Source organism: Gobius niger (assembly GCF_951799975.1).
Source record: "Gobius niger genome assembly, chromosome: 16".
NCBI classification, from domain to species: domain Eukaryota; kingdom Metazoa; phylum Chordata; class Actinopteri; order Gobiiformes; family Gobiidae; genus Gobius; species Gobius niger.
The window spans coordinates 7393686-7537864 of NC_136867.1; the positions used below are offsets into that span (position 1 = coordinate 7393686).

General features: G+C 41.5%; 1 protein-coding gene across 2 annotated transcripts; it reads right to left on the reverse strand.

The window, feature by feature from the left end:
- Positions 1-1228: 1228 nt before the first annotated feature.
- Positions 1229-106170, reverse strand: nrd1a (nardilysin a (N-arginine dibasic convertase)). 2 transcript variants are annotated; one of them, XM_079573851.1, is made up of 32 exons: positions 106046-106170; positions 101746-102062; positions 95672-95894; positions 93963-94044; positions 81075-81228; positions 77079-77152; positions 76851-76946; positions 72217-72339; positions 70977-71034; positions 65790-65863; positions 65545-65614; positions 63234-63311; positions 58487-58607; positions 52399-52457; positions 51082-51136; positions 50894-50998; positions 48952-49075; positions 47032-47118; positions 46049-46168; positions 45833-45884; positions 45581-45731; positions 39074-39201; positions 36912-37074; positions 34982-35013; positions 34630-34816; positions 32980-33032; positions 30227-30310; positions 30044-30134; positions 28078-28194; positions 27166-27255; positions 25265-25513; positions 1229-1246 (listed from the first exon to the last, which is right to left on the reverse strand). In XM_079573851.1, exons 2-31 carry the CDS (start codon positions 101928-101930, stop codon positions 25283-25285), a joined length of 3267 nt encoding a protein of 1088 aa, XP_079429977.1. In that variant the 5' UTR covers positions 101931-102062; positions 106046-106170; the 3' UTR covers positions 1229-1246; positions 25265-25282. The 2 variants fall into 2 exon arrangements, with proteins under 2 accessions (XP_079429977.1, XP_079429976.1); XM_079573850.1 differs by lacking the exon at positions 1229-1246 and having other exon boundaries at positions 25243-25513.
- Positions 106171-144179: the final 38009 nt, after the last annotated feature.

Here is a 144179-nt window from a genome sequence, read left to right on the forward strand (position 1 = left end):
TAGCTCCGAAAAAGCTCACGATAGAAGCTACCAAGCTCTTCCACGTGTTCCCTATTTAAAATAAGTTACGTGAAGTGTTTTCATGCGAAGTATATTTACACAGAAATGTAACATGTCGATTTTATAAGCAAATAAAGAGGGGGACTATATTGTGAGGCGTAATGATACGAGGAGTAAAACGTCCGCCTAGTAACTCCTAAAGGTTATTGACGGAGGTGAGCGGGGGAAGTCTTTAGGAGTTACTGCGCGGACGTTTTACTCCTCGTATCATTACGCCTCACAATATAGTCCCCCTTTTTATTTGCTTATAAAATCGACACGTTACATTTCTGTGTAAATATACTTCGCATGAAAACACTTCACGTAACTTTATTTAAATAGGGAACACGTGGAAGAGCTTGGTAGCTTCTATCGTGAGCTTTTTCGGAGCTATGTGACATGTGGGAGAGGCTGTGTATGTGCTCCGTTTGCCTGGCAGAGCGCACGGACAAAGACCAGACGGGGATATATTAACACGTCTAAAGTGAGGTAAGAACATATCTTAGTATGTAAAAACGGTGGCCTATTCCTTTAATGTTTCTTATTTTAAGAAAATTAATGCTTGTTCCATTGGCAATCTTGTTTCAAGACGAGTCCAAACCTAGTCAAAATCATCATTAAGTCTTATTTCAAGAACAAATCGAGCACTTTTTCTAAGATATGATGGCATTTTTTCCAGTACACAAGCAAACATTCAGTGGAGCGGGCGCCTGAGCACCACAGTCAAGGCTATGACAGCGATAGTTCGACTGTACAGCTTGACCCACAGATAGTTCGACTTTACAGCTTGACCCAGTATGATGAGTAGGGATTTAATGTTATCCTCTAACAACGAGGTGCAGAAACTTTCTTTCACCACATCATGGACGACTCTTTCAGTCAAACAATACAAAGTTTGGAACTTAAGTAGAGCAGCCTTTACCTGACGCTACGAAGCTGCTCTCCTCAGGTTAGTGAGAAGCTGTCGCCTTGTTATTTTAGCTCTGATCATGATTATCTTCATCACATGAGGCTGTCACATGTGCTTGGGCACTGCTGTTGTGCCGCATTTGGAGCAAAAGAGCTGGACACTGCAAAAAGTATTTAACTAGATCAGTACAAACATCTCAATTTGAGCATAATGATCCAAATTTTTGTTGTTTTGACTAGTTAAGAAGTTCTTGGGCATTTGTCCTGGATTATTTCACTTGTTCTGAGATGTTTCTGACTCGTTTCGATACATTTCGTCCTTGTTTCAGGTCATTTTCTTTGCCAATGGGGTAAGAAAATTGGTCTTTCTTATTTCAAGCGAGATTTACCCTAGAACTGGTCTGAAATGTCCTCAAACAAGCGAAGCAAACTTGGTCCGATCAGGAAAAGTGTCTAAATGAGTGAAAACCGCTCAAAACAAGATACATTTCCTCAATTCAAGTCATTTAAGCCAATGCGTGATATTTCCTTTTGTAGTGTGGACTCTTTTCTCCAAACTTGTGAAAACCAAATAAGCTAATGATACATCTACCCCATAAAACTTGACATTCAACAGAACATCGCCGACTTTGAGCGATATTTATGGATAAGAATGAACTTTACATTGTGTAGGGAAAAAATACAATTAAATAAGGGTGCTTTCTAACCCGACCCGCCCACATCCCACGTTTGCTGTATATCTGAGGTACTTGATAAGAGCATTGGAGTATTAAAGTGATGATTCGACTATGACAAGATGTATTTTAATCGATTGACTGCACTACAGGGCCGTGCAGAGAGCTGTAAAGAGCAGGGGCTCAAAAATCAAAAGGGGCACTACCTGGAGTGTATCCGAGTCTCACTGGAATGGAACTAGAGGAACCATGGACTTTGCGGTCTTGATTTGGTCCATCTTTACAAATATAGCTTCCTTCGCTCCCCCTTTCAAACCATCTTTTCTCCTTGGCTAAAATTCTTTATTCACTGTCATCAAAGGTTTCTCTTCTCTCCGCTTCCCACAATCCTATTACCACTCCAGCGAAGCCCCGCATTAAGAAGACCACTCTAGCCACTTCCAAACCCCCGAAAACATCCACATTTTTTAATTCGCTCTCAATAAGCGACCTTTCCCTCTGCCGTGCCTTGTTTTGCTTTTTACTCACGGCCGCCTGTTGATTTATGCCGTCACAGAAATGAGCAGAATAATGCCCCATCTCCCCCGGCTCGCACGGAAAGCAGATATATATACACGGCGGAGGAGGAAAAAAAGGGGGGGGAGCGGCCCGCGAGCTGTTAGCCGTCACACACCCATTCCTAAATCATGACCGATATCGTGAGGAGGAGAGAAGGGGGGACTTTGGCTGAAATCACAGTAAAGTCTCTGCAATTTTAAAAACCCCAGGGCCTCAATAATTCAAGGCGTCGCTCCCCGAACACTATTTTCCCATCAGGATAAGCAGCTCGCCGCACCGACCCACATAGCGCTAATACCCAAGTGTGGGAAGAGAAGGCAGGTGGAGGTGGCTGCGCTACAGGCTCAGAGTGACTTTCGAAAGGTAAGGTTTAGACATTTATGCATCGAATGAAAAGAAAAGTCCAAAACATTTGCTCTACACTGCTAGGGCTGCTCGATTATTGAAAAAATAATAATCACGATTATTTGTTGGCTTTAAAAAAAAGGCGATCTATATTTTATTTATTTATTTATTAATCAAAACACTATGATGATATTTTTATGTTATCTGGACAGTCATAAAAGTACAAATGATTTCAAGTACGCCTTGATTAAAGAGAGGTCCCTGTTTCACACCTGCCCCCTGCTGGCCAGGCCCTCACACCTGCGCAAGCAAACTGAGCAGCGCGGCCTGATGACATCATCACACAGCGCCGTTTGTTTTTATGTCAGGTGAAAGCACGAGCCGTGGCACGTGAAAAGCGAAGGGAAAATAATCCCAGCGCCATGAAATAACGCAAGTCTGCTTCAGTGTTAATTTCGTCGACTAAAATATTTAGTCTTAATTTTAGTCAGTGTTATTTTTGACGACTAAAATTGGACTAAAACTAAATTAAAAGTTTTTCATGAGGCTAAAACTATGACTAAAATGTCCAGATATTTTAGTCGACTAAAATAAGACTAAATAAAAATGAAAAGGAGAGACTAAAATCATCCAAACTTCTATTGACCGTCTGAAAAAGCCTCAGATCATTTACAATCACTGTTAGAGGATCAGCTCTGAGCTTTGTTCATGTGGAGCAGCTCCATGAAGCAGAGGAACAAGATTAAATATGATTATAATGAATATTATAAATATAAGTCGACTAAATTAGTCTTAAATTTAGTCGACTAAATTAGTCTTAAATTTACTAAATTGACATGCAATTTTAGTCGACTAAAACTAGACTAAAATTGAAGATTTTTTTTGACTGAAACTAGACTAAAATCAAATTACACTAAGACTAAGACTAAGACTAAAACTACATTAAAATATGTTGTCAAAATTAACACTAGTCTGCTGTGCAAAAAATAAATAATAATAATTATAATTGCGATTATGCTAATTTGGTAATAGTTTACTGTTGTAATCGAAATCGTCATCGAATTTCGATGAATTGCACAGCCCTATACACTGCCACGATCACACAAAATACAGTGCACAAACGTGGAGATTCTTGGCTTCTGTTGCTCCACGTATCCGGTAACCACTTTTAGACGCCTTGCTTTTGAAATAGTTTTTTTTACACTATTTTCTGACACTTTTCCCTGGCACATAACATGCAGCCGCCTTTACACTGACGGCTTTCAAGGCTTCCACAAGAGAGTCCCGTACTGGGGAAGTTAGCTGGTGCGTGGTTTGTGCGCCCACCTGCACAGTCGGGCCCTCCAGCTACCGCACATCGCGTTCGCACTCAGGCAAGGCGGATGGGGATGTGTTTCGCCCGAGGACGAAGCGACATCGGGTATGAAAACGTTGTGTCTTTCGTACTTGACAGGCTCTGCACCCATTATTATTATTATCATCGCCGTTATTTTGGTTTCGAGAGCAATGGAATAGGGCGGCTAAACATTTGTAATTGCCAACTGTGGTCCAAACTCTTTTTTCCAAACCCACTTCCAACAGAATAGATTTCATGCTTCAGCGAGCACAGCGGGGAAAGTACACGGCTCTTTCAAAGGCTTGAGGACTGTTTTAAGTGTTGTTTTCGCTGATCACCAAAACGGTTTCGAGCAGGGATGAGTGAGTAGTGCAACGCGGTGAGGAAATGAGGCGTGTTTTATCAGGGAAAGAGAAAGGCATAAAAGTTCCAAAACTGGCACATCAGGCACTCTCTCTCGTCTCTGTCCTCAAAGTTTACAGCGATCCCTGGTATCGGTTACAATCCCAGACCGATGTATCACCTGCTGACATGACCCGTGCCTCCGTGTCTGTAGACTTTTCAGTAGGATATTTTTCGGGACAGTCTGGGCTCGATTCAGGATCCAGGACAAAAGCCTTGAATTCCGGACATTTGTTCAATGAAGGTTCTTGACATTTGGGACATACTGGGTGTCGTCTGTTTGATACCTATTCTAAAACATTTGTCATTTAGAGCTGGAAAACAGAACAATAAAGTAAATGTATTCCATAAAAGACCATTTATTTGACATTTGTATCATTTATTTGAGTCACTTCTTGTAATGCTGTCCCTGGACCAATCAGCATATATTTTTTTCGGTACCTGCTTTTGATACTGATGTTTCTTTGATGCCAGTAGTAACTTTTATTTCAATACCATACTGGCAGGGACGGCATTGATTTTTTTACAAAAGAAGAAATTGTATTAATTATTAGCGCTTATTTTATATCATAACTAATTGCCTAATGTCATTAATGTGTATGATCACTGTCGTTTTATGCATCTGATCACGATTTTTGCTAGAAAGACCAGCAAACTTTTTTTATTAGCCCTGCACTTCCCATACACAAACACACAAACATGACAGTGACCAGTAGATGGCAGTCGGGAGTGCACACACAGACACACACACACACACACACACACACACACACACACACACACACACACTGGGACCGAATCCCGGATCATGCAAAGCACGCTGAAGTCACGCAGAGGCTCCTCATCGGTCACGCTCGCTCGCACGCGGCTTCTCAAAACAAAACACTGAAGAAACTAGCTGATGGCTGGGGGATTGCGCGGATATTCTTTGTTTTTTGTTTTTTTGGCAACTGAACATTTTGCTGGCGACGGAAGATGAAGTGTGGAAGCTGCCGTGGAGTTTGTGGAGTTTCAAAGAGGCTAAACAGACACGCTACGACAACGATACTGCGGTGAGTCCACTGTTTACGCTGCGTTTCACGTCATATACGTGTATCTCTGTCAACTTTTATCAGGACATAAAAGACTCGTTTATGCTCTCATATCATTTTGCTTAAGGTAAGTGCATCGTTAGGGTTTAAATTAAGTAATGTAGCAGTTAGGGTTAGGGTTATGTTTGGGGTTAGGGTTATGTTTGGGGTTAGGGTTATGTTTAGGGTTAGGGTTATGTTTGGGGTTAGGGTTAGGGTTAAGGTTATATTTGGGGTTAGGGTTATGTTAGGGGTTAGGGTAATGTTTGGGGTCAGGGTTTTGTTTAGGGTTAGGGTTATGTTAGGGGTTAGGGTTAGGGTTATGTTTGGGGTTAGGGTTATGTTTGGGGTTAGGGTTTTGTTTAGGGTTAGGGTTATGTTAGGGGTTAGGGTTAGGGTTATGTTTGGGGTTAGGGTTTTGTTTAGGGTTAGGGTTATGTTTGGGGTTAGGGTTATGTTTGGGGTTAGGGTTTTGTTTAGGGTTAGGGTTATGTTAGGGGTTAGGGTTAGGGTTATGTTTGGGGTTAGGGTTTTGTTTAGGGTTAGGGTTATGTTAGGGGTTAGGGTTAGGGTTATGTTTGGGGTTAGGGTTTTGTTTAGGGTTAGGGTTATGTTTGGGGTTAGGGTTATGTTTGGGGTTAGGGTTTTGTTTAGGGTTAGGGTTATGTTAGGGGTTAGGGTTAGGGTTATGTTTGGGGTTAGGGTTTGGTTTAGGGTTAGGGTTATGTTTGGGGTTAGGGTTAGGGTTAGGTTTGGGGTTAGGGTTAGGTTTGGGGTTAGGTTTAGGGTTAGGGTTAGGTTTGGGGTTAGGGTTAGACCACAGTTTATAGTAAAATCGTTTTGCCTTGTTGTGTCTGTAGTAAACGAGAGTCATCTGTAAAGTAAGTCCTCTGTGTATTTGCTGATATGTCATACTTATTTTAAGTCTGAAATGTAAAAGTATATCTGAAGGTAAAACATGTACAACTAACACGGTGTGCTATAGCCCCACCTAGAGTTTGCATCACAAGCCGCCACTGCATATTGGTATGGTTTAATGGTACCCAGCCCTCATATGTATGCTTTAAACATCCGAAAGAAAACACTAGCTTATTTCAATGAGGATTTGAGGCTTTGACTTTTGAAAAAGGCTTGCGTTTGAACGAACCATCCAAGCCCAGAGGATGAAGACGCACCTGCTCAGTCGATCAATTGTATGGGTTATGCTCCTCTCCTGACAGTCGAAGGGCTTCACTATAGAGAGACGCAGAGACAGGGCTGCAGCCGCCTTTCCTCGCATGCACACACCTCTCTCAGCTCTCACAATCACATTCAGTCTATTTGGGGCCTTTTTGCTGCACAAAGTACCAGTCTAAAATGAATGACACGGCTTTTACAATGCGCTGGCCTTACCGGGGGGAGGCTTCCATCCGCTCGACGCCAAAAAACGAACCCTAGAAGAAAAGACACAGGACGTCAGCTGCACTTTCTAGTTTAAGTCTCTGCAGCCGCATATAAACAAAGGCTTGATGAAGCGTTTTAATAAGTCATGAGACCATTTTCTGTGCCTGAAAATGCAATCCGCTCTAATACACACCGCCCCGAGCGCTCATCCAAGATCCGCAATGGTTTAACACCATCCCGTACGAGTGTTTCGAAAAACCGCCGCAGTGTGAGTGAATCGAACTCTTTAAAGAGTGTTTAAGCATCGCAAAGACCGCAATTGTTTTAGGTGACGTCACTTTGAAACTGTTGACGTAGATTACCGACACACATGTGAGGACAAATGTATTGAAAGTTGTAAAAGTTCCCAGTAGAGCTTTTTGGTGGTGATGAAATGGGAAAACTGGATTAAATTTGTGGGTTTGTTTTGTTGACATGAGACACAAAGACTGTTAGATATTGTGCCCACTTTCTGTTACAAAATATGCAACAAGTTTTGTTTTTATGGGTCACTCAAACCAGGTAAGAAATAAGACTATTGAGAAAGGCTTCGGAAAAAAAAAAAACTTATGAAAACTTATGAGGTACAAGGAAATTTGGTGTTGGTGTTGGCATGATCTAGTTGTGTGAAGATGTTGTCGGAAAATAATATATAATATAATATATAAATCAAAGTGAGTTATGGTAGCAGGTACTGATGTATTGCTAGTGTTTTTTCTGTGCTTATTATTATTATACAATCCGAACTAAATCATACATAATTTCTAGAAATTACCGCTGAATGTATCAAGTACCACATTTACTACCTCGGAATCGCTGCTGTAGTATCCTTGAATGACCACACAAGTACTAGTAATTACCACGGTAAGTACCATGGATTTACAGGCCTTTTTTTATCTATTAGTTACCATGGTATTACATCACCTGATATCGCGATACAATAGGTAGCGTTCATGATTTAGAATGTGATGATGTCATAATGTCAGATGGAGGGCAGGGCCAATACAACTCTATGGGAGAAATACAGTTTTCTAAGAAATCTCAAAAACTAAAAAACAAATGTTTTTCCTCTTCAGTGTTTGATCGCGATTGGACTCACAAACCTGTGATATTATTTCTATTGGACAACGTCACACTCATGTTTTTGCATATTCTCACTACTTTGTGACGTTTTTTCTGAGAAAATAATTGGAAATTAGTTCATATGTGCTGACAGAGGAGATAATGAACTTTGTGACAGTTTTTGTTTCATGTGGATTCCTCCAGTAATGACTGAGACATGAGCCAAAAAACAAAGACATAATAATATGTATTTTGTCAGTTACCACTGTTACCATAGTTACCATCAGTTGCCCTCCACCCCAATTTTAAACTATAGGCTCTTTAGAATGTTGTGATGTCACGTGAACGCTACCTATATTGTTTGTAAGGCAGCACAATATATTGCAAAAAAAAAAACATTGTATCGACGCATTTTTTGGCAAACTCAGCCTAAAGTTAAGCATTAGTTAAAAATGTCCTAATTAATTCAGTTTTAGTCTTTTTTTGACACAATTTGCTAAAAAACTACTAACCATTGTAATCAAACACAATTAGAACGGAACATATCGATGAAACGGTTTCGTGAAATATCGCAATAATTTCGCAATAATATCCTGACCGCGATATTGCACCGTCGTATCACATATTGTAAGTTACTTCAATATCGTGCAACTGCGCCTGACAAAAATCGCGATACGGCGATGTCTTGCGATATGGCCGTTTGGACGATTAGTTGCTTTAAGTGTCTTCCCAATCAGGCTTTGCTGTTTGTTGCTATAAACTTACTTCCGTATCGCATCTTTAAGAATAAGAATAGGCTCCAACCTCGCAGACTTATCCGTCGCTTCTCTCATCTTTAACCGGACCCGCTCTCTGCGCACAAAGCCCCACATTGAGCCCCCTTATACATCGCATCCCCCCTCGCTCCGCGCGCTCTCCCAACTGTACGTGCACACAGCAAGAAGGAGAAGAAGAAAAAAAAAATCTTTACCTTTCAGTGCGGTGCGCAGCGGAGCCACCTGTTCCACTCGGATGGGCTCAAAGGCGCGCGCTGTCGCCACGAGTCGCCCGCGTGTTCGCCTCTACTCCGGCCAGAAGAACCGAGGCGTCATCCCGATCCGTCCATCCCTATCCAGGCGTCCTTACATCCAAGGCAGTGATGAGGATACGCGCTCCGAGCCGCCGCCACCACCACCACCAGCACCAGCAGCGAGGGCGTGTGGGACTATACTGCCCCCGTTGACGCTGCTGCTGCTGCTGCCTGCCTGCCACCCATCCGCCCACCTCCCCCCTAAGTCCCGGTGGGAGGGGGCAGCAGCTTCACCGGAGAGTGCGCATATATACGTAGCTGGGTTTAGAGAGAGAGGAGTGCGGGGAAAAAAAGCCTAAATGAAGTTATTTCCAATTGAAATGACTGAGAATCACTGCGCCCTGTCGGATCTGGGAGTTGAACTCACGACTATAGGGTCCCCATGTTGCACCGCGCAGCTAATTAAAACCTTTGCGTCTCCCAGAGCACTTTTTCAACGCGACAAGTGAACAGGGAAAGGAACTGGAGGAGCGCAGAAGGGCCACTGGCTCTAGGGCCACCGGTCCCGCCTCAACCGAGCTTTACCCAAATCTAAAAGCTAAAAAGAAAAGCATCAAAATAGTGAGAAAAAGAGGATGAAAAGTCAACAAAAACATGAGGAAAAACATAGACAAAAAACCTACAAAAACGTGAGAAAAACACGGACAAAAAATGATAGAAAAACATCATTAAAAAAAAAACATCACTTTTGTAGGTCTTAGCTTTCAAATGAGGCGTTACATTGTTGATCTCCAGTCGAGAAGCTTTTAGATTTGGGTAAAGCCCAGTATAAAAAAAACATGAATCTAAAAGTAATTCCGTGGAGTATGGTGTACCACAAGGTTACATTTTGGGACCACTATTATTTATTATTTATATTAATGATTTTGCTTCTGTTTCTACGACCACCTTTCCAGTTCTTTTTGCTGATGACACCAATCAAAAAAACAATAATAAAAAGCCGAACTGGGGAAAATGCACTCGTTAATGTTAAGGCGGGTGGTAAGAGGTTAAAATATGTATTTGTGGAAGTATCACAATTACGCTAATTTGGGCCAGGCTGGTCAGAGTCCAGGGCTGTTTTTCAGTCCCAGTCCGCCCCTGCAAGTGAATCGAACTGCAAGGTGGGTGAAGTGTCTTGCCCAAGGACACAACAACAGCGTCCATGCAGGATTCGAACCGCCGATCTTCTGACCGCAAGACAGCCCGCTCTCTCTGCGCCGCCGTCGCCCCAAACTGCTAAAAGAACAAGAATGTTACTTTTAGACCACGCGGTTCCCAAAGTGGAGGTCGGGGCAGCCTGGGGGCTCACGGGACACTGACTTGGGGGTCGTTTTGAGACAGTATTTTTTACACTGAATTTGATGTATTTTTGATTTAAAGTGAAATTAAGCCACATATCAAAATACAGTATCTAAACTAACATCATTAAAACATATTTTAAATGTTTTTGCCTAAATTATTATAAATGCTAATTAGACTTTACTGAGAAGTTTGGGAACCCCTGTTTTAGATCAACCATAGTCTTGCCCAAAGTCAGCGCCCTGCAGGAGTCCAGCTTCCACCTTTCCCCGACATTCAGAACACCTCTGGGGAACAGCCACTAATATAAACCCGGGATGGACTCACATAGGGTCGTCTTCTGAGTAGAGACAGCAGAGGCCGCACAAGAGGTGCTACGGGGGAACAAAAAAAGGGACAAACAAGGAGGTATCCGGGCAAGACTCACAGCCAAGCCACACATGCCTTCTGTCACGACTATTGTTCTGGCTAGTTCACTGGAGAATAAAACAGATGAACTGCTAAGCTCTGTCCAGAAGATGGTGGAAGACTGTTTTCACAGGAGGAAGGAGGAGGAGCCGACCAGTGCAGGACACCACGCTCTGAAATAGGCAGCCAGTCAGGTTCCCTCCAGGTGCTATGGTTTCCACTACACTATGCCTGATCCGGCCCGCGAGATGATTTAATCCGGCCCCCGGCCTGTAGAGCATAAATTCCAGAGTATGTTAAAAAAAAAAAAAAAGGAAGTCTGGCCCATTCCTGTGCGGAGTTATGAATTTTTAAATAATAACCAGAATGCTCATTCCAGCCACAAGGGGGCAGTTTAAATGAAAAAAAAAAAGGGACAGATTTTCACACGTGTCCACAGAGGGCACTGACATAATAAGAGCTCAGGATATGAACAACACATTATAGCCATTTGGTAAATGGACAGTCTGCCCCAGGGCGGCTGTGGCTACGATGACAAAACTTGTGGCTCAGGCTTGTAAAGTGCAATACAAGTGTAAGCCGTTGTTATTGATGAGGCCACAGTCAAGTCGGGGCTTTGACCAAATCACAGCTTATTGTTATAATTCATTTATTGTGAACATTTTCTCAATAGTATTTTCCTGTTTACATTACATGCGGCCCCCGACCCGCCCGTGGGAGCTGAGTTTCGCCCCACCACCCAAAATGAGTTTGACACCCCTGCGCTACACGCTGCTGTAGTGGAAACCATGCGGGTCAGTTTGGCCCACGCTGGCGGCACGGCTCAGTCGCAGCGGCTCAGGACTAACACCTGAACATAATTTCGTTGTGCGGTTGTACAATGGCAAATAAAGCACTTACTTACTTAAAGGGGGGGTATTATGCAAAATCGACTTTTTCAAGCTTTCCATCATGTTATTATGTCGTTCCCTCATTAAAACATGCCTGAAGTGTTGCCTTGGCACATTCACGTATTATTGAGTCATCTGTAAAAACTCTGATGGCGGCCATTTTAGGGATAGGTTTGCCTGAGTCCTCCTAGGAACGCCCCCACCTCCTGGAGACGCCTCCGAGCTTTCGTCACCAGCCGAGTAACCAACCACTGCTCCTCAGCAGAACCCCCTCCTCACTGATGCCACAGACAGCGTGTGGAGGGGGCGTGTCGGAAAGGGTCAGAGGTTCTTAAAGAGACAGAGGCCTATTTCAAGACATTCGCTACAGCCATTTTGAGAGAGCAATTTTATACAAGGCAGTTATTCTAATTTACTGCATTTACAGACCAACAGAAGGTTTGGTCATCATTAGTAGTTTGATATAGACTGGTGCTATGTGATTGAAAAAAGCATAATACCCCTTCTTTAAACACTTCAGAATCTGCTTTATGGAAACTCAGATCTTTCATCTGTTGCAGCACTAAACCTGAGATCAGAGGCCACACACTCAAATGCCAGAGAGAGAGACAAAAAAAAACACTCAGCCTTTTGAGGTTAGGTTATTGTAGTCGTCAAAACCTCAGTATCGCTAAACCTCGCTGCTCATTTCTCATTTCTATCCAGTCACACAAACCAAAACCTTGATTGCACATTTATTCCTACATCTATTGTACATCTAACATTTTTTAAACCAGTTTTCCATCAAACAAACCCAGATTTGTGTTTTCATTCATCCTTTGATTTCAGTACTCCAAAAGTTATTTTTAGTTTTACTTTTGCAAACATCGACACTAAAATGAATGACATCTGCGCTCATCCCACGTAGAGCTTCCTCTAATAAGCCGGCGTTGGGCAGAGGCTCACCTGGAAGGACCTGCTATTCCCCGAGCGTGGCTGACGAGAGGAGGAGCAGGCGGAGCACAGCTGCAGGTTACTCTCTCTCTCCTCTTTGATCTGAGCAACACGTTTGTTAGACGGGCTCTTCCTGTCTCACGATGGAGGCGCTGCTCGGCGTCGTGTTCCGGAAGGCGGGGTTTTAAAGACGGCCCGGGACAAAGAGCTGTCGTCCGGATTAGGATGTCCACGAGTGAAGAGGGTTTGTCTCTGATTCCAAGAGGCTTCTTCAGGTCTGGGGTCCCCCTGGTCCGGCACCCAAATAAATCACTACCCTACCACTAAAACATGTACAAAAACTAACTAGTGTCTCGAAAGTGGAGCCTCGGTGCTGGAGAAGCCTCTTCAGTCCAGGTGACTACTTTTTAAAATGTTCTTGCTCCCACCACTACTAGACCAGACGCTCTCATCTGGTTTAGCTTGAGACATGACAAGCTTTGTATTGAACCATCAGACAAATAGAAAACATGTAATGAAGTGACATATATCATTTCCCCCCCCATGATTTTAATTTAAAGCCACACTGTGTAACATTTTACCCAATAAATAAACTGAAATTTTCATAATTGAAAAATACCTCATTAATGCACAGACAGACACGTGTCTCAGCTCTCCAAAGACATGACTAACTTTACCGGGAGTGGGTCCGTCTCCAGCTCGTCTCCATGGAGATGTCGACTAAAGGCAGCAGAATTTGACGTTTGAAAAGGTTAGGTCCTCATCCAAATCCATTCTTTGATTACTCACTGCAAACATAGAACTTTCTGGTCATTTGGATCACGTTTTGTATTGATGGCAACAGTTTAGTCCAAAATGTTACGCAGTGTGCCTTTAAATATACCTAATTGTCGTTTAAATCTTTAGTTTACTGACCAGAAGAAGATTGTAAGAAACCCATAGCGCCAGCAGCCATTTTAGACGTCTCCATTTTTCCCCTCTGGAGCATGGATTACTGACGTCTGCATTACAAGTATCTGATGATATACCTGTAATAAGTTATTAAAAAAACAAAAATCACACTGATTAGAGGGCTCACAAATCCATGTATAAATGATACAAATGGCGATATAGGTTTAATGAACATACTGTACATTGGACTCTGTTGCCCCACATCCACACTCTCATTCATTCTGGCCCATAGTACATGTTTTAGTGGCAGGGGGAACCTACACCAACCTCGACCAGGTGTGATTTAGAGGAAACAACTTTAGAGTTGCATTATGCAACTTTTTAAAGGGGGGGTATTATGCAAAATGGACTTTTTCAAGCTTTACATCATGTTGTTATGTCATTCCCTCATTAAAAACATGCCTGAAGTGTTGCCTTGGCACATTCACGTATTTTTGAGTAATCTGTAAAAACTCTGATGGCGGCCATTTTAGGGATAGGTTTGCCTGAGTCCTCCTAGGAACGCCCCCACCTCCTGGAGACGCCTCCGAGCTTTCGTCACCAGCCGAGTAACCAACCAGAGTGTGGAGGGGGCGTGTCTGAAAGGCTCAGAGGTTCTTAAAGAGACAGAGGCCTATTTCAAGACATTCACTACAGCCATTTTGAGAGAGCAATTTTATACAAGGCAGTTATTCTAATTTACTGCATTTACAGACCAACAGAAGGTTTGGTCATCATTGTAGTGTGATATAGACTGGTGCTATGTGATTGAAAAAAGCATCATACCCCCTCTTTAAGTGAAAACACTGTGCTGGAAAGTAAAGGCGGCATGCTGACCACTCATTCAGCCACTGGGTCACTACAAGGTCAAATACACACAAATATAATTATCTTTCGTATTTGTATAAATAAAAAGCACCTTTAAAATATGATTAAGGGTAAAAAAGAAAAAAAAAGTATTGAAAAGAGCAGAATTACCATTGCTGCCTGCTCCCTCATGGTGCAACTATACAATAATTACACTCTATATGACATGTGTTCCCTGAAGGCAACATTAAGAAGTCACTATAATCAAAACCAGCTCCGTTCACAGGCCGCCCCCTGCAGACAGACTATTATAGAAAGAATAGACTCTCATTTAGTAATTGTACAGAGCTAATACTCAGACCTATAGTTTCGAGCAGAGAGCATTTAGCTAAGCCCGTCGCTGTCCGCGGTGCTGAAGCCTTCCACACTACAGGGCCCAGCACAAAGCAATCTTTCCACTGGATTATTCCAAGTCCCTCAGTGCACTCTTCACTCGCCGTTAATTCCCCCGTGGCGCCGGGAGCCGACCATCTCAGACAAAGCCTCCCCCTTTTTTTCCTCCCCTTTTCGGACCGTAATTCCTCCGTAATGAGAGCTTTAGCCAGGCTACACTTGTTTAAAGGTCCAAAAGGCGATTGGTGAAAGTGGCTCTGCTTTTATGCTCTGCGGCTATGTTAAGCTAGCTTTTGTAGCGGACAGAGCGGCCGACGGGGAGTTGTAAGATTACGGCTCGAGTTGGATAAAGGAGTAGACAAACCGCGGTGGCTTAGGACGCTGCACCCGTCAAACCAAGCTGCGCCGCTTAAAGGCCAAACAAGCAGGGACTGGAACATCGGAGCAATGCACTGTCAGGATGTGGGACAGCACAGGTCTTCTTTGTTTATTTATTAGGATCTTTTATTTTACTGGGATTTTTACATAGCAACATAATCTATCTGCTGCACTAAACCCCTATAGCAGGGGTAGGCAACGTCAGGCCCGGGGGCCAAATCCGGCCCTTTTGCACAGAACCTCTGGCCCCCAAGATGATTTTGAGAAATATTATTATGCAACTAAGGGATCAAATATCTGTTAAAGGTCCTATATCATGCAAAATTGACTTTTTAGAGCTTTTAGCCATGTTGTTATGCTATTTCCTTATCAAAAACACCCCCAGAGTGGTTTGTGGCTTCATTCACGCAGCTCTCAGTAATCCTCTGCGCCCTCTCCTGGTGAACGACTGAGTGTTCAGTTGTGTCGTAACAGCGGAACGGAAGTGCTCGACGTCTGTAATGTAATGTCTTAACTCTATGCTTACGGACGGATTTTAATTTGTAAAACAGCTTTTTAATTATTTCTGTTGTAAGAGAGAAACAAAGAGAGAAAAAAAAGTGAATAAAAAAAAATAAAAAAATAAAGGATGTGCCCGCGGTGCTTCCAGGTCAGCTGTGGCCAAAACAAACACCCTTGAGCGTCTGAACAGATCAGCGCTGATTTGCGCTGCAGCTGAAGATGGAGCTCGTTATAACCTATTCTGGACACACCTGTTCTTTATTCTTAACTAACGATAATGTCACGGAGAAAAAGAAGCGCGTTTGGCTACGAGGACGGGAGTTTATTCAACCTTTTTCAAGAAGAGGCCACTCCCGTCAGAAGTTGTTTTTTTCTCCGGGATTCAGCGACTATCAGCCAAAATTGTGTTTTTCTGTGACTGTCTCTGATGGATGTTTGGTGAACCTTCGCCAGAATCAAAGTGGATTAACTTTTATAACCAACGCGAGTCCCAAAATGTAAACAGCGATGGAGCAGAGCGGTGAGTCAGTCCAAACGTGTATTAGCATGTGTGTGTTAGCATATTAGCATGTGTGTGTTAGCATATTAGCATGTGTGTGTTAGCATATTAGCTTGTGTGTTAGCCATTTATGAAGCTGTGTTGCAGATGTCAACTCCGTATAACTGCATTGTGAAGTATCTTCACTTATTGCTGTTTATTTATATTACGGTAAAGTTGTATGTGCGGAGAGAGGGGGCGGAGTTAACTGAATCGAAGCGTTGTGTCTTCCGGGTTTGAAAAATACCTCCAGAAAACACTTATATTTATCACAAAAATGAGTGCTCAATAGTGGTAGAGGTACAATATATCATATAAATGCCTATACTTAACTTTGGAATGGCTAAAATAGCATGATATAGCTCCTTTAAAGTACTCTAAAATGCGAGAAATAGTGTCTTTTTATAGAGTATTTTTTGAATGTCCTTGCAGAACATTCCACTTGGTCATATATAATGTATAACAGTGATTCTCAACTGGTGGGTCGGGACTCAAAATTGGGCCGTGAGCTTGTAGGGAACGCTTTTTTCAATATTTTCCATCTGAAACTACACAGAAACACACTGGAGTCTGTTACAATGAATGTTATTGGGTTGTTTTGATCATAATTTCAGTCTCGTTCGATAAAAACATGTGGTAAATACAATATTTTATCAGATATGACAAATTACAGTTTCATTTGGGTTGCAGCTTGTTATTAAAGGAATAGGCCACCGTTTTTATATACTAAGATATGTTCTTACCTCACTTTAGTCGAGTTAATATATCCCCGTCTGGTCATTGTCCGCGCGCTCTGTCACGCAAACGGAGCACATACGCGGCCTCTCCCATATGTGACATAGCTCCGAAAAAGCTCACGATAGAAGCTACCAAGCTCTTCCACGTGTTCCCTATTTAAATAAAGTTACGTGAAGTGTTTTCATGCGAAGTATATTTACACAGAAATGTAACGTGTCGATTTTATAAGCAAATAAAAAGGGGGACTATATTGTGAGGCGTAATGATACGAGGAGCACAGCGTCCGCGTAGTAACTCCTAAAGACTTCCCCCCGCTCACTTCCGTCAATAACCTTTAGGAGTTACTGCGCGGACGTTTTACTCCTCGTATCATTACGCCTCACAATATAGTCCCCCTTTTTATTTGCTTATAAAATCGACACGTTACATTTCTGTGTAAATATACTTCGCATGAAAACACTTCACGTAACTTTATTTAAATAGGGAACACGTGGAAGAGCTTGGTAGCTTCTATCGTGAGCTTTTTCGGAGCTATGTCACATATGGGAGAGGCTGCGTATGTGCTCCGTTTGCGTGACAGAGCGCGCGGACAATGACCAGACGGGGATATATTAACTCGACTAAAGTGAGGTAAGAACATATCTTAGTATATAAAAACGGTGGCCTATTCCTTTAAGATAATAGCGGGTCTCGGAGCTGGACCACTTTAGAACCAGTGAGGCAAAACATTGGCATTTGTGGGACATGGTTCTTAACTTTAGGCTGCAATGGTGAGCTCCGGCCCTCGGTGTTTTGGCAATGATGAAAATCTGCCCTTCGTGACGCAAACTTGCCGACCCCTGCCCTGTAGCCTCTCTTACACAGCGCTGTAGTGTTTCACTGGACCGACTTTAGCTTTGGGAGAGTGTGGCCACTGCACAAAGCCGTCTCCAGCACACCCCAAAGACTCTGCAGGGGCCAATCCATCCCTGTTCCCTGATACACTCTTTCACAATGTGAGCCCGATGAATCCAGGCTTTGTCATCCTGGAAAAGGCCCGTGCCGTCAGTGGAGAAGAAGCCCATTGATGGAATAACCTGGATGTTCAGGATGTTCAGATAGTCAGCTGATCTTATTCTTTAGAGCAGGGGTCCTCAGACTTTTTTCTCTGGGGGCCCCATTATTGTTCCTGACTGTGATGGGGGGTCGGACCAGGTTGGCTATTACATAGAATTGTATGACTCAGACCAAAATGCCTCTTTGTGAAGTAGAGACACTCGCCTGCACAGTCGTCCCCACGACTATATCCACAAGATCAACACTTCACTCAGGCTCATATTTGTTTCACTGTAGTGTTTTGCAAAAATCACACTTTGTTTCAATTTCCATTTATTTTTATTTTCAAATAAAACATCATTTTGTAATGTGACCAAAGTAATAACTTCCTACACTTGTATTGTGCTTTACAAGCCTGTGTCACAAGTTTCTCAAAGTACTGTAGTCATTATTCATTCTCTCCACACTCTGTGGTGGTAAGCTTCATTTACCACGTGGCTATAATGTGTTTATATTCTGATCTCTTATATAAGTGCCCTCTGCTGGACATCTGTGGAATTATTTTTTATTTATTCAAATTGCCCCCCAGTGGCTGACATACTTGGGGATTTGTGCTCTACAAGTGGGGGCTGGATTAAATCATCTCGCGGGCCGGATTTTGGCCGCAGTTTGAGGACCCCTGCTTGAGAGCTTCAAAGCCTGAATGCTGATGAAGCAGGTTCCATGAGATGAGAAGACGCTGCAGCACCACTCCTGGTCTGAACCTTTTCTGCTGAAGCCACACCCTCAGGCCATTGGTCGCTGATGCAACAGGTCAAGCATGTACACGCAAGATGCCGCGCTCGCCTGGACAAAAGCTGTTGTTGCGCAAAGTGGAAGATCGGGCCCAAAGTGTTGCTGAACTTTGACCTTGACCAAATGCCCTTCTCAGATTACTCAGAAGGGGCAACAGCAGGTTTCCACTCGACTGCAAGAGAAATAGGGCTTCACACTGTTGGTTAGAAAATGCATTATTGATTGAAAAGTTGTGACTTGTTTGGCTGTAGTGAAGCTGTGGTGAGTGACTTTACTCTGAGATGAAAGGATGAAGCTTCGACGGGGAGGTGAGGAGAGCGTTCTCTGGATACGCGGGACCCTCAGGAGGAGCTTTCGTCTGGGAGCCGTCGATGCGCTGCTAAGAACGTCCTCTGGAGAAGACTCAAAAGCCGAGTGGGCGGAAACAAAACTCCAGGTGTTTTTGGACGAGAGAACTTCAAAAAAAAAGATGTACCAAAACCAAACCCGTTCCCCGCCAGTGTCCTCGGCGCGGCACATGCCTTCCCTCCGCTCACTCCTCACACATATGCCGCGCTTCACACACTCAGCGGGGGCGTTTCTTCATGGAGCCAGGTTCATTATTGCCTTGGCGGGGGTCCGCGGGCCGGGATCAAATCACAGCCGCCGACGGGACTGACACACGGTCTGGCAGCGCAAAGTTAGGACGGAATTTATTAGCGAGAGCCCAGTCTGCGTGAGCTCCTTTTGCTTTTCGGGCTTGTTCTCTGAAATGGTTGCAAGAAGAGAGGAACTTCCCTCTTCAGTAATGGATTTTACCATCCAAGACTGAAGCTTGTGTTTCAATCGATGAATAGAAGAAAATCATCTGTCTGAATCCGGAGCAACAAAACCGCCTCTACTACATCATAAAGACACAAGTGAAACACCGCCTGAATGAGGTAAATATTATATCCATATGTGCAAACGAGCAAAGAAACCTCCACCAAGTCTTAAATTTATAACTGAGACAGGAAACTACTTTAAATTTAAATAATAAAAATTAAAAAAAGCTGTAAAAACATTAGATGCTCTTAATTATCTGTATTGACCACAACTAGCCTCGTCCTCATCTCTCTGTGAATACATATATAGTATATAGTATAGCATTCCCTACATATAGCATTACATACATATAGCATTACATACATATAGCATTAGAAAAACACACCTCCTGAAAAGAGGAGGAAAAGCTTCATGACCAGCAGCAGCTGTGGTTTGAAATGCCTTATCCAAGCCCAGGCATTCCGATCAGAGGAATGATCGGCTTCAATTATGAAAACACGGACACAATAAAGAACACATGGATTACAAACATTGGTATTATTATATTTTACACCACACTTGATACATTGTATCTAATAACATTAAGTACAATATATATATGCTCTGTAAATGTGTAATATCTTGTACTTGTAGTACATACACAATGGAGTAATGTGTATCAGTAGTATGGAGGTACATAATGTAATAAATCTAATAAGTCTAACCCTGATCCTAAACCCGACCCCATAGGCTTATGTTATTACAATATGTACCTCCAAAGTACTAATACACATGACTCCATTGTGCATGTATTACATAGGTACAGGTTATTACAGATTGTTACAAAGCACAGTACATTGTACTACATTCAGGTAGGTACAATGTAAAAAGGTATAAAACAGGACTTTATCATGACATGAGTGGGACAGACCAGTACTGCACATTCCAAACCCACGTGTACTGAGGTCATATCAGGGCCAGGCAGGAGGGAGGAAACTATTTTCATTCATGTCTTAGTGCTCAGCAACATCATGTGCAAACCCAGAGGTGCTTTGTCAGAATCTGGCAACATGACTGGACCGGTTAGGTGTGTCCTCACCTTCAGACAGGACGGCTCATGAACCTCCTGTATCCTGGACCACATTCATGTTTTTTACTTCAACTTACAGCAGATATTTATTCATTTTAATATCTATTTCACAATTGTTTAGTCTTTAGTTTCATTCTCCAATGTTGAGCCATTTCCCATTTTAGCCTTATATCATGTTTTTATTTTTTCTCATCTCTACCTCTAATAAAGTTTCACTTACATTGTCGCAGTCTGACTTTTAGATCCTCCACCTCAGTGCCTTTGAACACACGGCCTTTTTGGGGCACACAGTGAATAATGCACTCCCCGCCCCAGATACCATTAGCCCCTCTGCTTCCTCCTCCTCCTCCCGGAGGGAGCGCACTGACCAGCCTCATACCCCTGTGTTCTGCTGACTTGGCACCGCCCCGGGAACAAGGTGAGGAGCAGCGCTGAAGATAAACGCTCCTCTGCTCGTCCTGCTCTGGACCGGCGCGTTATGACCCACTTACCACTGTGAAGTTTGACAACGCCTTTAGGTTGGACGTTCATGCCATTTTATTTCATTATAATCTGGCCCCAGAGTGGTGAGAAAAAGGTAAACGCCTCGTTGTGAATGTTCTTTTCTGTAACTTCTATATCGCAAAAGGTTTGACCAGTTTGATGCAAGTTTTGGCTGTTTGCTTTTGTCCTTACTGTAACTCAACACTGATTGCCTCTCACAGAGGATGAGCCGTCATTACTGCAGCACCAGCTCGGAGCGGGGGCTCAGGGTGATCCCACGCCAGGGCCGAGGTCACACGAGGTCACTGTATGCAAGTTTAACATTTCTGAAGATTGGTGTGTTAAAGACGGAGTATTCCCCTTAACTCCCTGTTTAAGGTCATTTTGTCATTTCAAGACCTTATCTACTCTCTAAGTGTATTAGGCTGCCACTTCCACATGCCATGTTACTTTTGCTCTGGTCACCAGTGTCCAGGCATTAGAGGACACTGAACTGAAAATATTGTCACTTAAAACTGTTCTGCTATATCAGCAAAACGTGTCAGTGATATCCACGCCCTGTGGGTTCAGCTCAAACATCTTGCATGAAATTTAGCCCTGACAACCTCAGGGTGTTTCTACGGCCCAACCCAGCCTTTATTCCAAAGGCTCCCAGGTGTATTTGGATGCTTTTCAGCCTCCACCTCACACTTCAGAACAGCAGCATTTGCACCAGCTGTGCCCTGTCCGTGCTCTGTGTGCCCATGCTGAGAGGACCAGAGCATTTAGGCAGGAGGATCAGCTGTTTGTGTCCTGGGCAAAGCCCTTCAAGGGGAATCCTGTCTCCAGACAGAGGCTTACCCATTAGATTGTGGAGATCTCCATGGCTTACTCCGCAGCAGGCCCCAGGTTCCTGATGGGCTCTGAGCTCGTTCTACCAGGGGCCTGGCTTCCTCATGGGCCTCCTTCAGGGGAGGGTCCTCCCCTTCACGTTTACATGGTTTTATAAACTGGATGAAGATGGCATGAGACGACCCCTGTGACCTTACAGTGTTGGCTCTTCTGGCGACACGCCCTGATCTTGGCTTCTTTTAGAGGCCATGGTTGGGCATAACATATATTTAGTTTACAGTAATCCCCACCCCTCTAGTTTGTCAAGGTAATACAAACCAAGTACAGTGGGGAAAAAAGTATTTGGTCAGTTTCCCATAGACTTTCTATTGGATTTTGGCCAAATACTTTTTTTCCCCCACTGTATCTATTCCAAAGCAAGCACGTTTGTCGTTTCTGGACATGAATTTCAGCAAACTGGTTTACTTAATAGGGATGCAAACTCCTAAGGTGCAAACATACAGTAAGTAGAAGCAGAAAAATGTAGCCTGGGCGTAGTGAGGCCCCTCAGGACCACACGAGCTCGCATGTTTGCAGCTGCGAGCCCCGAGCAGTGCACAGTGAAGTCCCTTGAGGCAAACAGTTCACTTAACACCACCCTCTGCAGTGTGTTCAATATTAATTAGCTCTAACCGTATGGAATGCTTACCATTCTTACCCAGAATGCCCTGCGCTCCTCAGGGGCACTGGATTAAATAAACAAAGCAAGCGAATCTGTGATTTGAAACCACACTGCATTATGTGACAGCAGTTTAAAGTGGAAAACAACTCTCACTCCTCTGTTGTGGATCTCGAAGGCGTCTCTGACCCAACAGTGGCGTTTGTCGCTCTCGGTGCCGATAACACGGGCATGGTCCCGATCCAGATGTTCCTCCCTCTCGCTGTGTCTGACATGGCAGACTTCAGTTTTTAATGTTTCCTCATCACATTCTGTCCTATGTTCTTTCTTCCTGATGTTGAACTCTCTACCAGTTTCTCCCATGTTTGATTTGTTACATCATATTTGTGTTATTGCTCCATTTCATCCTCGGGGTGAACGAACAACTGCTGTAGTTTTGTGTGAGGTTTGACCGGAGTATTACTGCTTGTTCATGACCTGCAGTACCCTGAAAGGTTTTAATGCTTTTGAAAATATGACTTATTTAGATGGATAACATCTGTTGTAAATCACAATTATCATTTTATTTCAGTGAAGCAGCAATTAAAGGGACTATACAGACTTTAAAAATGTTAAAATTAAGTATTTCCTCTCCCTACATGTTCCAGTAATGTCCTAATGTGTAGAATGAGCCCAGACCTGTTCACCACAACTGCACTGTCGCTCAGAAAGGTGTTAATTCAGGTCCAAAGCGCCGTCATGCACGAGCTTAAAGGGATATTTCAGGATTTTTGACATAGGGCCTCATTTCCTAGTTATCCAGAGTGTTGCTGGAACCTGGAGATATTTTTTTTGTAATTCATGCAGTTCTTTTATTTGAAGAGTTTCGTGGTGCTAGGCTAGTGCATTTCTATGGTACCAGCTAGCATCCATTAAAAACAGTCTGACCCGCTCCACAGAGCACCTGAGGCAAATCACTTATAACACCAGACTAACTATATAAATGTCTGTGTCTATAGAATAATTTTAATCATTTTGCATTTAAAACAACTTATATTTGAGCAGCATCAGCTTCGTGGTTGTATAAGCTACGCAGCGGCGGAGTGATCTGCTAGAAAATAGTCCCTCAAAATGCGATGCAGGTCAGTTATATTCCAAACATTATTCTATCAACACAGACATTTATATGGTTTGTCTGGTGTTAGAAGTGATTTGCCTCAGGTGGTCTGTGGAGCGGGTCAGACTGTTTTTAATGCAGGCTAACTTACATCGTAGAAATGCGCTAGCCTAGCATTAGCCTAGCGCCACGAAACTCTTCAAACATAAGAACTGCATGAATTACAAAAAAATATATCTCCAGAAATCAGCAACATTCTGGATAACTAGGAAATGAGGCCCTATGTCAAAAATCCTGAAATATCCCTTTAATACAGAAGCTGCAGCTACACGTATGACCTGAGGTGGCAGTAGTGAGCATAAAATGGCCAACTTGCATCTAGTCCCTTTAATGAAGAAATTTGGGCAGAAAAAATATTTCTATTTAAATGTGTCAGTTACTAACAGGAAGTGGCAAAGATAGAGGTATATTTTAGGGGCTGATGTTGTTGTGGTGTCGAAAGCGATATATGAACATTCAAGATATTAATATCGAAAAAGCAAGATATGAATGATATAGATTCTCATCAACAAAACTGCACTCTTTTGTATTATGTTTTCATTTCTCTGAAAAATGCTTGGTTTTCACCGAACCCGTAGTTACATCACATCGATATCGAGATGTCTAGCATGAATATCGTGATATGAAAGTTTGTGCATATCGTTCAGCCTCAGTATAGTTTATACACCTGATGTTCTTTTCTAGTAATGGAACGATTTGCTTTGTCCTCCTTTAGTATATTGTAAACTCAAAGCATTAGTTGGAAACACACCGCACCTCTAATTATTTACAACAACATTATGAACTTAAAAGCGAGTTTTCCAGTATTTCTGAACAGTGACTCTGAACAGTGACCCTGTAAGTTGTGAAAAGTGCAGAGAAACCTGCCCCTGGGAAGAATTTGGATGCTACAAATATGTAATAAAAGTTAAGAATGATTTGGACAAAAGCAACATTTGAATTTCGTGGCTTCCTCTTTAATTATTAAAACGAATAAATAATAAAAATCAGCTATAGGGTCTTTAATAAAAACTGAAATAAAAGTCTAAGCTCCCGAAGACCGTTTCAAATAGGATGGAATACTGCGTGTCATGTAGAATATAGTGAAGATTAGACACAGTACAATTGTTGCATTTATCCTTTTTGTCCCGAATTGCTTCACGCTAAAGAAGTGAATACACAACACGAAGAGACTAAGGCTGAAACTAAAGGCATTGGTTTATTAATCACCAATTTCAACAAGCAAAACTCGCTCACTCACTCGGCACAAAAGCGTTTATTAATCCTAGGTCCAAGTCTGCACACGGCCACTCCAATGTACACAACTCAAGCTATTTTTGTTGTTGTTTTCCTTTACAATTCACTGACTTCAGGGCACGAGAGCGACCCCTCACTAGTTAAAAATAAAATAAACTAATAACATAGTACTGTAAGATTTGCCCCAGTCCTCAGCTTATGCGGGACAAGCACAAAGTCCACTCAGCTAAAAACCTTCAGTGAAAACAATGGGATTCACATCAGCTAAACGTGCACGTCACTTCTAACTGGAACAGGACATTTTCTTATATCATGACTTCGGCTTTAGGTCGTCACCCCGCCCCCCCTCCTTCATCAGGCCATTCCACCAAAAGGAAGGAGCAAAATGACTAAAAATATCCTTGGCTTTTTGTATTGAGAATAAGTAAACTTGCCCTTTTTTTCTTCCAAGTTGTGAGTAAATGCCTCTGGTTAAAAAAGAAATGTTTCGAAATGTTCTGAGGTGATCCCGAACGCGAACGTTACCACAAAATCACTCCAGGATTTTGTGGTAAGGGAACAGCGGCAGGTCCTTGATGAACGCCGGAATGTCCATGATGGCTTTGGCACCGGGGAGCTTGTCGGTGGGGGGCAGGTAGAAGAGCTGGGACACCTCCCCGTACGTGGAGCCCGTGTCTTCGTCGTCATCGTCATCGTCGCCTTGGCCCTTGTGCCTCTCTGCTCCTGCCTCGGCGTCGCTCTCCTCCACGCCGAAACCGACCACCTGGGGGCGACAGAGACCTTCTGGATGAGTCGGAGAGGAGAGTGTTGGGAGAGGAGAGTGGGATTATGTGGAGCAGGGCACAAGAAAACTATTTTTACATCTCCGAAGATAAAGGCAGCGGCGGTAGAAGTTAAGGCGACACACTGCAGGTAAATCGAGGGAAAATGGAGAAATATAAACCCCCTGAAGTATCCATTTGAAACATTTTCTGTCGATTACTAGAACAATATATTGCACGTTATATATTTTACGGTCTTTTGAGGTCTTTTAAACCAAAGAAAATGTGCAAAAATGCCTATATTGTCACGAAATCTAAGTAATGGATAGAGTCCGGTTTAAAATGTGTGGTTTTATTTTGTTCACATAATAGTTACAAAGATGAGATTTTTTTTTTGTAAGTTACTTTTGTTGAAATTCTCCACGTTTTTTGGGGTTCAAGACTCAATAAATTAGGAAAACAAATACATAATCAAAAAATCCCTATGAGCAAACCATTCTATTAATAAAATATAATATTCTTAAGAACAAGCCGGGAGAGTTGGGAGTAGGGCTGAAACGACTAATCGATTAATCGACGACTAATCGATTATTGAAATAGTCGGCAACTATTTTAGTACTCGATTAATCGTTTTTTTGGTTCACACAGGCTAAAATGGAGCAAAAATTTGTTTATATAGTTAGGGTCTGTGTACATTTTGCTCATTGTAAATTTCATGAATAAAGCCTTCAGCAAACATTTCCCTTTAGTTCACTCCATCAACACACCTTCAAGCTGCGCCACTTAAGCTGTATGTGATTAAAAAAAATAGAAAAATTAGAATTTTCCTACACCATTCACAGCCAAGCGATTACTCGATTAATCGTAAAAAATAAGAGCGATTAATCGATTACAAAATAATCGTCAGTTGCAGCCCTAGTTTGGAGTCTGTAGGAGCTACTAAGGTGGAGATATTTCAAGAGTGGAATGAAAAACCTGAAAACAATTGAGTCTGAGGTATTGGCTACAACTGGGTTAAATCCTACTTAACAGGAAGACAACAATATGTTGAGATAGATCAAGTATGAGAAGCATTACTTGCGGTGTCCCCCAGGGGTCAGTATTTGGACCAAAACTATTTTTGTTAAGTGACCTTTGTGAAGTCTCGACTAAACTAAAATGTATCCAGTTTGCTGACGAGATCACAGTCTTAGGTACGGGTAAAGACCTACAACTACTTGTGACTAAAATCACAACAGAGCTTTCCAAACTCGGAGAGAGATTCAGAATGAATAAACTATCCCCCAAAAACAAAGGCTTTTGTTTTTCGATTGAAAGTTTTGTAACATTTGCAGGTGCACACATACGAATATCTTCACAGACTTTTTTCAGAAAGGAAATAACCAGATATGGATTATGGGGTCTTGGTCACCTTACTTGCAACACATGGATACCAAACCGGTCACTATTTGTGAATGAATGAATACGCGTGGGAGACAAAAATGTAATCAAATAAACATAAAGGGGGAGTTCGGTCAATTTTTTCTTACTTTGACACTAAAACTAAAACTAAATGAGCCAAAAATCTCAAAACTGATCATCCCTGCACGAACAATCGATATTTTACGTACTTAGGAAATGATGCGACAAAAACAAGTGTATCGCGGGCGCTTACGTGTACACTGAGTTTGCGGCTGCTGGGCGCTCGGTGCTCCTGGAACCACGACACCAGCTCCTCCTTGGTCATCTGCTTCAAGGCTGCGATCTGAAAAAGCATGGAAAGATGAGAAAATGACTTGGGAAATGAAAGACCGACCGACTGAATGAGAAAAAGAGAAGAAAATATAAAAACTCATTGAATAAATCCGTGCAGTCTAGAGCCTTACTCCTTGTAACCAGACAAGGTCACTCCATTGTTGAATAACACAAAAACTTTAAAATTGAGGGCAAAATGCTTGTTTGAGATGGTTCAAATCATTAGCCTGGAACAACATTGACTTCTTGTTCGATAAATGACAGAAACAACTCATCTTCTCATTGTCACTGTGCTCTTTCGTAATCCGACTTTTGTAATAATCTTACCAAAGTGAGTAGTGTTTCTCATTCATTGCAACCTGCGAGTTATTGATGTTAAAACAGACTTTCAGAGCAAGAGATGACGACGATTTCCATTATTTATGTCTAGTTTTAGTGGCATAAAGTTCAAAGTTATCATTTTCAATACGCAGCCCCCAATATTCACTGCTCTAAAATTCAACCTGCTGAGTCTTCTTTGGCATGAGAACCATAGAAATTCAGTCACTTTTAACTGCAAGCCATTTTGGTGCCCCAAGCAGAAATGTTTAATGGTGCCAGTACTGGTGTCCCTTAGAGAAGCCCCAGAACCTTCTTTTAGGGCCACTGTACTGCACAATAGACATGGTTTCTCCAGGCATTAAACACAACAGCCCGAAATGATAGAAAATACAAAATAATGCTGTAATACTGGACACACTTTAATATTTTTCTGGGAATTTTGCGCCTCGAGGCAGAATGGATGGAATGACTTTTGCCTGGGGTTACAGAGTGTGGTTTGGGGTCTCCTCACCTCCCTCTGGAGCCGGTCGAACACGTACTGCTGAGTGAGCACCTCGGCCCAGTTCCGGTCCACCTCCTCCCCCAGGTGTGTGTCCTCGCACTCCTTCAGCTTCACCAGCGCCGTCACCTGCGGGGCACACGCAACGGCCTCAGTCCGACGCGAAAACTGAACTGATGCTAATGCGACGGGAGCAGACGGAGGCTCCGATTGGCTGGAGGAGAGAGGACCGCCCTCACGAAAACATGCGAGTCCTACGAGATTCAGATTTCACAACATAATACTGTGATTGTAGCATTTAGCCACGATTAGCACAACTGAAGCTGCATTAGCATTAACAAGAGCAAACTTTGGGCACTTTTAAGGAGTCTCCTTTCTCTCTGGATGAAAAAAAAATGGCGAGGCTCACTCACAAACACAAGTTCACTGTGTTCATAGACGATCAGGAGCAATTTTATTGTTTGAGTGCAAGTAATGGGGGCCAGCTTACTGATCACTGCCGAGTCAAGGGATATTTTTTGGTAAATATTCAGACTTGTTAAACATGCTCAGGCCAAGTTTATGATTCTTTATGAGTCCTAAATTGCACATTAACGTCAGCAATAGCAGCTAGTAGATTAGCGGCAGAATGTACCATGTACTGTATATTTTGCTTTGACAATCTAGAAAACTACATTGTAGGTAGGGATGGGGGGAAATTGGCCAAATATGCTGTCTCTGGACCAACAGCATCAAAAATAATAATAATAAATGTTTTATTTGTTGGCGCCTTTCTTAACACCCAAGGTCACCTTACAATTAACCTCTTACCCCCACCTGAACCAAGCACATTTTCTCCAGCTCGGCTTTACCCAAATGTAAAAGCTCCTCAACTGGAGAGCAACATTTCAAAGCGAAGCATTTTTGTCACATTTTTGTCGTGTTTTTTCATCTTTTTTTGTTGTGTTTTCGTCTCTTTTTTGTTGCTTTTTCTGCATGTTTTTTGTTGCTCTTTCGTCGTGTTTTCGCCACGTGTTTGTCACTTTTTGTTGTGTTTTCGTCTCTTTTTTTGTCGTGTTTTCATCTCTTTTTTTGTCACTTTTTTGCAACTTTTTTTGTAGCTTTTTGTTGTATTTTCGTCTCTTTTTTTGTCACTTTTTTGTTGCTTTTTCTGCATGTTTTTTGTTGCTCTTTTGTCGTGTTTTCGCCACGTGTTTGTCACTTTTCGTCGTGCTTTCGTCTCTTTTTTTGTGGCTTTTCCAGCTCATTTTTCTTGCTCTTTTTCATTGCGTTTTCATCACTTTTGTATGTCACTTTTTTTTTTTAAGGGTTTTCATCGCTATTTTCATTGCTTTTTTTTTTCTTAGCTTTTAGATTTGGCCTGGGGGCTTTTAAAAATGAACTAAAACATATTTTAAAAAGAGATCAAGTCTGCAATCATTTTTAGTCTGCACTCAATGCACTTCCTTTGTGTAATGTCAGAAGTATTTAATTAATGTTACTGTAAATGTAATTTTTGTACTTTCTGTGTGAATTTGAAAAGCCCTTCTAGGGACGGACATTGCAAATTAGCCTTGGCTATAAATGTTGTAGTGTGCTACATGTTTATTGTTCACACATGTCCCTATCAAATAAATAAATAAATAAAAAATAGGCAGCTCTGAACAGGTGTGTTTTAAGGTGGGACTTAAAAGATCAAACTTGGATCTAAAGACATAAGATTTTTTTTTTTCGGTTCCTGCTTTGGACACTTTTTTTCAGTAGTACCTGAACTGTTTTAACGGTAGCCAGCCTTAATTATAGGCTGGCAGACGTTTCATTTAATAACAATATAACAAGGACAGAATAAAAGCTGCAGCTGTAATGATATCATAAAGCAACAAGTGAAAAAGTTCCTAAACTGTGCTGGGAAGTGTGGGTAATCGACACTGACAGGTGCAGCTCCACTTTTCCGACGCTTTCCTCCTATACGCTCTTATGGAAACCCCCCCGTACCGACCTGAGTACTGAACGCCTCCTCCGTCAGCGCTTCTAGCTTCTCCCCGAACGAAGCCAGGAACTCTTCAATCTTCGACTCCACAAACTCTGAACTGCGAACGAAATACGGAGAGAGACATTGTGGATTCCTTTTTCGGCAAACGGATCCATCGCTGGAAGTTTTACGGCCGCCGCGCGAACTCACTTGAACTTTGTAGCCTGCGTTTCCACGGTAACAGAGAAGCCCAACACGCCGGAGGTGTTTCTGCATGTGGGGTAGACGTGATACCTTGCGCGGGGGGGAAAAGGATATTGTCAATATTGCGTTTTGCAGCCTTAAGCCACGCAGAGACAATCTATTCGGCTTTTTTTTTCTTCCCATTTTTGCTCCTTTCAATAACAACTAAAGTGCACCGAGCCTTAAGGCGAGACACTGTGGGTGAATGGGAAAAAGGAAAGGATGATTTAGAGGGATCAATTTGAAACTTTTCCTGGAGATTACAGACATAAATATAGAAACATTGTGCCGCCAGGGTCCGTTCATTTCATCTCTTTATGTGGAAATAAGGCCCTTTGCTAGTAGTGTAAAATGTGTTTTGTTCTTCAGCACAGAGCAAAAGCAGACTTTCGAGGGAAAAGACCATTGTGTACTTTACATCTAAATGATATTATTGTCTGAAAGTTCTGAAATGTACTTATGACGTGAAGAATTCCTAACAATTTGAAATTAAAGGCTCTGTGCCTGCGTCCGGGTCCAAAGGATCTTAAGTCCTATTGACTATAATGGGACTTTAATCTGCCTTTTTAAACATCTGGTTCCACATGAGTTTTACATATACTATTCTTCTTCTTCTTCTTCTTTACTAACGCTTGCTTGAAATAAATGATGAAATGATTATAATTTTTTCCATACATAAAGAAAGAAAATATATTCATTTTGACTAGATAAATACTTATTATAATACTTATTATTGCTGTGTAGTGCACTTTGGTTAACCATTTTGTTTTTCATGTGCAATATACATAAAGTCGGATTGTTTTTGGCCTCCTACTTGGTGTTAATTCTCAAGAATATCAAGATAGAGTTGTGGCTTTTTTTTTTTTTTTTTGCTGTGATTGTCTATGGAACTTTTACAGTTTGGACACAGAAGTACAGTAGGAGGAAAAAGTATGTGAACCCTGTAGAATTTGTTTACTCATTCTTGTGATTTTAATAAAGATCAGACTATATTTTATGACCGATTTAGGTAGAAATGTGCTGCAAGACTTTCCAAAAGGTCCACATACTGCTTCCTCCCACTGGTCTCACTTAACCCAATGGGCTCCGTGCATGGAACGTTGCGTACAATCTTGCTAACTTCCTGGGTAACAAAAAACCTTTTCATATCTATGAAGAGTTAGCAGTGTCTTGTTGAAATAAATGTATATTTAAACAGTACGTGGCAGAAAACAGGCCATTGTTTGATAATTATTTAAATGTTAAAACTTTATAAAGGTTGTAAATACTTCACTGGAGGAGACTTCTGTGTTTATGCAGCTGTGTTAGCATTGAAGCTAAAGGCTAACATTACTTTGACGAGAACAAATGTTAAAATAGCACCGCTATCTGAAATAATATTTATGAAACACTCGACTTGACGTTTATTTAAGTTTTCTTGTGTTTTATTATATAATATTTTATCATGATAAATATGAACAGGAAGAAGCCTTTACCCTGCTCTGGCCAACAGGAAGTTAGCCAAAAACATTCTGTGCACCGAGCCTAGTTTTTGAGTTAAAGGAATAGGCCGCCGTTTTTACATACTGAGATATGTTCTTACCTTAGCTTTGACGAGTTCTTTAGTTCTTTAATACCAGGAGTAATTTGGCATCCGCACAGTAAAGTGAAGATTACTGCGCAGTAAAGTGAAGATTACTGCGCAGTAAAGTGAAGATTACTGCGCAGTAAAGTGAAGATTACTGCGCAGTAAAGTGAAGATTACTGCACAGATTTCGAACTACTCCTGGTATTATTACGCCTTACAATATAGTTCCCCCTTTTATCCGCTTAGAAAATCCACATTGTTTAATTTTGTGTAATTATACTTTGTAGTGTAACACTTCACGTAACCATATTTAAATAGGGAAAACGTGGAAGAGCTTGGTAGCTTCTATCTTGACCTGTTTTGGAGCTATAGAGGAGAGAGGGAGAGGCTAAATGCTAACGCCGTCTGCGCTGTGTTTACGTGACTGAAGGCACGGGTGAAGATCAGACAGGTCCTAAAGAACTCGTCAAAGCTCAGGTAAGAACATATCTCAGTATGTAAAAACGCTGGCCTATTCCTTTAAGACTGAAAAATTATCTGTTGACATTTTTAAGAGAGATTTAGATTTTGACTTTCTTGATCCTTCAAAATATTGATGCTGCAAAATGTGGTATATAGGCGCTACTTTAATTGGAGATGTTGTTTCCAAAAGAGACCAAAATGTTCTAATTTGACATATAACAGCTAGTTTCCCTCGCAGTACGGTGCCTCACGGGGATAATCGAAGTGTGCATATGGTAGTTAGCATCCTGCAGTCAGGAGGAGTGTGTGTGTGTGTGTGTGTGAGTGTTTGTGGTGCAGGATTGGACAGGCCAGATATGCCAAACACAGCCGCGGGCATTAGGTGATTTTCAAAATGCCAACTGCTTATTAAAACGGCCGGGCCTTTCCCACTGTTTCGGCTTATTCCTGCGAGCGCGACCAGCTACGGAGTAGATGCTGTCGCTGGTGTGGGCTCTCGGTGGTCCAGGATCTTTTAAATATCCTCGACTGAGATGACTTCATAAGCAGGTTTCACAGTTTTAACAGATCGACTGCTACGAGCATAAAACGAGGTCTAATTTTTAAGGCCATTAAACACATGCAGCACAATTTGATCATTATTATAAAAGTGGAAAGGGGTATTTTCAACAACAACAACATGAAGTCTCACCCTAAGGTTTCTTTGGTCCTTAGGAAATCAAAACAGGGCTCCTCCATGTGCATCTGAAAGACAATCATTCCATCAAACATTTAAGGAGGGACATTATGAAAAACTGACTTTTTTTTCTAGCAAAATCTTAAATATAAATGTAACTATGTTTTAACAAATTGTGAGTAATGTGTGACATGCACTTTAAGTCTTCCCTTAGTGTCAGGGTTGCCAAGTATCAGCACGGCTGGAATTTCCAATGTATTTCACAAATTTATCTGAAAACCTATTGAACATTTTGCTCATGTTTATTGTATACCTAACTGCTTTTACCCTCCATGTAAGAATAAATGATAAACTCATTTCAAAAGAGTAAACAGGCAATAGAACATCATTATTAGCTCAATGGAAGCCAATTAGTGTGAATCTTTTCAACAGATATTCTATAATAAAATGCTCGCTCTCTGATCTGTGTCTCATGAATTCACTTCTTTTGGCAATGTTGTGCAGTTATCATGCGAAAATAGATCAAGGCCAGGCTTCGATTAACCTATCGTGAGCTTATATAACCACGGTAATTGTAAATGTAATTCATGTTGATGTCACTAGTAGAGATGCACCGATACAACATTGATACCGATGCTGGCCGTTAGTGAAGGTCCCTCTTTTCTCCACTGTGAGATCAGTAAGTCTTATCCTTTCTTGCAAAAGAGATACTACAATGATTTATATATTCATGAACTAATGGAAAATTACACAAGCATCACTGGACTTTTCTACTACTTATACTTGGGGATATGACAGACTATTAGCTTACATTAACTCGCAGCATAAAGTGATCAGATCATTACAATTTGTGCATTACAAATATAATATATCAGTTATTGCATTTCATACACTTGGCCATTCCAGCAGTGGCTATTTTATTTAATTAGATGATCCAATCATAATTTCCCAGTTTGACTAGTTGCCGCTAGAACTAGCAGCTGCAGCTATCATTAGCATACTGTTGCTAGCCGTGGCATTTTGCGTGGCAATCAAATAAGTTTGTGGAGGTTCAAACTAACTCAGTGCTTGAATTTTCCAGTTTCTTCGTTGATTCATGTTGATTTCATTTTGAAGCTGAGATTTAGTTGGTGAAAGTTGTGTGTTTTAAAACATTGAGAGTCAAAACAGGTATCGGATATTTGAAGCCAATTTCCCGATATCGTATTTATCACAGTATCAGTATTGGATCGGTGCATCCATAATCACGTGTCATTCAATATAGGGATTTTTACATACTGGTTTATTTTTTTCACCCGTGGAAACATTGAAAAAGGAATGTTGGCCGACCTGGCAACCCTGTGTGGTGCTGCGTCAGCTGTTTATCCCAAACTCCTCCCAACCAGGAAGCTCTTTACGAACTTTACGATCTCTGGCAAGACTATTCATCCATTGCAGAGCGCGGACAAGCAAACACAGACTACACTACGGAGGTTTGTTCTGACGGGGAGCGAGAGGAGGCGGGACTTTGGGACTTGGTGAATCAGGAAGAAAGTTAAAGTAAGACTTTGAACAGGTTGTTTTAGATCAATATAGCAATTCCTAACAAACAAAGTGTAAGACAGTGATAGGATGTGCTTGAAACGACTGCAAAAAGCAAAATACACATTGAACTGGTCTGCTCACCACCAGCAGCTCCATCAGCGTGTGCTCCCTCAGTAACTTGGGACCAGACTGGCAGTAGACAGTGACTTCTGAATTGGCGTCGCCTTTGTTGAGGGTCTTCACTTTACAAATGTGATGCGTCTGAGGCAGCTCCACCACCCGGAACATGACCGGCACCTCCGCTGGCAGCTTGGAGAACTGCAGCTTGCTGTGAGAGCACAAGAGAGCGGCGTTTGTCGTGGGCGGGCAGGTCACGGAAAAGACAACGCACGACGGGTCGAGCGAGAAATGATGAGGAGAATTACAGGGTACGCTAGCAAACGGGAGCGCTGGAGTTGAAGAGGCTAAAGGAAACATTCCATTTGGTACTTACTCGGTGACGTACTGCAAGAACTCCGCCGACTCCTGCGAGTGGAGACACAATGACATTTAATGAAGCGGGGCAGATCAGAGAGACGGAACAATAGCGACAATAACAACAAGTGCACGCAAGAAAAAAGACGTTTCAGACTGAATACGGCAGTGGAGCGCGGAGGCTGAAGAAACTGGGTTTCTTCCATAAAAGGCTTCACACAGGTCAATGTGTCTAGAGTCATTTTCATTCCCAAATACTATATTTTAATACCACAAAAGATGGTGCATATTCAGGGTTTATATGAGCAGAAGTAAGTCAAATTTAATGCTTTCTAATCCAATTTTCAAAGCACAAATACTGTATTTTAACGCCACATGCATTAAAAAAAATAAAAATCAGCATATATTTCTTTTCTTAAGATTTCATCCAAAACAGCAGCTTAGTGCAGTAAAAACTGTCATAATGTTGTAGTAAATTAATACTTTTTTTATGACATTCAAAAGCAAATCGGACACAAGGCTACTTTGAGCGAAACATTGTGTACAATGTCAAACTGTCATTCAACTGTGTTTAGACACGAACTTGTGCAGCAAAAATAGTTGTGAAATATCGGCGTTGAGGCCAGTTTGAATTCAATGTGATGCTTTTTCACGACAAGGCCTAACTATGGCCTTAAAGTGCACATGACAGGTTTGAATGCTTTTGAAAATATGACTTATTTAAAAAGGAAAACATCAGTTGCTTAATTATCATTTTATTTCAGTAAAGCAGCCATTTTAAAGGGCCGAGATGCAAGTTGGTCATTTTTATGCTCACTACTGCCACCTCAGGTCTTACGCGTAACTGCAGGTTCTATATCAAGCTCGTGCATGACGGCACTTCAGACCCGAAGAAACACCTTCTTGAGTGACAGTGCAGGATTTTAGAGGCAGTTGTGGTGAACAGGTCTGAGCTCATTGTACATATTAGGACGTTGTTGGAGCATGTAAGGGGGAGGAAAATACTTAGTTTTACCATTATTAAACTGTGTATAGTCCCTTAAATGTAGAAATGTTGGGCAGAAAAGTTTTTTTTTTTAGTTGAATTTTTAAGCTGCTGACAGGAAGTGACATAGATAAAGGTTAAGTGCCAAAGCAGTTTGACTTATTTCCCATTGACATAACATGGTCGGCACGGCAACAGTTTAAAATGTTTGCCTTCATCTATGTCACTTCCTGTCAGTGTCCAATAAGGAAGTGAAACTATAAACATCACAAAAATGGCCAAACTAAAGAAAACTTGGTACAATCTTTATCAAAATCTTAAAAATAATTGTGTTAACTATGTTTTAGCGTGTCTAACGTGTCATATACACTTTAAAGGCACAATACCTGATTTTTTATTTCTAGTAGTAGTTTGTCCTCCTTTACTTCATTGTAAACTCAGACATTTGTTCCAAAAAACACCGTGCCTCTAATTATACAGCATTTGTATCAATTACATGAACTTTCATGAACTTCCAGACTAGTTTTCCGGCGTTTCAGTGAAAGTGACCCTGAGAAGTGACCCCGCAAGTTGTGGAAAGTGCTTAATAAGTCGTCTCTGTAAATAATTGGGAGGCTACAAATATGTTTGGAAAGTTAGGAGTGAGTTTGAACCACATCTAACATTTTAATTTAGTGTCTTGCTCTTTCATTGTTTGTAGTAAAAAAAAAATCGAAATAATGGCTAGAGCCTTGTTTAAATGTATGTTTTTCCTTTAAAAGTGCCGACATGTTAACAATATCACAAGGGCACTTTTAATTGTTGTGATGATTAACATGGACTGACGAGGGAGAGAGTAGGGAAGTAGGGAGAGAAATGATGTGTGTATGAACCACTGTGTCACATCAGCATGGACTAAGAGCAACATAAAAGTGATGAATGTGTGCAAACAAAGCGCCCCGAACATAGAGCCCAGTGGACTCACCACGCTGGTGAAATTACCCTGCACCAGCCCCTCGGCGTACAGCTGGGATTTCAAACTCCGGCTGAAGTCCATGAGGTCGTCCACGGTGAGTCCGGCTGTGAGTGCCTGGTACTTCTCCACCATGGACCAGCGAGAGTGCTCCAGAATCAGCAGGCGGACGTCCCTGAGGAGAGGCAGAGGGGGTTCATGCAGTCCCTCTCAAACAAACGCCTGTCCAGACAACATGATACACACTGCAACTGAACCCCCAACAGAACCAGTGTAACGCCTCATTTGAAAGCTCAGACCTGCAAAATTAATCTAAGCTTCTATCACATTTTTATCATTTTTGTTGCTGCTTTATGTCACATTTTTTGCAGCCTTTTGGACCGCATTTTGTTTTTTTGTGTGTAATGTAACTTTGTTTGTTTGATGACATTTAAGACTGGTTCTAAGGCCATTTTGAAATACAAAAGTAAAACAGCAAATGGGATGAGACCATTTTTAAAAAATCTAATTGGCAAAGGAAATGCCCTGATAAAAAAAAGACGGAATGTATTGAAACCAGTCAGAAACATCTCAGAACAAGTCAAAACAACTCAAAATTTAAATTATTATGTTCAAACTGAGACATTTAAACTAATGTAGTTAAAGGGACATTTCAGGATTTTTGACATAGGACCTCATTTCCTAGTTATCCGGAGTGTTGTGGATTTCTTTAGTGATGCTAGGCTAGCGCATGTCAATGGTAACTAGTAGCCTGCATTAAAAACAATCTGAGGCAAATCACTTATAACACCAGACTACCGATATAAATGTCTGTGCTGATTGAATCATTTTTTAAGCATAATCATTTTGCATTTAAAATAACTTATATTTGAGCCGCATCAGCTTCCTGGTTGTAAGCTCCGCAGCGGTGGAGTGATCTGCTAGCTTACCGGATCTACAGTAGTTTGTTTACCTGCGGCCGGCATCACTACACCTGGAATTAACAAAGGAGCTTTCTACAAATCAGATATGGCAACGTTTGGAGGACTACCCCATGATTCTGAAGAGGTTTTTAATGCAGGCTACTAGTTACCATAGACAGGCACTAGCATAGCACTAGCCTCGCACTAGCCTAGCACCACTAAACTCTTCAAATATAAGGACAGCATGAATTAAAATATATTTATATATATATATCTCCAGAAATCAACAACACTCTGGATAACTAGGAAATGAGGCCCTATGTCAAAAATCCCGAAATATCCCTTTAATCACCTTTTGCCGTGTACATTGTTTAAGACAAAAGGCAGGGAACAAAGTACTTAAAAACTAATAGACGGAACCGGCTTGGGATGAACTAAAGATCACATGATTTAGCCCCGGAAGCGCCTATTGATTTAGGTCAAATGCTTTGTATTCATACAACCTCTTACCCCCCACTTTAAAGGGACTAGATGGAAGTCCCTTTAAAGTGCCACCTCAGGTCTTATGCGTACCTGCAGTTTCTATATTCAGCTCGTGCATGACTTCGCACTCGAATTAACACCTTTTTGAGTGACAGTGCAGGATTTTAGAGGCAGTTGTGGGGGGAGCTAAATATCACAAACCCATTCTCAATAATCAGTGCCGTCACAAAAAGTCCCAGTGCTAAAATGGCTATTTTTTTGTTGTGTTTTTGTCTCTTTAATGTCTATAGATTTCTTTTGTCGTGTTTTGTTTGCTTTGTTGTTGCTTTCTTCATCACCTTTCCCCTCCTTTGTTGTCTGTGTTTTCATCATGTTTTTGTCACTTTTTTATTGTGTTGTTGCTGCTTTTCTGGAACGTTCTTGTCACTCTTTTGTTGCTTTTTCATCAATTTCTTATTGTGTTTTTATCGCTTGTTTACTGTGTCTTTTGGTCACTTTTTTGTTGCATTTTCAACCTTGTTTCCGTCGCTTTTTGATTTCCAAGCGGGGGTTCAAATATTTTCACATACATTTCTACTCTTACATGAGACATTTCTTTTTCTCTTTTTTTGCTTTCCCTTCAACTCCTCTTACTAACACACACTTCTCCCTTTTTCCTGCGACATTTCCGAGGCCAATCACAAACTCCATGTCCTGCTCGTCCCACGCGTGGCCACTAGGAGGCACTGCGCGCTCTGCTATGCCTCGGCGTGCGGCGCTGCAGGGTGGGAACAGCGCCCCGTCACTCACTTGCCAAGTTTCTCGGGTTTAATGAGGATGTTGAAGTAGGTTTTCTTCAGCTGCTCGGAGAACATGCTGAAGACTCCGGGGGAGGCCCAGAAAGACGCCAGGTGGTCAATGATCAGACGGAACAGCAACTAGAGGGAAGGCAAAAACAAGAGAACGCTTTGTCACGGCGACTTGTTAAAAGAAAGAATGAGTAATCCTCCCCGCTATTGTTGTGGCTTTGCGAGAGCGCTGAAGCTACTTTCTGGACTAATTGGGACTTGTAACATTTCTCGCGGCATGTAAATAAAGCGGAGTAAATAGCCACGTTTAAGATGACATAACGTTCTCCAGGCTTTAGGATTTTAAGTGGACGTATCTATTATAGAAAACGCTATCTCAATGGCCGCCGCCTGGGCGCCGCCATGTTTATTTCCCATACCGACTTTGAAGCTAAGCAGGGACGGGCCTGGTTAGGACTGGGATGGGAGACCGTTTGGGAACACCAGGAAGCCGTGGTGCTGCGGTGCTGCTGTCCGAGGACAACCCGCCGTCACAAAAACGCGAGTGCACGAGATCTGACTGCCGTGCGTGTGCGCGCATCCAAACAGGGCGCTGTGTGTGTGCGCGCGCGTTTGTGTGTGTGCGCGTGTGTGCGTCCGTGTGTGTATGTGTGCGCGCGTGCATCCAAACAGGGCTGTGTGCGCGTGCGTGCGTGTGTGTGTGTGTAACACTTAACGAGCGCATGGCCTGCACTGCGTAGTTTTTTTCTTTTTTTTTACTTTGCTGCTGGACCATTTGTTTTCTATTTTGCTTTCACGTATTGTGAGCCCAGAGGTACATTTTATTCTAAAGCAGCTTGGAAAGCATTGCCAATTTTATTGTAAGGTTATCAATACTGTCTAACAACGATCATTAGGCTATTTCATTTCACAACCAACTTATTATTTTTTGGATTGCACACTACCATGCACCAAACCACGGGTCCTGCACCGTGACCCAAACCGTTACAGCTGAACCCCTAATATTTATCCATAATTATTCCACTGTCTCTTCAACTCTATTCCCTGCGTTTAGTGAACATATTGTCGTCGTAGTTTATAAGAAAGGAGTACGGCTGCATCAAACACTCCAATTGCTGTTTGTTTGATATTATTTTTAGCCTTCATTATTTTACACATTTGTAGTGGCCATAGTTTTTGGACTGGGTTGGGAACCACTGGTCTACAGCTGAACTGTGTGACGGGTTGGACATTTCTTTGTAATCACTAATAATCTCAGAATATCAAATGTGGAGACTAGCGAGGCCCGGCCGAAGGCCGGGTCTCAGCTAGTATCATGCATAAAATTGAATTAACAAGTTTGCATCTCGTACGTGGCTTGGGGGCACCCTTCCGTCAGCTGCAGCGGGAGTTAACCGTAGTAAAAAGAAAATAAGCCATCGCTTTCTGCCGACGGCATGTTAATACTACAATGGCAACCGTGAAAAATGAGCTCAGAGCAAGTTTGGAGATGGTTTATGGGGCTTTGAAAACACTTCAGGACTCTTCCAAAATCTCTACAACACCACACAAATCAGGAGATAGAGATCAGCGCTTTCTGTGGGAGAAGGAAAGAAAATGACTAAAGTAAACAGGATCAGTCAAAGCCAGTGGGAATGAAGCAAATATACAAGGTTTATACAAGCAGAAGCATTTAAATTTAAGGCTTTTTAATGCCCAAATACCATGTACAGGTGCTCGTCATATCATTAGAATATCATGAAAAAGTTCATTTATTTCTGTGATTTAACTTAAAATGTGAAACCAGGGGCGGACTTGGACTGAAAAACAGCCCTGGACTCGGACTAGCCTGGCCCAAATTAGCGTAAATACACATTTTAACATTAACGCCTTAACATTAACGAGTGCATTTTCCCCAGTTCGGCTTTTTATTTAAGTTTTTTTGACTGGCATCATCAGCAAAAAGAACGGGAAAGGTGGTCGTAGAAACAGAAGCAAAATCATTAATATGAATAATAAATAATAGTGGTCCCAAAATTGAACCTTGTGGTGCACCATACTCCACGGAATTCCTTTTAGGTTCATGTTTTTTTTAAACTGGGCTTTACCCAAATCTAAAAGCTTCTCGACGGGAGATCAACAATGTAACGCCTCATTTGAAAGCTAAGACCTACAAAAGTGATGGAAACTTTTCGTAACGTCGCCACATTTTTGTCATATTTTGTTGTTTTTTTAAATTATTTTTTCGATCATTTTTTGTTTTGTTTTTCTCACGTTTTTGTTGACTTTTCATCACATTTTTCTCGCTATTTTGATGCTTTTCTTTTTAGCTTTTAGATTTGGGTAAAGCTCGGTTGAGGCGGGACTGGTGGCCCTAGAGCCAGTGGCCCTTCTGTGCTCTTCCAGAATGGACATATGGCCAGTCCGCCCCTGTGTGAAACTAATATATGAGATAGACTCATTACATGCAAAGTCACATATGTATAGAGTAATGAGATTTTTGATTTTGGGGTTTTAACAAGAGCCGTAATAATCAAAACGATAACAAATAAAGGCTGCATATCTCACTTTGCATGTAATGAGTCTATATCATACATTAGTTTCACAGTTTAAGTTGAATAACAGAAATGAATGCGCTTTTTTATGATATTCTAATTCTATGACAAGCACCTGCATTAATGCAACAAATGCCGAAAAAAAATAGCTCATATTTCATTTAAGATTTGCAAACATTTCATCAAACAGAAGAAAGAGAATTAACTTATAGTAAAACATTGTTGAGGAATTTTCTAATACATTTAGATTTAATACCAGTTTGAATCCAATTTAACACTTTTTAATGACATTTAAGGTCTTGATTTTGGTGCAGTTATATAACTACAATATCATGAAAAAGTTAATTTATTTCTGTTATTCAACTTATTAAAGCCCCGCGGAAACCCTGGTATACTACACAAGGTACGTTTTCAAACAGCGTTATAATTTTGTTAAAAGCTGGAAAAAGTCACTGTAACTGGATAAAGATATAGATAAAGAATAGATAAAACTATTGGTCATTTTCATTTTTTGAGCGTGTTTATCAAAAACATATCTGGAGTTGTATGTGGTTTCATTCTATTTATTTCTTTATTGATTTGTTGACCGGGACACTGTACATTAATAAACATTTGTGTAAATGCACCGGAACTAGACGAAAGGCTATTTTTCATCCGTAGTCCCTGGACACATGTAAATAGTCTTGCTAGAGTAAAATATCTCTTCTGTCCTCCTGCATATTCAGTTGGTTTCCTTTGTTAAGATCTAGGAACACTTGCTCCACACCGCCTGATGTCATGAGGGGGTGGATCCGCCATGTTTTTAAAAGCTAACAAGATGGCCGCTAACAAGAAGAAGTTGGCTAATTGCTAACTGGCATGATTGAGGCTTAAAACCATTCTTTTTGGTACCTCAGCATTGATATTTTACATGACTGGAAGCAGTGAGAGTCTGGGTTGGGCTGGATTTCAAACTGTGGGTTTTACACATCACAAAACGGCGCCAACAAGCTTCACTGTCAGCCACTGGCATAACAGCGCCATGATGAACATGACTCGAGGTCCAGAGATGGATTACAAAATCACCCCCCAAAAATGAAAAACGACTCCAGGCGTGTTTCTGATGAGAGAGCGAGTGGCTGAATTGGATTGTTAAGAATTATGACGTACAATGGGCTTCTGAAATTGAGCACACTACCGACTGGACAACCCTTTTTTTTCTTTTTTTTTGCGCTAAATATTGAGCAATACGGGAGAATTGTCTGTTCCAAATTTCACCGGCGTCGACAATCTGTTTGTGCAGCTGGCAAACGTCCTCCGCAAATAGAGAACAGACAGCTTGGTCTAAAAGTGGAAATGCAGGGTTTAACAAGAGGCAGTTTCTTTGTGGAGATAAGAGGCAACCTTGCTCATATGGGAAAGCGCTCGTCGAGGCATTAGAACACAATCTACACCTTGTGAGAATGGACGGTGTAAAGAAAAAACGTGCAAGAGGTTGTTATATGAGCTTTTTGAACACCTCCGCCTTGACATTTTTATAGTAGCATATATATTTTTTTATGTCCGGGAAATAGCTACAAGACTTCATTGCTTTGAACCGTGGTGGCAGTGAAAAACAAAACCCCCAAACCTAAAAGCGTCTTGAAAAAAGTGTCAAAAAAAAGGCCAAAAACTGATCGCAATAAAAAAGCAACTAAAAAAAAAGGCAAAAATAAGATGAAAAAGAACGTGGAAAAAAGTGACGACAAGATCCATTTTGTGGGTCTTGGCTTTCAAATGAGACATTACACTGTCTTATAGCCAAAGTGGGGAAAACGCATTTGGTTCAGGCGAGTAGTCAGAGGTTTTAAATAAGATGGAAAGATAAATAATGGGGGGGCTGGCTGGGGACTGGCTAAAAACGTATTAAACAAGGAGGGTACAGTTTGTAAAAATGGGCCAGCATGTATCAGATACTCTTGTCATTGCTTGTGGTGTCCCCCAGGGGTCCGTGTTGGGGCCAAAATTATTCAATGTGCATATAAATGATATTTTTAATGCATACTCTTTGCAGACGACACAAACATATTCTATAGTAGTGATGATTATAATGAGCTGGTAAATACGGCAAACAAAAACTAAATATAATGAACAAGTGGATGGACTTAAATAAACTATCATTGAATATAGATAAAACTAAAGTAATGATGTTTGGTAGTTGGAACATAATGTCTGAACAGAAAGTAATTATTCAAAATGTAAATGAGAATTTCTGGGAGTTATACAAGTAACTGAAAGCAAACCGTCAGACATATAAAAACAAAAATCTCCAAAAGCCTCTCAATTAAAAATAAAGTTAAACTATACCCTGACGAGAATGCTCTCTGTACATTATACTGCACTTTGGTACTCCCATATTCATAACCTGTCACAACCAGTCAAAGTTGCTAACATTTAATGATCTTGTAAAACATAATACATCAATAAGCTAAAATAAAGCATTTGACAAATCCCTACCGACTAACCTACAACATTTTTTATAACTCAAGAGAAAGTTCATAATTTGAGAGAATATGGACATATTTCTTTACCAAGAGCTCAATCCACTCAGAAACATTTCTGTGTTTGTGTATGCGGAGAAAAACTTCAGAACAAACGAAGTACAACACAAGCAATGTCAAACTCTTCATAAATTTGTTTAGTTTAGTTGTTTGTTTGAGCAGGATACATTCTGCTCAAAAGGAGTGGGCTGAAGCAAGACGCTTATGATCGCCTACCCCCAAATACAAACTGTTACATAAACATAAAGACGTTTAAATTTATAGAGGAGGGTCTTTAATTTGAATTTACTGTTTTCGTCTGTCTCATAGAGTAACACATGCTCGTCGTTTCTTTACCATTGTTGGTATGAATTGTTGTTACTATGTAATAACTATTTGTAACCTATTATATTACGCTTATTCCGGAAGTTCTGGTCATTCATTCATTCATTCATTCAATCTTTATTAAGGAGACAAGTGAGAACACATGATCCATATTTATGTTTAAAAGAAACAAATTAAAATACTGCAGATAATTGCAGAAACAAAACAAGGTACCAGCAATTCTCTAGATGCCACACACATAGAGACACGAGCGCCAATGATTCCACATTTTTGACGTGAATCTCATTGAGCTAATCACAGGACACACCAGAGTCCGTAAAATGCCGTTCTGAGAGTCGCTCAGTCTACACATAAATTTAAAATAACAATGACGAAGTGCAGCAGGACAAGAGTGAGCTCCACAGTCAGCAAACATCTGACTCGCACTACAGTGTCTGGGCATTTTTAACAGCAGCCTCATAGAGTCATTATATGGTATATTATATGGTCAGTTAGCATAGGATTGGAAAAGTCAAGATAAAATCAGCTACTACATGAAAAAGCCGTTTCAGGCCGCGCAGAGAAACAGTGCAGAGTTGACTTGTTGGTGCAAATGAAAATTGGACATTTTACACAAATCAATCTACTGAACATCAGATTTGAGCGGCGAACATTTTCCCTCGTTCTCCGCTTTAAGTGAACGGGGTTCTCGCTCGACCGGAAGTGTGATTACAATGGAAGTGTCGAGACAAAGCAAAAAGAAGCAAAAGTGGACGGGGCGGAATAAGGTGAATAACATCTGTATAGAAATCGCTGAACAAAGTAACAGTGAAGCTCAATATGTCAATCACTAAATGAGAATTGGGGGTGGGCAGATTTGATCTTCATATCTACATGTTATATATTGTCGTTTGCACTACATGATATAAATATGTGGATTATTGTCTACCTTGTATTCCACTGCACAAACTTTCGTATTCACTGTGGTGGATTTTACGTAACGGCTAACCCTAAATGAAAATAAAAAACATTGCACAAAGATTTTTGCACAGGGGAAGTGTGACATTGAACAAACATGGACTCCTTTGTCAAACTTTTTCACTTTTCATCTGGACTCGACTAAGGCCTGGGACTGTTAACTTGTTTGCTTACCGGCAGTTTGTGGTTGAACCCTTTCACTTTGATGACCAGCCCGTGCTCTCCTGCCACCAGCTTGTAGTCCAGCTGGGCCACCTCCGCCTCGTAGGCCGGCTCCGCCAGGTTGTGTCCCAGGATGTTGACCAGCAAGTCGAACAGTACGACGCTGCGGAGAGAGGAGGAGGAGCGGGAGGAAATTAAACCGCCGACGACGAGACAAAGGCGGCGCAGAGGAAAGGAGATTTTTCATGTTTATTTGCAGCTCACTTTCTTGCAGACTTCTGGATGACGGGGGAGATTATGTGGAATCGGATGTAGGCTGTGGAGAGGAGGAGAGAGCAGAGAAATGTATTTTAACAGGTGTTATATTGGTGGCGCTACGTGACTCCCCAGGTGTTTCTTTTTTGACAAGCTTAAGCCTGGTTTTAGACAGGTCTGGTAAAATAAATCCATTCCCCTTCTGGCGGTAATGTAACGGTTTACCTTTTGGTATTTTGAACTTGTTGTCTTTCTTGTACCAGAGGCAGCCCTTCTCGCTGTCTGCGATCCGAACGGGCAGCTCTGTGTCCGGGCAGTCCGAGGGCTTCAGGCTGAAGTCGGTGGCTGAGGAGAAACAAAGAAGCAAATCAATTGTAGTGTCTGTCAGCTCTTCTGCCCGCGTGATGTCCCGTCCAATAAAACTCGGCAAAAGAAGAACTACGACCCTAAACGCGGCACTAAACACATTTCGTCACATACGGGTAAAACTGACAGGATAAACGCAGCTGTTTGCCAAAGAGTGTCCCTTTTCATCCACATCAGGTTAAAGCTAAGGAAAGAACATATCTTGGTAGGGCTGTGCAATTAATCGAAATTCGATTACGATTTCGATTACAACAGTAAACGATTACAAAATTTGCATAATCGCAAAAAATCTATTATAATATATATATATTTTTTTCTATTTTTTTTTTTTCAAATTTTAAATTTTGGGATTTTTGTCACTTTTTTGCTGGATTTTTGTCACTTTTTTGCTGGATTTTTGTCACTTTTTTGCTGGATTTTTGTCTATTTTTAATGGATTTTTGTCACTTTTTTGCTGGATTTTTGTCACTTTTTTGCTGGATTTTTGTCAATTTTTTTGCTGGATTTTTGTCTATTTTTAATGGATTTTTGTCACTTTTTTGATGGAATTTTGTCACTTTTTTGCTGGATTTTTGTCATTTTTTTTGCTGGATTTTTGTCATTTTTTTGATGGATTTTTTTTAAAGGCAACAAATAATCGTTTGAATAATCGTGATTTCAATTATGACAAAAATAATCGTGATTATTATTTTTTCAATAATCGAGCAGCCCTATATCTCGGTGTGGAAAAATGGTGGCCACATTGCTCTCCTCGTGTGACTCTACAAACACGGACGGCAAAAACAAGGTTCTTCACAATCTTCCTCTACATCCGATTGTTGTTCGAAGTCAACTCCACTCACCAATGAACTCGTTTTCAGCGGGAAGATGGAGGCTGCCGTCCAGCTCTAGGTTTCCGCTCCACTTCTCCATCCACTCGGGAGCAATGTCTGAAAGGCATATATAAAAACGGAGAAAAAAATGACAACATGTGTGGTGTTCTGAATTCGCATATGAAGCTGTATTATGCTCTTCTCTGCAGACTTTGTAAGACACTGTGTTTTGGCTCAACAATGATCTGGACAGGGCCCGTTTGACCGGCTTTCCTTCAGCAGAGCGGACACGGTCAGGGTTGTTACAGGGAGATGCCGCACACCCATGTTGAAGACTGCAGAGTCTCGATGGAGTGAGGAGGCGTGGCTTCGCCCTAAGCGGGAGTGGATCTCTCCTTTAGTGATTCTCCCCGACTTTTCTTTTTTTTCCCACTGGGTTTTGAAGTTTTTCCTCACCATGTTGGAGAGTCTAAGGATGGGGGACACCAACGCGGCTCGTCACTGTCTGCTGCTGACATTTATTTGGACATTGGATACTCCGCCTGAACTTTACATTGACTTGTTCCTTGTTCTTTAATGTTTGTGCATTGTACTTTTAATGTGTTTCCTTGATGAAATGTATTATTGTGATTAAAATGTATTATAATTCCATAAAGCACTTTGTGATACATTTGTGTATAAATAAGTTTGATTCCCCTCCTAGAACTGCCACCTTAACGTGGTTGGAGGGGTTTGACAACCCGAATGATCCTGGGAGCTCTGTTGTTGGGGGCTTGGTGTCCCTGGTAGGGTCTCCCAGGGCAAACAGGTCCTATAGGTGACGGGTCAGACAAAGGGCGGTTCAGAAGCCCCTTATGAGAGACCAACAGGCCTGGATAGAATCGTGAGGCCGTCCTTCCGTGAACCCACCACCTGCAGGAGGAGTCTTTGGGTCTGGCGCAATGTGAGGTGGGCATCTCCAACAACTGCCCACACGACCCGGAAACGGAAAGTGGAAGAAAATGGATGGATGGCTGGATGAAGTTTGATTGATAGATAGTGTTCAGAATGGGCTAATAAAAGCCCACCACTTGTGTGTTTTTGGAGCCTGCCTTTACGTGGAGGTAAGAATGACAAGGTTTTCTCTAATGACTTGTTGTTCTTGCCAGTTCTGATGAAGAAAGTCTAATATTGGATTTAGGTTTTTGGTTTTGTTGATAGATTAGTTCCTTCAGATCTTGTATCTGTAAAAACAAAATCTAAATGTGTCCTTAATAAATTAGGATGAGTATGTTGGAGCTAGTGCACAGTGGAGATGTTGCTGCAAAAGTGTTGTAAAAGCTTTGTAACATCTGAACATAAAAGGAAATGACCATATTTGGATTACAGAAGATCCTAAACATGTCAAGAGCGCCGTGCTGTTGTAGTGATTTCCTTCATAGGTACGTCATAAAATAAGCGCTACAAAGAGTGAGTTTGGTCAAAGAAAACTAACTTAAAATCTCAACCTTTTCCCCTGCCGTGTCGCCTTAAGGAGGGGAAGACCCGCCCTAACGTCCTTAGAGCTTCAGCAAGAAGTAAGCTAACTTTAGTCTGCTGGTGTACAGTCTCGATCCATGCCAGCTCCAACTGACTGGAGGAAAGCTTCATCCACCAGGCTGTCAGGAAGCTGAACTCTCCCCTCCCCTTGACTTACAGTGTATATAGCGAACAGGCTGGTCATCGGGCTGTATTCATTGAACCAAACCGCAAAACCTGCATCTGAACAACAGCGGCTTCATCTCAGTTCCCCATAACAGACCTTCCGCGTGCTGTGATCTCGTCTGAAACCCCCCAAATCCTGCAAACTGCGAATAAGCTGTGTCTAAACTGGGACTGCTTGCATTTCATCACATCGACTAACAGGAGGGAGAAGTGGATGTGTGCTCAGAGTTGCTGCGTTGTGAAAGCAGCGGGAGCGCGTGCACATACCCTCCATGCTGTACTGGGTGCCAAACCACTTCTCCCTCAGGGGACAGCGGCCCTCGTGCTCCGGGGACAGCAGCATCAGGTTGGCCCTGTCTGGAGTGAGGAGGGACAGAGCGCCGCTGATCACCTGCGAGCACAGAAAACAACATGTCGGCTTATTTTTAATCATCACTACACAGCAGTGCGGAAAACAGAACAATAATGTGTGGAAGATCTGCACATTTACAATATCGGGTTCAGGTCAGGAAAAATGGGAAACAATTTGGGGAAAAATTGGGAAAATATTAGAAATAAAAAATGCTGGGGAAAAATTGGGAAAACGAGAAAGAATTGGGGCAAAATGAGAAAAAAAAGGGAAAAAATTGGGAAAAATGTACAAAAAAAAAAAATTGGGCAGATTTGAGGGGGAAATGTCCTTTATTTGAGCTAAAACAACTGAGTCACTTCAATGCTGTCTCTGGACTAACAGCATCAAAAGTTGGATCCAAGGATATAAGATTTTTTTTCTTTTTACTTTCCTTTTTTCCATACCAGTAGTACCTAAACTTTTTTTCCAATACCATACTGCAGGGCTCTTCAATTACTTTTTTCACTGGGCCAAACTTGTTGTTTGGCATAAATAAATAAGAATTTAATCATCATCATTACTGCTTGAATAGAATAGAATTGGGCCTAAACATAAAGGTTTTATTATATTCCATTTTACATTCCATTTTAAGGCTTTGAAAAACAAAACAAAAAAACACTGTAATAGATTAATACAGAAAAATAAAAGAGCCCAATAATAAACTAGAACTACTCAGAGCTAAACCAGGATAAAGCCAGGGCGAAAACATGCAATATCAGGACTAAGGCAGGACTAAATCACATCTAAACCAGGCCCACATGTGAGACCAGTACGGCTCAAACAAAGTGACCAACTCCTGCTCAGCCACTGCTCCTCACAGCTGAGGGCAGAGAAAGAAAGAGGACGGCTGACCAAACAGCTGAGCTGCCGTGCTGTCCAGACCTCGCGCTTTATGAAAAAAGTCAGTGAATGAAGCGCTCCTAGGAGACGGTGCGCTCATCCACATATTCAGCCTCTTCCTTTTACCTGTTACAAGCGCAAAGAGCATCTCTGCTCTGCTTGTACATTTCCCACAAAGATGCATCGAATGAAGTCAGGGGCAAAAATGCATCTGTCGAATTAATGATTTCAATGTTATTAGGCTAAGTTAGAGCTCAGGCAGATTATTTTTTCCAAAATTCAGGCACTATGAGCTTCATCGTCCGACTGAACTGGTATTCCTTACCTTAATGTCCCAAGCAAAACTCCAGAAACACGATGCGCACTGTCCTTGTGCTTTGTCAATCCGTTCCAATGATAAGCTTCCTGTTTTTTCAGCCACTTTACACCGTTTTTCAAAGCCATGTTTACATTTGAGCCCGCGCTGTAGGAGATGATGCTAACAAAGCCGCAGACACATTGCTACGCAAAGCGACACAATTCCAGCATGAACGAGCTGCGATGATGGCAAAAAATATATATTATGGAAAATGAGGCCCCGGCCAGATTCAATTGTTTGGTGGGCCAGAACTGGCCCGCGGGCCAACTATTGAGTAGGCCCACTATACTGGTATCGTTTAACAGCACCCAGCCCTACTAAACAGCCGCGACTTGGAAAAAAATACAAGGAGGAAACGTAGCCTGTCATTAAGCAGGGTTTGTACAGGCAGCTGTAAAGTTTGGAATTCCAAATGATAGTTTTAGTAATACAACAGCAAGATCTATGGGTTTTTCCACAAATGATTCATAACCAATTTGTGTATACATGTCTAACTGGGAAATAATGATAATATAATACAATATAATAATAACAATAATGGACATGAGAAAAATCAAGCAAAAACTGCATTTGGACCAGATATTTTGTGATTCCATGAAGACTATTTGGACAGCTCTTACCTCTGGGTCGTACGTGAACATGAGCTGGTCTCCCGTCAGGAAGTCTTCTTTGGGGAACAGCTGCATGTTTTCGCACACGTCTTCCACATACTCGATCGGGTCAATCTGCCGCACAAATCACAACGCGTTTCAAAAGGAAGGGTGACACTGGCTTTTACATCTGACTGACTAAATGTCTGCATGCTAACCTGCTCCTGGTAGTGGAACTCGTTGGCTTCGATCTTCTGAATCTCTTCGTATATCCTTTTGGCAAACACACAGATGGGAGTGTCAGGATATTTCATTTGACAGAAAACTCAAAGATGGGAGAAAGTAAGAGGAATTTGAGGGGGAAAAAATGTGTAAATTTCAGCCAAAAACACAGTTGAAGGCGTATATATTATTTTTTGCACTTTTGAAGAACTTGTGCAAAAAAATAGTCCAGCAATTTCATATTTCCCGCAAAAGGTCCCGTTGGTATCCAATTTAATGCTTTTAGATGACATGTAATTCTGGCAAACAACAAAAAGGTCCCATAAGCCATCGGCAGTGGGCACAGAATGTTTTTAGCTAACTTCTTGTTGGCCAGTGTAGAGTAACGACTGCTTCCTGTCCACATTTGAACAAAGTTTAACAAATAAAGATTTAAAAACAGAAGCAGACTTCAAAAAACATCAAGCCAAGTGTCTTTCATTAAAAAAAAATTGTGGTTATTTTACCACTTGTTAGCGTTCGCGTTAGCTTCAAGGCCAAAACACTGATTAACACAGAAGTCAACTAGAGTGAAGTATTGAGTAAAGTAAAGTTTTTTAACGTGTCGCAAGTAATTATCCAACAGTTGCTTGTTTTTTCCCACATATTGTATATTTTTGTTTAACTCAACACGACACAGCTAACTCCCCATAGGAATAAACACAGGCAGGAAACAGTCATTTCCCTCGGAAGTTAGCATCAAGTCATGAAACCTTCCATGCACCGAATAGTACCATTTGGAACTACTACTGAAACCAAATGTAACTACTGTCTTTGTGAATAGCCATTTCTTAACTCATTGACTGCCAATGACGTCTATAGATGTCAATTAAGTTTTTCAATGGGAACAGCTGCAGCAAAGCCTTGAGCATGTCTGGTGTTAAAATCTTAGTTGTGCTGCCTAATGCTGCCACCTAGTGACTCAATAAAAGAACTACAAGTTCCTTTATTGAGTCACTAGGTGGCAGCATTGCACTTTCGTTTTCTCAGCTTTTTGGTCAGAAAACAGCATTTTGGGTGATTACACCTATTTTCTACAGACGATTACTAAAGAATGGAAAGAGGTACAAACAAAGTTTTTTTTAGATGAAAGAAGAGTCTAATCTGTCTTTTGGTGGGTTTCGTGTTGACATAGACCTAGACCTAAATGTTCTGTCGGTCTTGAAAAAACAGTCAAAATCCTAAAAAACCTCTGGCAGCGGGGAGCTCTCTGATTTGAAAATGGCTGGAAGTAATGAATGAGTTAAGTAAAAAGTATGAAGTTGCGACCGTGCCTTTGCTGTGGTCCGAGCGTCTGCAGCATCTTCAGGTACTGAAACACGAGCTGAGTCACCTGCAAAGAAACAAAAAACTCTCTCTCAGACCTGCAAATATTTACCACCGACAACAGAAGTAACGACTTGTTCATAACTTTGCTTCATTTTTCACTGTACAAAACACACTGAGGCCTTGGGGATGTACGCGGGCGGCACACGGCTTTATTGTCGAGGCATTGCTCTGAATGTGGCACATAATAAGGAGGACAATGTTGCTCAAGGTGAATTGTAATGTACCTACACTGTGGAACTCGAAGGCATTGACGGGCTAGGATTTTTTTTGTAAAGAAACAAGTTAGTCTGACTGGAGAAAATAATATTTTGTGCAGAAAAGTGTTATTTCCATTTTTACAGCTGAAAGTCTGCGCCAAGGTCCAGGCTTACAATGGGTATATTATTTTAGTTTGTGTCGCAGAAAAACTTTCCGCTTCACATCACGTCCCTAAAGTTTGTGATCGCAAGAATATACGAGTAGAAAGTTGACTGATTTACTGCGAAAGAACATTTGCTTTTGATCGAGACAATCTCTTCTTCCTGGACCAAAGCGATCTCTGTTTGGCTTGAACAATAGCACACTACTGTTTAATCTGCACACGATCAGTTACAGAAACAAAGGCAATGTGGGACAGCGGAGTTTGGTTGGTCAAGGAGACAGTTCTAACTATATTGAACAACTGACTATCGACAAGATTGTATATGTCCATATTGCTTTATGGTTTGTAGGGGTGTTGTGGGGTATTGTGTGTCTGTACTTTATCTTCTTGTGCTCTTGTGAAGCACTTTGTAACTGCTGTACATTCATTCTGCCTGACCAAAGACAGAGGGAAATACAATATGGGACAAGGACTAAGAAGAAATGCTTGGAACAATTAAACCATCTTTTGTATCCATTGCGTTTGTTTGCTATTTGGCTAAGCGTGTAACCATTCAAAGTAAACGTCACGCATATGGAGCTTAAAAACAGACTTAAAACATTATTGTGGATGCCTCAGCTTTGATATTTTACACTATGTAATTTGAAAATATGTCCTGCTGGCAGCTGTAGGAATAATTTTCACAAAAACGTACGGTGTGGTTAAAAGCTTCAGCAGTGTCTGATAAACACACTTGCACAGAATCGATAATGTTGGATTATGAGCTTTGAAGCAGAACTAAGTAACTCGTGCCCCTAGAGGCCATAATCGCCACTGCAGGTGTCGTAGCATGTTGTGTTTTCTTTTACTCATTAATTGTCTGTGAGAGTAAATACTACACTGACAGAAAAGACAAAGGGAGAGAGGGATAACGTACATTGTGCCACAACCCAGTTACACAATGGAGATCATCTTTTCACTCAAACTTGGCTCTAAATACTGCTTAAGTGGTGCTAGCTTTGCCCGTTAGCCTGTTAGCTTCTTCTTCATGATTCTATTAGTGAGTACGGGGAAAGTTTTTCTAGCCAGAGACACCAGGGGGAGATGAAAGACCCCCCAATCATCCCATCAATACTTACTTAGTTCTTTAAAACGTTTTTGGATTTGAACAATGAGAAAGTGTAATCAGGAAAAAAACAGAACGAGGCGCTGACACTGTAGAAGAAAAAACACGTAAAATTACTTTTTGTCCGAGGATTAACCCAAAACTGCTTGAATGTTGTGAAACTACTCCAGGTCTATCTTTGAGGAGGGAACAACGTTAAAGGAATAGGCCACCGTTTTTACATACTAAGATATGTTCTTACCTCACTTTAGACGTGTTAATATATCCCCGTCTGGTCTTTGTCCGTGCGCTCTGCCAGGCAAACGGAGCACATACGCAGCCTCTCCCACATGTCACATAGCTCCAAAAAAGCTCACGATGGAAGCTACCAAGCTCTTCCACGTGTTCCCTATTTAAATAAAGTTACGTGAAGTGTTTTCATGCGAAGTATATTTACACAGAAATGTAACATGTCAATTTTATAAGCAAATAAAAAGGGGGACTATATTGTGAGGCGTAATGATACGAGGAGTAAAACGTCCGCGCAGTAACTCCTAAAGGTTATTGACGGAAGTGAGCGGGGGAAGTCTTTAGGAGTTACTACGCGGACGCTGTGCTCCTCGTATCATTACGCCTCACAATATAGTCCCCCTTTTTATTTGCTTATAAAATCGACATGCTACATTTCTGGGTAAATATACTTCGCATGAAAACACTTCACGTAACTTTATTTAAATAGGGAACACGTGGAAGAGCTTGGTAGCTTCTATCGTGAGCTTTTTCGGAGCTATGTGACATGTGGGAGAGGCTGCGTATGTGCTCCGTTTGCGTGACAGAGCGCACGGACAAAGACCAGACGGGGATATATTAACTCGACTAAAGTGAGCTAAGAACATATCTTAGTATGTAAAAACGGTGGCCTATTCCTTTAAAACATGGTTAAAACCTCAAGAAAGTCAATTTTGCATATGTCCGCTTTAAATGCAGTAGTTGTGGTATCAACCCTTTGTGTAATCTTGGATTCTTTCCTCACAAATGTCAAATATCTAACATGCTTTATGCAAAATCCAAAAACGTCCTCTCATCCCGTGACCCCCATAAAGTTATCAACGCTCTTGTTTTCATTCACTCCATTACTGTAACTCCCTCCTCTCCAGTTAAAGGGACTATAAGGAGTTTAAAAATGTTAAAATTAAGTATTTTCCTCCCCCTACATGTTCCAGCCATGTCCTAATGTGTAGAATGAGCTCAGACCTGTTCACCACAACTGCCTCTAAAATCCTGTACGGTCACTCAAAAATGTGTCACTTCGGCCCGAATTGCCGTCATGCACGAGCTTAATATAGAAGCTGCAGTTACACATATGGCCTGAGGTGGCAGTAGTGAGTATAAAATGGCAAACTTGCTTCCAGCCCCTTTAAGGGAATACAACTCTTTCACGCTTCCGATTGGTTGAAATCGCCCAGATTTTGCCCTCACTTCACTCACTACTTGAAATCGATATAAACATTTCCCTGACCTGACATTAACAGCTCCTTTAGGCCTGGTATCAAGTTGAGTGTCAGAACTTTCAACACTTCCAAACAAAAACTGAAGAACTGGACTTGGATAGCCTAAAGACTCCCACCCCTAATATCTCGTCCAAACGTATAAAACGTACACTTATAAAGCTATTGTCTGCGCCATTAGGTCGATCCAAACACAATGTTGTTCTGATCTAATCTCTATTGTGCTTTGAACGCCTCTTCACAACATCCTTGAGGCTTTTTGAAGAGCGGGTTATCTGTGTTGGCATCGAACTTTAGTTCAGACACCGACATGGCGAGTAATCAGGTACATCTCTGTTCACCCCCCCCCCCCACCCCATTGTTGTCATGGCAACCAACAACATCCCCTCTACCTGAAATAACCTGGCGGAACGGTGATGGCGGCGGTGTGTGGGCCCGTGCTTGTTATTTCACGTGAACACAAAATGGAGTTTGTCAGATACGAGCGCTGCACCAAATAACACAAATACCATCTCATTATAACGTGACAGGAGCCAAGAATAAGATGCAACAGTACTTTTTTATGAAGCGAGACAATATTCCAATTGATATCACGCATTTCAGCCAAAACAATGGTAAGTTTACAGATAAAACATACTGCACTACGGGGTGGGAACATCTGGGTACCTCGTGATTCGATTCGATACGTGATAACCTATGACAAGTCACTTTTGTTTTTTTTAGAAACATTTGTTTTCATGTGCTTTGTACCCCTTTTTCTTAAATAAATAAGTGAATAGATGATCCCCGACTTGCACACTGAAAATGGGTCATTGATCTGTCAGTGGCATCACTACATTTAAAGAAACATGAAACCACAGTCCTATTAATCTTATTTATATTAATCGTTTAAAGTTAAAAGTGATATATTTGTGTGACAGTTAGGGATGCATCGATCCGGTACTGGTATCGGAGCCAATATTGGAAAAAAAATCTGATTTTGGGTATCGGCTACAAATATCTGATACTGAACTGATACCTTTGTCTAAAAGGTTATTTTTCCGATAAAAACACAACTTTCACCAAGTAAATCTCAGTGAATATAGACATGCTGTATGTCATTTTGAAGTTTAAAACCTGGAGAATTTAATCACTGAGTCTGTGAACATATATTTAGTTGTCGTGGCTCGCGACAGCATGCTAATGCTAACGTCAACTAATCAAAGCTGGGGAAAAAATGAGGATTGGATCACCTAATAAAATAAAATAGCCACTGCTGGAGTCAAGTGTTTTATTTTTGTTTTCCTGAAATGCTGTTAAAAAAAACCAAAAACTGATCCAAGACATTTAATATGCACAACTTATAATGATCTGATCATTTTATGCGAGTTGTTTATATTAATGCAACCTAAACCCCGTCTTATACCCGAGAATTTCATCAGTCTGTGTCACATGTTTCTCAAAGTGCTTACATGAAGTCATTATTCATTCACTACACACTCGATGGCAGTAAGCTACTATTGTAGCCACAGCCGTCCTGGGGCAGACTGACCACTTACCACGTGGCTGTAATATGCTGTTTATATCCTGAGCTCCATAACTCCGCACAGGAATGGGCTAGACTTTCTTTTTACATGCTCAGGAATTCATGCTCCTCAAAGGGCCACATTAAACCATCCTTGACCATTACACATGTGATCTAGCGAGAAAATTTCTCATTGTCTTTGTCCAAAACTGTAAATATTTACAGGTTTTGTGTATTTTATGCACAGTACAATATAGGAATACACAGTATTCATCTAAATTTGTTGTTATACTTGTTTCACATGGCAGCTTTTATGTGATTTTTTTGAATGCCAGGTTCCTGAATCTTTGATTTCTTTCTGAATTGCATTTAATAAAGTAATTTCTATCACTGTGTTCCATTGCTTTGGAATTGAACCTGTTTTTTGTTTTTTTTAAGATGTCTGTTCCTATTAAATTAGAGATTAGAGCAACTTTCTCTTTGTTCATACTGTTCTCTAAAAGTTCATTGGCAATATTTTCTTATTGGCTTTATACAAAACCTCAGGGGCGGATCTAGAAAAAAAAACAAGCAGGGTCAGGGATAATCTCTGGGGTGGCAACACATTTTACAATGTCGAATGTTTATAGCGGGAGTATGCAAGTTTTTCTTGATCACGAGGCAATTTTATCCATTTAGATGCGGGTTGAGCCCCCCAAAAAAATTATATACAAATAGTTGCATTGTCCATAATATAAGCAGGGTTTTCCAACTCGGGTAAAAAAATAAATAAAATAAAATCATTATCTTCAGTCACAGGAGTTGGCACCTGACTCCTTATTTAGCTCTAAAGTTGTTGTAATTCTTTGTCCAGTCAAAAAAGTAATAAGTGTAAGTGAGCCTCTGTAAGCACCGACATCACATCAATGGGGTGGCAAGACCTTTACTAGGGGTTGGCAGCTGCAACGCCATGCCACCCCTCTAGATCCGCCCCTGCAAAACCTGAAGAATATTATTATCAACTATATAATAAAATGTTAATGACTTACATTTGATTAATAGTGGGTTTGATGGATCACAGCGATGGATTTTGCCATTTTTCCTTTTGTATAATTCATATGTGACTTCCATCGGGGTAAGAGGATATCTTGTTTGTTTTTTTCAACATTGAGAACCAATTTATTTCAATTAAACCAATGTTTTATTCTTTTGAGTTCTATTCTTTTTAGTTATATGTTGCTATGTAACAACAGCAACAGCAAAATATAAACAACATGTTGCCAAAGCTACAACTAATATTAAGCTCTTCACCAATAATGGAATGTTAACCCTAGGAATTAAATGAATGCTTGTACTGCGTTTTATTCTCTTAACTGGGCAAGATATTACATAGTATGCCTTTAATTGGAACTAAACTGACCTTTAGACCAGACAAAGCTTTGGAGAACTACAAAATGTGCAGGTTTTATCATAAGACCCAGAGATAATTGCTCTTTTGTTTCTCTGCAGAAGAGATTATATTCCTTAAACAATTGCGGCATTTGCGATTTGCCGGCTATGGTCACTGAAATCGTGGCTTATCTCGCTGCCCTCGTACCTGGTAGAAGTTCTGGAAGCCTTCGTCGGTCAGGGTGATGGAGATGGAGAAGATGGAGTAGGTTGTGTTCTGGTCAAATCCAGTTTCGCTGTTTCCTCCGAAGAGAGCGAGAGCCCAGCACCTAGAAGAAAAAAACACAATGCAGGAAAGAACTGCGTTACACCTGGCCACATCATCTGCCACTCTCATTTATCAAAGGCAGCTGGTTTCAGAGGGAAAACTGACTTTACTTTCAAATACTTTCAAGAGACCTTTGCATAGGGATTTCACTTGTTACTGCTTTATATCCTTAAGCTTTGACATTTTCTGTAGTATCACTTGAAATAACATCTGTGTCAACAAAATACCCTTATGTTTGACGGTATTATACAATAAGGTTCTATTGGAAGCTAGCAGATGGCGCAACTTCCTCCTTTTGTGCACCAGTGATCAGAGCAGCAGTGAAAACAAAACTTAGAAAAAAGACGTGTGCTGGCAAACAGCGAGGGGAAGGGAGTTATACGCTCGACACACCTTTTCAATTTATTTCCTATGGAACATGGGCGACGAGACAAGAAACCCTTGCAGGCGACATTCATGCACGGGAAATTTCTCGCTTGTTCCCGTAGACGTCGTGCACACATGGGCTTCAAAGTTGAAAAATGTCCAACCTTTGTTACCGTTGCCTGGCACTACCACCAGTCAGCCATGGTTTTCTGAAACAGGGACAAACCCAGGAGGCGGTGCACCGTTTCAGAGGAGCACTGAAGGCAGTGCTCTGGTTTCCCCAACCTTAGAAAACATGTGGCTCAGGTTGGCCCACAATGGCTCAGGACTAACAAAAACAATAGTAACCCAATACCTCAATGCAATTTCATTGTGTCATTGTACAATGGTACAACTCTTATTGACAAACAAATGATCCGAGGGAGCTACAGAGGGCTTCAATCAACACATACATGTATTCAGTTCATTGGTCAACACTGAGGAAAAGAACAGAAGAGTGTCCGATTTTGTCAAGGGTGTCCGGTAAGATTTTTATCAGTTCCTCAATACAAGTAGGCCTATTAGAAAACATAACTTCCAACTGCCCAAATGCCCTTACTTAGGCTAAAACCTATGATACTTTGTAAAGACTGTAATTTAGACCGTGTAAAATGCCCTCTACTCTCATAGCTCAACAAATCTGTATCTGTAACCACGCCAAATGATGGGTTTCGCTGCTGCTGGCCACTGCTTTTTGTCAGTCCCTCCAGGATTTCGCGATCGCAAAGACAGCAAAATCAGTGTGGCTTTGCAACTTCTCCAAAAGCTGCAACTTTCCCACAACTATTCCTTAACTCCGCAACTTCTGCACAACTAAAGTAAGTTTCTGATCAGTTAAATCCATTTTACTTAAGTCATTTAGACTTTCACATTTGCTCCAGCTCCTCTCACTCGCCTGGGTCTGACTTTACAGTGAGCACTGCTGTGTGCCCCTTTCGCCCTCTGTCGGAGTCTCGTTTCTCTGCTACTGGATCTTTATCTGACAGACAAACGTGCGTCTAGATCGCTTCTGTCCCCCGTGACGCGGTGCCGTTTGTGTGAAGAACTGGTGCTTTCTTTGCTACGCGAACTTTCGGAGTAACAGCTGTTGAACCAGAGCCGAAGCTCAATGTTATGAGCAAAATAAACATTCATCCTCTGGTCTGTTCTACTCCGAGTTTCATTAATTAAGGGCTCTTATCAGAGTTACATGGACTCAAAGCCTGGTGCTCACAGCGAGAGACAGGTGCCTGTTTGCTCCGCCCACAGCGGAGCAGAGGATGGTTCTGTACCATTTAAAATAAAGCACATTTTAAGCGTCTTCTTATTCCCCAAAGTTTATTTGGTTTAGACCGATGTAAAATACAAAGAGAAGTTTGATTTTGATTTATAAAAATATATTGTTTTAAGCTGAAAAAAAATCATAACTTTTCATTGCAACTTTTGGAAAAATGGCCCTTGAAATCAGGCAGTTTAGCTCGCAGACCCTCACAGAAAATGCCTGCAGAATCCTAGAGGGGCTGGTTTGTAGCTTTTCACTACAGAGGCAGTGAGTTTTGCCGGTCACTGTGTCGTTTGTGGCCTCCCGTTTGAGGAACCCGCCTACCTTCGGACTGGATAAAAACAGGTTTGGTGAAGAGACCGTAACACCCAAAGGAACTTCATGCAAATGTGTGTAACGTACACCAGAGAGTGGGCTGGCGCTTCAGTGTTGAAGAGGGGGACGGAATTACACATGAAACACATGCACTTAAGGCTTGTTTTAGAACGGAAAAAAGTTTGAAAATACACTACCTTATACTATGTTACCCTTACTTTCAACTCTTAACTAGAAAATCTGTTATCTGCCTCATCTTCGTTCATTAGATACCACATTGTAAGCGCTGTACTTGTTATGCCACCAAACTCCTTTCCTCCGCATTTGTCCAGAAACTCTGACTAATTAACAGTAACGCCGGCCCCGAGATGTGACCTTGTGATTATTTTCCTCAAAAACACCCTCTCTGACTCAGCAGTTTGCTTCAGTTAAGTGCACTTTTGTTGTTGTTTTTTTTGTTGGGAAAGAAGACAGGCGCAGTTTAAATGGCACTGCTGTGTGATGGGACTATAGAGTGGCCGTTTTCTTTGCCACTTCGCCAGAGCAGGGTTAGACGCTCTTGGAGAAGCATATGGGAAGATGAGGACGCGTGATTCATCGTCAAGTGGGTGGGCTAAGAGTGTAGCTTCGGAATCGCTCAAGGCTAGCTCTCCACGTATCCAAAGGAGGATGTGCACTCATCAGTATGAAGGTTTGTTTAATTGGGTGTTTAAGAGCTCTCAGACCGGTAAATGGAACGCAGCTCAGAGATACGGAACGATGCTGCGCACACACGATCACACAAAACGGCTCCACTAAAGGTGCGCTCTGGCCTCTTCTGATCAATTCTTGTGGTGGCTTGTTCATATTTTTGATAATAATTTGGACGTGAATATTGCACTGCATTGTGTTTTTTTTTATTTGGTGTTGTACAAGTATATCAAGCACAGAGCTCTGTATCATAATGGATAACCTTTACATTTTTTTTCCTAGTATCCTAATGAAACTGGCTATGCACAACACTAATTATATATTTGGCAAAAAGAAAAAGATCCAACATTACGAGATTATAAGACATTTTTGCTGGTGAAACAATGTGGATTTGGTGAAACCATTTCAGATTTCAGCTTTGCGATGAGGTTGAGATTTGTTATCTAAAGAGCCTTTCCTGCATTCAATACACCAGAGGTGTCTAAATGGCAGCCCTCGGTCCGGATCCGGACCCATGTGCCAACCCGTGTGGATCTGAACTTTGGACCCGTCTGTGAATCCCCTCAGACGAGTGGCTGCATGCGCTCTCCCTCCTCTCCCTCTCTGACTGCAGTAGAACTACAGCCCAGATGAACAGAGGGAGAAGGTCCTATCCCTGAACTTCTTGACACTTTTTATTTTAAGAAACAGCTCCTGAATGACTGAAATGACTTAAAGTTTTAAAACTGAGGACTCCCTAATTAAATATGCCCGCGCCATACTGCAATGTGCAAATAGCGCAGATGTTTCCCGATCGGCAGCGAGCAGGTCAGAACCAGGATTAAACCTGGAGGTGAAACACATCACTGCATTGGCACATTGTGTATATAATATATAGGCTATATGCATTCTGCTATTGAGGAGCCAAAATTTAGTTCTGGCCCCCTGCCCTACACGGTAAAACCGTGTAATAATCAGTAAAATAAAGGAGATGGATTTAAATATAGAATTATGCCGTTTAATCAAACCAATCAAACAAAGAGACTGGTGTTTACTGACTTTAATATTGTGGCGCCTCTGATCAGAACTGCTTTGTGTAGCTTTTACACTCACCGACTGCGTTTACAAAGCAGTCGTTGCAAAAATCCAGTTCAAAAGGTTGTTGAGTATTGAAGCGGTGAAACCTGCACTAAAAAGTGATTTCTTTTTAGTGCAGTGCAGTGCTTATGACAGAATTTATAGAATGCTGTAAATTACTGATACATAATGAGGAAAATGTATTGCAAATGTTGTCTGTGATTATATAAATATATATAAATAATGAATAAAAATGGCCAAAATATTGTCAGAGCCGAAATCTGAATGGAATCATAATGGATCAAGACAAGTTTGCGTTTTAGTTTTATTTGATTAATATATTAGAGGGGATTGTTGCTTGTGTCTTGGGGTTCAAAGTCTTTCTATGAATCAGATAGAAATTCCATTAAAAAAAATCTCTCTGAAAAAGGGACTAAGGGACTAAGGAAACCCTCATTTTAAGAAATCAGGAAGGCAATAACTATATTTGAATTACAGTGTCATCTTTAGTGCCTTTAGTCCACTACTGTAACTACTACACTCCTGAATACCCGTTGGGAAAGGCCAGGGAGTGCAGAGATGCAGTACTGATTTCTTGTAAAAACTACAGCGTAAAAGTCATTGGAAAAGAAAAAAAAAGGCATCATAAAGGCTGAGTTTGGTCTTTTTTTTTTCCCTCTGACATTAAAACTAAGAAGTTTACTTTTCTCTTTTGTCATGAAACATGTCTTGCGTTGCGTTTTGTTTTAGTAATCCTGCATATTTTCTTCAAAGCCTTCAAAAGGACGACATTAGTCACAGCGTTGTAATCTGTGAAGTCCAGACACCTCCAGACGACTCATGTAGTCATAGGTCGGAAGTTTTTTTTAATAGGGCTTTCAGGGAGTCTCGGAATCATACCTCTTCCTGAGCACGGAGAGGATGCTGCCGGTGCCTTCATGTCCAATCAGCCACGAGATGTAATGGAGAGGCTTCACTCTGTCCAAAACAAGAAGATAAAAGGAACATAATGTGAATTATGTGAGAATGTACACCATTTTATATGGTGGATCATTGACAATAGGTTGCCTTCATGTCATTTCCCAACATTTTGAAGGGTCTGTTTCATAGTTTTTAGTGATATTGCTTGATGGGCTGTAACCATGGCGACACAGTGGCGAGTGGCGACTGCACTGTTGGTCATGTAACCAGTCCAATGTTAACACGCCGACCACTCCAGAGAGACAGATTGCACATGAAAAGATGTGCCTTAAATAATCAAAACATCTGTACAATGGATGTATTTGCAAGGGTAAAAACTCATTTCATCAGTACAACAGCGCCACTGACAGCTCTGCCCTCCAATGATGTCACCTAAAAACATATAACACATAAACAATGAAAAAGCAGCAGGTCAAATAATAAGAGTGCCTAGATACAGACTGCATTGTGTTATACAAGAGTTTTTTAGCCGCTTTCTGGCAGAATATAAACTTATTTATCACATACAAATATAAAGTTCAGTCTGAATCAGGCCCATATGCTTGTTCTATCACGGCAAATTGTCCTGTAGAAGCGAAAACCCGCCAGTCGTAGCTAGCTTTAGCCTGAAGCATCATGTTAGCATTCTCTGTTCTTTCTGTATTTATGGGCTGTTGAACATTTTTTCTCCTCTGCGCCTTTGTATGTTTATAGAAAGTTTAGGTTTTTCTCTTCCTCGGACTGCTTCATACATGACCATATATGGGCGATTCCAGAGATGCCGTCTATCTTTGAGGCGCAATAATGTCGGGATACATAGTAGATTGATTAAGAGAAGCAGGACTAGTGTGTGGCGATGGGAGGCACTGACTGTACAAACCGCCAGAAACTAGCTTCACCAGGCTCCAGTGATCTCCTTCTACCTCTGCAGGTTTTTATACCTACTGAAGAAATCTATCCCGCTGACTTAAAAAAAACGGAACAAGCTCCAAACAGGGTTTTTTTTGGTGAAAAAAAAAGCCTTAAGGAACAGAGACAGAAAGTGTCCAGGGCCACACTTTAGAATAATAAAAAATACATGTATATCCGTCTTATCTTCACAATGTAATGAAACCGTCAGATACGGGTCACATACGGGACAAAAAGACATTTAATTTGGATAATATTAGCCTGCTAGTTAGCGGAAGTAGAGTTGGCACAAGTCTAAACAATGTCATTTTCTGTCAAGTATTCACAATGTTATGAGGTCCTGATGGCAAATTCTCATTTAGAACATGCTTGGGTTGTTTGAGCTGCATAAGCAGGGCCTCTCACAGCGCGCCAATGCTTCTGAGGCGGGACGCAGTAACAGTCAGTTTAATTTCCTCAAAGCTCCTAAAGGTTATGGAACAAATAGTCAAGTGGAAAACCCCCAAAAATGTCCCTAGCACTGAGGTGGAGGATCCGATTGGCTGGACGATCCTCGACCCACATGAAGCTGCTACTGGAGCCGACTGCAGCCCAATAACCAATGCTTTCTGTAACATCTGCACTGAGCCAGCGACCGTTTTACCTTTGCCCTGCACCACCTGACGCTCTATGGTTCCACTGAAGGAAAAAGCACCAGATCATTATGGCGCCCCCTCTCTGTGGCTCATAGAACACATCTCGGGTGAATCTGCTTGTGATGCCAGTAAGGTTGGAAACCATTAGGACCATGGTTAGACCATCATTAGAAAATAAAACTTTCCCAAATGTCCCATGTTGATGCTCTCTTACAAAGTCCAAAGGGACATTTCTGTGGCTCAAGGAGACAAGGCCTTTGAAGATGTTTTTGTTTTTAAAGCCCCTCTGATGGTTATTGAGCTGCAGTTGGCTCCAGTAACAGCCTTCATTTGGGTCAAGCATCGTCCGGCTCAGCGCTGGTGACATTGTTTGGGGTCTTCCACTTCACTTGTTTGTGCCATAACCCTCAGGATCTTTTAAGAAATTAAAAATGACCTGTGAGTGCCTGACAGAAAAATGACACTGACTCCACGGTTTTGCACAGATTTGTTTGGCTCAGCTGCAAAAACAGACTGTTTCAGGTTAATGGTTGTTTTCAATAAAAACAACATTCTTCTTGTTGGACATTGAAGTTCTGCCTAAAACCTCGTTAAGATCCAACCGTGCAAAATGTGATTTTTTTTTACCATTTTTCCAACTGGTCTTAAACTTTTAACCGAGACTGTATCTACATTTTACTGCATTATGAACTCCATCTCCAACTCACCGGTAGTGCTGTTCCTGCGGAGGCAGAGCCCAGGTGATATTCAAGGCATGAACTTTTCGGACTGGAACAACTGCAAGCGCACAGGTCGACACAATGAGAAAAATGAACTCTCCACAGAAATTGTGTTAGCATAGCGTTTTCTTATACCCCTTTCCTTAGCAGTATTAAATTGCTATTAGCTCGTCTTAACAATAGCGCCCTTAAAATAGGCAAGGTTTGCAAAATCAGCAAGAAGAAAAGCGTACCTCTGTAGAGCTTATTAAAGCCGGCCGTGTCAAAGGGATCCAGCAGATCGGAGAAATCGGGCTTTGGGACGCCGCTAGGAAGAGAAAAGGAATGTTAATTTCCACCACAATTTACTAGGTTTTCATCTACTCTAGTGAGAAATATTTTGGAATTGTACTGAAGATCATCATCATTTCTATCATTTTTATTTTATCTTCATAGGTGTCACATAATTTGATGACAATTTAGTTAATCCAAAAATGAATAGAGTGACCAACAGTCCAGCCCAGCGCAAAACCCGCTCTAGTGAATCTGCATTCACTGTCCACAGAAACCTTGGCCAAATACAAAAGTCAGTGGGACTGAAAGAAACACTAAAAACAGGGAGCTTGAATTTTGGTCTTTTAGAAATATCTGGATTTAGTTTTCATGATTTACTTTTAAGTTTTAGTCAGCAAAATATTGAAATATGAAAAAAAGGACCAAGTTTGAATAGCAAGCTCTATAAAGTTTTGCCAACACAATCCATGACGACCTGAATGTTCGGCATTTTGTTCAGGGGCGGGGCTAAGTCAAACTGTTCAAATGACACAAAACAAACCCAAACTTTGTTTCTCATCTTTTTTAGTTTCTGTTTAAGAAAGAAACAAACAGTGGGGCGATCGTTCCTTTGTTGTTGCCGCGCCTAAACTGTGGAACAGCTGCCCCTAAGTCTGCGTGTTCTCACGGACCTGTACCTTTTTAAATCCAGATTAAAGACTCATCTCTTCAAACTTGCTTTTAATACTTAGAGCACTGCATTGTGTCTAGGTTGTAATTATTTGGTGTTTTTAAATGTGTTTTATCTTTCTGTGAAGCACTTTGGTCCTCCTGGTGTTGCTGTAAAGTGCTATATAAATAAACTTTGATTGATTGATTGAAAGAAAGGGCACGTCTTGGAACAGATTTTATAATGATAAGAAACTGGAACCTGCAAACACTGCTGCATGGAACAGCATTAAAGTGATCGTCTGTAAGTTTGCAAAGTGAGGAGAGATGGAGAGAAATTTCAAAGTAAACAATCAGGCTCCTCCCCCTTCTCCTGATTGGACCTGACAGGAAAAGCTCGTCTCATTGGTCAACGCGGGAGGATACTAGACTCTTATTAGTTGCTGAGATCCGGGAAGGAGGGACAAAAAATCAAAAAATAATATATCAATATTATTACTTACCAGGTGGTCGATTTTGCACATTTTATACAATTTTTAATCCATTTAGACTTCCAGACTGTCACTTTAAAGGCCGGTATCCAACCGTTTATTTTTGTTTTTTTACCAGTGAAAGATATTAGTTTTGTCCTCCTTTAGTAATCTGAACGGGGGGTGGTTTGTGAAAAAGACTGTCCATGTAATAATAAAGTGTTTTTATTAACTGTAAGCTTGCAAGCTAGTTTTTTGTTGCATTATTGTGAAAGTGAAAATGTCCGCCCTATCCCCTAACTCCTCATTTTCTATACTGTGCCACGCTATGTTACAGTCCCTGCACAACCTACTAAGGACACCTCCAGTGCTGCCCATTGTTGGCCTTCCTTATTAATAACTCCATCTCTGCTCGGCATCATCTTGGGGTGCTATTTGCCCCGACAAACACTTATCTGTTTTCTTTGGCATAACAAAGCCTTACAGAAGCCTTCTGCTCCGCACGACTCAATGAGCCTTGGCCAAGTTGTCTCTGATAGGCCTTCCTGACTCTTGGCTCTCGTTTGACGTCACCTCTCAGACGATTGAACCCTTCTGTGGAAGCATTGTTAGACTTGAAGGACCAATAACACCACACTGTGCTGAGAGTTCATGTCTCCTATGACTAAACTTCTCTTGTGTCAGAACTCCAGCGTACTCTTCGCAACTTGACATTCAAATATCTGACCAGAGGCGAGGAGCCCGTAGTGAGCGGCGTGTCCGAAACAACGACAGAATAAGTGCGCTACATCTGCAATAAAGTTGGCTCCACTTCCGTAATAATGGATTTCTGTGATAAAGTTCGACCAGAGAGAGTTGAATATTGATGGGTTTATATTAGTCAGATACATTGTATTTAAGATGGAGTTCACATGAATGAAGAAAACAGTGTGGTTATTGCCTTTTAGCCTGAGGGGGGCGCTATCGATCATTTAAGCTAAAGGTCAGAGCGACTATTTATTGTAGCGCCTTATCAAAGCGATTTGTTCATGAAAAATACCTGTGTCGCTATCGGCTGCTCTCCGCCGACTCTCGCAATGCATTGTGGTCGACTGTGGATCTTTCAAGTGAAGATCGCTGTACACTGAAATTTCCCACAATGTATTTTGAAAAGTATTTGTCCTACATTTCTCTCGACATTGGGACGCCACTAGAAAATGGTGTGACCACTATGTCGTGCCCCATATAGGGAAACATGGACAAAGCATTTGGACAGAGCGGCGACTCTGAAAGTGGAGAAACGAAGAAGAAGAACTGGGATGTAAGTTGCATGAGTTGAGTGGGAATTGCACAGAGAACTCATGAAAACGTCTTGCTAAAAGCCACCTACACTGTAAAAAGGAAAAATCATCTTAAAAGGTGCTCTACACAATTTTTTGAGTGAAAAAAAAAGATCTTAATATTTGTGCGCATTGTTCCTTTTGGTTACCCAGTGGCGTTATGGGTGCAGCATGGCACCTTTGCTTTCCCTCACAGTGGCCTCTATGATGCTCCAGAATTAATTGTTTTGGGGTTTCTGGCAAGTTTCTGGTACGAACCCCTAAAAACAACTGATCCTGGAGCGTCATAAAGGCCACTGTCAGGGAAAGCAAAGGTGCCATGCTGCACCCTAACGCCACTGAGTCACTTAAAAGCAAAATAAGCACAAATAAAGTTTTTTTTTCATATAAAAAGTTACATAGTGCATCTTAAAGGAACAGGCCACCGTTTTTACAGACTGAGATATGTCCTTACCTGAGCCTAAATGAGTTGATATGTAACTGTCTGGTTGCTTTGCGTGACTCAGGGCACGCACAAAAAACAAAGATGTTGTTAGCATTTGGCCTCTCCCAATGTATTCCTATTGCTCCAAACGGGGGTGAAGTTGGAAACTACCACACTTTTCCATGGACACGCACAAAGACCAGACAGGTACGTATTAACTCGTCTAAGCTCAGGTAAGAACATATCACAGTATGAAAAAAGAGTGGCCTGTTCCTTTAAAAGGAACAAATGACATAAATCTATTTGAATTAGGAGAGTAAATCTGAAGTGTGAGTTCATTTGCTCTGATCTTAGATAAGATAAAACCTCTTACTGCCAATGGAACAAGTACATTTTTCCTAAGAGAAAAAAAACATCTTTTTAAAAGTAAATTTGCCTGATTTCAAGTGGGATTTGTGCTTGTTCTTATCTTATTAGTTCAAACTGACACAAATTGATTTTAAGTCTTTTATCTCATGTAAGATGGTCATTTTCCCAGTGTACTCAGACAAAATGCAGAGAATTTAAGTCTCACCTTAATTCATGAGCTGTGCTAATATACACTTGACCAGATCAAATGATAATCTTCAACATAACCAGCTCTGCACACAGGATAATTCCATTAACCAGTGCTTTGTCTAACATCTGCACTGATTAAAAACACTGGCAAACCAAACAATGTTTAATTATGACTTAAAAAGCTCGCTGTCAGATCCGACTCCATGTTTACTTTGTTGTTCCTCGGCTTGATGCTAATTAATTTAGCTAATCCAAAAGTGCTGAAGGGTTTGGGAAGGGTTTGAACGCTTAGACAAATTGCATCAAGCTATAAGGAGGCTTTAAAGTGTTTTAATTGGAATGAAAGCGTTCAGTACTGGAGGTTACGTTCGTCATCAACATGCACGCCGTAACCTGACAGACGCAAGAGGCAAATTTACCCCGGCGCAAGTTCTTATTCAGGAACAAAAACACTCAAATGAGGGGAAGACGCGGAAAGACAGAATGGATAGAAAGATAGAAAGAGTATATCGAGCAAACATTTCGTCATTATTTTCCTATTTAGCTCCATTTTGTCTGGATTCAGTCGCTCTTGTGAGTCTTGTTTGGACACAAATTGATGAAAAAATAATAGTTTTCCCTCCTATCGTCCAGTCCTAATTGGCTCGTTACTCGATGTGGCTACGCCGTTTCCAATAACCTCAAGTTTTGGGCGCCAGTATTTTCCGTCCTATTCATTTCCCATGGGGATTAGCTAAGACGCCTTTAAATACATACAGTATATTTGAGTCGCTTTTGGATAATACCCCACACCTCCAAACAGTCGTTTTTTATGTTGCGATTAAAGCTGTATGTGCTCAAAAAATGACATGTTAATTATGAGGCTCAGAGTAAACGGTGACCTAAATAGTTTGCTTCATACACAGACATAATAATAACAATGATTGATATAAACAATAGTATGTATGAAAGAAAGAAAGAATGAAAGAAAGAAAGAGGGAAAGAAGGAATGGAAGAATGGAAGGAAAGAAGGAAAGGAATGAAGAGAATGAAGGAAGGAAAGGAATGAAAGGAATGAAAAGAAGGAAGGAGGGAAGGAAAGGAAAGGAATGAAGTAAGGAAAGGAAGAAAAGAAAGGAATAAAGGAAGGAATGAAAGGAAGGAGGGAAGGAAAGGAATGAAGGAAGGAAATGAAGAAAAGAAAGGAATGGAGGAAGGAAAGGAAGAAAAGAAAGGAATGAAGGAAGGAAGGAAATGAATTAATCAAGGAAGGAAGGAAGGGAGAGAGAGAAAGAAGGAGAAAGAAAGAATGGAAGGTATGAAGGAAGGAAAGGAAGGAAAGGAGGGAAGGAAAGGAATGAAGGAAGGAAAGGAAGAAAAGAAAGGAATAAAAGAGAATGAAAGGAAGGAGGGAAGGAAAGGAATGAAGGAAGGAGGGAAGGAAAGGAAAGAAGGAAAGGAAGAAATGAAAAGAATGGAGGAAGGAAAGAAAGAAAGGAAAAAAAGGAAGAAATGAAGGAAGGAAAGAAATGATTAAATGAAGGAAGAAAAGGAATTAATGAAGGAAGGAAGGGAGGAAGGGAGAGAGAGAGGGAGAGCGTGAGAGAGAGAGAGAGAGAGAGAGAGAGAGAAAGAAAGACTAGGCAGGGGAAGGGAATGATAGAGGATGGCGTGACATTTAAATTTCATGAATCATTTCCGAGCTAATCCAGGCAGTCTCTCCCCTCGCTGACCAGGTCGGACACTCACTTGTTGGGCACCTTGCTGAAGATCTCTCTCACCCACTCCTCCAGAGTGTCCAGCTTCTCTAAAAGAGCACCAAGAGTAAAAAGGGAGAAATTAGATTCTGAGTGGGTCTTAAGAAACTGCCCAGAGTGTTTTCCTCCCAATTGGCCGGCCAATAAGTACGACAGTTTGGGCTGCAAGAAGCCAAGAAGTCGTCTCGTCAGCGGCCCAACCCTCCAACCCCCTCGACTAAATAATGACCTTTCCAACTTTAGTTAGTTTAGTATTTAGTCACCACACATTTTGACACATCAAATTGTGCAAAAATCGCCTCACCCTGTGCCTCCACTTCCTGCGCCTCCACTCTCCTCACCCTGCAACTCCACTCTCCTCACTCAGCGCCTCCACTCTCCTCACCCTGCAACTCCACTCTCCTCACCCTCATTTTGGTGTAGTATGGGTGTTATTGTGTGGTCGGTCTTCTACATTTGGGACTGACTGTGGTCGTTGTGTTGGGGGCTGTTGTCACGTTGTTTTTTGCTCCTCTATTGGTTCCTACCACAACCATGTCATAACAACACTTTCAGGGGTGAGAGCCTCAGTCTTTCTTCTTCCCACTCCTTTTTCGAGTTGGGAGATGTTCAGAAAACTAAATGTAAAGACGTGAATATTATTGTGAATATTATCTGTTCATGTGTCAAGGCTGCCTAGTATAATTAAGCAAATTTGTCATGTATTTGTATCTCGAACTAAATAATGATCTAATCTAATTTTGTGTTAGATTTTGGATTTCAATATTATTGTCTGTAAACAAAAAAGAATCAGGTATAGGGCCTTGAAATCATTTTCAGAAAATATGCAAAAACAGAAAAAGTAAAATTATTCAGTGCCTTCATATAAAAAACTGCAGAGTCATTCCATTGCACTCAGGCATAGTTGTGCCGTTACTCAACATTCATAAAAGTTCAGACTGGTGGTAAATTCCACTCATTGCCCACGATACAGAAAGCAGTCTCTCTCTATTTTTTTTTTTTAATAATTTGAAAATATTCGGCCTCAGATTTCAACATAATAACAGAGGGATATGAAAACTTCCACCGTACGCACTGACAGGAGGAGCACTTATTAGCAGTGCAGCTAATGCCCATTTAAAAGTGATTATGGCCTAATATGATTCCCATTAAAAGCCTTAGGTGTCGATTACGATGATTGGCCCGTGTGCAAATGCGTTCTGACGTGTAATTAGACAGTGCGGGCGTCTGACCTTTGGACTGCACGGCCAGGGTCATGTAGTGGGCAGAGTAGTGCTGCTTCCAGAAGGCTCTCAGACGCTTGTACACGTTAATCTTCTGCTTCTTCGGCTCCTGCTTCAGCGTCTGGGCGTTCCCTAACAGAAAAAACAAAAAAAGAGGGGGCATGTCATTCAAACTTACTTTCGGCTTTTTTTTTTTATTGCTGAAACGCTTCGATATGCATTTCCTTGGGTTTTGTGTTAATAAATCGAACTCGACAGCGTCCTCGACATTTTGAAAGCCCATAAACCATGACTGGAGCCGTTCTCAGGCAGTGTATGCAAGTCTGGGTCTTCACAACAGCGTTTAGTGCTTTTAGCAGTTTTAGCGCTTCATTCTCACTGCCGCCTACAGAGGGAGCTCCAGGGAAGCGCAAAACAACAAAGTTCTTACCCCTGACAGCCTTTTCCATACGGAGACATTATTTCATATTATAAAATGCAAAAAAAAACAATGCTGAGGTACACAAAATAATGTTTATAAGCCACATTTATGCAAATGTCCACTTTGAGAATAACTAAAATAGAATCATAGAAATCACAGAAACGGCGTTAGCTCTGAGGTTAAGTCCTTTCTATGGCATTTTTGTATAATTTCTGTGTTTCGCCATCATTAACATACTATAAGACAATGTTAACTTTAGTGGCCATTGCATGTGCATCCAACCCCACAAGAGGCGGAAAACGCAAGCAATTAGCTTTTAAATGCTAATTCTTATCTAAAGCAAAATTTCTTCAGGGCTGCACATTCATTAATGATTTCTAACTAGACTTTGACCTCACCTAAATGTGGTCGATGGGTTGACAAAAGCTAAAACGTCTGGATCTTTCATAATTTGTAATGTTTGATGGCTAAATGCTAACGGCTACAGAAAAGGCTAACAAAAAGTAAAAAGCTTCCCGGACTAGCCGGTTTACTGACTGTCTTTGCTAACTGTATTTTTTATGCACTTAAAAATGACCTCAGACATCAGATACAAGGCTGGTTATTCAGCATTTTGCCCGAAAATAAAATTGTGTTTATTTTAAATTAAAGCAAAACTAGGTAACTCATGCCTCTAGAGGCCATAAGCGCCACTGCAGGTGTTACAGCGTGTTGTGTTTTTTTACTCATTAACTCACTGACTGCCAGCCATTTTCAAATCAGAGAGCTCCCCACTGCCAGAGGTTTTTTTTTAGGATTTTGACTGTTTTTTCAAGACTCACAGAAAATTGAGGTCTAAGTCTATGTCAACACGAAACTCACCATAAGAAAGATTAGACTCTCTTCTTTCATCTAAACAAAACGTTTGTGTGTACCTCTTTCCATTCTTCAGTTATCGTCCGTAGAAAATAGGTGAAATCACCCAAAATGCTGTTTTCTGACCAAAAAGCTGAGAAAACGAAAGAGGAATGCTGCCACCTAGTGACTCAATAAAAGAACTACAAGTTATTTTATTAAGTCACTAGGTGGCAGCATTAGGCAGCACAACTAAGATTTTAACACCAGACATGCTCAAGGCTCCCATTGAAAAACCTAATTGACGTCTAGAGACGTCATTGGCAGTCAATGAGTTAATTGTGAGAGTAAATACCACGCAGACAGAAAAGACAAAGGGGGAGAGGGATATTGTACATTGTGCCACAACCAAATTACACAATGGGGATCATTTTTGTTATTCAGACTTGTAAACACTGCTAAAGTGGTACTAGCGGTGCTAGCCCACCGCTAGCTTTGCCCATTAGCACGCTAGCTTCTTCTTTGTGATTGCATTAATGTGTATTGGGGCCTCCAGCTCGGTGCAGGGAAAGTTTCAAGCATGGTTTTCTTTACTTTTTTTGTTTAAATCTTTCTTTCTAGGTGGCTAGGGCATCTGTTTCGGATGCCTCCTGGTCGCCTCCCGCGGGAGGTGTTCCAGGCATGTCCTAGTGGGACAAGGCCTCGTGGAAGGCCCAGGGCACGCTGGTGGGACTATGTCTCCGAGCTGGCCTGGTGTCGCCTCAGGGTCCCCCCAGAACAGCTGGAGGAGGTGTGCGTGGATCGGGAAGTCTGGGCATCTCTGCTGAGACTGCTGGCCCCGCGACCCGGCCCCGGATAAAGCGGAAGAAAATGGATGGATGGATCTTTCTTGACAATTCTGCAATATCACTGTCATTGGCAGTATATTCTTACAAAACTTTATTTTTTATAGCAAAATAATATCTTAATGAACACAAACGGACAAAAAGTATCTGATTTATTTGATACTGCATGTCTGTCCCAGCGCAGAGCATCACTTATCCTGAGCCTGTGGTCTTAAATTCATGCACAGATGGAAATAAACTATCAACTGAGAGCAGCTACTGCTTTCTCTGCTGTTGTTGGTACATCCTCTTGTGCAGTTGTTGTTTCGTTTCTCCAGCATAATGCTCTTTGCGATGAATAAAGTAAACCACATTGTAAGGGGGAGTTCCGTGTTTCGGATGCACTCATTTCAGTTTCAAAGTGCTGCACTACAGTAATATGGATGGTGGGTGAACGGTCTTGCCCAACACATCCTCCAAAATCTCAACCAAATGGATGTTTTCCCATTTGGTATGTTAAGAGCCAAAGTCCAATGAAGTGGATCTTTCTACAAGATTTACGGCTTAATACGAGTGGAGAGATCTGCTCTTTGGAATTGAAAAATGCCTCGTCTCTTGCCATCGACACTTGCTGAAGGTCCAATAATGCGCTTTATTCAGGCTTTTGAAAATACATTTGGACAGCCTCTCCCCGGTATTTGTTTTATAACTTCAAATAGTCTATGTGTGGAGAGCGGCAGGTAAAAGTACATCCCAGCGCACACCATTCCAGGATTTGTTCTTTGCTGACACAAAGGGAGTGAAGTAATCGGAATAAAGCTAAGTACAATAGCCCCCTGGAGAGAAGGTAAACAGAAACAACTACTGCTGCTACTTTTTATTCTTTAACAGTATGATCGCAGTGTGATCGTGAAAAGGGGGTGAAGGGCAGGGAAGGACATTTAGCAAACTGTGGGAGGCAGGACTCGAACCCACGACACAGCCTTAACCACAAGCTGACACAAGTCGACTTTCCAAGAGCTTTAACCAAATGTTATTCAGTCTGACAATGACTGAAATATTTCATGAAGTCTAATTAAAAATATGGCTTGTATAAACAATACTTGAACCTCTTAACCCCCGCATTAAACAAGCACATTTTCTCCAGACTTACAAAAATTGCCTGAGATATTTCCTCGTGCCGTCAGTTACTTTATGGTGCTATTTTGTCACATTTTTGTTTTTTCGTCATTTTTCCCCCCCGTTTTGTTGCGTTTTTGTCGCTCTTTTGATGCTTTATTTCGCAGCGTTTCCATCCTCATTCACGTCTTGTTTTTGTCGCCATTTTGAGCTTTTAGATTTGGGCATAATCCAGTGGAACTGGAGAAAATGTGCACACATGACTGAAACTAACTAACTCACTAACACTGACACCTCACCAAACCACTTCTAAAGGAATGCAAATTATTCCAAATTATTATGCAAATGATACTTTTCTAAGATTTTCAAAATTATCAACACAAATAACAGTCAGCATAATTTGCAAGTCTCAAACTGTTAGAGGAAAATATGAATGTGACAACGGTATTTTATTCCAAAAATAAATAGAGTAAAAAAACTCAAAATCTACTGTTCCAAATTATAATGCAACTCATTTGTTGAATTTGCAGCCTTAGGAGGTCATATTTATTTTGGTAGCTCTGTGATGAACCGAAGTGAAAAGAATTATGATCAAAAACATTTTATTTATATAATTGCATTTCTTTTCTCTGTAAAGCTGACACTTCTCTCTCTGGAGCGTGTTTGACAAAGCAGAGCGGCTTCCCGTGTACGTATCGAAACAATTGAGATTTGAACGTTTCTCTGAGTTTTTAAATGGTCAAAATCAGTCCAAGGGCGGCTGAGAAACACCCTGTTAAAGGCTTCAATCAGAGAACCAGGCTGTTTAAATGCACACGCCAAAAGGAGGACTACGAAGTCTGCGCAGTAACGTCATAGTACTCCTAAGGTGTTATTACGCCTTACAATATAGTTCCCCTTTTTATCAGCTTAGAAAATCCACATGTTTAATTTTGTGTAGCTAGACTTGGATCGTGTAACTTCTCACGTAACTGTATTTAAATAGGGGAAACGTGGAAGAGCTTGGTCACTTCGAAGTTCAACCTCTTTGGACACATAGAGGAGAGGAGGAGAGGCTAAATTCTAACAACATCTTCGGTCTTTTAGCATGACTGAGCAGCACATGCATAAAAACCAGACAGGTACGCATCAACTCGTCTAAGGTAAGAACATATGTCATTATGGAAAAAACGTGGCCTATTCCTTTAAGAAAGTGTCTTGGTATCGGTTAATATTGGATACTCAAACCCTCAGTATCATATTGGAAACAAAAAAAGATGGATCGGTGCATCTCTAGTCCCAGTCCGATCCAAGAGTGCTGGCTTTTGAAACGTATTAAAAAGTTTTCTTTTCAATTTCAATACATCTCAAACTTTTCGAACTTGACTCGAAGTTATACAAACTTAAGTCCCGAAATAGAGCAATACCCAAAGCTTCATCGGCCCGTATTGTGTTTACCAACTCACCCCAGCAGAACTTGCCCATGGGGTGCCCAGGTTTGGCTAGGCTCCCGAACAGCATTTCCTTTCTGTGGGAGTCCGACGGCTTGGCCAGCTGGTACTCTATAGCAGACAGAAGGAGGAGAGGCTGAATAGAGTCAATATTATGGCATAGAGGTATTTGACAGAGCCACACTTCCACTGGGAAGTCGGGCTAAAGGAATGACATTTAGGGCTTCTCCCATAGAGACTCACCGCTGTCCACTGCCTCCACCTCCCGGTCGATGGCATCTCGGATCATTAGAGGACAAATAAAGAACTGCGCCCACCTGAAGAGAGCAGAATAAACGCCGCACAGTCATGGCGTGAGTCAGCATTGTCCTGGTGTTCTGTACGGCAGTCTGGAAGTCAACAGTGTGGGTCTGTGGTGCTTCAGGGAGTGAAAAGATATTAGACCTTGACCAACAACCGAGTGAGAAGACAGACGGTTTACCTAGTGCTGCGTGACAAAGAGATTAAAAGTTTCAGAACTGTTCAAGCCACACTGCGGAATATTTCACACAAACGATAAAAGAAATATGAGCATTTGACTTTACCGGCGTTCCCATTGGGGGATAAATAGTACTTCGTATGAGTGGTCAGCATGGCGCCTTTACTTTCGCTCCAGGATCAATTGTTTTGTAGGTTTTCTGGTGAGAGGTTCTATCAGCAGCGAAAACCTTCCAAACATTTGATCCTGGAGTGTCCGAGAGACCACCGTGAAGGCGCCATGCTGACCACTCATACAACCGCTGGGTCACTACAAGGTCAAATACACACAAATATCATATATTAATATATAATTTTCCACATAAAAAGTTGCATAAAGCACCTTTAAGATATGTAAAAACAGTCGTCGTTTGGAAAATCGTTTGGAAACACCAGGAAGCCTGAGTTAATGTAGTGAGTCAGTCTACCCCAGGGCAGCTGTGGCTACAATAGTAGCTTACCATCACCAAGTATTGAGTGAATGAATAATGCACAAAATAGTAAAATAGCTTTGAGTGTCTGGAAAAGTACATGAACACAAAATATGACAAAGTGCCGTACTGGAAAAGCATGATAAAAAAACATGCCTCCAAAGACAAGTATAGCAATACTTGATAAAGTATTATACTCAGGGCTGGGACAAAAGATCAGATCACATGACTAATAGGAATAAAGGAAATGAGTGGGTTATTATAAAAATGCTCCAAATAACTAATTTATAGTTCAAAGACTCGGATACATTCCAAAAGTAGTTTGAGCTTTTTTTTTTTAAACCACAGCTATGACTAGTGCTGGTTAACATTAAATGATACCAGTCTGGTATCAGAAAAAAGGTCTCGGTACTGCTGGTATTGAAAAATAAAAGTATTGAGAGCAGGTACTGAAAAAAAAATATTTTCTCTCTTTAGATCAAAGTTTCGATGCTGCTGGTCCAGAGACGGCAATAAAGGAAGTTACTTACTTAGGTCAGCTCAATAAACTATTGTTTTATTTTCATATTAGATATTAGATATATTTTTTCCATATTTCTTGCCCAACGTTCGCCCCATTTTTATAATTTATTTTTGCCGATTTTACTCGTTTTCCCAATTTTTTCAACTTATTTTTGATAATTTTGAATTAAATATTTTTTTTTTTCCCTAATTTTTTTCAACTTCATTTTTTGCCAAATCTTTTCTCGTTTTCCCAATTTTTTCCTTTTTTTTGCCTCAATTTCTCCCAATTTTCTCCCATTTTTTCCAAAAATAATTCCTCATTTTTCACACATTATTGTTCGGTTTAGCCTTGACAACACATATTTTCTTATCGGTATCGGAAAAAGTATCATCTAGATATCGGTGTCGAAAACCAAGCATTGTTAAAGCACCGGTAATGGAAAATAAAAGTAACGGTGCCCAGCCCGAGCTATGACAAATACTGTCTCAGATTGTCGGGGAATTGTGTTTCTCATGAAATGCTACAGACTGCAATAGAAAAACATTATTGTCCACCATGCACAATGATGACAGAAATTAATGTTCGCTAATAAGAAGCAGCGAGACTAAAAAGAATAAAACACTTTCTTGACATTGGCGTCGGTGTGTGTTCCAAGAGTTGACTAACTGCAGCGTGAACAACAGATTCTCCAGCAGCTGCTCACTGTGACTTCTTCAGTGTCAGGGCGCAAGTATCAGAGGACCTCGCTTTCCCAATGCCAGCCGACTAATTAACCAACTTCAGCGGTCGGTTGTCAGGGAGAAACGTTATGTGTTTCCAAGTCCATTCACATAAGCCCAACCCATCATACGCTCGGAGCCGTGTATGAGCTGGAGGAAATCAATGTCTCTGGCCAAAGAAACCTTTTCATCGAGAACTGCTGCAAAGAAATGGCGCACTTGATCCGTACCTTGAACTTTCGATCGCCTTTCCTTTTCTACTGGGGATTAGAGTGGATTAGCTCTAATAAAGTGCTGTTGTCGTTTAAAGAAAACACAAACAATGCCGATACATGATACATCGAGCTATATAATCAGTGTTCAACTTTTCAAATATCGTCATATGAACTGGGTTGATATCTACACTTAAAGGGATATTTCAGGATTTTTGACATAGGGCCTCATTTCCTAGTTATCCAGAGTGCTGTTGATTTCTGGAGATAATTTTTTTTTATCTTTATATTTGAAGAGTTTAGTGGTGCGAGGCTACTGCTTGTGCTAGGCTAGTGCTAGGCTAGCGCATGTCTATGGTAACTAGTAGCCTGCGTTAAAAACTTCATCAAACTCATGGGGTCGTCTTCCAAACGTTATATATAACGTTATAAACGCCATATCTGATTTGTAGAAAGCTCCTTTGTGAATTCCACGTGTAGTAATGCCAGTAAACAAACTACTGTAGATCCGGTAAGCTAGCAGATCACTCCGCCGCTGCGTAGCTTACAACCAGGAAGCTGATGCTGCTCAAACATAAGTTCTTTTAAATGCAAAATGGCAATATTTCAAAAATTATTCACTCAACACAGACATTTATATGGGTAGTCTGGTGTTATAAGTTATTTGCCTCAGGTGCACTGTGCTTGGGTCAGACTGTTTTTAATGCAGGCTACTAGTTACCATAGACATGGGCTAGCCTAGCACTAGCCTAGCACCACTAAACTCTTCAAATATAAGGACAACACTCTGGATAACTAGGAAATGAGGCCCTAAGTCAAAAATCCTGAAATATCCCTTTAAGACAAGACACTGCAGGGGAATAGGTGAAAAACTTGCCTTGTTTTTTGGGGGGTTCAAAGCTGAATAAATCAGGCTGGGAAGTAAGTATAAAAGTATAAAGTTATTAAAGTGGCTAAAACCTCATTTCGAGAAAACCAACCCTAAAGTTTTATAACGTGTGCGCGTGACACATTTCTCCGCACTTCCGTACCGGGTGTCTCGCAGATGGAAAAATACTGTATTTTGGATTATAGCGCCATCTCCTGGATCCTTCGCAAGAGACATGAATGTAAAACATGTTCATATTCAATTAAAAAGCAGAGTTACATTGAATTTGCTAACTTTAATACAGAAGAGGTGAAGTTATATACAGTATCTGACCTCTACTGAGTGCGGCCCAGTTGTTTATATATTTTTCTGTATGAGGCCCTCGGTGAAAAAGGTTTGGACACCCCTGGTTTAAACACATTAACGTGATTTTAAAATGTTTTCCTGGCCTAAAGTACCATAAGAGGCAATAACTTTATACAATGGGGGTCCCAAGTTGTTTACGTTTAACTTTTTGGGTGTCCCAGCCAAAAAAGTTGGGGAACCCCTGCACTAGGAGTTAAAACCTCATAAAATAAGTATCCTACGGGGTAAGTCTTGCCCTTTTTATACTCTGACATGAAAACTAAGATGTTAAGGGAGGAAACTATTGAAAAATCTCCACTACCACTGCACAGATTTCTTGAAATTAGACTCAAATCAAGAACATTTTACAGATTTCCAGATTACTATGCAGTGATGGCTAAAAAGAGTTTCTCCATAACCCACTGCAATGGAGGTATGTCTACATATTCATCACAGTTTTTATTTACAATAGTTTAACCAGGAATGTTCCGCAGCGTGGCTTTAAATGGGACGGGGCGTCGGCTTTGCAAATAGTTGCCTTTATCGGACTAAACTCTCCACGCCCCGGGAAGCGTCTCCCTTCCTGTGTCTCCAAACTCCAAAGACGGCCTTCTGACCCGGCCGACGGCGCCGCGCTCCTCACCTGTCCAGCGCCTCTTTGAAGCTTCGCCGCTGGACGTCGAACTGGAACACGGTCCTCTCGCAGTCGGTGGACGCGTTGTCGCTCCCTCCGTGCTTCTTGAGGAAAGCATCAAAGCCGTTTTCCGACGGATACTTCTCGCTCCCCATGAACACCACTACGGGGAAAGGGAAAGAGGGAGGAGAAAAAGTTGGGATTCATTTGATGTCAAAATACTCCCGAGAGATATTTCTTTTGCGATGGAGGGCGACAGGGAACTTTACAGGAGAATTTGTTGGTAAAGAGCTTCAGTCTCTTTTACTTTTTCTGGGACGAGTACCAATTTAAGCACTTTTCACCGTTCAAAAGATGAGATTTTTTACATTTTTCTTAGCATGCTATGGTTATAAAAACTGTGCTCGTACGTCATGCACTTGTGGATATAAGCTCCAGCCCCAGCGAGATGTAAACGGTCAAAATGAAACTAAAACACAAGCAGGAGTCACTAAATAAGAGTGCTCAAGCATATTTGTAACAACAGCTTTTATAACAAGGTCTTACTAAAATGTCCAAGCCTTTTAAAGCAGTACTAAGTAACTCTTCCCCCTAGAGGCCATAAGCGCAACTGCAGGTGTAGTAGAAAGTTACGATTTTTTAATTTATTAATTGTCTTGGAGAGTAAAGACTACACTGACAGGAAAGGCGAAGGGAGAGAGGGTTACTGTGCATCCGATTATACAACGGAAATATTTTTTTTTCACTCAAACTTGGCTGTAAATACTGTTTAAAGTGACTTTAGCCCGCAGTTAGCTTTGCCCGTTAGCTTCTTCTTCGTGAATACATTAGTGTGTATTGCTTTCTCAGCAATACAGTCAAGTTGCACACATGGTTTTCTGGCAAGAGACACCAGGGGGAGATGAAAGACCCTCCAATCATCCCATAAACACTTGTATTACCCGCACAGGGACTACGGAAAGGATTTATTAAGGTAAATAAGTTACTTAGTACTGCTTTAAAACAAGAGCAGAAATTCAAATTTAATACAATTCCAAAGACAAAGTCTGTGCATATTTGATTTCTTCATGGTGCATTAACCTCATCATCATGGCGACATGTAAACAAGCAGCAGCTTCCCTCTTTCTTGGTACAGCTGTGTTTTTTTTTTGTGTGCCCTTTTCTCCAAACTGCGTGTAGTCTCTGTGTACCACGGCTCAATAAAAGTCATTTAACCATCAGTTCAGGCCTGGATGTTACAATGATTAAAAAGGGGGTATTATGCTTTTTTCAACCACATAGCACCAGTGTATATCACACTACAATGATGATAAACCTTCTGTTGGTCTGTAAATGCAGTAAATTAGAATAACTGCCTTGTATAAAACTGCTCTCTCAAAATGGCTGTAGCGAATGTCTTGAAATAGGCCTCTGTCTCTTTAAGAACCTCTGAGCCTTTCCGACACGCCCCCTCCACACGCTGTCTGTGGCGTCAGTGGGGAGGGGGCTCTGCTGAGGAGCAGTGGTTGGTTACTCGGCTGGTGACGAAAGCTCGGAGGCGTCTCCAGGAGGTGGGGGCGTTCCTAGGAGGACTCAGGCAAACCTATCCCTAAAATGGCCGCCATCAGAGTTTTTACAGATTACTCAAAAATACGTGAATGTGCCAAGGCGACACTTCAGGCATGTTTTTAATGAGGGAATGACATAATAACATGATGTAAAGCTTGAAAAAGTCCATTTTGCATAATCAAATTACACATTAAAGTGCAAGGTTTAACAAAGGCGTACAAGGTGTGATAAAGAGAAACAGTTGAAAAGGCATGCAGATTCCATGTGTTTTTGGAAGCTGGTGTTAGTTGCATGATGGAGGTAATTTGAGTGCTGAAAGGAAAGAGTGTGTGAGCCTAATCTAAAAAAAAAAAAAAAACACAACAACAACAAGATCTGAGCGAATCAATTGAATTCAAACTTTACGCAATTGCTGAATTTGATCGTTATGCAGACTGACCGCTCATAGACACAAAAGCCATTACAGTTCCCACTTTTTGATTTATAGCGGTAAACAAAATCTAGAATTACGGCGATAAACAGCATCGGAAGACAGGTGCGGCAGCAATTTGTGAGAATGACTAAGCCTTCTTTTGCCGACCGGTCATCAAAGAACAGTCCTCGGCGATCACGTCATTACAGAAGATGGATATTACCGCTTTCCCTCCTGACGGCGAAGGCGCAGGAACAAAATGCAATTCACAGCTTCTATTGGATTTTTATGAGCCCTGTATTCACGCTGTAAAATCTCGTGAAGGGGTTTGACCGAGTAATATACACTTGAAGGCCACTTTAGAGGAAATGGAGGCTCCAGCGCTCGCGTGGCTAATGTGCGCTTTTCATAGGGACTGAACTGTCAAATGTTGGACGTGTGGTTGCACCAGATTGACCAATTAATTTAGTTAAGAGTGAATTGATTTTCATACGTTAAAGCCGACTTTTAACCACAGTCTCTCGATCTCTCAACCCAAGAACTCTGGGAAAATACGTGATGGTTTTTGTCAATGTGATTTTTAACCTCTTAACTCCCACCTGAACGGATCCCATTTTCTCCAGTTTGGCTTTACCCTAATCATAAAGGTTCTTGGGAAAAAAGCACCAAAACAGCCACAAAACTCAACCAAAAAGTGACAAAAATAAAAAGTGACAAAATTTCAACGAAAATGTGACAAAAACTCAACCAAAAAGTGACAAAAATAAAAAATAAAAAGTGACAAAAATTCAACAAAAATGTGACAAAAATTCAACCAAAAACTGAAAAAAAATTCAACAAAAATTCTAAAAAAATGTGACAAAAACTCAACCAAAAAGTGACAAAAATAAAAAGTGACAAAAATTCAACAAAAATGTGACAAAAATTCAACCAAAAAGTGACAAAAATAAAAAGTGACAAAAATTCAACAAAAATGTGACAAAAATTCAACCAAAAAGTGAAAAAAATTCAACAAAAATTCGACAAAAACTCAACCAAAAAGTGACAAAAATAAAAAGTGACAAAAATTCAACAAAAATGTGACAAAAATTCAACCAAAAAGTGAAAAAAATTCAACAAAAATGTGACAAAAATTCAACCAAAAAGTGAAAAAAATTCTACAAGAATTCTACAAAAATGTGACAAAAACTCAACCAAAAAGTGAAAAAAAAATCTACAAAAATGTGACCAAAACTCTTTTTTTTTTTTACAAAAAGTCAATAAAAATTTGACCAAAAAGAAAAAAGACAAAAAAAAAACATAAAAAAGGTGACACAACACAGCAAGAACGCAAGGAAAAAGATCAGTTTTGTGGGTCTTAGCTTTCAAATGAGGTGTTACACAGGCCTATATAATGGCCAAAGAGGACAGAATGCATTTGGTTCAGGCGGGAGGTAAGAGGCTAATTTCGCAAAAAACAAAACAAAAAGTAATGGTGAAAAGGGAAACTATGAATAAATATATTTTTTTGTCAACAAATTCAAACTGTAGAGCTCCAGACCATTCCAGTTCCAGAATAATTTGTAGTAAAAGGTCCCTGAAGCACTGCGATGTGAATAAAAAAAAATGGATTTGGTGACAAAACGACATTGCGTTGTCTAAAACCAATCACGATTTGACTTTTCAATCTTGACTAAAACCGAGAAGCAGTGAAAAGAATAATGAGGTGTTAATGTGTTAATTACTGTGTGGAACTTGAACCTGAATTTAAAATGCAGATTAACGAAAAAGAACTTGGAAAATTATGCCAAAAAACCTGATCCTGTTGTCCAAGAACTCTGAATGTGCCCACTGTTCTTAAAATAGTGGTCACAGCCTTTTGAGAGAAACAAGTAAGTGCACTTATTCTGAAAAGAAGACTGGTCAATAGAAACCAGAGGTCACTAAAAGGCGGACTTTGGTCCCGATCCGGACCCACGTGCTTTTGGACCCAAATTTGGACCCAACCAGGAATCCTCTCAGTCGGCTGAGTGTGCTCTCCCTCTCTCTCCGACTGCAGAACGGTCGGCTAAAGTTTAACTACAGCGATGAACAGAAAGAAGATCTGCCCCTGAGCTCCTTGACACTTTTTATCTTTTGTAGAAATGGCCACAGAATGAGTGAAATATGGCCCGCTAAAGTTTTAAAACTGAGGAGACCCAAATCAATGATGCAAATGCGTGAACAGTGCGGCTGTTTCCCGATCAGCAGCAAGCAGGTTTAAACCTGGACTAAACCTGGACTAAACATGGCTCAGCGTGTTTAACAGAGCAAAAGGAGAAACACACATTTGCTTGACAATCTTTTTCAATTTGAACCTCAGTGAAATTTAAAGGAATAGGCCACCGTTTTTACATACTGAGATATGCTCTTACCTCACTTTAGCCGAGTTAATATATCCCCGTCTGGTCTTTGTCCGTGCGCTCTGCCAGGCAAACGGAGCACATATGCAGCCTCTCCCACATATCACATAGCTCCAAAAAAGCTCACGATAGAAGCTACCAAGGTCTTCCACGTGTTCCCTATTTAAATAAAGTTACGTGAAGTGTTTTCATGCGAAGTATATTTACACCGAAATGTAGCATGTCGATTTTATAAGCAGATAAAAAGGGGGACTATATTGTGAGGCGTAATGATACGAGGAGTAAAACGTCCGCGCAGTAACTCCTAAAGGTTATTGACGGAAGTGAGCGGGGGGGAGTCTTTAAGTCAGGACCCCTGATATAGACAATAGACCAGTTGGAGACTAGAGTCGCCGCTGGTCACGGAGATGTCTCCGAGACGTTCCCTGGACATAAGGCGAGTCTCCAGGTAGTCCCAGTAAAAATCAATCAATTTCTTTTTTTTTTTTAAAGTCAACCTGTGAGACGTTTCTGTGACGTCCCCGCAATGACTCTGAGACCTGCTGGATACCCAAGGAGATCTCAAATAGACGACTTTTTGAGATCTCCTTAGTAGAGATGGGCGATACCACATTTTTTTGGAATCGATACAATACCGATACTTTTAGGGTCATTTTTGTCGATACCGGTACTGGTCATTTCATATGGGTGCATGTATTTCAATCAATATACATCTCTAAAACTAGTTATTCTATACAATTAACTGGTCAATTAAAATTATATTACTTTAACTTGTTAATTAAACAATACTAATATGATATTGAATACATAAACAAAATTTAAAGTTAATACTTAAATGACAAACAGAACCTAAACCAGAATGATATGCCTGGCTCAGTTCAATCCTCTGCTGTTGTGGACTGTTTTGGAGCAGAACAAAGAAATCAATCATCCTTTTGTGTTGATAACTGCTGCCCCGCCTTATTTTAGAATATGCAAATTAGTATCGATACTCTTTGCCCAATATCGATACTTTAAAAATAGCCGTTTGGTATCGATATATCGATACTTTGGCATCGATCCACCCATCCCTACTCCTTAGTATCCAACAGATCTCGGAGACATTGCAGGGACGTCACAAAAACGTCACACAGGTTGAGGACAACAAAGAGTGTTCACAACACTGCCACAGCTGCCAGAGCCCGGGTAGACCTCTCGGAGACAAGGCGGAGAAAACCAACCTGTTCGTTTCCACTGAGACTACACGGAGACTCGCCTTAGTGCCAGGGGACGTCTCAGACATCTCCGTGACTAGCGGCAACTCTCGTCTCCAGCTAGTCTCCGGGCCAAGGAGATTGTAATCGCGCGGTTCGAGTTGTGGAGACGGGAGTTTCCGCAACGTCTCCGCGACTCTCTCCGGTGAGGTAGGCCCTTAAATGGGTGAACAGTCGGTTACAGCCCAAGAGAAAAAGTCTGAGACTGACCTTGACACGAGCTAAAGACAAACTGATGTGATCTTTAATGAAAAACAACACATACGACCTTACGTTCAAGCTTTAAATCCCGACTTTCTGAGGCAGAAGACCATGAACACAATCTGCCGAGATCACGCGAGCACAGTATAGCAACTTGCTAAACTTAATTAAAAACTATTGTCGGAAAAACAAACTTTGGTCGGGAACCACTGGTCTGGAGACAGAATTGCTCACTCGAGGCGACAATGGGATTAAAAATTTAAAAAAAAAACTTTAGATGGACGGTTTGGAAGACGAACAGAAGAAGCCGTAATAGTCGGGAGATGTGCTGCGGTTTAAGCTGCCAGGCGGGAGGCCAAGAGGAAGACCAAAGAGGAGATTTATGGCCGCAGCGAGATAGGCATGTCGTCAGATGTTCTGAGAGATGGATCCGTCTAGTATTTTTGTCGCTTTCAAAATCAAAAAAAAAAAAAAAAAAAAAAAGCCAAACCACCCTTTCCCCGACATCAGAGCTGGCTTTAAATATTTCGGTCGGTGTATGTGTTGTTGCCATGGTGCCAGACACACACACAAAGCGTACGAGAATGTGCCTGGGCAGGTTTAGATGCAAATTCGATAGTGACCCAGACCGGGGGGAGTGCCACAGTTTATTCCAGCTGTAGAAAAATCAGCCGCGTTGACATTTTTGCCCTTAAAACAAAGTGCGGCGAATTCTATCTGTCAGCGGCAGCCGTCCCCCACATGCTATCACCGCCTCGCACGGGTCCTTTGGTCGTTTTTCGGGCACAGTTTGAACAGGGGAGGCGAAAAAAAATAAAATAAAAATAACACACAGCCTGGGCCGAGGTAGCTCTCCCGATTGTTACATCGGTGTATCCGGCTGAATGACTTTAGGTGTCAGATAACGGGGCTTTAGAGCACTTTCGATGACGCTCGGTTTGTTGCCGTATCGGTCAGCTGAGGGGTTCAGCTGGGCGTGACTGGGCGTGAGCTTGAGGAGTTGCCACTCCTCAAGCTCATTTTACACTTAAAGGTCCTATATCATGCAAAATCGACTTTTTAGAGCTTTTAGCCATGTTGTTATGCTATTTCCTTTTCTGTGACTGTCACTGATGGATGTTTGGTGAACCTTCACCAGAACCAAAGTGGATTAACTTTTATAACCAACGCGAATCCCATAATGTAAACAGCGATGGACCAGGGCGGTGAGTCAGTCCAAACGCGGGTTAGCTTGTGTGTTAGCATATTAGCATGTGTGTTAGCCATTTATGAAGCTGTGTTGCAGATGTCAACTCCGTATAACTGCATCGTGAAGTAATTTCACTTTTTGTTGTTTATTTATATTACGGTGAAGTTGTATGTGCGGAGAGAGGGGGCGGAGTTAACTGAATCGAAGCGTTGTGTCTTCCGGGTTCGAAAAATACCTCCAGAAAACACTTATATTTATCACAAAAATGAGTGCTCCATAGTGGTAGAGGTACAATATATCATATACATGCCTATACTTAACTTTGGAATGGCTAAAATAGCATGATATAGATCCTTTAAATCACGAACATGTCACTTACAAAGATTTAGTCTGGGGGGCAGTTTGGATATGTTGTTAAGTTTTGAAATGAGCTAGTTATTTTTAGTAAAAACACACAGACCAAGACCGAATTTAGTCGCAAGAGTGAAGTGACAAAATCCGAGGCGCGAGTGAGTTTGGTCTGTGCATTTTTACTAAGACGATTACAAAAAAATATGAATTTTCCATGCAGTGATCAATGAGGAGATTTTTAGCTAGTTTTTAGCTAAAATGACAAACTTACCCTGTTTTGTGTTCTTTTTTTTACTTATCTTGAACAAGATCCAAAATCCTCTCAGAGAAAATCTTTGTTACTAATAGGTCAACAAACTAAAACCATACATTTAAATCTGGGTCCATTATTTAGATTTTGCTGCTGAAAATATTAGGCAAGGCAAGGCAACGTTACTGCCGAGCATTTCGTACACAAGGCAACCCAGTGCAATTTTAAAGTTGCCTTAACAGAGACTATACAGAGATTAAAAATGTTAAAATTAAGCAATTTCCTCCCCCTATATGTTCCAACAATGTCCTAAGGTGTAGAATGAGCCCAGACCTGTTCACCACAACTGCCAGTCAAAAAGGTGTTAATTCGGGTCCGAAGTGCCGTCATGCACCAGCTTAATATAGAAGCTGCAGTTACGCGTAAGACCTGAGGTGGCAGTAGTGAGCATAAAATGGCTAACTTGCATCTAGCCCCTTCAAGCAATGTCTTTTTGAATTTTTTTTCATCAGTAGGTGGACTAGTGAACTCTGCTCTGCTCCTCCCCTCACCTGGCTTTCCCCCATCGCCCCGCCCCCCCTCACTCCCCTCCACACTGTTTAGACCACACACTGCTCTGATCGCATTCAATGAGCTACGGAAATCTCATTCATCCTCATAAATAAGATGTGTTCAAAGTACATATTTTGAGATTTACATTTATTTGCTAAACTGCAACTTTCATGAAAGTCTGTCACTTTTTTTGGGGACATTTAGAACATAATCATTCTATTTAGAGCCAAGTTTACAGTGTAGCAACCCTTGAACGCCTCAGCCTCTCCTCCAGAGCGGGGAGGAAAGAAAAAAAAAAAGGAGGATAAAGATCTGACAGCTCCTGTAGATAATGGATTAATCAACAAAGGGACATTTCACGAGGATTTCAGCTGCATCAGAGCAGGTCGGTCACGTTTGTCAGTTCACCATCTTTTTGTAAACTTCTGTCATAAAGCTAAACTGTTAGCCGCTAACCGTTGCCGCGTCTTCTGCTTCGGACATTTGCGATCTCTTGTTCACGTGTTTGTGTTTACATGGTGCGGGGTGATGTTCAGCATGTTCTAAATGATTTTTGTGTGGGAAAAAAAAGTTTGATATTGTGTATTGACCTTGTAGTGACCCAGTGGCTGTATGAGTGGTCAGCATGGCGCCTTTACTTTACCATCACAGTGGTCTCTAGGACGCTCCAGGATCAATTGTTTGGAAGGGTTTCTCTGCTGATGGACCCTCTCGCCAGAAAACCCACAAAACAACTGAGCGCTGTAGAGACCACCGTGATCGACGAAAGTAAAGGCGCCAATGCCGTGCTGACCACTCATATGGCCCCTGGATCCTTACAACGTCAAACACACACAAATATCAACCTTTTTGTTCTGCATAAAAACTTGCATAATGCACCTTTAATTGGAGCTGCATCTTCATTCAATCGAGATCGCAAGAATTAAGATTCAGTCGTCTCCATCCCGCTCCGAGTCGCTCCCCAAAGGCTGACTGCCACAACATAAGCGTGGAGAAACCAATTTAGGCGTTTTTGTTTGCGCAAAAAAAGAACAACGCACGTCATTATCTCCAATTGTGTTGAATTATCGGCTTTGCAGCTAACTATCCAGAGTGTGCGTCGCCTAATTCCCATAGTTTCTCAAGCATCCTCAAAGCGTAAGAAACTCTCCGCCGTGTTGATGAAGTCAAAGCAGCTCGAGGCCCACGCGCTAAATACAAGATTGCATGTCAGAATATGTCTGTAGGGGTTAAACTCCAGGGCCACCAGGTTCCAAGCTCGGCCACCCAATGGGGACTTTGTATTCTGTTGTTCGCGAATGATAGTGTATTTCCCAAAGAACTGCAGACTTTTCGATTTTGCCATTTATGCAACGGCCGGTTCACAGTGTTCCAAAAACTGCAGTTCTTCTGGGTTGTTCCGCGTCTGCAGAGGCCAGAATCGATCAAAAGTACAGAGCCGCATTGCAATACGAGTAAATAACTTCACAGAATATGTCCAAAACTTTCCATCGCAGCACTCTGATGAATTTGTATTTCAATTTGTAAACTGTATCTCTGAACTATTTAATCATGAGGTAGAAGTAGTTTAGTGTGAGGAAATCCAGCTTCCAGACCAAATAAATCAGAAATGAGGAGGAGCTTCGAGAGAAAACATACATTTTAAAAAGGGAGAGAAACAGTTTGCTCTATTAAACATTATTACTCATATTTGTTTACGGTGTGGTGATAAAACTTCCACAGAAGCAGCATCTACGCCAAATTTCTCATATTTTCCCTCGCATTTTGAAGGTTTTTTTTACATGAGGGGATTTCAGCGTTGTTAGTTCAAGCCTGATTTATTGAATCTGCAAGCAAAACAAAAACAACTAGAAACTACTGCGCCATTGCGATTGACTGCGGAAATGCGGGAAGCGAATGCAGAAAATTGCATAAACTCTTCAAATTGCATAATCTATTTTGCATAAACTGATAAAATGCATGAATGGGTTAATTTGCATAAATTATGTAAATTGCATAAACGCTTTAAAATGCATAAATCCTAAATGGCATAAACTCTTAAGTTGCATAAACGGTTTAAAATGCATTAACTGGTTAAATCCCATAAAGTGGTTACTTTGCATAAATTGTTAATATTGCATAAACTTTTATGTTACATAAACTGGTCAAACTGTTGAAAGTGCTTGATTGGCAGAAGCTGCACAAATGGCTGAAAGTCCTGGAGTCTCCCCATTGGCTGGATTCCCCCATACACACCAATGCAAACATTTCAAACTCCCGTATAAAAAAAGTGGAAAACTGCAGAAGGCCAATTTTTTCTCAAAACCCACAAGTTGCAGAAGCTGAACAGGCACAAAGTGCAGAAATTGCAGAAAATGCAGAAAAAAGTGCAGAAAAGCATGGATTTGCGGCAGCCCCATTATAAGTCAATGGGAAAAATCTCCGACATTTTGGTCGATTGCGGAAAAACCGTAAATTGCAGAAGTCCCAAAAGTAATAGCACCCTTCTCCTCAACATGCGGAACATTTTGATGCATAACTTGCATAAATTGCACAAAGCATGAAGGTGCTGAAAGCTCTAGAAAATCGGGAAAAAGATGGAAGAGGAATAATAATAAAGAACATGAAAACCAATAATTGACTGCGGAAGAATTCCGCAGTCAATCAAATAGTACCCTCCTAGGTAGGCCCTAAATCTTACATAAGGCCATTCTGACCACAACAACAAGACAAAGCTTCTGTCAACAAAAGCGAAACATCCTCAACTCGACCAAACCCGGTGCAGTTGCTGATTTAAGCTTCGATTCTAAAATTAAAAGGTGCATTGTGCAACTTTTTATGCGGAAAAAAATGTGATATTTGTGTGTATTTAGCCTTGTAGTGACCCAGCGGCTGTGTGAGTGGTCAGCATGGCGCCTTTACTTTCGATCACGGTGGTCTCTACAACGCTCCAGGATCAACTGTTTGGCAGGTTTTCTCGTGAGAGGGTCCGTCAGCAGAGAAAACCTTCCAAACAAATGATCCTGGAGCGTCCAAGAGACCACTGTGATGGAAAGTAAAGGCGCCATGCTGACCACTCACACAGCCGCTGGGTCACTACAAGGTCAAATACGAAGAAATATCAACTTTTTTTTTCCACATAAAAGTTGCATAATGCACCTTTAACGGTTAACTCCTACCTGAACCAAGCACATTTTCTCTGGTTTGGCTTTACCCAAATCTAGAAGTGACAAAATAGCGACGAAAACTAGGATAAAAACACAACAAAAATGTGACAAAAGAGAAACAATTAAACAGCGACAAAAAAATAAACTAAAGACTGACAAAAACGTGACGGAAACACATCAAAAAGAGTCAAAAAAGCAAGGAAGAAAGTGATAAAAAATGTACAAAAACACGATGTAAAAAGAGACGAAAACATGTAAAAAAAAATGTGACAAAAACGTGGCGAAAACACAATAAAAGTCACAATCAGTTTTGTGGGTATTACCTTTCAGATGAGATTGCGTAAGCTCCAGTCGAGAAGCTTTAAAGAAGTACTAAGTAACTCTTGCCCCTAGAGGCCATGAGCGTAACTGCAGGTGTCGAGTATTAATTGTCTTGGAGAGTAAATACTACACTGACAGAAAAGGCAAAGGGAGAGAGGGTGACTGTGCATCCAATTATACAATGGAAATATTTTTTTTCACTCAAACTTGGCTGTAAATACTGTTTAAAGTGACGTTAGCCCGCAGTTAGCTTTGCCCGTTAGCCTGTTAGCTTCTTCTTCGTGATTCCATCAGTGTGTATTGCTGGTGGCAGTCAAGTTGCAAACATGGTTTTCTGGCCAGACACACCAGGGGGAGATGAAAGACCCTCCAATCATCCCATAAACACTTGTATTACCCCCACAGGGACTACGAAAAGGATTTATTAAGGTAAACACGTTACTTACTGTACGTACTGCTTTAAGATTTAGGTAAAGCTGAACTGGAGAAAATGTGCTCGGTTAAGAGGTTAAAGTCACACTGGGTAACATTTGATTACCCATAGCAAAAAAAAAACATGCTGGCCTTAAAGGGGCTAGATGCAAGTTCGTCATTTTATGCTCACTAGTGCCACCTCAGGTCTTATTCGTAACTGCAGCTTCCATATAAGGCTCGTGCATGACGACACTTCGGACCCGAATTAACAGCTTTTTGAGTGACAGTGCAGGATTTTAGAGGCAGTTGTGGTGAACAGGTTTGAGCTCATTCTACACATTTGGACATGGCTGGAACATGTAGGGGGAGGAAAATACAGAATTTTAACATTTTTAAACTCTGTGTATAGTCCCTTTAACAAACATGTTTTGTACAGCGTAAAGTAAAATGTTACGCAGTATGTATTTAATGTTAGTGGGTTGTTTTGATCCTAGTTTAAACTTTATGGGTTTATTTAATGCAATGACTTGTTGGGGAAATACAGTATTTTTAGGTTTTTATGAGCAAAAACATATGACCTATTTCCATTTCTTTCTCTGGCTGGTCAAAACTTTAAACCTAAATATCAAAGAAACACTCAGAATGCTGATAGAACCTCTCGCCGCCATACAGAGGCTGATTTCACTTCTTTGAATGAAAAAATCTTTATTGTTAGTACACAAAGTCTCCGTCTCTGTCGAGTTAGCGCAATCAAACAGGTGTCTCTACTAAAACAATAGCGTGTCTTTTTTTTCCCCCCTGTGGCTAAATGACCAATTAGTCTGGACATGATACATTATGGAGATGTAAAACTGTGCGGGGCTGTTATTAAATACTTACTGTGTTCCAGAAAGTGGGCGAGGCCAGGGAGGTCAGGCGGATCAGAGAAGCTGCCAACGCCGACACAGAGCGCAGCTGCGGACTGACACACGGGATATTAACTTCAGGAACACTGGCATGCTTTTAATTGGCCCGACATAAGCGGGCGGGAAAAAAAACTGCAAAGGCCGGCACTTTTTCAATTAACCCTCGGCTCCACTCAGACGCGCACACGCCACGCCGCTTCACGCTGTCTGGACGCTACCATATATTTAAAAAAGATACTATAGCCCGCGTTGGCATTTCAAGCGCTTTGGAGTTCCTCGGAGACTGAATCCCGCGGGACCTCGGTGTCTGACCTCCCGCAGACAGGAGATTATTCACAATAAGGAGACGTCAGGTTAAATGTGGTCAGCATTAAGCGGAATATTTGAATTGGATTAAAGCTTTTTTTTTAGGAAGAACATCCGCCAGTACAAGTAGAACGTGTGCATAAAGTGGCAGCTTAGTCTTTGTTCTTGGCTCTCGTGTGAAATTGCACTGCAAAACGTAATCTTGAAAAGAGTCGATTTGTCCTGGATTTGAGTAATTAATTTCAAATAAATTAACTTATTTTGAAGAGATATTCTATGAGTGTAAACGATTTTACAAATTGAATAGATTGCGTAAAACTGACCGTCTGGCCCTGCAATTTGACATAACATAAGTACTATTCGTGGCCTTTGCTCTGCCCAATCCCGTTAGACCTTCATGGGAGCTAAGCAGGGAAGGGCCTGGCCGGACTTGGATGGGAGACAGTTTGGGAACACCAGGAAGCCTAGCGAATGTAGTGCGTGAGTGAGTGGTGGTCGGAGGGGCCGATGGCACAGACTGGTTGCCTTGCTTCCGTCAGTCTACCCCAGGGCAGCTCTGGCTACAATAGTAGCTTACCACCACCGAGTATGGAGTGAACGAATAGTGCAACGTAAAGCGTCTTTGAGTGTCCAGAAAAGCGCTATATAAAACCAATGCATTATTATCATTAATTTATTATTTATCATCATTATCATTATCATTTATCATTTATTATTCATTATTTATTATTTATTATTTATTATTTATCATCATTATCATTATTATTTATTATTTATTATTTATTATTTATTATTTATTATTTATTATTTATTGTTTATCATTTATTATGTATTATTCATTATTCATTATTTATTAATGATTCATGATTCATGATTAACTATTATTATTATCATTATTCCTTTTTTTTTTCTACAGTCCCTCCCGTCGCTGATCCCAGCAGCTAATCAGAATCCCCGGTGCCATGACTTTGACCAATGAGACGAGCTTGCCTGTCAACCGGCCTGTGAAGTCCAATCAGGAGGGAAGGGGGGTGGGACTTCATTGTTTACAATCTTACAGACCATCACTTTAAGATGACATTTTGCAGTGAGAGGTTTTCATGTTTACATCAATGAAGTGGCAATTTTATGGAATAAAAAAACAAAAACAAAAAAAGTTTGATTTCTATGTGACATGTGTGACATAGGACGAGTGAGAGTTCCATATTCCAAGGATTGATCTGGGAATCGCTTATGGCCCTTATGTACAGTATGCTCGAGTGAAACAGGAAGTCTAACCGGAGATATTTGAATGGATTTAATCATTTCTATCTTTTCTAAACGGTAACAGCAAAAAAAAAAAAAAAACATTCATTCCCAAACAATCAGTGCTCATACCTGCTTCTCCGCATTCGCATTCTTCCTTTTGCACTCTGTGTCTTCATCACTCCCATCCTCTTCCTCCTCATCATCCTCCTCCTCTTCATCATCTTCTTCATCTTCCTCCTCCTCCTCCTCTTCCATGTCTTCCTCTCCGGCAGAGTCGTCGTCCTGTGCCGCTGCGGGGCCGCTGTAGTCGGAGATGAGCAGCGCTCGGAGCCCGTTCTCCAGCGTTATGTACCTGTGGGAGGGAGAGAACGCTTCAGACACTGGGACATTTCTCTTATTAGAGAATTATGCAATACTACAACATGTAACAGTGTCTATACTGAAAATGAAAGACAACTGATTGACTGTGGCATTTTCCTGTACTCGTAATCATTGCTCAAGAAGATAACAGTTAAACACGGCTCCAGAGACGCACGTTTACTTTATGTGATATAACTAGCAAATGTGGCACAGACGTAGCAGTGCCGTCGGTCGTGCTACAGCAGGATTTCTCCTCAGACAGAACACATCAAAGAGGAAACAGAAAACCCTTCATTGGGATTTTTACAGTTTATCTTCCGAGTCAGTCTTTAAGCTGCTCAAGACGTTAGCATGCTACCGGTTAGCAACTGTCAGCGCAATAAACTAAATGTGTGGCTCACATCTATGAACACTGAGGAAATACTTCAGTAACAGCTCAGCTCTGAACTCTGTCACATGTTGTGTACAAGGCTAGATGTTTGGAGTGTGGTTCAGAGCCTTCTCTTGGAGAGGTTGGAGCTGAGCGGTTGAACCTAAATGCTAACCGGTATCATGCTAACATCTTAAACACTGACTCACTGGTTTCTGCACATAAACATGTGTCTCTGGGGATGTGTTTTTACTGTTTTCTTCTTGAGCAATGATTACGAGTACATAAAAATGCCATTGTCAATCAGGTGTCTTTCTTTTATATCCTGATTGGAGATATTGTTACATGTACAATAGTGCATAATTCTACTTCGTATTCAAAATGGCCACCATAACAAAAGTCACATGAAAGGCATGTATAGTAACGCCATGGCACAATATTCAATATGGCTAAACGTGTTAATTCATAGGCACTGTATAATGTTTTTGGCTAATATCCTGTAAGATAAAGGCCATACCGCCTTTGCTATTTATTTATTTATTGTTGTTTTTTGGTAGGGACTGTGCATGTTCATGAACATAAATGGGTCTCATGCATGTCTCATTCATCCTGGCCTATTGTACATGTTTTTAGTGGTAGGGGAAACCGGAGTACCCGGAGGAAACCTACGCAGACAGAGGGAGAACATGCAAACTCCACACAGAAAGGCCCCGCACTTGGTGGGAATCGAACCCGGACTTTATAGCTGTGAAGCACAAGCACTAACCGCGGTGCTACTGTGCTACCGTGCTGCTCTGCCCAATCCCGTCAGATCTCGGAAGCTAAGCAGGGAAGGGCCTGTACTGGGGAGACCGTTTGGTAACACCAGGAAGCCTGGGGTGAATGTAGTGAGTGAGCGAGTGGTGGTCGGAGGGGCCGATGGCACAGACTGGTTACCTTGCTTCCTTCAGCTCTTTTACCCTTTGTTAGCATCAAATAACTGCGGCAAATTAATCTTTTTCGCTTCAAGGCTAAAACACTTGGAGTTAAACACACACGTCTCCTCCACTGAAGTATTACATACATCTTGACTTAAGTTTTGAACATGTTGGAGGTAAATATTTATTTATTTCAAAAAGACACGGCCAACGCTTTACCCTAATTTAACCTTTATTTAAAGCAGTACTAAGTAACTCTTCCCCCTAGAGGCCATAAGCGCAACTGCAGGTGTAGTAGCAAGTTACGATTTTTTAATTTATTAATTGTCTTGGAGAGTAAATACTACGCTGACAGGAAAGGCGAAGGGAGAGAGGGTTACTGTGTGCATCCAATTATACAATGGAAATATTTTTTTTCACTCAAACCTGGCTGTAAATACTGTTTAAAGTGACGCTAGCCCGCAGTTAGCTTTGCCCGTTAGCATGTTAGCTTCTTCTTCGTGATTACATTAGTGTGTATTGCTTTCTCCGCACCGGGGGCAGTCAAGTTGCAAACATGGTTTTCTGGCCAGAGACACCAGGGGGAGATGAAAGACCCTCCAATCATCCCATAAATACTTGTATTACCCCCACAGGGACTACAGAAAGGATTTATTAAGGTAAATAAGTTACTTTGTACTGCTTTCACCAGAAGGGTCCCACTGAGAGTCGGCATCTTCATTTCACGGAAGTCATCCTGGACCCAGAGCGGAACCTAATGTATATGTTTTTAGTGGTGGAGAAGTGATGGCACCCGGAGGACACGCAAACTCCAGTCCATCAGTGGGTATATTATTTTCTATTATTTATTATCTTACTTTGCGCGAGTTCAAAATTGGGCGACGTGAGTGAATAATAACCACCGTGTGCACTTAAAGTTCACTCTTTTAAATGTTAAGTGTTCCGTCTTGTGTCCTCATTTTCGAAGCACGTAGTTTGGTCTCGGTGGCGTCTGCGAAGCGCAATGCTCGATTTGTGCTGACAACTACTTACTGTGGGGAATAGATTAGCTATTCGCGAGACCTACATTTCAGAAATACTGACCTATCTGTGAAGTTGTTATGTCGGTACAACTTACTTTGAAAAGTGCTTTTTGGAAACTGCGTGACGTAATCGGTTTTACAACTGGCTCCCAGTACAGTCCTCCATTACAAATTAGACTATAATATGCTTTATACACTGTGCAAGCGCGACAACATCAGCTAGGACTGGGCACCGTTACATTTTAGTAGAGGTACTGAAAAAAGTATCGGAAAAAATATGTGTCCTCTAGAACCAGAAAAACAGAACAATGATGTCGATTTATTCCATCAAGATCAACCTCTTCTCCCCCACCTTAACTGAGCACATTTTCTCCGATTCGGCTTTACCCGAATCTAAAAGCTTTTTCAAAAAAAAGCAACGAAAACGAGAAAAAAGTTACAAAAACGCATAAAAAAGGTGTTAAAAAGCCAAAAGAAAAATGAATACAAAAAAAGCAACAAAAACGTGAGAAAAAAGCGACAAAAATACGACAAAAGAGTGACGACAAAATGAGGAGAAATCTTTAGGGCTGAAACAACTAATCGATTAATCGCCGACTAACCGATTATTGAAATAGTCGGCAACTATTTTAGTAATCGATTCATCGTTTTCTGGTTCACACAGACTCAAATAGAGCAAAAATTAAATGAAACTGTAGTATTTTTGATGAAAACCTACTTTGTTTTTATAGCAAGTGTATGTAGTGCACTTTGTACATTGTAAATTTCATGAATATCTGTTTGTGTCTCATCCAATCAGAAGCAGAATTAGCACCAAGAGCCTCCAACAAACGTTTACTTTACGTTTACTCCATCAACACGTCCTCAAGCAGAGCCACTTTAGCCCAAGCGACTAATCGATTAATCATAAAAATAGTCGATAGATTAAACGATTACAAAATAATCCTTAGTTGCAGCCCTAGAAATCTTATATCACTTTGTAGGTCTTAGCTTTTAAAGTGAGATGTTATACTGGCCTAAAGGCTGTCAGCTCCAGTCAAGTAAAAGGTTTAGATTTGGGTTAAGCCGAACTGGAGAAAATATGTTCGGTTAAGGTGAGGGTTGAGAGGTTAACCAGTTTACATTCACCGCGGTTATAAAAGCTTACAGTAGGTTAATTGTAAAAGAAAGCACAGAAAAAGCTTTTCCTGCTGCGTCAGCTGAGAAGTTTTGAAGTCAGTGACCACATCTTCATCTTCATTGAGAGCGTGCTGATATTTAAAGGCACACTGCGTAACATTTTGGACTATACTGTTGCCATCAACACAAAACATGCTCTCAGTGACCAGCTCGACACAGAAAATGCTATTTTTGTAGTGGATAATCAAAGCATGGATCTGGATGAGAACCTATCTTGTTTAACTCTCAATTCTACTGATTTTAGTCGACATCTCCATGGAGACGGGCTGGAGACGTACCCACTCCCGGTAAAGTTATACTCATGTTTTAGCAGAGGTGAGCCGCTCAGAGCAAAAGCACATGTTTGTTTGAGGTATTATTCAATGGTGAAAATATCTATCATAAAATAAATGCTTGTATTTATATTGTGTTTATTGGGTGAAAGTTTACGCAGTGTAGCTTTAACATAGTCTCCTGGTTTGGCCATCTGACTGTCAAAAACAAAGCTAAACTTGGCAGAGTTGTTAAACAGGGCTGGAAAATCACAGGCCAACAACAAGCCAATTTGCCTCGACATTACAGTAAAGCATCGTGTCTGTCATAAGAGACACAGACGTCCTTGTGTGAAGAAAAATGTGTACAGTAATTCTTTTGTGCCCTTTGCCATCAAGGAGCTGAACAAGTTGTCACCCCTAATGTCGCTCAATCTATTCCGTTCCTTTTCTTTTGCTGAAGTGAGTCTGCTGCTGCTGCTGCTGCTGCTGCTGTGTCTGCAATGAACTCATTTTAAATCAGACTTTAATGCATTATGTATTTTTATTATATTTGCTGGGGGAAAGTATTTGAATGTGTGAGCAAGCCAAAGGCAAGTTTCTGTCCTCATTGTGCATGGTAGACAATTTAGAAAAGAAAAACTTTACTATTCTATTCTGTTCTATTCTACTATTTGATGCCATTTTAATGCCTAAAGTATATGCAATATCTTTAAAGCCACAAAACTAAATTGGGAAGAACAGGCAACTTTTTTGAAAATTTCAGTCAAAAATGCAGCTGAATTTGTTTCTAGACCAGTAGCAGTAAAAATAGTTCATACACTGCGTTCCAAATTATTATGCAAATGACATTTTTCTAAGATTTTCTAAATTGTCAACTCAAATGAGAGTGAGCATAATTTTTAAGTCTTTAACTGGTAGAGGATCATTTAAATGTGGTGGAAAAAATGTCCTAGTGATAACAGTATTTTTTTCAAAAATAAATCTTTTTGTAGCATAGAAGACAGTTGTCAGTCAGAAACTCCACATATTTTTCAAAGGTTATTTTCACACCTTCAGGGAGCCTAAAAGGGCCTAAAGGGGCCGACCAGCTCTCTCCCCATGACTCTGGCCCAAAACATGACTCCGCCCCCTCCTTACTGACGTCACAGCCTTGTTGGGACATTGTGGCCATTCACCAACATCCACTACTCCATTGATTTGACCATCCAGGGCTACACGGCCTCATCAGTGAACAAGACTATTTGAAAATGAGTCTTCATGTATTTCTGAGCCACTGCAGCCGTTTCTGTTCATCAGCTTCAATTAACCGTTTAGGGGAGGCCCGGATAGAAGGTTTATGCACAACTGCAGCCTCTGGAGGGTCCTACACCTTGATGTTTGGGGGACTCCAGAGGCACCAGCAGCTTCAAACACCTGTATGCTGCTTTGTAGCATCTGTTCTCCTAATCTGATGTGTTTGTCTGGCAGAAACCGTCCATATTGTGCCTTTATCGGCACAAAGCGGAGCGTGCTCTGAATCACCCACAAATCTCTTATCAGTACGATGATTACACTTAATCTTTCATGAAATATTGAAGGTTTTCTTACCTAGACCAAGGCATTCAACTATTTCATGCTTTTCATCAGCAGAGAGACCCTTTTTCTTTACCATATAGCTTGAAAATAATGATCTGCATAATAAAGTGGAACACACTTTTTCAGTAGTTTTTCCCTTAACTGGGCTTAACCTGAAAACTAATCCTCCCAGGTCTCTGAGATTAATGTCAGTGATTCATAGAGCCCCAAGACAGGACACCATCCATGAGTTTCATTATTATTGCTTTTTTTTTTACCTTTTTGACACAAAAATCCAATTTGCATAATAATTTGGAACGCAGTGTAATGTCACTGCAGTGGATTCTGTCTCTATCAGTCACTGGACCGAACAGCATCAATACTTGGTCTCTAGAGATTTTGGTTTTTGGTACTTGCTTTTGATACTTTTATTTTTTTCGAAACCAGCAGTACTTCAACTTTTTTTCCCGACACCGCACTGGCATCGTTTCATTTTACCTCAACTGGCGTCCCACACTTGGCGGCCTCAGCTCCGCGTGCCCTTTACCTGTACTGCTTGGGGTCACTCGGAGACTTGACGATCTCGGCGTCTCCCACGTTGTCCTCCGTCTCTGCCGCGGCCGCGTGCTCCCTCGGCGCCGGCTCGCCGTGTTCGGGCGGTGCTTCCGGCTTCTGGGCGGCGCCGAACGACTCCGCCGCTGGGGTTTTGACAGATTTGCTGGTCTGGGGCATCCTGAACAGCGGAGGCGGGGCTCTGGGTCCCGAGGTACGGACCGCGAGGGAGTTCAAGGACAGCGGGAGGTGGGTTCTGAGCAGAGCGGCGCAGCGGGTCAGCCTGGACAGAGCTATGGTGAAGACCCCTCCCTGAAAGAGGAGGAGGGGCACAGCAGTTAGTGAGGTAAAGCAGACATGTACTTCATCAAAGCAAGAAAGAGAAACTGTTAAAATTGTGTAACTATCAGCTCCTTTGGTAATCGATAGAGGATATTTGGACATTTTACAATATCGGCTATCCGCCAATCTAGAGCCAATAAAAGCCGATATCTCCGGGAGCGAACTTGATATAGACTAGAAGAAGCTAAGTCAGGGCTTTAAAATGAGTCCTCCCACAACTTCCTAGGCCTCATGGGAACAGACAAACATTGCGATGTAGTTTCAGCAACTAAACCTCTTGCCGGGCTCTGCCATACTATTCCCTGTCCGTTCCACACAGGGAAGTTAGTCTGGTAACGGAGCAATTGGAGCAGTTTGAGCACAGATCGTCAGTGAAATAAACCAATCAGCAACTAGCGAACGTGACCACAGCTGTAGTCTAATTCAGAAAATATGAGCCGAATATAAACTGACGAACCCGCTGAAGCAAAATCATCAACTCCTTTATCCATAATTAGTTTGGGCTGATAACTTCCGCACGTGTCACTGTTGATAGAACTACAATAAACGCAGTGAGTGACGTAACCTTGTCAATTCCCAATCAGTCACTTGTTTACAGTGTGTGTCCAGCCCCACCTTCTTTCGCACTGAAGAGAAGTGGGTGTGGTTTACCAGGCTACTGAACCCCAGCCTATATGGACACACACACAGCATGTCATTTTGAACCTGGTGAACTCGCTGAGTTAGTTCCAACCTCCAAAATTGTGATTTGGATCGCTGCGGGATGCTAATGCTAACGGCAGCTAATCAAAGCTGGGACAGAAACTATGATTGAATCATCTAAAGTAATATAATAAAATCGGCCATCGCTGGACTGGCCAAGTATTTACTGTATGGTTTTGCTAGATTATATACCAGATATTTGGAAAAATCTGCTTCAAATATTGGTCAGAAATATCGGCGGTGCATGTCAGCATCCAGCAGAACCTGGAGAATTCAGTCGCGGAGATAGTTTTAACCTTCGTAAATATATTTTTGATCACCGCGCAGAATTCTGAGATTAGCAATAGCATGATAAAGCTAGCGGAACCATGCTAATGCTAACAAAAACTAATCATGGCTGGGTCAGAAACTATGATGGAAATACCTAAAGTAGGCTAATAACATAAAATGATCAGATCACTTGATGTGAGTTGTTTATACTAATGTAACCTAAAGCTGGTCATATAACCAAGGATATTTAGTGTAGAAAAGTCATCCTTGTTAAATATTTATCAATAGATATAATTGATCTGTAACATGACAATAAAAAATACTTTATTGATCTTACAATGGAGAAGAGTCCATTAACTGTTTCACTTAGAGAAAGCCATTTTCAAACCCCAGTATCGGTATCGGACTATCGGTATGGGTAGCATAAAAGCTGGATCGGTGCATTTCTAGTCTTAGACAAACCTGTATCGGTCGACCTCTAGTAATGGACTAGTCACAGACAATTTTTTGGACTTTATACCTTACACTACTCTACTCTACATTCTTCCTACCAAGTATAGCACAAACAATACAGTATAATGTGCTGTGCAACAATCTTCAAATGAACATTTTTCGGCCATAAATACACAGCGGAACAATGTGTATGAGGACAATGCCTGACCCAAAAAAAAAAAAAAGGTCACGCACTCGAATATTTGTTTGGACCGCCTTTCGCTTTGACTCCAGCGCGCATTCACTGTGGCATTGTTTCAGTGAGCTTCTGCACTGACAAAAGATCCAGTGTTGCATTCATGTCTCACCAAGACCCCAAAGACACTCAATCATGGGGTTAAGATCTGGACTCTGTGGCAGCCAATCCATGTGTGAAAATGATGTCTCATGCTCCCTGAACCACTCTTTTTTAATTTACTCCGGAGAAACGCACAAGAAATCCAATGTGCTTGTCCTGTTTTGTACCTACCAATTCAATTCTATTCTATTCTATCTGAACCAAGACCGGGCCAACTGCAGCAACCCCAGATCAGAACAGTTAGTTAAACCCAGGTTCTTTTTTTTTGGTCAGGTAGTGTATTTTTTCGCTTTAGTGTGAAGGTGACACCTGTCATCAATAACCTGTACCTGACACTGACACTTTAGACAATTTACAGTGTCACTTTCATTACGGGAAAAATAAATCCTTTCATTAAAAACAGACTGTAGACTAGACCCGCTGTCTCCGAGATCATATTTCTTGCGAGGGGAAAACCGATAGGCAAGTCATTCAAGGGACTTACTTTTGTTTTAATTTATGCACTCTGAGTGAGAGTCTCTGACTATTAATCATGGTTGTGTGACTGTGAATGAGGGAATATTAATAATACCGTTCTTGGTTGACCTTGGCCAATTAAAATAACTGGGAGTGGACACAAGTCACAAAAGGTTTGGTGATAAGACACAATTATTGTCAGTTCAATATAGCGCAATCTTAAAGGAACAGGCCACCGTTTTGATATAGTGAGCTATGTTCTGACCTGAGCTTAGACGAGTTGATGCGTACCTGTCTGGTCTTTGTGCGTGCCCTCAGTCACGCAAAAAGACCAAAGATGTTGTTAGCATTTGGCCTCTCCCAGTGAATTCCTATAGCTCCAAACAGGGATGAAGTTTAAAGCAACCACGCTCTTTCCTGGGCACGCACAAAGACCAGACATCAACTTGTCTAAGCTCAGGTAAGAACATATCACAGTATGGAAGAACTGTGTGCCCTCAGTCGCGCAAAAAGACCAAAGACGTTGATAGCATTTGGCCTCTCCCAGTATATTCCTATAGCTCCAAATGAGGCGAAGCTAGAAGCGACCAAGCTCTTCCGTGGGCGTAGAATCAACTCTTCCAAGCACAGGTAAGAATATACAGTGGGGAAAAAAAGTATTTGGCCATAATCCAATAGAATGTCTATGTGAAACTGACCAAATACTTTTTTTCCCCACTGTATCCCAGTATGAAAAAAACTGTGGCTTGTTCCTTTAAAAAGGGGCTATACCCGTTTTGTTTTGCCCTCCTTTAATGTACCCATTAGTATTAATAATACTGGTCTCGGTTGACCTTGGCCAATTAAAATAGCTGGGAGTGGACCCAAGTCACAAAAGGTTTGGTAATATCATCATTTGTATCAATTTCAATGACAACGTTAGCAGTTTCCTAGCATTTTTCTAGCATTTCTGTGAAAGTGAGCCCAAAACATGACCCTATAAATTGTGAAATGAGCTTCTAATAAACTAGTCCCTGGGAAGAATAGGCAAGCTACAAACATGTTAGGAAAGATAGGAAGCCACAGACTTACTTGTAGTTTGAACTCATTCCTCTTTCATTGCATGTAATAAAAAACATCAGATATAGGGCCTGTAACTAAATCAGCACGTTTTGCAGCAAGTTAGCCCGATTTCCTGCGTCATAACAGTACCAAAACTTGACTAATCTATACAGTAACAGATTCCCGTTATTACCACTGATTGTGATGTAATATTAGCTGAAAGTGCCAGTGGGTTAATCCTGAGCTCACGCCACGGTTCACACGCCCAGCCAGCGCCCTGTGTCCTGCCACAATGCACCTATTGACATTTGCTAAGCATCCACTTGACACCAGGACAACAGCAGCAATTTGGCAGCCAAAAGAGAATGAGGGGGGTAAAAAAAAAAGAAGCGATCCAGACAGCACAATTCAAACCATACTCACAAATACTCTGTCCAAGGAGACAAGGTTATAGATCACGTTAGCGTTACTTCTTCAGCACATAGGTTTGATGTAATGCAACATATTGATGATTACAATACAACAACATGACTAGCTTAAATCACAAGAATCAAGCTAGAAGACAGAGTTACGCTACTTTCGCACTAATCCCTTGGTATAACAGGATTTGTACGTTTTTCTCTACGTTTAATTTAGTCAAAGGTTGTTAAACTGCGCTAAAATACAAAAGAAGAGAAGCTTTGAGATTGCATACCTTCCTCCCTGTTGACAGAAGGGCCTAGCTTGAGTGCGAATACCGGGTACGTAGCAACATGCCCGGCCGTGATTGGCCGAGAGGCTGGGGAGTTTCAGTACCGCGGCGGCTGATTGGTTCTTGATTTTTAAAGGGGGCGGAACGTAAATGAACACGTGCTTGTACTCACTACAGCGTCGCGAAAAAGCCCGCAGACCGGAGCCGCTGCGGATTCACCACAGCAGTAGTGATATTTCCTTACTAATAATACTTATGGTGATACATAAAGAAACACTGGATGAACTGATGTTAAATAAATAAATAAAAAAATAAATAAAAAAAAACACTGGAGGGGAGGGACCAAATAGTTGTGATTGTTGACCTCCTTGCCCCCGCCTGAACGGAGCCCATTCTCTCCAGTTCGTCAAAAAAAAAAAAAAAAAACAGACGACAAAAAAGCGATGAAAAGCAACAAAAACAAAGTAACAGGTGACGAAAAAAGTGACGAAAATACAACAAAAACACGTTAAAACAGGCGGGAAAAAAGTGATGAAAAAACAACAAAAACAGGTGAGAAAAACGCGATAACAGAGCTAGGCGACAAAAAACGCAATAAAAAAAGACCACGAACAAAAACGCGATAAACGGGCGAAAACACGCAATTAATGAGGTGCCAAAATGCAACAATGCGATTAAACAGGCGACGAAAAAAGGATGAAAAAGCATCAATGAGGCGCAATAACGCAGGCGACAAAAACGCCATAAAACAGGCGACAAAATTGCGACAAAAAACGTGACAAAAAAACGCCCAAAAAATACGACCAAAAAGTGACAACAACGCAAGGAAAAAACTTAGATCAGGTTTTGTAGGCTTAGCTTTCAAATGAGGCATTACACTGGGCTACTCCAGGCAGGGGCGGACTGGCCATATGTCCGTTCTGGAAGAGCACAGAAGGGCCACTGGCTCTCGGGCCACCGGTCCCGCCTCAACAGAGCTTTACCCAAATCTAAAAGCTAAAATGGCGAGAAAAAGAGGATGAAAAGTGAACAAAAACATGAGAAAAACACGGACAAAAAAAACCTACAAAAACGTGAGAAAAACACAACAAAAAATGATAGAATTAATAATTTAAAAATCAACAAAAATATGACACACATTTATGGTTTATTTGGTAGGGACAGTGCAAGTTAATGAACAAGCCACACCGGCTAATTTTCATCCGTCGTCCCCCATGCGCACTCTCATACATCCTGGCCTATTGTACATGTTTTTAGTGGTAGGGGAAACCTACGCAGACATGGGGAGAACATACAAACTCCACACAGAAAGACCCCGTCCTTGGTGGGAATCGAACCCGGACCTTCTAGCTGTGAAGCACAAGCACTAACCGCTGTGCTACCGTGCCGCCCCATGTGGCGACGTGACAAAAAGTTTCCATCACTTTTGTAGGTCTTAGCTTTCAAATGAGGCGTTGCATTGTTGATCTCCAGTCAAGAAGCTTTCAATTTTGGGACCATTATTATTTATTATTTATATTAATGATTTTGCTTCTGTTTCTACGACCACCTTTCCCGTTCTTTTTGCTGATGCCAATCAAAAAAACAATAATAAAAAGCCGAACTGGGGAAAATGCACTCGGTAATGTTAGGGCGGGTGGTAAGAGGTTAAAATATGTATTTGTGGAAGTGCACAATTACTCTAATTTGGGCCTGGCTGGTCAGAGTCCGGGGCTGTTTTTCAGTCCCAGTCCGCCCCTGACTCCAGGTCGAGAAGCTTTTAGATTTGGGTTAAGCCGAACATGGAGGAAATGTGGGAGTTTAAAAGAAACTTCAAAACTTGGGCAAAGTAAAGTGAAATAATTCATTCACAAACATGAAATGATAAAACTGCACATCGAGCGAGATCGTTTGCGCGCAGCATCGCCTGGATTCAGCTGCTGCGCGATCTTCGGAACAGCAGATGGCGCTGTCTCGACAAACGACTGTCGTGCGTCCGCTGTGATGGAACCCGCTGCGGTGGATCTGCGGCGGCTCCGGGTCAGCGGGCTCCCATCTACCCGCCTGCCCGCCTCCCAGTCGGGAAAAGGGGGTGAAGTTTATCGCTGAGGACATGCAGATGATGCGGGGACAACGAGCCACCTGGACGCTGTTTGGAAAGGCATCTGCTTCGAGCCATCTGCTGATCGTTATGACGACGAGGATGTCCGAACGAGCGCTTGTCACGGCCGCTAAATGTCACGATTGGTAATTTTGCCCAAGCTTGAAGCCAACATTACAGCCCCCGATGCGAATGTGCAGTGTCTGCCGGGCACGATCACGCTGGTGGTGCGCAGCCCTGGCAGCGCGGGCACTGTGTGTGGTAATTATTGGACTAATGCACCTGTTCGGGCCAGTTCTGTGAGGGCAGGCCGCTAGATGGCATGATGAGGTCATAGGGGACGGTGGGGGGATTAAAAGAAGCCCGATTATATCCCAACAAATTTCTGATAACAAATAAAGTAAAAGAGGTTTCGCACAAAATCATCCATAAATATTATCCAGTTAATTTTATTTATGACTAAATGCAAAAGGGACATTGATGTGAACCAGGGGCGGACTGGGACTGAAAAACAGCCCTGGACTCTGACCAGCCTGGCCCAAATTAGCCTAATTGTGCACTTCCACAAATACATATTTTAACCTCTTACCCCCCGCCTTAACATTAACGAGTGCATTTTCCTCAGTTCGGCTTTTTATTATTATTTTTTTGACTGGTATCATCAGCAAAAAGAACGGGAAAGGTGGTCGCAGAAACAGAAGCAAAATCATTCATATAAATAATAAATAATGACGGTCCCAAAATTGAACCTTGTGGTACACCATACTCCACGGAATTCCTTTTAGATTCATGTTTTTTTATACTGGGCTTTACCCAAATCTAAAAGCTTCTCGACTGGAGATCAACAATGTAACGCCTCATTTGAAAGCTAAGACCTACAAAAGTGATGTTGTTTTTTTAATTATTTTTTTCTAGAATTTTTTGTTGTGTTTTTCTCGTGTTTTTGTTGACTTTTCATCCTCTTTTTCTCGCTTTTTCTTTTTAGCTTTTAGATTTGGGTAAAGCTCGGTTGAGGCGGGACCGGTGGCCCTAGAGCCAGTGGCCCTTCTGTGCTCTTCCAGAACGGACATATGGCCAGTCCGCCCCTGGATATGAGGCTTCTTCAGACTGTCAGTAGAAGTTTGGATGATTTTAGTCTCTCCTTTTCATTTTTATTTAGTCTTATTTTAGTCGACTAAAATATCTGGACATTTTCGTCATAGTTTTAGTCTCATGAGAAACTTTTAATTTAGTTTTAGTCCAGTTTTAGTCGTCAAAAATATCACTTTGACTAAAATTAAGACTAAATATTTTAGCCGACGAAATTTACACTGGATTAAAAGAAGCCCGATTATGTCCCAACAAATTTTTGATAACAAATAAAGTAAAAGAGGTTTCGTACAAAGTCATGCATAAATATTATCCAGTTAATTCTTTTATGACTAAATTCAAAAGGAGCATTGATGTGAACTGCTCTTTTTGTGGAGATCATCCAGAGACAACATTTTTTTTTGAACATTTTCTTACCCCAAGAAATTCTGGAAGGACTTGTGTAGTTTTATAATTGGACATCTACACAAGGACTTTACGTTGAAAGGGGAAAACGTTTTTTTTTCTTCTTCAGAAAGCAAAAGAATGAAGACGTCTATTTTGTTATTAATTTACTCATCCTTTTGTCCAAATTTTATATTCACAAATGTAAATATGCTAGGCAGAAACCCAACTTTACACAGTTTTTTAGTGATACTCTCTCATATATCAAGATTTTGGAAGGTTCTGATAACAAAAAGGCTCTAAAAACAGTATTTGCTCAAAATACAATGGATTTGTAACTGAATAATTGTATTGTACAATTCCTTTACCCCCGGCACACTCTGTGTATTCATATACTTTTCAATAAAAAAAAGTTAAAAAAAAAAAAAAAAAGAAGAAGAAGAAGCCCGATTATGCAGTAGCTCAATTAATTATTCAGTTCCAAAGTAAAAAAGTAACAAAAATAAAAAAAATACTGCAGTCGTGACGGCCAGGTCCTATAATAATTTCGATATATATTGAGGAATGAAAATATGCCAAATGATATTGAGCACCGTAAACCCATCCATCCATCCATTTTCTTCCGCTTTATCCGGGGCCGGGTCGCGGGGGCAGCAGTCTCAGCAGAGATGCCCAAACTTCCCGGTCCACACACACCTCCTCCAGCTGCTCTGGGGGGACCCCGAGGCGACACCAGGCCAGCTCGGAGACATAGTCCCACCACCGTGTCCTGGGTCTTCCACGAGGCCTTGTCCCACTAGGACATTCTTGGAACACCTCCCGCGGGAGGCGACCAGGAGGTTTCCGGAACAGATGCCCTAGCCACCCCAGCTGGCTCCTTTCGACGTGAAGGAGCAGCGACTCTACTCCGAGCTCCTCCCGGGTAACTGAGCTCCTCATCCGATCTCGAAGGGTGCGCCCAGCAACACCGTAAACCATGTTGGATAATTATTGGATAATACTGTAAAATTACAGTAAACACTATTAATAATGATTTTATTTATGATGCGTTTTTCATTCCAAGGAATCTCAAGAGTGCAACATGTAAAAACACAACAGTAAAACTAATCATTTAAGGTGTAATAACTGCGTAATAGTAGGGCTTGCAATCCGTTATTATTACGGTATTGGATGATGTGATTCCCATTTCGCAAGAAGCCACAGTATCTCCCAAAAGGAAAAGACAAACTACTTGTGTGTTTTGAATGCATTTATTGGAATGTACTGCATCTGGTTTAGAAAAATGTTGGGAGTGTAATATTCAATCGGACAGTTATTAAATATTGCAGTTTTTCTCATAACATGCAACCATATGTAATGGTGAATAACAAGGTCCAAACTCTTCCAACCTTTTCCAAACTCTTCTTTTATTCTTTTATAAATAAATATGTCTCTATCTTTTCCAGAGCTGGAATGCAGCTGAACAAAAGGCTCTATCTCCCATGGTTCGGAGCTTGGTGGAGGGGACCTGGAGGAACCGGCCGCTGGATGACCTCACACCCTGAGGATGGAGCTTTGGAGAGGGATGAGTTCTTGTAGGTATGATGGACCGTGGCCACTGATACATTTATGGGTGAGAACTGGAATTTTGTATTGAATATGGCAGGGAATTGGGAGCCAGTGGAGGGACTATAAAATGGGAATGATGTGCTCATACTTGCGTACATGCAGCACTATTCTGAATGTACTGTAATCTTTGAATGTCCATTACAGTAATCTAGTCTTGAGGAGATAAAGGCATGGACAAGTTTTTCTTGCAGATATTTCGGAGGTGGTGGATCAAGGGCACATACTAGGTTTTGTATGTGCCGTCGAAGGTGAGTTTTTTATTGAACCTGACGCCTCGGTTGGTTACAGAGAAGGGGAGAGCAACAACCTGGCCATTGAAGGAGAGCTGGGATATGGAGGAGTTGGTGATCTTGTTGGCAAGTAGTGCCTCGGTTTTGCTACTGTTGAGCTGAAGGAAAAAATTGCTCATCCATGCCTTTATTTCCTCAAGACAAGCAGGGAGGAGTTGGGGGCAGTTCTGATGTACAGCTGTGTGATAACAATATCAGCATAACAATGAAATGACAAACTGTGTCTGCTGATGGCCCGACCGAGAGGAAGCATGTATGTGATAAAAAGGATAGGGCCCAGGACCGATCCCTGAGGAAGCCTGCACTACTGTATATCTTAAAGTGGATTTATCACGCTTAAAAATAGACTTAAAAACATCATTTTGGGTGCCTCAGCAAGCAGCATTGATGTTTTATGTTTTGAAATATGAAATTACGTCTCTACGAATTTAATTGTAGTGAAATAGAGGCGCTAGAGTCTGGAGAAGACTTCGGGTTTCGACTCACGGCGCGGTTCACAGCTTCAGCGCGGCGTGATAAACACTTTGAGCGCAGAACGGCTCAGAACCGATATAATGTTGCATTATGGGCTTTAAAAATGTGGAGGACAGTTTTGGGTTTCAACAACGATGTATCCAGGAAGTACAGAACGAAGCGCTGACTCTGTAGAAGAAGAAATAGCTCAATTAAACAGGATTATGTCGCGGATTACTCAGCTGTTGTGATATGCTACTCCAGGCATGTCTTTGATTTTACATTATGTCCACTTTAAAATGACTAAACTTGCAAATGTAGTGGAGTAGAAAGTATTGTATTTTATCTTTCAAATGTAGTCGAGTAAAAGTGGTAAGATCTAAAATACCACTCAATTATAGGACCAATCCTCAAAAACGACTTAATAAGATCTCGAGCCACAATCTTGGTCAGAGCTTCGAAGCACCCGACAGGAGAATTAGCCTTTTGTGGAGGGTTGGGATGTTGTTGTTTTCTTCCTACGCCAATAGTGAATGAGATTTTTTAAGGCATAAACTTATTAAGATAATCAGATGCAGCACAAAAAGAAATGCTTCTTTCAACTGGCATTTGGCGTCGAAGTCTCATTCACATTATAATAATAATCCTCCTAGAAAGTAATGAGTTGAATAGATCTAGACCTCTTTATTGTGTCGCCACAAAGATGGTACTTTAAGAGCGGGATATTTTCTGAGGTTGTGTGAGAAAAAAGTGACAAGCCGTTCATTATACAGGCGAGGAATTTCTTTCAACTGTTCAAACAGCCATGATGCCATTATGCAGCATGTAGGCAATATGTTGTGCGTATTAGCATGCCATTTTTGCAAATTGAAGTTCTTATTACCCTACCAAATTGCCACAACAATCCTTTTACTCAAAATGGAGGGAATGCATCTGTTTGTTAATAGCTACAGATCCTATAGAGCACAGAGTTCCTATTCAGTGTAATGTTAAACAAATATGAAATACTTAAGTTATTTAATATTTACCTCTCTTTTTTTTAAACATTTTTTTAATTTCCGTATTTGACTTTGTAGTTAATTACTTCTAATTTAAAACTGTGTATTGTGGAAAAGGGTTATAGTAGTTGCATAATTCAGCCCCAACAACTTAAGCTTGTCTTATCCTTTTCTTCTGGGGCACGAACCATCTTGTGACATCAGCAGGTGGGGACAAATGCTTTGACTGTCTGATTGGCAAAAAGCTATGTTTTTTTGTATTGCCGAACTGTTTTGATTCACAAAAAAAGCTGTTAGGATAGTCAATCATTCGACGTATAATGAACCGACAAACGCAATATTCTGTGAAGTCAAAGCAATTACATTCCACGACTTAGTCAGAAAATACTGCCAGAAAATATATTCCCTTTGATTGAAAATGGTGAACAGAAATATAACCTGAGAGGAGAGAGTGATGTTTAACAATCAAATAGAACAAATGTTAAAATGAACAGTATTTCTGTAAAAGGGGAAACTTGTGGAACAGTCTCACTGATGACCTCAAGAGGACTGTAATAACATTTTCTAATAACACTGCATTCATTATGTAAGGGATAATGTATAGAACGCTGGTCCGAACCGGACCAGGTTCGCCCTGTTGGTACTTGTTTTCCCGATAATGACCAGCGTTATCCCGCTTATTATACGGCCATTTGCCAACTGAACACACACAACATAAACTTCGTACACTTTTGTGAAGGTCGAAAGGTTTATTTAATGACTTCAGCGACAAATAGTTCCCAAAAGTTTGCGCGTTGCTCGGCAACGTTGGCTAGGCTAGAAGCAGCAAGGCTAGCAGCTAGCCTAGCTACTTAGTTGAAGGCGCAGTTGGAGGAATGGTGGTGAATCTCTGGGTAAGTTGAAAGTCAGACTCACGCTAACTTCACGAGCGATTCCCCGACTTCTCTCTCAGTGACGGGGACAGAGATAGTGTCGCTACTACGTACGTGCGGAGTGATATGAAAGCACGAACTCCGTTGCCATTGGCAGCGTCATTATTTTTTTCAGAGGTCCTTTATCAGAAAATAATGACCGGTAGAACGTTGGGAAATCCCATTCAAATCATTGGAGCGTTCTACTTACATTGTGAAGAGCCGTATAATAAATATGTAATAAAAGTTGAAAATGTCATAACATTTCCACTTCTTTGTGTAAGAAAATCACATTTTGTAATAGTGTGCCACATTTTGCAAAACCTTTCTGATGTTGATTATGTTATTATATAAAGTGATGAAATGTGGGGTAACTTATGATTGCAAATAATTATTTCCTCATTTTCCTCATTCCTCATGACATTTACAAAGCTTTGCTCATCATTTCTTACTCATTTATAAGCAGCTAAATAGTGATTACCTTCATTGTTTAGTCAATGAATTTTAGACTGAATTATGCCACATGCACAGTTTCCTAAACATAACCCTTTGTGACTCACGGATGGCGTACATCAGGCATGTCCAAAGTGCGGCCTGGGGGCCAAATTCGGCCCTCAGACCAATTGTTGGTGGCCCTCAGGCTTGTTTTATTGGCACACATCCCCGGAGATGGTCCTATATACTGCAATGCAATCTTAATAATTCCACACAATTAAAACCTCAAAAACATTTATTATGAGACAGAGCTGGCTTTAAAGGGGCTAGATGCTCTTCATCCAAAGACATAAACAAATTAAATACTAAGCTTTTTAGAAAATATCTCAATTATCTGTTAGAACCCATAACTCATATGGTAAATCTTTCGATTCGAACCAACATCTTTCCAGACTGCTGGAAAACAGCAGTAATAATTCCTGTATTCAAACATGGAGACAAAAATATTGCATCAAATTACAGGCCAATTGCGATCCTAACCAAGGTCTCTAAAATTATTGAAAAAATTGTTGCTGATCAGCTTGCTCTGTACCTCGAAAATCACAGTTTACTATATCCACAACAATTTGGGTTTAGACCCAAGTTCTCAACTGAAATTGCTAATTGCTGTTTATCTGATAAAATTAAAAAAAACATTAGATGAAGGCTATGTCATCGGGGCAGTCTTCCTAGACTTAAAAAGGCCTTTGACACAGTCAATCATACCATCTTACTGCACAAACTACATCAATTCAATCTTTCGCCTGAAACTATACTGTGGCTCAAATCTTACCTCACAGGGAGGACTCAATGTGTTTGCGTCAACGGGGTAAGTTCCAACTTTACAAACAACCCTTTTGGAGTGCCTCAGGGATCAGTACTTGGGCCCCTGCTGTTCACCATGTACATCAACGATCTCCCTCAGTATTGCCCCAGTGTGTCTGTTCAGATGTACGCAGACGATACAGTTTTGTACGTGCCTGCTAAAACACCGCATGAAGCAGGTGTCCATCTGACTTGTGCATTACAAGCAGTCTCAGAATGTCTCACAATGTCACATCTCACATTGAAAGTTCAAAAAACAGTATCGATTTGTTTTACTTTGTGCAACAGGATAAATAGTGATTTCCAGGTGACTGTTTCTGGTTGGAACATTCACCAAGTCAACGAAATCAAGTATCTTGGTATAATTCTTGATCAAAATCTTAAATTCAATTCTCACGCAAAATATTTGGCAAAAAAAATCAAAACTAATTTGAATTGCTTTCGTTTCATTCGTAGAGATATAGCTCACCGTACAGCCAAATTATATATGAATGCAATTTTTTCGCACTTCTCATATTGCTCCACCCAAGTCCCAAGTCTCTTCAACTACATTGAAACCCTTATGGTCTCTATACAAAACAACTCTTAAGGTCTTTGACAAGAAACCCCGACACTGGCATCACAGTGAAATTATACAGAGGTATACATTTTTAAATTTTGGGAACTTTATTAATTTTCACACTCTTAAACTATTTTTTAAGTGTCTGAATTCTGACTCACTCCCACATTCAGAATTAGCCGTGTATATAAACTGTACCAACAGAGCTACAACAAGAGGTGTAACCAATGGTAATTGTATTGTTCCAATGTTTAGATCGAGCTTTGGTCTGTCTACCTTCTCAGCTGTCGGAGCCAGGCTCTGGAATAAATTACCAACAGACATAAAACTAAAAACAAACAACACATTTAAGATGAAATTAAAACACAACTTAAAATCAACATTGTTCTCATAAATAACAAAAATGATTAACATCTATGATTTCTTCTGTTGTCATGACTTGCGTGTCATGCATGTCATGTTTTAATATGTACTGTTGTTGCTTTAAAGGAATAGGCCACCGTTTTTACATACTGAGATATGTTCTTACCTAACCTTAGTCGAGTTAATATATCCCCGTCTGGTCTTTGTCCGTGCGCTCTGCCAGACAAACGGAGCACATACGCAGCCTCTCCCACATGTCACATAGCTCCAAAAAAGCTCACGATAGAAGCTACCAAGCTCTTCCACGTGTTCCCTATTTAAATAAAGTTACGTGAAGTGTTTTCATGCGATGTATATTTACACAGAAATGTAACATGTCGATTTTATAAGCAGATAAAAAGGTGTACTATATTGTGAGGCGTAATGATATGAGGAGTAAAACGTCCGCGCAGTAACTCCTAAAGACTTCCCCCGCTCACTTCCGTCAATAGAAGCTGCGTGACTTGTAGAGAGCCTTTTACAACAAGCAGAAAATATATTTTGGGAAAGTGCTGCGCATTCCTACCTCATGGTCGAGGTCCTGAGTCCTGTGTCGTCGTCCGGGGTGAGTTGGAAATCTGTGAAACATATGTTTCACATATCTGTGAAATATACTTTCTGCTTGTTATCACAGCCCGGCACGATGCACGTAAAAAGCATTGTTCACAAGTTATCGTGCTAAAACTTGATGCTTCTTCAACTGTTCTCTGCGAGCTCTCTACAAGTCACGCAGCTTCTATTGACGGAAGTGAGCGGGGGAAGTCTTTAGGAGTTACTGCGCGGACGCTGTGCTCCTCGTATCATTACGCCTCACAATATAGTCGCCCTTTTTATCTGCTTATAAAATCGACATGTTACATTTCTGTGTAAATATACTTTGCATGAAAACACTTCACGTAACTTTATTTAAATAGGGAACACGTGGAAGAGCTTGGTAGCTTCTATCGTGAGCTTTTTTGGAGCTATATGACATGTGGGAGAGGCTGCGTATGTGCTCCGTTTGCCTGACAGAGCGCACGTACAAAGACCAGACGGGGATATATTAACTCGGCTAAGGTTAGGTAAGAACATATCTCAGTATGTAAAAACGGTGGCCTATTCCTTTAATGGACAGGTGCTGTGAATTAGCACTTGCATCTGGTTTGCCCAATGTACATGTGATGTCCGTAATAAACGAATAAAAAAATAAATAATGCAAGTTAGCCATTTTTTGCTCACTACTGCCACCTCAGGTCATATATGTAACTGCACCTTCTATATTAAGCTCGTGCATGACGGCACTTCGGACCAATTAACCCCTTTCTGAGTGACAGTGCAGGATTTTAGAGGCAGTTGTGGTGAACAGGTCTGGGCTCATTCTACACATTGGGAAATTGCAAATCACCAGCGCAGCCCTTTAGTTGAAGTCACTTTTGCATATTAATGGTCACTATACAACTCTTACTTATCTCGCTGACATTTCTCTCTCCCGGTTCGGCCCCTACAGCCCCCACTCTGCGGCGCGTTGGCATTTGGCTGCGTCGCCGTGTGTGCCAGTGGATCCCGCTCCTCTCACCAGCTCTGCCCGCCTGCCTGTCTGTCTCACCACGGCCAATCTCATCGCCCCTGGCTCTCTGTCGGCACGGGCAGGTGATAAACATCGGCGCCATGACAACCGGGCGCCCAGACACTCACTCTGTCTCTCTCTCTCTCTCTCTCTCCCTTCCGACCTCATGTAAGGCTCCGGGCTGCGTCCCCTAATTCCTCCATTCATTAAGCTGACACTTCACGTTGGATTAATACATTTAGGATGGGCTCAAGTAAGATTACGCTTGAAACTACACTTTGCACAGGATCATTTCAGGGCTGAGGCTGCGGGGAAGCTAGTCACACTGTCCAAATCCCGCTTAGAGCTCCCAACTTTCTCTTGTAGTACAGTGACTTGGGGAAAAAAGCAGTCTATACTCTATACGATGCTTGTTTCATGACTTTTTCCCTGAGTCGCTCGCCGTAGTTTTTCAGGAAATGAGTACAGAACTAAACTCACGTGCATTCATTCACAAATGTTCACATGTTTGGTGTCTACGTGTAGCGGGAAAGGCGACCAAGATGGCTCTGTATTCCAAATATGGTCATTTGCTTTCTGGGAGGAAGCAGCGGCACAAGAAGGCAGCATGTGCAGATGTTACAAAAAACTTTAGGTCCCGTTTTATCAAAATGAAGCCTGACCGACACTCTTGCAAAAGCATCACCGCTTTGGAAGCTCCTACAGTCTCCAAACTTTCCCGGTTTGTACTTAAGAATATTTTGAGGGATTTTTAAAATATTTAATACATAGAACAGGAAAAAAATCTCTCTCTCAGACACTATTTGCAACAACAGGTTTTCCTTCATGCCAATGGCCTTCATCTGGCAAAAAAAATAAAGAGATTTTTTTTCTCCTGTTCCACGTTTGGCCTGTATGTGCCTTCTTTTACGCACCTGTTCCAAACAAGAGGTGTGCAAAGTAAGCCGTCTTCTTTATCTGTTTTCTAGCCTGATTTACTGTCATTTCCGAGGGGGTATTATGCTTTTTTCAATCACATAACACCAGTCTATATCACACTACAATGATGACCAAACCTCCTGTTGGTCTGTAAATGCAGTAAATTAGAATAACTGCCTTGTATAAAATGTCTCTCTCAAAATGGCTGTAGTGAATGTCTTGAAATAGGCCTCTGTCTCTTTAAGAACCTCTGAGCCTTTCCGACACGCCCCCCCCACACGCTGTCTGTGGCATCAGTGGGGAGGGGGTTCTGCTGAGGAGCAGTGGTTGGTTACTCGGCTGGTGGCGAAAGCTCGGAGGCGTCTCCAGGAGGTGGGGGCGTTCCTAGGAGGACTCAGGCAAACCTATCCCTAAAATGGCCGCCATCAGAGTTTTTACAGATTACTCACAAATACGTGAATGTGCCAAAGCAACACTTCAGGCATGTTTTTGATGAGGGAATGACACAATAACATGATGTAAAGCTTGAAAAAGTCGATTTTGCATAAGACCCCCCCTTTAACCTCTTACCACCCGCCTAAACCAAATGCATTCTGGCCTCTTTGGCTGTTATATAGGCCTGTGTAACACCTCATTTGAAAGCTAAAACCCACAAGACTGATCTTTTTCTTGCATTGTTGCTGTGTTGAGTCACCTTTTGTATGTTTTTTCTTTTTTTGTCACATATTTGTTGAGGTTTTGTCACATTTTTGTTGAATTTTTGTCACTCTTTGGTTGAGTTTTTGTCACATTTTTGTTGCGTTTACATCCTTGTATTCTTCTAATTTGTTGTGGCTATTTTTGTGTTTTTTCCCAATAAGCTTTTTGATTAGGGTAAAGCCAAACTGGAGAAAATGGGAACCGTTCAGGTGGGAGTTCCCACCCTTTGAACCTTGCGACCTACACAATGGTGCACCTAGTTTATAGATATTTATGATCACACTGAATATTGTGCCATGTGTCACTCTATCCTCTTCCTCCACATCTGTCCGCGGTGTTTACTGCACACCGGAGGGGGGTCAGCAGGATGCCCTCCCGCGCTAGCAAGGCTTCAGCGCAAAATAAATGTGTTTAATTCTCTAACCACTGAAATATTATTGAGAGTCCAGCAAGCGGTCACCACGAACCCAGCTCAGAGCAGCTTCGACCATCGGGAAACATGCTGAGGAGGGCGGCTCGAAACATGGCCACACTCCCGGGGAGGAGTTGCTGTGCACGCAGAGCTTTGGCTTCACTGAACACACGCACGTTTAAAGGAATAGGCCACCGTTTTTACATACTGAGATATGTTCTTACCTAACCTTAGACGAGTTAATATATCCCCGTCTGGTCTTTGTCCGTGCGCTCTGTCAGGCAAACGGAGCACATACGCAGCCTCTCCCACATGTCACATAGCTCCAAAAAAGCTCACGATAGAAGCTACCAAGCTCTTCCACGTGTTCCCTATTTAAATAAAGTTACGTGAAGTGTTTTCATGCGAAGTATATTTACACAGAAATGTAACATGTCATTTTATAAGCAGATAAAAAGGGGGACTATATTGTGAGGCGTAATGATACAGGAGCACAGCGTCCGCGCAGTAACTCCTAAAGACTTCCCCCGCTCACTTCCGTCAATAGAAGCTGTGTGACTTGTACAGAGCCTTTTACAACAAGCAGAAAATGTATTTTGGGAAAGTGCTCTCGCATTCCTACCTCATGGTCGAGGTCCTGAGTCCTGTGTCGTCGTCCGGGGTGAGTTGGAAATCTGTGAAACATTACTACACTATATACTTTCTTTATCACAGCCCGGCACGATGCACGGAAAAGGCATTGTTCACAAGTTATCCACGCTTCTTCAACTGTTCTCTGCGAGCTCTCTACAAGTCACGCCGCTTCTATTGACGGAAGTGAGCAGGGAAGTCTTTAGCAGTTACTGCCCGGACGCTGTGCTCCTCGTATCATTACGCCTCACAATATAGTCCCCCTTTTTATCTGCTTATAAAATCGACATGCTACATTTCTGGGTAAATATACTTCGCATGAAAACACTTCACGTAACTTTATTTAAATAGGGAACAAGTGGAAGAGCTTGGTAGCTTCTATCGTGAGCTTTTTTGGAGCTATGTGACATGTGGGAGAGGCTGCGTATGTGCTCCGTTTGCGTGACAGAGCGCACGGACAAAGACCAGACGGGGATATATTAACTCGTCCAAGGTTAGGTAAGAACGAATCTCAGTATGTAAAAACGGTGGCCTATTCCTTTAAAGAATAATATAAGTTCTTAACACAATTTAAAATAAAGTAAATGTACCTGTAGGCAGCCGTTCTCTTAGTAAAGTTAATGTCGTTCAAAGAGAAAAGTCCAGTATTTCCAGTGGCTGATGGTGCTTCAAATGCGCTTGGAACAACTGTGGCTTATAGACCAGTGCTGCCTATATAATGATAGGCTCCACTGGTCCGCACTGGTCCAACCCTAACCCTACCGATATATATATATATGTATATTTACCTATATATATTTACACATATTTACATATCTACAGAATAATCAAAGTAGTATTCAAACCTGGCTCGTCAATGAAAATGTTGGCCATTATTATAAAGTACCTGATTTTTATATTAAAACATAAAATTTGCAATATTATTCTGTCCTCATATTTATGTCAGTTATCTAAAGGCACAGTTTAAAATGAATTTATTTAATTTGATCCCATTCACCTGCAGTGTCTCGCCTTAATATCACGCGAGTCAATGTATTGAACACTGCTCCTTCATGACAGTTTTTATGAAACATTAACCTGGGAGGATGGATGCCATGAGAGGAAAGAGAGATCTGCTGTAAATCGGCCCAGGGTTGCAACTTTCGAGGTCTGTGATAATCCAAAGGAAACGTCGCTCTGCTTTTTAAGCTAACTGTGTAAAGCTGTCCGCGGGTTTTTACCACGCCGTTTTCCATGTAAAATTGGCCATGTTCCAATCCAAGGCCATCAGAGCGGCTCTTTCAGCGTGAGGGGGAGAAAGCGGCGGTCCCACGTCATCCGGAGAGTGTAGTGGCTCTGGGAGAGCGAAATTCTACCAACGCACAGTTTTGGCTGGTTTGTCAGACACTTCTGGGCGGATTTTACCACTTACACCTGGCAACCCTCCTGTTCCATCTTCACAGAGCACTGGGTCCGAGTCCTGGATTTACCGTTTCCTGAATGTCTCTCCCCCGCTTTCCCCTTTTGCACCTCATGCTGTCCTATCTAATAAAGCTCACGGGCTAAAAATCCCTTCATGCAAGGGGAAAAGATGAGCGGATTGGAATCTGGGAAGAGGATAAGATGAGTTGGTGAGAGCTACAAACGAGTCGCTTTTAGATTTCAATCCAAGCCTTACAGGGATGTCCATACAATCGGATTAATGGTGGAACTAGCATACCTGACCACTCTCCCTTCAAAACAGGCGAGTATAGTCTTCTGAGATTACATCACCTACGGCTTGCTGCTCGTCTGCCTCCCCCAGTGTATTCACAGCACTGTTATCAGCCACAACAGGGTCAGCCGCATCACTCCAGTCAATATTCTCTCATAACAGCGCTCCCCCAGAGTCTGAGCTGCCTTATAACGGCGCATGAAAGTGACCCTGCACATAAAGTAATGCTACTTAAGCGGCTACCTTCTGTCGCAAATCGCTCGGATACGCTTCCCCTCCAGCCGTGAAACCTGCTTGTAATACCTCCACCTACTGCGTGTTTTCTCTGGTTAGGCATGACCGAATCCATTTCATATTTAGCATATTTTGTATTTGCTACAGCTCGTTCTATACACACAAAGAAAAGAGGGGTCGAATCTAGACAGAATAGCGAGAAAAGATGGATCATAGCATTTTAAAAAGCCTGATCGTGGGCATTGAGGATTTTTGTTGCGGCATAACTTGGTAAACGTTTCTCTGGAATGGTTAAAAAACTTGAAGTCCATAATTGGGGAAAAAAAAAAAGTAAGTTTGGACATAAACATGCAGCAGATCCAGTATTAGAAGGTGTGTAAAGCCCATCCCAGTTCTATTCACTCAGAATGCACCCGGAGCACATGGCTACTTAATATACGTAAACAGCAGGGCGTACTTTAGCTCCCGATTACAGCTGTTGGACTCGAGTCTCTACACCAAAGACGACACGGATGCACAGCAGAGGTCACTTTTTTCCTGGTTGCAGAGTATCCTCAGTGAGTGCATTTATCAGCCGTGGTGAACCTTAGCGCAAGCTGCATTAGCGACAGTGGCGGTGCCGGGACAGTCCAGCAGCAGCACTAGCCAGAGGCGTAGCTTGCCATAAGGCAAAGCCAGCAGTTGCCTGGGGCCCCCAACAGTCAAGGGCCCCCATGAACCAACCCGGTGTTCAGAATCCTGCAGTAAACGCTTGATATACACAGTGTTCCTAATCATTTTGGTGATGTAGTTACATCATCTCTCAGCGAATGCTCCGTGGTGCTCTTTATCCCCGTCCTGCTGCTGCTTCAGTGAGTCATGGTTCCCTAATGTTAACTTATAATGAGCAGTGGACAGACTTTTTTACTCATGGCTCCACCAGATCATGTTTCTAATAGTGACCTTCATGACCTTAAGAACCCCAGCCTTCTGCTCTGAGGAAAGCTTATGCAGAGAACTGCATTCTGGGAGTTTTCAGGTGTCCCTCTCCTGCCCAAACGACGTCCTCTCTCCCAGTGTGCAGTACACCGAGCGGCCACCAGAGGGCCTCGTTACCAACATTCCTGCTTGGGGCCCCTTGGTACCCTTGCTTTGGCAGTAGCACACAGCTCTCTCCTCCGATCTCTCTCCTCCTCCTTATATTTCTCATCAAGATTCTTTATAAACTTAGATCCTTCCACAGTTCCAGTATTTTTTCTACTCTACCGCCTTTGCTCTGCCCAATCCCGTCAGACCTTGGAGGCTAAGCAGGGAAGGGCCTGGTCAGTACTTGGATGGGAGACCATTTGGGAACACCAGGAAGCCTAGCGAATGGACTGAGTGAGTGAGTGGTTGGTGGTGATCGGAAGGGCCGATGGCGCAGACTGGTTGCCTCGCTTCTGTCAGTCTACCCCAGGGCAGCTGTGGCTACAATAGTAGCTTACCACCACCAAGTATGGAATGAATGAATAATGCAATGTCCAGAAAAGCGCTATATTAAAAAAAATGATGAAAACCGATACTGCGTGGATGTTAGAGACGGGGAGAATGAATGCGAGCTTATTCATGGATACGATTCAGACGCCGCTGTGGGCAAAAAGGACACACAAACTCCAATCTATGACTTAAGCTAATCTTGGTACCTGAAGACAGCTCAAACTTTCCATTAAGTTTGCGGAGATGCCGCCCCGGCCCGTGCACCCGACGCCTCCTCAAGAGGAGGTTTTTGTGCCTTCCCCAGCTATTTATGTGACAACCATCTCGTGATATTCACGGTTTAACATTCAGATGAAATCAGGCGGTGTTCGTGGAGTGAAAAGGGAGAAAAAAAAGCATCACACACACGGTGCGATGTGAGTCTTTCCACAGTATTTCCTCTGTATCAGCCCAAAATAAATGTGACAGAAGTAGAAAGTCACGAGTCTGGCAAAGGTTTTAACTTTAGTGTTGTCTGGAGCCTGTGCTTCTCTTCAGGGGCAGGGGCGGTGCTGACACAGGCAGCAGAGGGACTGAGGAGGCCCCATTAGGAAACACAAACTGTATTTTTACAGTAAATAGATGAATATTAATGTAATACTAGCTCTGCAAAAAGTTATCTAGAAGCGCACATTTTGTGGGATAAGTACTTTTGAGTCACTTAAATGAAGAAGAATCTTCTCATTGCATAATGTGATTTTTCAACACCCGTCGCTAACACACATGCAATCAAAGCAAATCGCTAAAGCTACAATTCCTTATACGATGTGCCCTGAAAACAAACAAATAACCCGTCTACATTGTGATTCATCATCCATTAAAGCTGCTACCCTGCAGTTTACACCTCCACAAACCTGTTCAGAAATGTTTGTGCTTCTTGGAATAGTCTCAAGCTCAAACGCTTCTGAACGAAATCCTCCATATTACAACATAAAAGGCAAATCTACTCACCTTGGAATAACAATTCAATATTCTGAAAATACTTCAAGCAGCAAGTAAGCAACTTTTTTTCCCCCTTCAGATTTTGTCCAAAAAATGAATAAATATATAAATGACAAGACTAAAAACAAAGTTAAAATTGAAGTAAATTAGAAACCTTGATACATTGTGACTTCTCATGACTGGGACGTCGGGCCACCGAGCACATTGCGCTCGCCATAATTTGTTGATATATTCTGCAGCCCTTGATGAATAAGGGATGAATGAGGTGATGAATAAGTTTTCCTTATTCATCCCTCATCTCCCCAAAGTCACGGGAAGGCGAGAAAGCATGGGCAACAGCGGTGGCAAGGGGGGGGGGAGACGACTTTACCTTAAGGTTCCGCGAGGGCAGGGTTCCCATAGCAACTGATCTAAATCCTAATTAATACAGGAGACATGATGAATTAGTGGATCGCCCGCGTTGGTGTGCGCCTGCGAGCCGGGGCCATGTGCTTCTCAGTCACGGTGTTAAAATGGAAGGGGGCGAACGGGCTATATATACATTGTGTGTGTGTGTGTGTGTGTGTGTGTGTGTGCTTGTATATGTGCGACATGGAGCCGTCGGGTACTCACATGAATCACGGCGCTTTTCTCCAGGGAGGCGTGTCCTTGCCCCGGAGAACAGACTTGTGAATCAGAAGGAAGGGGTTCTTTGGGAGCGGGCCCTTAGCCTTAATCTCCGGGTAATGACAAAGACGGCCGACCTCGCTCTCGTCCCAGATGCCCTCCCGTGTCACCGCCTTCTGGGGACGTCACGTAGGATCGCAGTCGCTTCCCCCGTTCGGTCAGTTCACTCCTCGGTCGGGTAAGTTAGAGTAGTCTGCATACTATGTAAGTCCAAATACCCTTTTAACCCCCGCCATTTTCTCAAGTTCAGTTTTACCCAAATCTAGAAGCTTCTCGACTGGAGTTTACAGCCTCGAATGGCCCTGGGTAATGCCTCATTTGAAAGCTAAGACCTTGTTGCCGCTTTGTCTTTGCCTTTTTTTGTTGCCTTTTTGCCACATTTCTGTAACTTTTCTGATGCAGTTTTATTGCTTTTTTTGTTGTTGTAATTTTTGTATTTTTTTATGTTTGGCACCTTTTTTGTTGCCTTTTTGTAACTTTTTTGCTGCTTTTTTGTTTGTTGCTTTTTGTTGTTCCTGTTGTTGTTTTTTATCGCTTTTGTTGTTGTTTTGCTGTGTTTTTGTTGTTTTTGTTACTTTTGTTTTTGTTTTGTTGCTTTTATGTTGTTATAGTTTTGTTGTTGTTTAGTTGTTGTTTTTTAATTGTTTAATAGTTTTTGTTGTTTAGTTGTTTTTGTTTTTTTCATTGTTGTTTTGTTTATTGTTTTTTATTATTGTTGTTATTTTTTTTTTATATATATATATATTTTTTTTTTATTGTGTTTTGTTGTTTTGTTTTTGTTTAGTTTTTTGTTGCTTTTTTGTTGTTTTTGTTGCTTTTTTGTTGTTGTTTTTTCTCACTTTTACCAATAAGGTAAAAAGTTCAGACAATATCACGACTTCATTCTTCAAAGTTCCAAAACAGAGACAATGCAGCCTTTTTTCTTTTAGTGTTTTTTTTTTCCCTTACAGGTTTCGGGCCAGTTCAATCGCACAATCTCTATAGATTTTTATGGGAACTTGAAACATCAAAGGCTATTTTTTTCTCTCTCAAAATGCTTTTTTTCCCCCACACTCTCTAGGCACATCTTCACTGAAAGTATTTTGAAGTTGTTTTTTTTATCCCCAGAAGGATCCGTTGTGATCTTATACCTGGTTTGATTTATTTAACTTTTAACATCTCCAAAACGAAGCATATGATATCAGTAATAACTCGTTTTTCTCAAATCTAAACAATACAAAATCCCCTGTGAGCTCATGGCTGTAACCATCAGTGACAGAACAGAACAACTCATGGAGGTTGGCCTGGGGGTCGTGATTTGACTATGGTTTACAAATGTATCTGAAGCTGCAGAAATTACCGAAATGAAGGGAATTGAGTAATGAAATATTCCTCTTCACTTTCTGCTTTAAATGTCATATTGAGCAAGACCTACATGAAGTATTTTTTGTATTTTGTATTTTTCGCGTTGCTTACTGTAGCGTAGTGTCACAGGCTTTAGCCTCTATAGCTGCAGGTGCTAAAACACAAATACTCAGCCTCTGTGCAAGGGGTTTAGTAGCCTGGGGATACCCATGCTGCTCAACAGCCGGGGGACCATGGCCGAAATCTTCACATGGATTTGGGGACCAATCCCAGAACGAGGAGGGACGGCAAGACGATGACGCGCTATTCCACGTACGGAAGCTTTGTTTACAGATAAAACTTTTTTTTTAAATGTACAGATCTAACATGACAGCAGCAGACGCAACGCCATCTTTCGACCAAGCTTCAGGCCGTGTTCTAAATAATTTAGCTCGAAAGTTTACATCGGGTACATCAAACCTCATCTGTACAATTCTGATACGATTGGCTGTGGCTCCGTGCAGACGCATGATCGACATTCGTAGCGCCCAATAAACGGCTATGGACGATCATAAACCACAGCTCTCCTACGAGAAAATGAACTGGTGGCCCCCAGACTAAATATCACTTGTGATATTTTGTCTGGCCATCAGGTTCGGGTTTTAGGTGGATTTGAGCTTAAACTTGTAAACTTGTAGGGTGGCACGGTCGTACAGCGGTTAGCACTCGTGCTTCACAGCTAGAAGGTCCGGTGTTCGATTCCCACCTGCATGGAGCCGTTCTGTGTGGAGTTTGAATGTTCTCCCCGTGTAGGTTTCCTCCGGGTACTCCAGTTTCCCCGACCACTAAATGAGAATGAGAGTGTGTTTGAGAGTGCGCATGGGGGACGACGGATGGAAATTAGCCCAAGGCTACAATCCGGTGTGTCTGGTGTGTGAAAAAGCAATTGGAAATGGAATGTTCAGTTGTCGGACAAGACTTTTGCACATACATGCAATGCGTATCAAAGGTATTCTATATAAAATGTATTCTTCTTTATGAAATATTCTCGTGAATATCCATTGCAAACCATTAAATGAAAGAAAACTTGTGCACAATACGCCTTTTCAATAATGTCCCACAGCAATTATTTATTTTTTTATTTATTCATTTATTTGACAGGGGCATTGCAAGTCAACATAGTATAAAACAAGCTTGTTACTGATGCGATGCAAAAAAAAGTTTATAACATCTGTAAATGTATATTTTCCACCCTGAGTGTTTCACCTTAACCTGACTGAGCCTCGACCTAACCTCTAAAACATGTGGCTGAACTTGTAAACCCCACAGGGACCTCTTGTATCTGCCCCATCAAAGGAAATCCGGTCCACAAGTGACGGTGTGAACACACTTGAGTCCCCGCACCGCTCGGTAAACACCCACGCACACACTTCTTCCCCGCTCTGTGTGCAGGCCCCTCCACCCTTCCCTATCTTTAGCAGCCTCGGTGAAAACCCCAATTCCCAGTGCTTGTTGCCTCCTTCCATCCGCCGCTCTCTCTCTCGCGCTCTCTCTCTGTAACTGTCAGATTGGCCGTTGGATATCCCCCCCTCACTCTCCCCGGCTGCTGCTGCTCCTGGCTCTGTAGTGGAAGTGCAAAGGGGTCCCCGAGCCACCGAGGAACAACTACTAGAGGGTAAGGGAATGCACGAAAGCAACAAAAACATGTTTATAGACAGTAAATCTAGGTTAGGCTTAGAGTTGAACCAGTTTTAAAGGCCCTGTATCAAGCAAAATCCACTTTGGTGTTTTGTATCAGTACCAGTTTGGCTTTACCAAAATCTTAAAGCTTCTGGACTGGAGCTTACAGCCTTTGGGCCAGTGTAACGCCTCATTTGAAAGCTAAGACTACCAAGACAGAGGAAGGCAAAGGTGGGTGAGGCGGAAAAAAAAGGTGAATAGCATACCTGTCAAGTTTTGGAGTTGAAAATAAGGGAAATTTTCCGGCACCTGCTGCGAGCCGCCCGGTCGCCACAACCGAGCTCCAAGATGGGGTAAAATGAGGTAAAATACAGCAGTTTCCCAGCCAGAACGGGACACTTAACAACTATGCAGACTCGTGACAACTGCCACCCAGGCCACTGCAGGCGGCATTTCTCTGGGGTCTTGTTGCAGAAGAGTTTAGAGAGGCAGAGGAATCTTTTATTATAACTCTTTTGTTATAATACGGGAGGATAGTGGGAAAAAGGGGTAAATGATGATGTAAAAAAAGGCATGTTCTGTAGCTAGACTCTTTTGAGAGCTGAAGTAGTCTGGTGAAGGCTTTTCCTGGAGAATTGTCATTTTCCATTTTCATAGACAATAGCTACTTCATCGACGTAAAGCTATACGTTTGTTAAGTGCGACGTCACGACTTCCGGGTACTAGCAGACCGGCAAATACAGTATGTGAGAAAAAAACATAAAAAACTCTTAAAACCAAGCATCAATATTTCTGAAACTTTATCAATATTACTGAACCTACTTATTTCTCAGACTCATTAGCCAAAAATGCCGCACCTACTGCTAAAAAAGTTAGATTTAGCGTAGCTGCTGTGCCGTTAGCATTTATCTCCGCTAACCCGGATGTACCGATTTTGGTAAATATTGCTTTTATAGCAGTAGATACAGCATTTTTGGCTAATGAGTCTGATAAATAAGTATGTTCAGTAACTCGCCATTGAGTTTCAGAAATATTGATTGTGGCATTAAAGTTAGTTTTTTTGTGGTTTCTCGCACATCTGCGGACCCGGAAGTAGAGCTGTGACGTTACCACTTAGCAAACGTATAGATACTGCCGGCATTGCGCCATACAAGGGGGCGTGGCCTAGCCGAGGGGATTTCTGGCGGACTACAAACATTTATCACACACCAATAAAATCAAGCCAAACCCAGGTCCATGTGGATGTTTTTTCAATGAAAATTGTTCGATAGAAGCGAAAAACGACACTCGTTAGCTCATGTAGCATGAAGCTAACGTTTGCTTTGCTAGCTCCCTGATTAGCATTGTCCATTTTTTAAGTATTCATGGGCTGTTGAACCACTTTGCTCCTCTCCATGTCTCTGTACCATTGTTTAGTAGAACAATATATTCATAATTCAGCATTTTGTTGGAGAAATGGGAGAAAGTTCCGTTTTTTTCTCCTCTTTGTTTTGTCCCCTCTGACTGCCTCAAACATGACCATAAATGGGCAACTCACCACAGCCATTATCTCATCAAACAGTAATAATTAGAACGACATGAAAAACCGTCATATGCCCTTTAAGTAAAGCTAATTTAGCGTCTTATTTGAAGAAATATGACTCATTTCGGCACTTTACTTCGCGGCACAATGTGTTGACTACATTCCGACGCTCCATCCAAGTGTTCGCAGCGAAAAAGGGAAGTCAGGGTATAACAAAACCCTTTTTCCCTCCTGCGTTTGGTGTTTGGAGCCAAAGGTTCAGAATGATAAAGTAGTAAAATAGTCTTGCTTTTCTGCGTTTAGTCAAACCCACTTCGAAGGCACAGTGCGTTCTAATAATGGGATTGCTCTCAGTCGTGCTCCTACACAGCGGGATTTCTGGGTCGGCACAGTTATGAGAGGCGGGAAGCGATGTGTGTCGAGTACAGGCACGGTTATAGCCAGACGTCTTGATATATTTGTCACAGTAACAGCCGTTTGTGGTACTTTTTTTCCCCCTCAACAGTCAAATAAAACGCATACAACTTAAACGATTTCCAAGATGTTAATTGTGGTTAAATCTTCTTCCTCATTTTGGGATTTCTAACATCCCGATTCATGGTGACGGGTACACAAGCAGCAACTTCCCTCTCTCTTGATACAGCTGCGTTTTTCGCCCTTTTCTGACAACTGCATTTTATCTTTTCCACGCTCTTTTGCTGGTTGCTTTTGCACGTCTTTGCAGTGTTTTTGTGGGGTTTGGAGAATTTTTTATGCAGCAATTCCATAATGGTCCTGAAGAAAGCAGCTTTTTAAAAGTAAACTAATAGCTAGCTTATGAGCTAAAGACATTTGAGACCTACAATGAACTGCAGCACAGTAGAGGCGTCACAAGAGGTGCTACAGGGGGGAAAAAATGGACAAACGAAGAGAAGCTGATGAGAGACTGTTCAAGGAGGAAGCTGTGCAGGAGGAAGGAGGAGTTGGAAGAGCTGACCAGTGCAGGACACCACGCTCTGAAACAGGGACAAACCCAGGTGGTGATGCAGCGTTTCATACGATCAGAGGAGACTTAAGGCAGCCAGGTTTCCTCCGGGTGTTGCGATTTCCCTGACCTCCAAAAACATGCTGTTCGGGTCAGTCAGCTCAGTCGCAGTGGCTCAGGACTAACACCTGAACACAATTTATTCTTTTTACGGTTGCACAATAACAAATAAAGCACTTACATAGTTCTCAGGGATGAGTTTTTAAGCACGTTTTACAACTTTCAGGACAACAAAACCACCGCGGTAAAGTTATTAGATAAGAAATACACTTGTTTTCTTGATTAGTACTTTTAAAATGCATTGGTCGTAGCGACTAACAGCACATCAAAGCTTTTCCAACGATCTGTTCCTCTTTTCTCACGCGGATGCCGATTGGCTGGCTCCGTCACATGACTCTGATTACCATCACTTCAGGGTAATCTCCTCAGACATCATGGGGTCATGCAAACCTGATCCATCAATCGTAACTGAAGTAACTTTGGAGCTAGGCCCACTCTCATTTAACTAAACGTGGAATTAGTTATATGTTAAGACCATAATCACTCCTCTGAACGGAGAGTGCTGCGTTTAAAGGTAAACGTAGGAATTAGATTTGCAATTTCCCTTATAGGTTGGGATCTAGGCAATGAAAGCAATGAAAGCAATGAAAGCCAGGGAGAGAAAAACACTATGCCCTAAAAGCATAATATGTGCACTTTAAGACATACACCGCATTCCAAATCAGTGTCATAAAGGTAAATTCAAAAAAAGGTATTTCAATGAAACTTAAGGATGGTGTTGTGTCTCAGGTTCTTTGAATCACTGAAATCAATCTCAGACACCTGGGATGATTAGTTGTCAGGTGAGCCCAGTAAAGGGAAAAACTACAGAAGAAGGACGTTCACCATTATTAAGCAGACCACCAGTTTCAAGCAATATGGGAAAGAAAAAGGATCTGTCTGCTGATGAAGAGCGTGTAATAGTTTAATGCCTTGGACTATGTAAGCATAATCATCGTACTGTTAAAGCAGAACTAAGTGACTCATGCCCCTAGAGGCCATAAGCGCCACTGCAGGTGGACAATGTGACATCATCAATAGAAGAATTTATTCACAAGTTTGTCAAGATATTTTGCAGAAAAACCTGAGACATTGTGGAATAAGTAGGTGCATTAAATATCTGTCTAGACTCTCACAACGATCAGGATGAATCTTGGACCATTCCTTTTTACAAAACTGCTGCAGCTCAGTGAGATTCAGGCAGGTGTACTTACTTATTTCACACTGTCCTGTGAATGTTTACACGTTATGGCCAATATAAATATGATGAAATGTAAATGTTTGGGTGACATTAGTTGAAGCGGACACTGTTTAATCATTCTTAGGATTTTGATGAAGATCAGACCACATGTTATGACTAATTTAGGCAGAAATGTGAGAAATTCCAAACGGTGTACTTATTTTTTCTTCCCACTGTATCACTGCCTAATGCTGCAAATTCAGCAAAAGACCATTTTCAGTTCTTCACAACCTATAAAATGTATTGAAACTGCAATAATTATGTTGTGCATAATAATTTGGAATAGTACATTTTGAGTTGTTTATTACATTGTATCCGAGACAAATATCATTTGCATAATAACTTGGAAGGCGGTGGAGGAATATAGCAGCGTGTTGTTCTCTGAATCCCAGCAATAGTACTCGCATTCAGGCAAATAAATTCAAGGCGAGAGGTTTAGAAAGTGAAGTGGTGAGCCGTGAGTAAAAATCCAAAAGCGAGAGCAGAATCATTCGGAGAAAGGCAGGGTAAGGGAGAAAGCAGAAAAACACTCAAATGAATCAGCGTGAATCGCCATCCGTTTGCGAGGCGCGGACAGCTCCTCCGACAGCACTGGGCCAGTATAAATAGATCTCCTGCTCGGGCCCCTCGTCAAACGCTCCAAAAAAGTGCTTTCTTCTCGTGCGCTGCCCCCAGAGAACAAACGCCCAGGTAGAGCTCACAGCCATCAGCTCGCAGGCTCCCCTCGGCTTGGCATCTTCCTTTTTCAGGACAACAATCTGCTCGCAAAGCCAACTCTACCACACTGTTGCAAGTCATCATAAACCATGTAGTCAAACAGGAAGTCTTCAGCAGTAGTGAAGGATTTGCTGACAATCAATACTTTACCCTGAATTCATTTAAAGGGAGGGTATTATGCAAAATCGACTTTTTCAAGCTTTACATCATGTTATTATGTCGTTCCCTCATTAAAAACATGCCTGAAGTGTTGCCTTGGCACATTCACGTATTTTTGAGTCATCTGTAAAAACTCTGATGGCGGCCATTTTAGGGATAGGTTTGCCTGAGTCCTCCTAGGAACGCCCCCACCTCCTGGAGACGCCTCCGAGCTTTCGTCACCGGCCGAGTAACCGACCACTGCTCCTCAGCAGAGCCCCCTCCCCACTGATGCCACAGACAGCGTGTGGAGGGGGCGTGTCGGAAAGGCTCAGAGGTTCTTAAAGAGACAGAGGCCTATTTCAAGACATTCACTACAGCCATTTTGAGAGAGAGACATTTTATACAAGGCAGTTATTCTAATTTACTGCATTTACAGACCAACAGAAGGTTTGGTCATTGTAGTGTGATATAGACTGGTGCTATGTGATTGAAAAAAGCATAATACCCCCTCTTTCATATGACTTAGTTGAGATGCTCGGTTCCACTGAAACTCCGCCCCTTGGATTTTAATTTCTTGTTCTGGTGGGTCATAAAACAAGCAAAAAACACTTTTACAGCAGGAATGTTACAGAGCCAGGAATGTACTAAGTGTCTGAAGTTCCTCTGCAGTAATATCCACATGTAGCAGCGAAAGTTCTCAAAGCGGATGCCAAACGTAAAATCCAAACAGCATGATCCAGGTACGGCACGCGGAGAGAGTGGGCGTGTATGTTTACATTGCTGGAGCAGAAGGCACTTCCTGTTGGGGGGCGTCAGTCCAATCATGTTCAGTCGAGTTGTTCTCCAGGAGAGGGCGGAGCAGGATTAATGAGGATCGCTCCGACATGCAGGAATGTAGCCAAATACGACTTTGGGGATGTTTTTGATGGAATTAAAATTGTAACAAGGTTACATGCTCCAAAAAGTTGATTTTGCAAGACATAGGAACTTTTGGTCAAAAATACACTGCCCGACACACAAAAAGGTTGGAACTACAAGGACACGCTCCAATATTTGGTTGTAGCGCCTTTAGCTTTTACTACAGCACATTCGCTGTGGCATTGTTTCAATTCATTTTTCACCAAGATCTTGTATTGATGATGGGAGAGTCAAAGTCATGCTCCCTGAACCACTCTTTCACAATATGAGCCCAATGAATCCTGGCATTGTCATCTTGGAATATCCCTGTGCCATCAGGGAAGAAGGAACGACCTCTTCCAGGAGAATAGCATCACTCTTACGGACCATCCTGACCTGAGTTCCTTTGAGACCCTTTAGGGAGGAAGGATGGCAAAGGAAGTTTGCAAAAATGGACAACAGTTCCAGACAGCAGATGCCCTTCGCGAGACACTTAGAGAAATGTTCTCACTCACCTTGCATTAAGTGCCACAATGAGCAACAACGGTGGAGCTACTCATTACTGAGTTCATTGTTTGGAACTTTGATTTCTGTTTTGATGGGGTTTTTTTTTTTTTTTTTTTGGTGTGGTCCGAAACTCAAAGGAGTGTCACTCTTATTTCTTCTTGCTGCAGACTGAAGTTGTTAAGTCTACCCCCCGGCAGCTGTGGCTACAACAGTAGCTTACGTGGCGTGAATAATGACGTGTAGCACTTTGAGGAACTTGGTAATACAGGCTTGTAAAGCGCATTACAAGTGTAAGGCCTCATTAGAAAACACTTCAGTACTTCCTATTGGATAAATATTTGACCACCTTTTTGAGTCAACATTTTATCTTGAAGCATTTCATTCAGCAGTCCTCGCCCTCATTAGGCTGAACATCATTGTTGCCGCAGTTGCAGAGTATCTTTGATGACATTTCTTGTAAAATGGTCTGTAGTGCAAAACGACTGAAATACTCCTGGGACTAGTTTTCTTACACTGTTCAAAGGACACTTTCTTTCATCAGAATCAAAGAAAGAGAAAAAAAAAAACATTAAAGCACATTATGTTCTTTGTTGTGTACTTTTGAACTTAACCGACGGGTGCTTTTTGGGCAATAAATGGTACAAGATAGATACATGAAGTTAAAATGTTGCATCGTTTTATTGTCTTTGAAGGGAAATTTGTCCCGCAGTGCCCGGGACCCATCTCCAAATCCTTTAACCAGCCGGGAGTATCGAGATGGAGGATTAGGATTGGCTTCATTCAGAAAGAGCCCACACACGTCACACATACGTCTGTAGTGGTGGGAACCTCTGGGCACCTCGATTCCATACGATGCACGATACATGGCTCACGATCAGCATCTCGTCAGAAACTGCAAAGTCTTGCATGAATTACAGACTTTAGTTTGAGTTAATTTTGTCTAAAGCAAAGAATATTGTGGTCCAGTGTCCATTCTGTGGGAAACAAGACATTCTCAATTGACTTTTAGAAGAGGTGATTATTATCAGTGTTTGGATTACATTTATGGAGTTAGAGGCCCTGTCACACCTTGACGATGTCGCCTTTTCGCTGCTGTGCGTTCTGCATAAGTTAGGCTGTCGTTGGGCATAGGTTGTGGACTCGTTATGAAAACTATATGTATAAAATACATAGAAAGTTCAGCGTATGCCAGCGTTTTAGGAAATTCTGGGATGTCAGCATACGTGGGCTAAATCGCTATGGTATAACAGGCCTATAACGATAACAATAATAATACACCGATACTGTCATAATCAGTCATAATCATACTACAAACATACTACTACTAATCATACTACTGTCATAATCTTTAACATAATACTGTTTTTAAAGGCACACCGTGTAACATTTTGGGCTATTCTGCCGCCAACACAAAACATGCTCCCAATGTCCAACTGGACACAGAGAATGCTATTGTTGCAGTGAGGAATCAAAGAATGGATTTGGATGATGATCTAACCTACTTAAAGTGCTTATGACAGGTTTGAATGCTTCTGAAAGTATGACTTTTTTAGATGGATAATATCTGGTGTAAGTCATAGTTATCATTTTGTTTCAGCAGAGCAGTCATTTGAATGAAGAACGAAAGTATTTTTATTTACTGACACGATGTGGCACAGATAGAGGTAAAGTTCACAGCAGTTTGACTCATTTCCCATTGACATAACATGGTTGGCAACAGTTTAAAATCTATGTCACTTTCTGTGTCCAATAAGGAAGTGAAACTATGAACATAAAAAAAATGGTCAAACTAAATAACATAACATAACACACAACATAATTGTGTTAACCAGCTAAAGCTGTGTCTAATGTGTCATCTGCACTTTAAGTCTCATATTCGTCTGCATTTAGTATTAACAAAATGCATCGGACACCTTGGTTCGTTTTGTTGGTCCGTGTTTTAGAGACATAATTTGTTCTGGTTCCTGCATTTTTTATGTTTTGTTTTGTTTTGTAAATTGTCATAATATTAAAATGAGTGTTTTAATGAGATTGTGTTTTGTAAAAAGAACCCATTCTCGTAATTTGCTCCCCCAAACAGCAGTTGGCCTTGTGTGGCAGTCACAGTCAGGGATGCTGAGTGAGTTGTTAGCCTCTCCATGAAAACAAGGCCTGAAAGCGTAATTGAATTTTCTGTCACATCTTTATTTTACGGGGAACAGGAGAAAACCGTGCAGCGCTTTATGGGAAGGTAACACTGTTGTGTGATTCATTGTGTGATGTGTGATTCATTCAGGAATGCGCTGGAGAGGGCCGTGGCTGAGGAGGCTGATGATTCTGCTGCTGCGGTGGAGATTGTCACAGGAGGATCATGAGACATGACGTAAGAGGAATAAAGCTGGGATTAAACCTGATGCATCAGTGAGGCCCGAGCAGAAAAATGTTATTTTTTCAGACACCCCCTTCGAGCGGCCTCCGCACAGCTCAGCTTTCCACATCAGCGTCCGGAAAAAAACTATGCGGACGGTCCTGCGCCGAAAAAATGGTAATAATAATAATAATGCATGGGTTTTATATGTGCTTTTCTGGGTCCTCAAAGACGCTTTACATTGCATTATTCATTCACTCCATACTTAGTGGTGGTAAGCTGCTGTTGTAGCCACAGCTGCCCTGGGGTAGTCTGACGGAAGCGAGGCAACCAGTCTGTGCCTTCAGCCCCTCCCACCACCAACCACTCACTCACTCACTACATTCACCCAGGTTTCCTGTTGTCACCAAACGGTCTCCCATCCCAGTCCCGACCAGGCCCTTCCTGCTTCGCCTCAGACGTCAGACGGGATCGGACAGAGCAAAGGCGCCATGGCCACAGCGGGAGGACAGGGAGCGACATTTAAATGATTCAGGACACAAAGATCATTGTGATCAACAAAGGGTAAATAATTCTTGGAGAGAAAAAGCTCATAAATGTGAGGCCAGTGTCAGAAAAACTTCAAAGTTGAGTGGCCACAATTTTTGAAACAATGTTTTCTTCTTCTTATCATAGTACGCTTGGTGTAGATCAGGGGTCCTCACCTGGCAGACCTGGGTCCAGATCCAGATCTCCAGAGGCTTTAGTCCGGACCCCAAAGCCTTTTCATCCTCTCAATATACTTAATTTCTAAGGCTGAATTAAAAACAATTTAAATAACATTGAAATGAGAAATATATTCATGAATCAGTTCTGCTTTGTAAATAGAATATATGTTCATGTTTTAACATTTTCAACAGCAATGAGTGCATATGTCATATGAAAGAAAAGTTTGCTAACTGATTTAGCTGGGGACCCCTGGCATTGATGCTGTGCACTGCCCCCTACAGTTTGGGAGAATACCTACTCAAACCGTGCGGACATTCTGCCGCTGCCAAACAGAGCATGAAGCGACCGCGAGGTTTCCGTGCATCTAAATTCTGCACGGAATTTCTGTGCGGGAAGTATAATGAGACCTGAAGGCATTGAGCAAAATGAATTCACTTTCTACACATTTTTATGTTTGGAAACCTCTCTTTCTTTTTTATTCTTTTTTGTCTTCTCCTTTTTCTTCTTTCTTTCATTCTTGTCTTCCTTTTCATTTTCATCATCATCATCATCATCGTCTTCATATTTTTTCTTCTTCATCATCATTTTTTCTTCTCACTGCTGTTTCTCCTTTGTCATTGTCTTCTTTTTCTTCTGTTTCTTCTTCATCACTGTCTTCCTGACGACTTTTCTCTCTTCATCATTTCAATTGGTGATCTATAATGAAGTGAAGTGTAAATGTTTTTCGTAAGGCACTTTTCACAACAAAGTGCGGGTTTGTCAAGTGTGTTTTTTGATCAACCCGCGGCCAAGGACAGAATCACATGTTCCGTTCTTCAAAACAACTAAAACATCTGAAAACCTGATGAAACACTGAGCCCTTTACAGACTAAAAACAAACATCATGTCACGGGGGCAGAAAGCATTCTTTTCGAGCAGATAATACACCGAGACAAGTGTTTTGAAAAGCCAACGTGTATTACAGTGAAAGCGCGCTACTTCTGTGAGAACGTATAGGCCGTCTCCCGCCTCGTGCACAAAGAAGTCTTTTTTTAAAACAAGCAGCGGCGCATGAAAAAGGATGAAAAGTTAACCCGAGAGGGGGGTTTTTGGATATCTTGTTTAGTTGCCTCTTCGGGTTCAAAGCTCAATAAATCAGGCTGGGACTGAGATACAAAAAAATCGATCTGAAAAGGAAAAAAAAATAAGTTCTTCAAAAAGTTCAAGAGTGGAAAGTTTGGACTCTGTAGGCGCTACTAAAGTGGAGATATTGTTGCGAGAGTGTAAAGGAAACCTCTTTTGGAGAAAAAAACAGGCCCTAAAGTTGTGAAACATCTGCACTTTTATCCGTTTATTTCTCCCGTCTTTATCGGTTATGGCCAAGAGTGAGTCGATTATTTCACCTGTTCTGATTCGTTTCAAATCAGTTCATTTCAGGTTCATTAATCTGCCAGTGGGGTGGGAACATTGCACTTGTCCCATTGGCGGTTTGAATTTTTGTTTCTAGGCGACCTCAGAACCAGTGAGAAATGTCCTCAAATTAACAAAGTAAACTTCACGATCAGGAAAAAAAAAGTCAAAATGAGTAAAAACCGCTCAAAAAACAAGATGAATATTCTCAGTTCACAAATTATTAAAAATTGATAAAAATGGACGAAAAAATGACAAAAATGTGACAAAATGTGACAAAATGTGACAAAAAAATGACAAAAAAATGACAAAAAATGTGACAAAAATGTGACAAAAAAATGACAAAAAATGTGACAAAAAAATGTGACAAAAATGTGATAAAAAAATTGACGAAAAAATGACAAAAATGTGAGAAAAATGTGACAAAAAAATAGACAAAAAATGTGACAAAAAATGACAAAAATGTGACAAAAAAATGACAAAAATGTGACAAAAAAATGACAAAAATGTGACAAAAATGTGACAAAAAAATGACAAAAAATGTGACAAAAATGTGACAAAAAAATGACAAAAAATGTGACAAAAAAATGACAAAAATGTGATAAATATGTGATAAAAATGTGACAAAAATGTGACAAAAAAATGACAAAAAATGTGACAAAAAATTACAAAAATGTGATAAAAATGTGATAAAAAATTTGACGAAAAAATGACAAAAATGTGACCAAAAAAATGACAAAAGAGTTACAAAAATGAGTTGAATTCCCAACAAAAAAATGATTTAAAAAAATCTGATGATATGAGGAAAAAGATCCTCTTGGTTCAGTTGGGAGTTAAGAGGTTAAGTACGAGATTTCTAAAATGTTTCCAGTCTGGTCCCTTTAACTGTAACTAACCCAGCGTTATCACCGGAGCAATATCTAGAAAGTAAAAAAAAAAAAATTAGGCACCAGGCTTTTTAACGTGACTAAAGTGTAAGGATTTCTAATGGGAGACTAGTGGCTATATGAAGTTACCACAGCCATGGCAGCCTATATTGTCGTCGTCACAAAGCAGAGCAGCCAGCGGCCATTGCACCGGCCTGGAGACTAGTTGGAGACTCAAGTTGCCACTGGTCACGGACATGTCTTCAAGGTAGTCTACATCGAACATGCTCGTTTTCACCGATACTACCTGGAGACTTGCCTTATCTCCAGGGGACGTCTCGGAGACATCTCAGTGACCAGCGACAACTCGGGTCTCCAACTAGTCTCCAGGCCGGTGAGATGGGCCTATTTCTCGGTGAAATAGGCCATTATTGTCATGGTCTGCTTTCTGTAGCCCTGTTTTGGTTTGTTTTCTTGTGTTTTTGTCCTTGGTGTCTTTTTGGTCTGTTGTGATTTTCTGTTTGACTTCCCCCTCGTCATTGCCTGCCCCGCCCCAATGTGCCTCACCTGTGCCCCGTTTCCTCGTGTACGTCTACCCCTGTGTTTCCCTTGTTCTCGGTCAGTTCATTGTCTTCATGTCTGAGTCTGTGACTTTGTTTTTGAGTTGCTCCTGCTTTATTTTTGGTTTTCGTCAGTGTTTTGTTTTTTTTGCGCATATTTTTGCTCATATATAAGGGGGGTATTATGCAAAATCGACTTTTTCAAGCTTTACATCATGTTATTATGTCATTCCCTCATTAAAAACACGCCTGAAGTGTTTCCTTGGCACATTCACGTATTTTTGAGTAATCTGTAAAAACTCTGATGGCGGCCATTTTAGGGATAGGTTTGCCTGAGTCCTCCTAGGAACGCCCCCACCTCCTGGAGACGCCTCCGAGCTTTCGTCAGCAGCCGAGTAACCAACCACTGCTCCTCAGCAGAACCCCCTCCCCACTGATGCCACAGACAGCGAGTGGAGGGGGCGTGTCGGAAAGGCTCAGAGGTTCTTAAAGAGAGAGAGGCCTATTTCAAGACATTCACTACAGCCATTTTGAGAGAGACATTTTATACAAGGCAGTTATTCTAATTTACTGCATTTACAGACCAACAGAAGGCTTGGTCATCATTGTAGTGTGATATAGACTGGTGCTATGTGATTGAAAAAAGCATAATACCCCCTCTTTAAAGGAACAGGCCACCGTTGTTCCATACTGAGATATGTTCTTACCTGAGCTTAGACAAGTTGATACGCACCTGTCTGGAAAAAACGGTGGCCTGTTCCTTTAACACTTAAAATAATGTCTGTGGATGGAAAAGACACTACATTCACTGCTCTTCTAAGCATGTCTTATCATAAAAACGTCTGCCTCGTCCTTTGCACGCTGGACATTGGGCAGTCAGACGTGCTGTAAGTGGCACGCGCCGGAATATTAAGCGGAGTAATGCATGCTCAGCCGTGCGCCGGGCCGCTCCATTTGTCTGTGAGCACTCTTATGAGATGCTCCCGGCTTTCTCCTCCTGTGTCTGTGCGCGCTACATGGACTGCCCTGTTTCCATTACGCCGCGGCGTTAAGTATCCTTGTGGGGAGCCTGTAATACAGCCTAATGCACCAGAGAGAGCCCAGGAATCTATACCCATCATCTGCATCCGCGCCGATATTACTGGAACCCTCGCTCTCGCACTGTTTCTGATCGCAATCTCCCGGGAGCTGCCTCTACAACCCTCTCTCTCCCCGCTGGACTGTAGGGAGGAAAAAGAGTTTTAGCATTTTGTACATGTTTTTTTCAAATCCTAGACTGTCATTGCGTCCTTGGCCGAGACCTTTACCTCACCGCCTGTAGCTTAGAGGAGACGTCTCCTGAAGTCACTTATTTACACCTGAGAGAGAGAGAGAGAGAAGAGGAAGAGAGAGAGAAAGAAATATAAAAAGAGATGGGGAGAGAGTGAGAGCAGAGGGAGAGAGAGAATGTGAGAGAAGAGGAAGAGAGAGAGAGCGAGAGAGGAGGGAGAGTGAGAGAATGAGAGAGAGAAGCGGAAGATAGAGAATGAGAGAGAGAAAAGAGGAAGAGAGAGAGAAGCGGAAGAGAGAGAACGAGAGAGAGAGAGGAGGGAGAGGGAGAGAGGAGGGAGAGGGAGAGAACGAGAGAGAGAAGAGGAAGAGAGAGAGAGATGAGGAAGAGAGAGTGAGAGAACAAGAGAGAGAGATGAGGAAGAGAGAGAGGAGGAAGAGAGAGAGAGGAGAGAGAGTGAGAGAGGAGGGCGAGTGAGAGAGGAGGGAGAGTGAGAGAACGAGAGAGAGAGAAGAGGAAGAGAGAGAGATGATGTAGAGAGAACGAAAGAGAGAAGAGGAACAGAGAGAGAGGAGGGAGAGTGAGAGAATGAGAGAGAGAAGAGGAAGAGAGAGAGATGAGGTAGAGAGAACGAAAGAGAGAAGAGGAAGAGAGAGAGATGAGGTAGAGAGAACGAAAGAGAGAAGAGGAAGAGAGAGAGAGGAGGGAGAGTGAGAGAATGAGAGAGAGATGAGGAAGAGAGAGAGATGAGGTAGAGAGAACGAAAGAGAGAAGAGGAAGAGAGAGAGAGGAGGGAGAGTGAGAGAATGAGAGAGAGATGAGGAAGAAAGAGAGTTTTATCATTTTGTACATGTTTTTCAAATCTGGCAATGTCTCCTTGGTCGAGACCTTTACCTCACCGCCTGTGGCTTAGAGGGGACGTCTCCTGAAGTGAGTTAGGTCCTCTTCCAAATCCAAGAGACTTTTCTGTGTCTGGCCGGTCATTAGGAGCACGTTTTGTATTGGCAACAGTATAGTCCGAAATGTTACACAGTGTGCCTTTAAATATTTCACCTAATTTCCCCCCAAAATGAGATTCTTTTTAAATTATTTGTATTTTCTATTCCTATTCCCCGTCAAAAAGAACACTTTCAAATGTTTATTTTAACACTTTGTGCTGCATTTACAAATGAAGATGAAAAAGATTGTGAAAAAAAAACTCACTTATTTACGCCTGAGAGAGAGAGAGAGAGAAGAGGAAGAGAGAGAGAAAGAAATATAAAAAGAGATGGGGAGAGAGTGAGAGCAGAGGGAGAGAGAGAAGAGGGAGAGAAGAGGAAGAGAGAGAACGAGAGAGAGAGATGAGGAAGAGAGAGAGATGAGAAAGAGAGAGAGAGGAGGAAGAGAGAGAACGAGAGAGAAGAGGAAGAGAGAGAGAGAGGTGGAAGAGAGAGAGGAGGGAGAGTGAGAGAACGAGAGAGAGAAGAGGAAGAGAGAGAAATGAGAGAGAGAAGAGGAAGAGAGAGAGAGAGGTGGAAGAGAGAGAGAGAGGTGGAAGAGAGAGAACGAGAAAGAGATGAGGAAGAGAGAGGAGGGAGAGGGAGAGAACGAGAGAGAGAGAAGAGGAAGAGAGAGAGATGAGAAAGAGAGAGAGAGAGGAGGAAGAGAGAGAACGAGAGAGAGAGGAGGGAGAGAGAGAGAAAGAAATATAAAAAGAGATGGAGCAGAGTGAGAGCAGAGGGAGAGAGAGAGAAGAGGAAGAGAGAGAGAGGAGGGAGAGCGAGAGAACGAGAGAGAAAAATGGAAGAGAGAGAAGAAGAAGAGAGAGAGAGGAGGGAGAGCGAGAGAACAAGAGAGAGAAGAGGAAGAGAGAGAGGAGGGAGAGAGGGGAGGGAGAGAGATAGAACAAGAGAGAAGAGGGAGAGAGTTGAGTGTCAAATAGAAGAGGAAGAGAATCAGAAAGAGAAACAGAGGGAAAGAAAGCGAAGAGGAAGAGAGAGAGAACGAGAGAGAGATGAGGAAAAGAGAGAATGAGAGAGAAGAGTAAGAGAGAGAGGAGGGAGAGAGTAGAGTGTCAAATAGAAGAGGAAGAGAATGAGAGAGACAAACAGAGGGAGAGAAAGAGACGAGGAAGAGAGAACAAGGGAGAGAGAGAATGGGAGAGACAGAATGAGAGAAAGAAAGGAGGAAGAATGAGAAAGAGAGGTGGGAGAGAGAAAAGAAAGATAAATAGATGAGGAGGAGGAGAGAGAATGAGGGTGAGGAGGATATGATTATATAGATGTAGATGGTGGAGAGGGGGATAGAGAGAGCATGTATTGAGGTGGACGGAAGAAAGAGAGAGGGAGTGAGAAAAGGAGGGAAGATGAGCAAGAGAACGTTACGGAGAGAATGGGGGTCTGAAAAGAGACAGAAGTGGAAGGAGAGAGAGAGACATGGGATAGAGAGAGAGAGAGAGAGAGAGCAGAGCAGACACCTCTCCCTTCCCTCAAGGTGATTCACCTTAATGCTCGGCGAAAATCAATGTGAAATTGAACTGAAAATTGAACTTTGGGCTGGGTAATGCGGAAGACACGTTGTTATTAAATCTTTCCCCTTAGCCATGAAAGCGTGTGTTTGAT

Coding starts and splice junctions, on each gene's coding strand:
- nrd1a (XM_079573851.1), bottom strand. CDS start 101,930: ATGCCCCAGACCAGCAAATCTGTCAAAACCCCAGCGGCGGAGTCGTTC. Junction 81,229..93,962: donor CGCCCACTTTCTGGAACACA/GTAAGTATTTAA, acceptor CTTTCCCCGTAG/TGGTGTTCATGGGGAGCGAG. Junction 37,075..39,073: donor AAACCCGAGAAACTTGGCAA/GTGAGTGACGGG, acceptor GCCTCTCCTCAG/GGACGTCCGCCTGCTGATTC.